Below are 143,350 nucleotides of genomic sequence, written 5' to 3' on the forward strand. Positions count from 1 at the left end.
GAAAAATGAGTCTTTTCCCCCACTCTAGCCCTCTCTGTACTCTAAGAAGGAGAAGTCGTATAAAGCTCCCTGTTAGGACACAGGGGCACGTACCCGTAAGGCTAGACATGCCAACACACAAGAACAGACCACAAGACGCGACAGCTTTGCTTCAACCATTTCAGTTGGAAAGAAACCAGCATCTCAGGTGAAATCAGTGACAGATTCTTTCAAAGCATTACTGATCCATTGGTTGGTTACCTTATTTTTATTTTTTTATTGAGGTATAATTTAATTCTGTTAAAGGCACAGACCTTGAGTGTACAGTTTTATGATCTTTGAGAAATGTAAACATCCATGTTACTATTACCCAAGTAACCCCAGAAAGTCCCCTTGTGCCTCCTTCCAGGCAATCCCTACTGCCTTGTAGGTACCCACTGTCCTGAATCATGTCCCCATCAGTTATTTCCGCCCGTTTTTTACCTTTATATAAGTGGAATCATACTGTATGTATTCTTTTGTGTCTGGCTTTTTTCTCTCATCACAATGTTGTGGAGAGTCATCCTTTCTGTTGCTCAATAGCTTTCCATCGTATGAATACACTACAGTTTGTTCACCCATCATCCTGTTAATGAAAATTTGAATGGTTTCTCATTAGTTAACTTTCAGTCTGTCTCCAGTTTCATTAGTAGACCAAGGTCCAGCTTCAATTCATTTTTCACTTTTTAGCCTTATCTCATCATTTTCTACTTCAAATTCCACCTCTTATTACCCTTCTATTTATCAATTCCTTTCCATAAAATCTTTTAACCTTTTCTATGGGAATGCCCTTCTGTTTTTATCTCAAACAATTCCAGTTACACATTTTCCAGGAATACTCATATTCTCACTCCAGTTGTATCTATCCCTACAAAACAGATGACAAAAATCAGCTAGATTCTTATTTAGAATATGTTTCCTTACGGAAAAATGATTCCTAGATGTGGTGGTAATCCAGGTAGGTGATAAAGGCTGTGTCTCATTTGTGATTTTAATTTCATAGAGAGTATATGTTTTTCTCAAAACTGGTAAAATGAATTGCTTTAAAACCTTACATTTCCCAAAACTAAAAACATGAGGGAGAAAAGTGACATTGTTTTGCATTTTTAAAAATCTCTTTAATGTCTGGTATAATAAAAGACAGCTAGATTCACATATCTGCTCTGTGTTGAGTCGGTTGTCATATGTTGTTTTGGTTACAGTATGTGAAAAAAATCAGGACTTATATAGATACAAAGCTGGAAAAAAAAGGAGGGTGTTAATAACTTTCTCAGATAATTATGGATATTCTTTGATACTACATCACGTGCCATGTATTCTGATAGCTCTGGGAACTTTGGAAGATTGGAGCGGTGGGGCTGGCGTAATCCAATTGTGGAGGCGTTGAAGGAGCTCTGTACCTTCCTACAGATGCTAACCCAGGCTTCAACCAGAGCAGGGTTTCTCAGCCTCGCCTCTCTTGATATTTTGCACCGTATCATTCTTTGTTGTGTGTGGGCGGGAGGCGTACTATGCATTGTACGATGTTTAGCAGCATCCCTGGCCTTTACCAGCTAGATATCACCTCCCCCCAACACGTGACAACCAAAGATGTCTCCAGACATGGCCAGATATCGCCTGGTGGGGCGAAGTCACCCCTGATCAAGAACCACCGGACAGGGCTTCCCTGGTGGCGCAGTGGTTGAGAGTCCGCCTACCGATGCAGGGGACACGGGTTCGTGCCCCGATCCGGGAAGATCCCACATGTCGCGGAGCGGCTGGGCCCGTGAGCCATGGCCACTGAGCCTGCGCGTCCGGAGCCTGTGCTCTGCAACGGGAGAGGCCACAACAGTAAGAGGCCCGCGTATTGAAAAAAAAAAAAAAAGAACCACTGGACAGACACTCCAGAAAGAACCTTTTGGCTGGACTGAACAATTCAGGATGAAAGTTGTATTATAAGGAATATGTATTTGTAGGTAACTTTACTTAAATTTCTCAGTTGAAAATACAAATGACAACAACTATCATTTACTAAGCCCTATCAGGCGCTTTGTAAACATGAACTACTTCATCCTCACAGTAACACTAGGAGGTAGGTATTAATATTCCCATTTTACAGATGAGGAAATAAAAACTCAGAAAAGTTAAGTCACATGCCTAAGAGAGGAGCAGAGCTGGGATTAGTATCTTCATCTAATTGACTCCTAAGCTATGCTTTATACACCATAGTATTAGTTTTGTTAGAAATGTAGTGTCCTCCGCAGTATATTAATACTGGCACATATTGTATAATCCTGTCTGATGACCTTACTGGGATCATAGAATCATGCATGATTTTAAATGGGAAATAGAATAGAGGGTGACTTCTTGACCTAGTACCTGGAATAGCTTTGGGATAAACGTAATTGAAGCATTACTTTGATGGATTACAGAGACTTCTGAGGTGAGGTAAGATCAAAGAGATGCGAATAAGGCCTCGAGGCACCAAATTACCCATCTCATTGGTTCTAGAAGCCATGGCGATAATGAATCAAGCAGTCTTGTGAAGATGTTGGCAGGACTCTTTCTGATACCTTTGATTATCTCCCTCAAGGGGGAACAATACCACCTCTGATTGACCCCAGGCCTGGCTGTTAAGCCCTTTGCTTTAGTTGAGGAGAAAAATGTTCCGGGGGAATGTAGACCACGCACTCTAACCTCTAATGCAGTGTTCTCTCAAGTGCCCATCACAACCCTTTCGGGGTCAGGAAATCATTTGAAAACCAATAGAGGAGACCAGAGTAGCAAGTATCAAAAGGCCTCACACACTATAAGCAGGACCGGTGACAGAGTTTGCAGAGCAAAATGGAAATGTGGGACTCCCTTATCAAAAAGCAGATAAAAAGTATTGTTAAAGTTGTTCAAATATAAGCATTTTTCCTTTCTTCCACAACCTCCCGCTTCACTTGTCATAGTATTTTTTCATGTGCTATTGATTGTCATCCTAAGTTAAAAAAGATGTTTTTCGTTATTAACGGGAATTTTCCCTTACATCTTTTTGTCTTGCAATGCCAGTTTAAAACGCAAATGTCAGTACTCTGTAATGACCTATATTGGAAAAGAGTTTTTTAAAGTGTGGATATATGTATATGCATAACTGATTCACTTTGCTGTACACCTGAAACTAACACAACATTTTACATCAACTGTACTCCAATAAAAATTAAAAAATAAAATAAACGCAAATGTAAGAGCATCTAACTTATATGCAAAATCACCAAAATTACATAATTCTACAGCTCATACATGCATATATATTATGTAGGTCGTTCTTACCAGAGCAATGGGCTGGCTCTGCACAAAACTAATTCAACTGTTTTTTTCTTTTTTAACATCCTTACTGGAGTATGATTGCTTTACAATGGTGTGTTAGTTTCTGCTTTATAACAAAGTGAATCAGTTATACATATACATATGTTCCCATATGTCTTCCCTCTTACGTCTCCCTCCCTCCCACCCTCCCTATGCCACCCCTCTAGGTGGTCACAAAGCACTGAGCTGATCTCCCTGTGCTATGCGGCTGCTTCCCACTAGCTAGCTATTTTACGTTTGGTAGTGTATGTATGTCCATGCCTCTCTCTCGCTTTGTCCCTTCCCCCTCCCCGTATCCTCAAGTCCATTCTTTAGTAAGTCTGTGCCTTTATTCCCATCTTTCCCCTAGGTTCTTCATGACCATTTTTTTTTTTTAGATTCCATATATATGTGTTAGCATACGGTATTTGTTTTTCTCTTTCTGACTTACTTCACTCTGCACTTCTTCGCACACAAGACTTCTACCCACACCCTCCCTTCAGCTGACTGATGAGTAAGGGACGATGAGAGGGAAAGCCTTGCCTTATCGTCCGCTTTCCTTCTCTGTCATCATTTCCAGCATAAGAGGTTAGCTAATATAGGAAAGTAACACAATAGGATGTGATACGGTTCCTCGGCCTTCATGTTTCTCAGAACTCGATTGCATGCCTTCTGCGCTGGAAACAAGTTTCCTCTCCAGCGAGAGGAAAAGAGGGCCTCTTTTGTTTGTCACCACCACTACTCCCCCACCCCAGCCCCACCTTCCTCAGCACACTCACCTTGTCCTTGCTGAACTCCCACTCACCTTGTCCTGAACTCCCAAGCGTCGCAGGCCAGGGCAGTTCCCTGATTACAGGGCATCAAAAACACTACGTGCCAGCGGGCCAGCAAGAGGTGGCAGCACCCACACATTCCGCCTGAATGGCGTCTGCTCGCAGCCATGCTCTACTCTTCCACCTGACTTCACTTGCAAAGCACAAGTTCAAAACTCAAATTATTCAGAATTTCAAGACAGCGACAGCAGGACATTAAATCAAATGTGGGCCCGAGCACGGAATCCTGTGCTACCTTGGAGGTCACATGCCTAGGCAGCCGGCCCTGATCAAAAGGTATTGTCTGTGCATAGAAAACAAACTTATGGTGACCAAAGGGGGAGGGGGGTATAAATTAGGAGCTTGGGATTAACATATACACACTACTATATATAAAATAGATAAGCAACAGGACCTACTGTATAGCATAGGGAACACTACTCAGTATTCTGTAATAACCTATATGGGAAAAATCTGAAAAAGAATGGGTATATGTATAACTGATTCACTTTGCTGTACACCTGAAACTAACATGACACTGTAAATCAACTATACTTCAAAAAAAAGGAGGTATTGTCTCTGGATATTTTATTCCAAGTGTGTGAGTGAGTGTGTGCTATGTGTGTACTGGGATTGTCATCAAAGTTTGAGAGCCCCTACTTTTCCCCTTCCCCCCCTCTACTAGGGGCTGGAGATTTTTCGGGGGGGTGTGGTAAAGTGATTTTAGTTAGAAGAGGACTGGGGACTGCTCTTCAGTGTGGAGCAAGTTCTCTCCACGTTATCCCTCAACCAAGGGGTGTCCCCATCCCCCGGGCCACAGACTGGTGCCAGTCCGTGGTCTGTTAGGAACCGGGCTGCACAGCAGGAGGTGGGCAGCAGGCGAGCGAGCGAAGCTCTGTCTGTATTTACAGCCATTCCCCATCACTCACATTATCGCCTGAGCTCCGCCTCCTGCCAGATCAGCAGCTGCATTAGATTCTCATAGGAGCACGAACCCTACTGTGAACTGCGCATGCCAGGGATCTAGGTTGCGTGCTCCTAATGAGAATCTAATGCCTGATGATCTGAGGTGGAGCTCAGGCAGTGATGCTAGTGCTGGGGAGCGGCTGCAAATACAGATTATCATCAGCAGAGAGGTTTGTCTGCACAGAGACCATAATAAATCCATTGCTTATAGACTCACACCAAAACCGTATCAGTGAGTGACAAGTGAAAACAAGCTCAGGGCTCCCACTGATTCTGCATTATGGTGAGTTGTATAATTATTTCATTATGCATTACAATGTAATAATAATAGAAATAAAGTGCACAATAAACGTAATGCGCCTGAATCATCCCGAAACCAGCCCCCATCCCCGGTCCGTGGAAAAATTGTCTTCCACAAAGCAGGTCATTGGTGCCAAAAAGGTTGGGGACCACTGCCCTAACCCCTGCATCTTCTGGGCTGTTATGACATGACAGACCAGGGTCACCTCCTGTTATGAGCAGGCACCTTTGACCTTGCCCAAAGAGGAAAGCAGGGTGGACCAAGGAGAAAAAAGTAGGCCTACCTTAGTTCTGCTGAGGCCTGCTTCTGACCTAAGTTCCTTAAGCTCAAGGGGCAAAAGGGCTCTTTTCACCTCACACGTAATGCAGGTCAGTTTAGCAGGATACGTAACTACTTAGTGATTCAGTACTAAGTAGGCTCTTTCCCGGACCATCTTTGTGACTATATCTTACCCTTGGGAATCTGTGGGGTTGGGCAGTAAGATGGGCTTCAAGGGTCCACAGAACTTTAACCTTACCTGCCTTTTCCACTCTTAACATAATAGGCCTTGATGTTCGTTTCACTTTTCACATTGTAAAGATTCTACAAGTTCCACAGAGAATTGAGAGGATACAGAAAATTATACAGAAGAAAACAAAAATTGCTTATCACCTGTCATTCCATCATAATTGCTATGAACATTTTTTATATTTTCTGCCATTCATTTTCTGTGTGTATACACTACAATGAAAGACAATGGATCATATTGTGTATAGAGGTTGAAATCTAGTTTTTTTTCACTTAATATCATGAGATTCATTCTCTCTGTCCCTTAATGCTGCACATGTACCAAAAAAAACCTCTCTCTCTCTCTCTCTCCTGCTGTCATCTATAAAGACATCATTTCTTTAGATGCATTAAGGTCATTGATTCAGCTAAAGTTTAAGCAGTTTTTCTTTGTAATTAGGAAGCATTTTTTCCCCTACCTGTTAGTTTCCCTCTCAGAGGAGATCCTTATTCCAAATTTCATCAAGGGTGAAGATTCTCCCTTGGATCTAGAATCGGACTTCTACACTAAGTTCAACTTTTTATCAAAAGAATATATCTCTTGGGCTTCCCTGGTGGCACAGCGGTTGGGAGTCTGCCTGCCAATGCAGGGGACACGGGTTCGGGCCCTGGTCAGGGAGGATCCCACATGCCACGGAGCAACTAAGCCCGTAAGGCCACAACTAAAGAAAGCCCACGTGCAGCAACGAAGACCCAATGCAGCCATAAATGAATAAATAAATTAAAAAAAAGAATATATCTCTTTATGACAAGTTTATAAGTACCAAAACTTTAAATGCAATGCCCATTAACTCTGGTAACCAAATATAAAACCCTGTCTATGTACATCTTTTTCTTTAAATAACTTGGCAGCCCCTTGTCCTTTCTTGCCTTTAGAACCTGACCTGGACAATAAGAATTTCTCTTCTCCTTAGTCCCACCTGTACTTCCCTAGGCCTCCTGTCTACTCCCCAACTGGGAAGGCAGGGACAGTGCTTAATTGATGTAGAACTGTGGTTTTTAAAAAATTTAAACAGCTGAATTATAATAGTAGAGATAAGAAGTAACTACTCCTTTCCCCCAAAATCTGATTTTTGAAACACATTTATACAGAAGAAAAGCAGTTTCAAAATACATGCAACAGAGTTTCTTCCCACTATTAGAGGCTTTGGCTGACTCCACAGTTCTTGAACTGAGTTTCCTCCCCTCATCCACCTCTTTCCCCCACTTCTAAGGATCATTACCCAGTTTCTTCCTGAGAGTCAACACTAGTCAGAGACTCAGGATGATCAGGCCCTGGTGTAGCCCATTATATCCAAACAAGGCAAGAGTATTTGGAGAGGACTTCTAAGGAAATGCCTCTGACCATATTGTTATCACAAGAACATTCTAGAATACATGAGAAATAATGGTGGCAACTATCCAAGGATCTCATACCTCTAGTTATCTTGAGTTTGCAGAGTATGAAAATCACAGAATGTCAAGCTATGCAAATCATCCCATCCTACTACTTCATTTTGGAGACACAGAAACAGATCTAGGAAGTGAAGGAACAGATTTGAACGTCACATATGTAGTTAGTGGCAGATATGGAGCTAAAAGGCCAGGTTACCTAACCCTGAGTTCAGAACTTTCATCTCTGCCAAACTATCTTAAACTGGGATTTGCTCGACTTGCAGAATGATTTTAGGCTCTGATGAACAGCAGTGTGCTGAATGGTACGAGCCAACGGAGAATACCGCCACCTGCTGGCAGCAGGTATGAATTCGCCGGGTGGTTATTAAAAGGGAAATTCATTCGTTTATTCATTCAATTCCATAAATATTTGCTATCAGCCTGGCATGTGCAAGCAATATGCTGTGCACTATGGGGTTTAACTTCATCGGGCTGACCTTTTTAAGGGAGGTCATCACAAAAAAACCACTCTGTAAGATAGTGTAAGTGCATACCATGAAAGTAGTGCAGTTACAGCTATGCAAGAGTTTAGGGGGAAAACAGTTTAATGCTTTCCGATGGGGATCTGGGAAGGGCAGCGTATGGAGAAAGGATGGGTGAACTTGGCTTTGAGCTACAAATAGTTTAGGGTTTGTTGAAAGGGAGCTGAGGCAGAAAATTCAATCCTAGATCTGGCTGGAGATCTAAAGCCTGAACTCTTAAACATTATGCTGTATAAGCCCTTTGACTGGGTTGGGAATTTAGGGTTGGGAAATGGCATAGGGCTTTGAATGCCATGTTAAATGATTTGGATTTAGTCTGTAGGCAACTGGTAGCCATGGAAGGTTTTAAGGAAGGTAGTCTCATGTGAACTGTGCTCTCATCCCCCAAAGTGTTAAGTGCTTAGAACATTAGGCCCTGAGAGCAGATCAAAGACAACAGTGCAAAGGCCTGGGTTCCATCAGAAGCTCTGATGCCTGGTAATTATGCTGCAGCTTTAATTGCTCAGAGCCTTTTGCTAAACTCTACTCTGTTACACATGACTGGTCAAGTTAAGTGCTGTCAAATCTACTCCCTGATCTAGAGTAAACCAGGATTTTCTCAGAAGTTAGGTTTTATTCAAAGAATGCTATTATATGTCTTCTCAGAGGAAGTTTTTACATTGTCTTTTAAATTAGAAAAAAAATAATGTCATTTCCTGATTCCAAAATCATTAGAGAGCCATACAAGTATTCTAGAAAGCGAAAGTATCCCATAGTCCCAGCACTACAAAGATTACGACTGTTGAGTTGGTATCTATTCTTCCAAACATTTTTCTTGTATGTATAATAGCATTTTTTAAGACAAAACAATTTTTTAAACAACCTATTCATACTATTTTTAAAATTTTATTTATTATTTGTTTATTTATTTATTTATTTTTGGCCACATTGGGTCTTCGTTGCTGTGTGCGGGCTTTCTCTAGTTGCGGTGAGCGGGGACTACTCTTTGTTTCGATGTCTGGGCTTCTCATTGCGGTGGCTTCTCTTGTTGCAGAGCACGGGCTCTAGGTGCACGGGCTCAGTAGTCGTGGCACGCAGGCCCTAGAGCGCATGGGCTTCAGTAGTTGCAGCATGCTGGCTCAGTAGTTGTGGCTCGTGGCTCTAGAGCTCAGGCTCAGTAGTTGTGGCGCATGGGCTTAGTTGCTCCGCGGCATGTGGGATATTCCTGGACCAAGGCTTGATCCCATGTCCCCAGCATTGGTAGGCAGATTCTAAACCGCTGCGCCACCAGGGAAGTCCCATACTATTTTTAAACTTTCTTTCTTCACTGATCTGTACAACATGAACATTCTTCCGTATTAGTACACTAGATCTATCTAGGTGTTTTTTTTTAATGCACTGTTGTATATTTTCTCAGTTCCTTTATTAATAGACATTTGGGTTGTTTTTCTCTTATGAACAATACTGCCATAAACATCCTTGTACATAAATCTTTGCACATTTGTGGCGACGTCTCTATAGGATAAATTTCTAGCACTTGAAATGGTGGATCACTGGGTCTGAAATTTACCTTTTAATAGATACTATCAAGTTGCCCTTTGAAAATGTTATACCAATTTTCACTTTCAGCAAGAGTGTGCTAGCTTTTCCACATCCTCTTTAATATTATCAAACTTTTAAACCTTTCCTACTATGATGGACAAAAAATGATATCTTACTGTTCCAACAATCAATGCATATATGGTAAGCATCCACCTTTAGAGTGAATTAGGAAGCTAGTGTTAACAGGTCTCTATCATTCTTCCATATAAGTTGCAAATGTCTTCAGAAAGTTCTGAGGGCCATTTTCCAGGAGCTGCCATGTTAGGTACCCACTCTGGGAGCACACACCAGACATATGCCTTGTACATATTACTTCATAGAGTTTGTATATAGGAAATATAGATAAAAATGGATAAAAGTGTAACATAGGTTACACACTAGCCTGATCCAAGGAAACAGCCGAATTGCCCGTCAAAAGCCATAGATGAAGAAGATCTTCATCAGGCAATAAATACCTAGCGAGTGCAGAGCATCTGTCCTGGGTCTGCAGCTTACCTCTTTGTCTTGCTTCATTCACACCATGGACAAATTGCATTTTCCAAATGGTGACAACAACTTCACTAATACTGCGGCTCAAGTAATGTATCACTTTGCCAAATGGCCTAGCATTGTTGGCTCAAACCCAAGAGCAGATGATGGCATAGATTCCAGCTAGGAAAAGTAACAACTGTAACAAAACCGTCTAAGCCCAAACATTTGGGTACTTGGCTCTCTGAAAACAATAAGCCAACAGACCCACTTAGCACACAAAAATCCTAAGTAATATGCTTAGGAGAAGTCTCGCCCTCACCTAGCCGGTGTTAGTTGAGCTGGTTCTCTTCTTCTGAGCACTCTGGAAGGTTCCACTTCTCCATGCCCTTTTGCTGTTGGGAGGGACCATGTCACTCACTCTGGCCAATGACTTGTGAGACGAAGTGACATATTTCATGACATATTTCAATTTTCGGTGTGAGCCCTTCCACTTTCTCTTCTGCCTCCCACAGTGATCGTGGAAGCGTAGGTAGAGACACAGGTGTCACAAAATCAGAGCAGCAGGTATCACTGAGTCACCACATGGGGGAAGGCTGCTCCAGAGTGTCACCTGGACTGGCAATGGACTTTGTGAGGGCAAGAAATTAAATTTTATCGACGTCAGCCACTGAGATTTTAGCGTTGTTCGTTACCAAGGCATAACTAATACAGCATCCCTTGGCCAAAATGAACGTTATATGGCCTATCGGCTGAAGAGGCTGATGTCCAACTAAGAATTAATTCCTAAGTGATTCCTGTGTGCCCAGGAGAGGGCTAGGTGCACGCACAGTGCAAAGATGTCTGAAACATATTCAAACTCACTGCCTCTGGCGTCTTCTTTGATTGCCTAGCCCCCATCCCCCTGGCTACCCAGTGGACAGGACTGAATGCTTCCTCCTGTGTGCTTTCATAACCCTTTCTCCTCGCCCTCACTCTCAACCCTGCAGCCAGGCTGAACTACTTACTGGCAGTTCTGGGAACAGGTCAGGATCTCTCTCCAGGCCTTTGTCAATGCTACTCTTTCTTCTGGGGATGCCTTTTCCCCTTTCCAGCTCCTTGCCTGGTGAGCTCTCACTCATCCTTCATGCCTCCGGAACTTGGGTCCTTCCCTGCTCTCCCAAGCCTGGGTTAGGGGCCTCTCCTCTGGGCTCCCACAGCTCCCTGGACCTCCCTCATCACACCACCCATCACGCTGCAATCTGATTGCCTGGTTAGCTGTCTGTCACCTCCACCAGATGGCTAGGGACCATCTTGCTCAACTTTGTGATCTAGAAGCTGATTGAGATTCTGGCACGGAGCGGGCCTCCAATATGTTTTTGAATGAAACAAATACAGCATCTCATTGTGATATGACAACCTGTGAATGAATGTGCTTGCCGGGTTCATGGGACACTGATGGGACAGACCTGATCAGAGTAGAAGAGGCGTGTTAGGAGTCTGGGAAGTGAGAGTAGGTGGAGGCCGAGATGAGGCCTGATGGGGGAAGGTCTGGATAGGCTAACAGGTAAGTTTTTTTTTTTTCAAAGCAAATATATATATATATATATATATATATATATTTATATATTGGAGTATAGCTGATTAACAATGACGTGATAGTTTCAGGCGCACAGCAAAGTGACTCAGCCATACATATACATGTATCCATTCTGCCCTAGACTCCCCTCCCATCCAGGCTGCCACATAACATTGAGCAGAGTTCCCACTAACAGGTAAGTTTAGACTTTCTGCTATTGGAAATCAGGGGAGCCATTGAAAAGCGTAGCTCAGAGAAGTAAGTGTCACGTGTGGATGTGTAAGGATTATTACTCGGGTACCTGGTATGTGGGATGGATTGAAGCGGGGAGTCATTGTGGTTATTCAGGCCACCCAGTGATCCAGCAGGCAGGAGAAAATGGGAGCCCGGGCTGTGGTGGAGGTGGTGGGACTGGAGAAGAATAGATGGTGACAGAACATTTTAAGTCCCCATCACCAGGAGCCTCAGAAAATCACCTCACAATGCCATCTCTGATCATTGCAGTCTGTTTTTCAAATCCGGAAAAAGTCAAGTTCAAATGCATGCCAAGATTGTTTTAAAGGGAAAAGGAATCACAGAGCACGATGACTGACAGTGGGTGCTGAAGAGCGGCTGCCAGAGAAGCTGGTCTCTGAGCACTTTACAACCTCACTTAGGGAGCCTCAGGTAAGTTTGATTTTTCTATATCAGACACTTATTATTTTCTCCCAGCACTCCCTGTACATGAGTCCCAGCATGGGGGGCTCCCAAGGCCACTTCCCCAACTGACCTTAAGGTGGGGATGACTTTGCTAACTTGAGGCACATCGTGTGTGTGTGTGTGTGTGTAGCAGTAGTAGCAGTAGTAGTAGCAGTAGTAGCTCTCTCACAGCAATAGCATCTAGAAATGCAAGGCTGTTATAGGTACGGTCCTTCATTTGATAGATATGCTGAGCTAACTTGTTGCTTCACACACACACGCACGCACACACACACACACATTGGTGCACATGCACCTGCACACCCCTAAATAGAAAGAGTGGATGAATTGAATGAGTTAGCCCAAATTAGAGAAGTTTGCCATACATTATAGAAATAGGGGAGTTCTGGTTTCTCCACAAAAATTAATGACCGTAAGTCCTAGAGCAATGATATTCAAAATAAGCTAAAAAGAGGCATGCAGAATGGACATATAAACATTGATAGGAATATAAAACAGCACAGTCAATTGCCGCGTAGACATAATTTTCTCGTTCAATATTGTATGGAATTGATTAGGGTGCAGTGTTTAAGAGAACAGACCATAGTCAGACCTGGTTCAAGTCCCAGCCACCACTCACTAGCTGTGTGTACTTTAACCTCTCTGTGCCTCAGTTTCCTCAGACATCAAGTAGGGTAATGATAATACTAATTCCATAGGTTTCTCATGAAGATTGAAATAATATATACAAACAGGCTGATACATGATGGTGCTCAATGCATGAGCCATTGTTTTGTTTTTGAAGTATAGTTAATTTACAATGTTGTATTAGTTTCAGGTGTGCAGCAAAGTGATTCAGATATATATATATATATATTCTTTTTCAGATTCTTTTCCATTATAGTTTATTACAAGATATTGAATATAGTTCCCTGTGCTATACAGCTGGTCCTTGTTTATCTATTTTATATATAATAGTGTGTATCTGTTAAACCCAAATTCCCAGTTTACCCCTCCCTCTTTCCCCTTTGGTAATCATAAGTTTGTTTTCTATATCTGTCAGTCTATTTCCGTTTTGTAAATAGGTCCATTTGTATGATTGTTTTAGATTCCACGTATAAGTGATATAACATATTTGTCTTTCTCTGTCTGGCTTACTTCACTTAGTATGATAATCTCTAGGTCCATCCATGTTGCTGCAAATGGCATTATTTCATTCTCTTTATGGCTGAGTAATATTCCACTGTGTGTGTGTGTGTGTGCATTATATATATATATATATATATATATATATATATATTCCACATATTCTTTATCCATTCATCTGTCAATGGACATTTGGCTTACTTCCATGTCTTGGCTATTGTACATAGTCATAATAGCTATTGTTCTTTAAATGCAAATGGAAGGTTGCATGTTCCTTATTGGTGGTAGTATTTTCTCAAGTGGCCAGATGGCCAACCATCACAGTGGAGTTAGAGGACAGTGATGGACATGATTAAGGCAAGAAGCCAGAGCCTTCATCGCACTCACCTATGATTTCTATAATTGATTAGTACTGGCTGACTTTCTATTTATAACAACTTAGTGTACTTTGAAAAAGCTATGCATATTTTAAAGCTCCTGTGAACCTGAATATGAAATTTTGTTCAAAAGGCTTTTCTCTCTTAATAATCCATCTTCTTGTCCTAGTCCAAGACTTAGAATACCTAAGAGGCTGCCATTAAAAGAGTCATTCATTTTTACTGTCATGTGGTTCTAAGAGTGTGGACTCTGAAACCAGACTACCTGGACTCAAACACTGGAGGTACTACGTGATAGTTATGTTTTCTTAGGCAATTTATTTAACCTCTGTGTGCCTTGATTTCCTCATCTGTAAAATGGCCACAATAATCGTACCTCCCTCACAAGATTCTTCTGAGGATTAAATGAGATCATCTCTATGCTACTTTTGATTATTATCTTTCTATTTACATATACTGTCTCCCCAACTAGGTCGTAGCACATATCACTGAGGGCAGGAACTGTGTGCCATTCATCTTTGGAGTCGATGTCCAGTAGACATTTGTTGTTGATTATGAGGAAACCTGAAGTAATATTTTTCTTTAGTACTTCAATTTTGAAAGACAGATCTCTGCAACTGACATGAGATGGGTGTTAGTTGACACTTTCGATTTAGACTGAAAGTAGGTCAATGAAATGGGTCACCTGCCACCCTCGCTTTATAAAACAAAACCAGACACTCCTCATACAATAACGAGTGTCTTAACTACACATATAAGCCAGTGTACGGCGTGAAGTTTTCGTCTTCATTTTGAAGAAACTCCAAAAGGTGAAAGTGCTTTTAGCAAAGTAAAGGATTTCTGCTGTGGGTATGGTATTGTACAGGACTTGTAGGTTTGCTTCCTAAAGAAAGTGTCTTTTTTGGAGAGCATGTAATTGTCTACAGATGGATCCATCTTGATTTGTTGCCTAGTGACGGCCAAAGGAAGTCACCCTCTGGTGAACCGAAAGTCTGTTTGCCATTACAGTTTCACACAAAATGCCCTTGTAGCAATGTTTGGTGAAAGCAAGAGAGTGATCATTTGATCCCCAAATGGTTACCTTGGGGAGGCTACATTCTGAACCCCTGGCTTTCTCTGGGGTGACCTAGGACCACCAGCAAGATTTGGGCTGAGATAAGAAAGAGTCCAGTGGCTCCAGTGAAGCCCCCTAGTTACCTGGTATCACCCTCTATAAATCTGGGTTTTTCAGAAACTCTGGGGCAACTGATTATTCTGTACATCCCCTCAAAACGTCCTAACTGCTTCAGGGGTCTGAACTCAATTAGCGTCTACTCTCTACTCAACTCTGATCCTTCCGGCTCTTTGACTCCCTTACTCTCCATATAGCTAGTATTAGCTTGCTAGGGCTCCTATAACAAGTACCACAAACTGGATGGCTTAAAATAACAGAAATTTATTGTCTCACACTTCCGGAAGCTAGAAGTCTGAAGTTCAAGTGTTGGCAGGGTCGTGCTCCTTCTGACACCTCTAAGGGATTCCTTCCTTCCCTCTTACTACCTTCTGGTGGCTTGCCAGCAATCTTTGGCAATTCCTTGGATTGTAGATTCATCACTCCAATCCTCTTTCTTCACATGATGTTCTTCCTGTGTCTACATTTTGTCTTTCTTCTATACGTGTCTGTCTCTGTGTCCAAACTTCCCCACTTTATAAGGACGTATAAAGTCCTATTGGATTAGAGCCCATACCAATGACCTCATTTTAACTGGATTACCTCTATAAAGATCCTAGTTCCAAATAAGGTCACACTCTGAGGCACTGGAGGTTAGGACTTCAGCATATTTAAAAAATAATTAATTAATTTTTAAATTTTTGGCTGCGTTGGGTCTTCATTGCTGCGCACGGGCTTTCTCTGCTTGCGGTGAGCAGAGGCTACTCTTCGTTGTGGTGTGCAGGCTTCTCATCACAGTAGCTTCTCTTGTTGCGGAGCATGGGCTCTAGGCGCGGGCTTCAGTAGTTGTGGCATGTGGGTTCAGTAGTTGTGGCACGCGAGCTCTAGAGTGCAGGCTCAGTAGTTGTGGTGCAAGGGCTTCATTGCTCCGTGGCATACGGGATCTTCCCAGGCCAGGGCTTGAACCCGTGTCCCCTGCATTGGCAGGTGGATTTTTAACCATTGCGCCACCAGGGAAGCCCCTAGCGTATCTTTTTTGGAGTGGACACAATTCAACACATAACATACGTGTTTGTTGTTGTTGTTTTGGTTTGGTTTTTAATCTCAGCAGATTTCAGTCCTCTGACGCTTCCATGTTCTCGTAGTCAATTAACCTCTGTCTTCAATTCCTTCCCGATCCAGAACAGACTGTGGTACATAATTCAATGACTCCATATCCTCTTATATTTTCATTCCACTTCCCCAGAAGAACTCCAAGCCTGGATCAATCCAACTGCACCTGCCTTCCTTCTGCTTTCTTACTGGAGGGCTGCTGAGTGCTGCAAGAGGAAACCCTGCCACCATGTGGATGGGTGCTGGCCACTACAAATTCCTGGTCACCACCCCGAACTCAGTCCTGGATGCCATCTAGCAGTCTTCTCTGTATCCCAAGCCAGCAGTCTCAGTCTCTCTCTGTATTAGTCAGGCTTCTCCAGAGAACAAAACCAATAGGATATATCTCTATGTAAACATATGTCTACCTATCTATCAGGATTCTGAGGAATTAGTTCACACGATTGTGAGGGCTGGCGAGTCTGAAATCTGCAGGGCAGGCCAGCAAGCTGGGGACCCAGGGAAGAGTTGATGTTGCAGCTTGAGTCCACAGTCTCAGTTCCTTTGAGTTGACAGAATTCCTTCTTCCTCAGAGGATCTCAGTCTTTTGCTCTTAAGGTCTTCAACTGATGAGGCCCACCCATTTTATGGAGGGTAACTCACTTTACTCAAAGTGTACTAACTTAAAAGTTAATCTCATCTGAAAAATAACTTCCCAGCAACATCTAGACTAGTGTTTGACCAAATATCACCGTAGTGTGGCCCACCCAAGTTGACACATCAAATTAACCATCACATTTTTCCATGTCCCACTTTTAACCCTCAGTAAAAGATGCTTCTTACTCTTCAGGGAAAATGGATGTTTTAAAGCAGGAAGCCCCTCAGCTTTCTACCTTCAAGCCACTAAAACCCACTCATTTCAGCAGCCAGCCTTGCCTCCTCTCTTTTTGTCACAGAGGAAGAGGGGTCACTCCTTCTGAGCCCAGTCTCTCCACCTGGGCTTTGGGTTTTGATTACTACTGCATTTTCAGGACCTATATAGTGTGAGGGAAATGGTAGCCCCTCAAACATTTGAAGGAATCCTCTCCTGACCCCTTTCCTCCATTCCTCCCTTGTACTCTCTATTTTCAACCCCTTCTCTACCCTTTAATGTTTCTCATCAACATTTAAACAAATTCAAGTCTTTCCCATTAAAATAACACCAACATAATCAGCACCGTCGACTCTGTCCATCTTTAGCTATTGCCCTTTCTTCTTCCTTCAAGGTCATGCTTCTCCAAAGAATTGTCTATATTTTCTGCCTTCACATCTTACTCTCCTATGTACTCCTCAACTACTGCAATCTGGCTTCTACCCCCATCATTCAATTGATACGGTCTTGACAAAATGGTCTTTTTCTTTCTGGTCATCTCCCTAGTATTGGATATTGTTGATTGCTGTCCTCCTCTCCCCCGCCCTCAAAATTATCCTTCACACATGACTTCTTATTTAGCCTGAACTGCAAGGTCCAACCCTTCAATTACTTTCTTGCTAATATCACTTTCTGGCCCCCTTTACCCTTCAGTCCTACATACTTGGAAGAACTCCATCACACTTCTTTTACTGAAAGACCTCGTTGTTTCTCCATGGTGTTCATTCTTCCTCACTGCAAAGTGAGTAATAAACCCAACTCATCTGACTGCAGGTGTGCTCCTGGTGACCATTGCCTGAAGGGCATGACACTTTCAAGTTACCCAAACATTGGGGCATAAGAAGCGCTGATAGGCATCAGAAAGACTAAAAATGAAGTATGGAAAATTTTCACTCCTCCATCCCCATCTCACAAGCCAGCATTACTTGACACCCATTCAGCTGAATTTATCACAAGAACACAGCAATTAGGTTTTGCTGTCACAGGCAACTAAAGTGTTCCTATGCAGAAATTGGTCCCTAGAAGTAGGGCCTGGAAAAGAAACAAGCCAAATAATGTGGAATTGTCTAAGGCAAGGTTGGGTGAATGGCAGTGAAAAGCCCTCTATCTTGAGTCGGGAAATGGGCAGACCAGTTATATGGCCTCAAAGTGGTCATTTTTTTGTAAATTTTGTGCCTAGTAAGGCTAGGGCCTTATGGGATTTTGTAGAGGATCGAGATACTGGTGTTGATTTAGTTGCTCCTTGTGGCATTCAGAAAGGTTCTACAAGCAAGAGACAAATTTTGGGTGGTGAAACTGATCCATCTGAAAGCAGAGAGGGAAGAAAACACAGCTCTCCTAATAGAAGCCCTGTAGCCTACACTCCAAGATGGCTGAGTGATGACTATTGTACAAGGTGAACAAAGCCCAATTATTTGCCCCAAGGTGAAGTAGGACCAGTGAAGGCAGAGACCTCGGGGGAGCCAGAGCCTGATCGTCTCAGTCTTTCCCAAACACCTTAGGCCTGGGAAAGATACCAATTATCCTCACGGGGCCTCTCCATCCCAGGGTATTGTTGTGAACTGTCCTAAAGCAGAAACCAAGGAGGTCATTAAACTCAGAGACAAGGGAATGGGCTTAGCCAACACAGATTGATGCTAAGAGACAAAACCACCCAGTCTGGAATCTAGTGCTTGGTAACTGTCTGCTTTTGTCATCAGTCTATAGAATTGATCAGAAGCAAAGAGATGCCTAACCTCCTCAGTTGATAAAGGGGTCATCTTGCTGGAGAAACCTCTAGCTTCACCATCAAGGACGTGTGAGTGCTTACCCCACCACGCACATAGCTTACCACCTGGAAGTGGGTGCTGCATCCCAGAAGGGGACTGCTTCCCCGTGCCTTCCTCAGATGTGGCCACGACAAAAGATGGACAAGGTTGATCTTCCCAGAGAGCAGAAACCAGGAGCAGCAGAAAGGTCGCCTAAGAAACTCACGCCTTTGCCAGAGTGGGGAGGCCCTGCTTCTCTTGTCCAGCAGAACGTGAGATATGTGAGCATTTGGGGACCACCGAGGATGATTTCTCCCCTCCCCCTTTCTAAATGGATATTGTATTGCAGGTATTCTGTTATCTTATTCTCATCTTGTATTGTGACTGTTAGGGACGGTTAATGTTATCCTTTAACTGTAGGTCTTTGAATTATGAGGTGCCGCATCCAGAAAGGATCAAGAAGGAGGATAATCACCCCGAGGTACTGCACTTGAAGCTCGATGTAAAACAAGGATGAGACTTTGGGCTGTCTCCTTTGAGAGGGGGGTGAGTGCCTTTGGCATAACGCATGTGACATAGTGACATTATGATAAGGAGCATTTTTGCAAGTAAATGAGTGGAAAGAAGAGTGTGCATGTGGGTGCTAGGCAGCTGCTGGGGGCTGGGGAAGGGGGGAGAGGTTAGACGACAGTGAACATCAGTTGTTTTACAGACTTTATGCATCATTTTCCCATATTCTAGTAGGATCAATGGCGCCTTGCTGACAATCTGCGCACGACGAATTTCCAATCATTTGGATCATTTCCTAAGGATAGTGTCCGAAATTGGAATTTCAGAAGGTACAAATAGTTTCATGGCTCTTACTAAATGTTTGAAAACTGCTTCCAAAAAGAGTTAGAGCAATTGACATTCCTACCAGTAACATAGGAGAGTGTTCCTATATGTTTCATCAACTACTTCTGAAATTTAATGCTCCGCAAATATAGCCTTGAGCTCTGAGGGAATAGGCAAGCCTCTGTGGTTATCCTCTACATAGATTGACTAAGAATCATCCCTCCAAGTTTATTTGTGATCCACGTGATAAAGCTGCACACCCAAAGAGAATCTTCTCGTCGTTTCCCTCGGATCAATTCTGCTGCCACCAGAGGGATTCATGCACGTAGTTCTCTTCGGACAGCGATTTTCTGGCTGCAGCTCAGAGCATCATTCCACCTCCTGCCTTTTCCTCCTGGCATCTCATTCAAAGCCGAACACTCTAAGATAGCAATTGAGACATCAAAATCTACTCTAGTGTGGTGTGAGGCATCTCAGGGTCCCAGGTAGGTACCCTATATAGGTGATCACCTTAGTCACATCTTATTTGGTTCAAATTAGCTTCTAAGTCAGGCTTTTCCAAGTTTTGGAAACATAAACAAAATTTTAAACTCAAAACGATACATGCTTGTGTCATTAGTCCAAAATTCACAGTCTGCAGAGAAGAAAATACGATCTCCAAATTTAAGGGTCTTGCCCAAGTGCACACAGTTAGCCAAGGACTGAGATTTCTGGACTTGTGATGCCACTAGAAACTGGGACTATGGTGGTTCTTAACATGGCAGTCATTACTCATTGCCTGGTCCTCACATCCGGAAACATCCAGCTTCCCTCTCCTCTAGGCTCCACAGCTTGGCTAAGACTGGGGCTACTCTCAAAGCTGGGACAGATTTTTCTCCCAGAAGACCCTTTCAGTTCAGGAGCTTGCAAATACCATTCTGTCATTGTTATGTTTTCCCTCCTCCAGCCCTCCCCTCAGGGCTTCCATCCTCTGCCCGGATATAGTGTCAAGGAAACTGCAGGTACAGGGATAACCCCAGACTCAGAGCTGTCTTTGAAGAATCGGCAGGGGAGGGGGCGGGGGGGGAGGGAAGTGGGGGGGAAGGAATGCCTTTCATCAGTCTGTTACTTCTAGTCTCAATCCAGGAAACCCTTAGATCAGTGGATCTTATATTTCTTTTGGCCACAGGCCACCTTAGGAAACTGATGAAAGCAACAGACACTCTCTCAAATTCACATTAGCACAAAATTATACCTACAATTTCAGGGCCATCAAAGACCATCTGAATCCCATCCAAGGTCAATGGGTAATGGTAAGAGATTCGATCACAGTGGTTACATCCTAGTTTTCAGCAGAGATACTTTCTAATAATCATGGGGAGAATTTGAACCCTGCAGGTTACTTCCTTGTCTCAAACAAAACATGGATAATTGTTGTGTCTGGAGTGGAAGGTGGGGGACATTTTTCGTGGCAGGTTTTTTTCCTAGGCTTATTCACACGGATGGCCTCCTAGAGAACTGTAGGGATGTTATCACAGTAGGTGGCTACCCGAAGTCTTCCTGCTAATTAATGTACCTCTTGGGCGCGGGATACATTATCCTGCACTGACTGTCAAAAATAGTTTCAGTCTCCAGGAGGGGCTTTAACATTGGGAACAAAAAGCTGCTTATAATTGCTTTGGGTTAGCTTTTTAGATTATAGCCGAGTTAACACATAGTTATTTTTGCAGAGTAGTAAAGTAAGCTTGCCAGATAAAGTCCTGTACCATAGTCTCTCCCCACTTGCTATGGTTACGTCCCTGAAAACCATCATGGTAAGAGAATTTACAGTTGATGAACTTAGAACCTTACAGGGAAAGTAGAATCAGGAACCGAAAGTCAAATCTGTGTCTATAAAAGCTCTTAGAAACTTTTTTTTGGCTTTCACTAAAATGAAATGTTAAAGACGGCACATCAAATAAAAAGAACGTCAATGTTTTATATAGGTTTTAATTTAGAAAGAGCCATGAAGAGTTCTGTACAATTTCCATCTACCATTCCTCGATCATTACAGCATTTTTAGGAACCCTCTCTTCCTCTGTTTTATCTTTATTACTGTTGTTTATTTTTAAAGTAGCACTCTTGTAACATTTTAATTGTATAGAAGTGCTATAAAGTAAAAAAGCAAAAGTCTCTCAAATCTCACTCCCCAGTCATAGATAATCACTATTAATGGAAGGACATTTGGGCTGTTTCCATTTGGGCTTTTTTTGGTTCATTTTTCAGGTTGATGGTTGAGGCTGCTGGATTTTAAGGGTCCCGTGGAGCTGGGGAGAAGGGGATGGGAGTAGTCCAAGTTAAAAAGCCATAAAGCCTGTTGTTCTCACTGTTCTTATGAGATTCAGCAGTTTTGCTTGAATAGAAGCATCTCAGAGTGTTGCAAGCCTTTGGTTAATTTCCAGAGTTCTGAACAAGTGGATACTGACAAGTTCTGCCAGCGTTTCTTTGCTTTTTTGGAGGAGCAGGTTTATGGACGTCCTCACCCTGCCTTTCCGGACTTCCCATCACTATCCAGGCCTTTTTAACTTCTCTTTTTACAAAAGTATGGAGGGCTTCCCTGGTGGCTCAGTGGTTGAGAGTCCGCCTGCTGATGCAGGGGACACGAGTTCGTGCCCAGGTCTGGGAAGATCCCACATGCCGCGGAGCGGCTGGGCCCGTGAGCCATGGCCGCTGAGCCTGCGCGTCCGGAGCCTGTGCTCCGAAACGGGAGAGGCCACAACAGTGAGAGGCCCGCGTACCGCAAAAAAAAAAAAAAAAAAAAAAAAAAGTACGGAGGCCACTTGGCAAGGAACTGTGGCAAGCCTCTAGAACCTGAGAGCGACCCCCAGCTGACTGACAGCCAGCAAGAAAGTCATAAAATCACAAAGAAAGGAATTCTATTAACAACCAGGGATCTTGGAAGAGGACCCTGAGCCTCAGATGAAAATAGCAGTCTGGTTTCAACCCAGAGCAGAGGACCCAGCTAACCTGTTCCCAGACTCCTGACTCTTGCCCTACTTCTCCTTGGCCTGCCCGTTTCCCTGCCAAGGCCCCAGTTCAGAGTGGACACCCTTCCTCAAGGACAATTAAGGGGCTTGCACTAATGGAGTTAATTTTCACAAATATCTTCTAGGATCCACAGAAACCAGAAGTCTTTCATTCCTGGTAGTTGTTGGAAAGTGGCCAGGTGGTGAGGAAAGAATTTATTTTTAATATTTTATTTTTTTAATTTACTTTTTTTATTTTTATTTATTGTTTTTGGCTGCATTGGGTCTTCGTTGCTGTGCGCGGGCTTCTCATTGCGGTGGCTTCTCTTGTTGTGGAGCATGGGCTCTAGGCATGCAGGCTTCAGTAGTTGTGGCTCGTGGGCTCAGTAGTTGTGGCTCACGGGCTCTAGAGCACAGGCTCAGTAGTTGTGGCGCACGGACTTAGTTGCTCCACAGGATGTGGGATCTTCCCAGACCAGGGTTCGAACCCGTGTACCGTGCATTGGCAGGTGGATTCTTAACTGCTGCGCCACCAGGGAAGTCCAAGTCATGCATTTTACATTCATGGGTACTGTACATGAGACAGCATCAGGCTGGCCAGGAAAGGTATAGAAAAAGCACCCATGAACATTCCAGTTTTCCAGCCTTTTTTCTTACTCCCACAACCGGACACGTGCATGGACTTGAGCTTTGGAAATGTTCACAGCAGTTCTTTAACATATCAGTAAATCTTTCATCTTCAGCAAGTCATGTCCAGAAAAGCTCTAAGTCATTTCAAAATGTAGGGTGCTTCTCCTCTGATCCATACCCACATCCTATTCATGCTGAGAAAAATATACCTTAGTACTAGGCAGAAGGCTCCCCTGCCCTTCCAGCCTTTCCTTCTACTCGGTGGGCAAAGCCATCATTACTCAGATGTTTAGTTTTCATTGAATAAAGCCCAGGAGGAAGGAAGAAGTCCTGGGATTTGTTTCCTTCCCTCCTCATCGCCATCTGCTGGTAGATTGTTGCATTTCAGATTGTATGCAGAGTCCAATTAAATAAATAGTGCCAGCCTACTTACTGCTGGTCACAAGGTGCCAAGGCTCTGCAGAGGAATCCATTCCTGCAGTCCTGGGCCAGGACACACCACAAGCACCATGAAACCCTACTCCTTGTTTCACCCAGGCCAGGGTGGCCGAGGACAAGGGCTACATCAAGCATTCCCAGCCTGAGTGAGAGTGGTTTTGGGATCAGGAATTAAGAAATTAAGGCTTGGGACTTCCCTGGTGGTCCAGCGGTTAGGACTCCATGTTTTCACTACCATGGCCCCGGGTTCAATCCCTGGTCAGGGAACTAAGATCGCGCAAGCCGTGAAAAAAAAAAAAAAGAAACTAAGGCTTTCTATTTAAGAATGTTCTGGTGTATCCAGATATAGAGAACAAACTAGTGGTTACCAGTGGGGAGGGGCGGGGAAGAGGCAAGATAGGGGTAGGGGATTAAGAGGTACAAACTACTATGTATAAAATAAATAAGCAGCAAGGATATATTATACAGCACAAGAAATATAGCCAATATTTTATAATAATGCTAGATGGAGTATAATCTATAAAAATATTGAATCACTATGTTGTACATCTGAAACTAATACTGTAAATCAACAATACTTAAATTTAAAAAATTAAAAATAAAATTATTTTATTAGGTATAATTTTTAAAAAGAGTATTTCGGTGCATCTGTTATATTTTAAAATGGTCTTTAGAAGGAACAAGGCTGAAATGTTTATTGTATGTGGCAGCTGCCCTGCCTGACAGCAGAAGCAGAAGCAATTGGTGATCACATGTCCAAAGAAGTGGACAGCGGTCCCCATATTGTTCATGCCAGTCCTTGCCAGAAACTGGAATCCTAGCCTTGAATTCCCACCAGCTTAGGGACATCACAGTGCCAAATGCCTACCCTCCTAGACCTTTTCCTATCGGACTGTCAGACTCCCAAGGCAGTTTCTAGCAAGGACCAGGGTGAGGAATGTGTCAGGAGAGAGGAATAGTGGGGACCAGGTTTGACCCCAGTTCTTTTATCTATCTATTTATTTATTTATTTTTGGCTGTGTTGGGTCTTCGTTGCTGCGCATGGGCTTTTCTCTAGTTGAGGCGAGCGGGGGCTACCCTTCATTGCGGTGCGCGGGCTTCTCATTGCAGTGGCTTCTTCTGTTGCGGAGCACAGGCTCTAGGCACGCGGGCTTCAGTAGTTGTGGCTTGCGGGCTTAGTTGCTCTGCGGCATGTGGGATCTTCCTGGACCAGGTATCAAACCCGTGTCCCCTGAATTGGCAGGCAGATTCTTATCCACTGTGCCACCAGGGAAGCCCCTTGACCCCAGTTCTGGAGCACCTTGATGTTAGGTAAGGAAGCAAGCCATGGATTTAGATGCAAGGACATGAGACAGGGGCTTGGTCCCAGAAACAAAGCATGAACTTGTCCCCTGGGACCGGAGGGGAATCTGCCATAGGGTGCAATCGACAAGAATAGTGCAGAAATGGCTGAGCTGAAAGTCAGGCAACCTGGCTGCTAACCTTGGCTCTCCCACCCACTAGCTGTGTGGCTTTGTGCACATGGTTGTGAGCCTTCCTTAGTTCATTTGTAAAATATAGCTCACTTAGCCTCTCCAGCCTCAAGCTACCACGGAGTTGTGCTTCTCAAACTCTAATGAGCACTGGAATCACTGGGCACACTGTGAAAGTGCAAGTCCTGATTCAGTTGGTCTGGGGTGGAGGCCTCAGAGTCACAAGCTTCCAGGTGATGCTCGTGCTGCTGGGCCCTGACCCACACTTTGAGTAGCAAGTAAGCATATATTACAGAAGTGTCTCAAGGGCTCTCACTGCTGGTGTGGATGGAAGGCCAGAGGCAGGACTCTAGTCACCCCACACCCTAGCTTCAGCCAGAGCACCTCACCTTTGATTTGTTTTACATTAGGGTTCCACCTAAGATTTTATTTGAAAAATAAAAGGAGTCAGTTTGTTTATTTTTTTAAGAGCTTGACAACCATTGAATTGCAGCCCTTTGGGGGGATAGGATAATTTAACCTAGTTTTATTATGGAAGATTTCAAACATACAACAAATTCAAAAGAAAAGTCTAACAAACTTGCAAGTACCCATTACTAAGATTCAACAAGTACCGCAATTTGTCAATCTCGTTTCATATCCAACTGATAGGAACTTAAAAAAAACAGGGCACAGGGCAGCTCTTGTGTCTGGCCTTGGGCTCTGTTGAAGAGACTTCTACAGTGGCTGACTGGGATATTCATTCATGCTTTAATGGGACTGAGTTTGGACAAGATTAACTGCAACTTCTGAAGGACCGATTCCCAGAGTTAAACAGCCACCACATAGAGCAAAATGGCAAAGACTAAGACCACCAAGAAATGTCCTCAGTTCGCCACCTCCAATGTGTTTGCCATATTTGACCAACGACAGATTCAAGTGTTCAAAGAGGCCTCCAATGTAATTGATCAGAACAGAGATGGTTTCATCAAGGAAAACTTGCGTGATGTGTTTGTTTCTCCAGGGAAGAATCCAGCTGATGCATACCTCAATGCCATGATGAATGAGGTCCCAGGGCCCATAAATTTCACCTTGCTCCTCCTGATGTTTGGTGAGAAGTTAAATGGTGCAGATCCAGAAGAATGCTCTTGCTTGCTTTGATAAAGAAGCAGTAGGCACCATTCAGGAGGATTATCCAAGAGAGATCTGACGACAATGGGAGTTCAGTTGGTAGATGAAGAAGTGGATGAGCTGTTCAGAGACAATTGACAAAAAGGGAAACTTTCATTTAACTGAGTTCACGTGCATTATTAAACTTGGAGCAAAAGGCAAAGAAGACATTGAAAGAACTTTAGCTAAAAACTTCCAACTACTGGGACTTCCCTGGTGGTCCAGTGGGTAAGACTCCGTGATCCCAAAGCAGGGGGCCCGGGTTCGATCCCTGGTCGGGGAACTAGATCCCACATGTCGCAACTAAGAAGCCCGCGTGCTGCAACTAAGATCCTGCATGCCACAATGAAGACCCGGAGGAGCCTAAATAAATAAATGGTTTTAAAAAATTAAAAACCAAAAAACTTCCAGGGACTTCCCTTGTGGTCCAGGGGTTCAGACTTTGCCTTCCAATGCAGGGGGTACATGTCTGATCCCTGGTTAGGGAGCTAAGATCCTACATGCCTTGGGACCACAAAACCAAAAAAACATAAAACAGAAGCAGTGTTGTAACAAATTCCATAAAAGACTTTAAAAATGGTCCACATCAAAAAAATCTTTAAAAAACAAAAAACAAGACACCAACTTCTACTTACTATATCTTACTTTTTAAAAATAATGTTTTTATTAGACTATAGTTAATTTACAATGTTGTGTTAGTTTCTGGTGTACAGCAAAGTGATTCAGTTATACATATACATATATTCATTCTTTTTCATTACACTTTATTACAAGATGTTGAATATCGTTCCCTGTGCTATACAGTAGGATCTTGTTGTTTATCTATTTTATATATAGTAGTTTGTCTTACTCTTTTTTAAAATTGAAGTATAGTTGATATACACTGTTATATGTTACAGGTGTACAATATAGTGATTTACAAGTTTTAAAGGTTATACTCCATTTACTGTTATAAAATATTTGCTATATTCCCTGTATTGTTACATATATCCTTGTAGCTTATTTTATGTGTCTTACGCTTTTTTATTTCCCAGACACTTAACCCCACCCTCATAGAACCTGTTGAATGCAACTTAGTTTCACAGCTCCCACCCCACTTTTTTTTGATATATTTATTCCAGACCTTTCTGCCACTTAGCATTTGTATAATCAGACTGGAAATGGGGATGAGGTTGTAAATTGTATTGAAAAAGACATTGTGAATAAAAATTGACATGTGAACCTCCAGGAAAATATATCCATATCTCTGGCTTTGCTAGATTTTTATAATTTTGTATAATTAAAATGGTATTTTGAAATAAAGATTATTCTGACTGAAATGGAATATAATGGCAAGTTAAACAAATGAGTGAGTGGAGGTTTGGGGATAGTTCTTTTTTCAGTTTGCAATGTCATAGAATTCAGGTTTCATGGTAAACTTGATTTTTCTCATATGCGGGACAGTGTCCTTCAAAACTCTTAAGTACACTTTAACATTATTATGCAGTAAAAACTAGTTATGTGTTTGGTTTTTTTATGCTTCTGGTAAGTTAAGATGTTTAAACTACTGAATGACACATGTAGAATGTATCTGGGAGAACATTAAACATTTTATTGATCTAAGATTCTAAGATGAGGCAAAATTCCATAGAATAGTTATGACTGAGCATTTACTGTGTCTGAGGCATTGCACATATACGATTTTCACTGAATCCTCCCAACATGACAGTTGGAATTCCAACCTAGGGCACCTCACCCCAGAGCTTACAGTGCTGGAACCACTAGGTTGTCTCTATGAAAACCCGCAAATGTCTAAAAGAATCAAGACATTTCCATTACATTATAACATAATTCTGTAGTCACTATTGAAATTTAAAATAATTGGGGTAATTGATTATGTGAATAGAATTTCAAAAAATTCTATCCCAGGTTTAAAAAAACTACAGAAGACAAAGATGATAAGCAATACTATTGTCTGTTTGAAGGCAGTTCATGTAGTGTAGACTCTAGGGAAGGCGAAGGACTGAAAAACACGGAAACAAGGCTGCTACGAGCTCATTTTAAATTCTCAAGGCCCAGCAATTTGACAAACAGGAGAGAACAATTTTAAAAAGGAAAATATCCACTGAAAGAAGTTTTTCAACACTGTTCAACACCTATTCCCTCTCCTAAAAGCATATTGGAATTTTGTCTCCTTAAAATCAATGCATTTACATATTGTTTAATATTTGTGCTTTATAGCTGGGTGCAGTAGGCAGATCTCTGTTGACTTGCTATCACTTAAAAGAATTTTTTTTCTTGGCTTCCTTTCCCCACAGACATAGAAAACAAACTTATGGCTACCAAAGGGGAAAGGAGCGGGGGGCGGAGTGAATTAGGAGTCTGGGATTAACAAACTACTCTACATAAAATAGATAAGCCACAAGGATTTACTGTATAGCACAGGGAACAATATTCAATACCTGCTAATAACCTATAATGGAAAAGAATCTGCAAAAAAAACAAACAAACCCTGAATCACTATGTTGTACACTTGAAACTAACACAATATTGGAAATCAACTCTACTTCAATAAAAAAAAAAATGAGGGAGCAGTTCGACTATGGTGGCCTAGTACAGTGCTTTGCAGTTCATAAGAGCTTTCACATTTATTATCTAATCCTCACAGCCCACAGGGTAAGTAGAGTGTAAGTCAAGTTGAAGTTTCAAAAAGTCAAAGCACTTATCTAAGGTTTCTCAAGTACAAGAGTTCACATCCTGCTCCCTTTTCCACTTACAAGCGTAAAGTCACCGTGAAGTGTCACAAAACCAGGTGGAAAATCACTGTATGTTTAGGGAAAGGGGAAAAGGTGGTGGGATTATCTTGATCATCATTAAACCACTGTTTCTCAGGCACCGTTTAAGTGTTGGGGACAGTTGGGGGGCAGGACAGACAAGGACGCTGCCCTCCTGGGATACACGCTCTCTAGTGAGAGCCAGGTGATCAATAACTCATCTCAAATAAGTCCTGTGCGACAAAGAACTGAGCAAATGAAGCAGAGGGTAGTCAGGAAGGGCCTCTTTGAGATGTCACGTTAAGCTGAGGTCTGAATGACAAGAAGGAGGTCCCATGAGATGATCGGGGTTCAAAAGGGACAGCTCCTCCCAAGGCACATGTGGCAGGAGTGTTGGGGGAGCACGAGAGAACACAAGGATGGTGTTTGCTGCGTAGTTTAAGTGTGGAATCCTAGGGCTTTAGGCAGGGAAGAAACGTGATTCACGTTTTAAAAAACTCAACCTTGCTGCTGTGTAGAGGGGCAAAAGGCTTCCAGGTAGGAGGAGGCTGTCGCCATCATCCAGGCAAGACATGAGGACAGCTTGGACCCGGAAAATGATTGAGGATGTGGCTATAAAATGCCTCTCCTTGTCTAACCTACTTCCTCCCCTCCAACTACCATCTTTCTGGCATAATTTTAATACATTTATTCTATTGCTCTGCTTGAAGCCAGATTTAAAAGCTTGGGGGGGGAAGCTTTCAAGATTAAAAAAAAAAACTTGGTTGTTCCTTGAATGCCTTATGTTTATCTGACACAAGCTGCTCTGTTTCATCTATATTGTCTATAAAGAGTGTTGTAGAATCCAGTACTATAAGGTGCCTAGGCCAGAACCTTGTTCCTCTTCAGGGTCCAATAAATATTATTATTTTTTTAACATCTTTATTGGAGTATAATTGCTTTATGTTGTTGTCTAAGTTTCTGCTGTATAACAAAGTGAATCAGCTATACATATACATATATCCCCATATCTCCTCCCTTTTGTGTCTCCCTCCCACCCTCCCTATCCCACCCTCTAGGTGGTCACAATACTATTAGCGATGACGATGAAACCAAACCAGACTTTTTGTTAAATCTGTTTGGTTGATTTGTTTGTTTGTTGCCTTCTGTTTAAAGCAACTACAAGCGAACCTGAAGACTATCTTTGGTTTCTGAAATGCTGGGGTTCAAAATTCTTCGCACTACCAACAAGCTCCAGAGCCTCACTGGCTGGACTGAATGGACAACTGGGCCCGGTTTGGAGCGACCTCGGGAAGCAGGGACAGGGAACTGCACAAAGCATTACAAGGCCGGCTTCTCCCTGACAAGGTGAAGTCACAAGAAGGACGGAGTGGGGACAGGAATGTGGCCGGGCTCTTGTCCTTCAGTTGTCCTCCCAGAGGCACTGGCGAGGAGAGACAGCTCTAAGAGGCGGTGCGAGGTTAAAGGTTCCAGCGAACTAGGCCTCTGGACGTTTCCAGCAAAGCTGGGAGGCAGCGGAGGCAGGCTGTGAGCTTCAGGAAGGCCCACCGCGGATTTCAGCGGTAGTACCGCCATCAAAGTCACAGGGTGGTTTTGTCTTTTCCAAATCCGGGGAAATGTTGATGGATAGAATCGCCTGTGTTTCCCGTTTCCTTTTCTCCCTTTGGAGCTCGGCTACCGCCTCTGTGTGGCTGAGGGCGAGCAGAGGAGAACTGGGGGAACTAGGCGCGGACCGGGCGCAAGGAGACCTTTGATTCCGGGCGGTGCGCGGCGGCGCCGCAGCTGCGGCCGGGTTCCCACGGCAGCCGCCACCCACCCAGCCCTTCCCACGAGCCAGGCCCTCCCCACGCTCGCGGCCGCCTAGGACCCCGCGACAGCCCGCCAGCTGGGTGCTGCCCACGCCAATTGGACCGGTGACGGCGCTGCGGCTCAGAGAGGCCAGGGCCATCCCGCCTCCCTGATTAAGTGGTAGAGCTGCTGTGTCCAACGACAGTTTGCGCCCTTGACCCTGACGCAGTGCTGCCTTTTGACGTCCTGAGACTGAGCAGCTCGTCCGACCAGCTCCGAATCAGGCTGATCATTAATAAAGGCGAGTCCTCGTGTTCGAACCTCTCCCACGTGTCAGCCACCGTGCTCGGTGTTCACTGACTGACGTGCGTTAGTTCACCGATTCCTCAGAGAACCTGGGAATTACTAATCATCTCGCAGATGAAGGAAGCGAAGCGCAGAGAGCCTGAAGGACCTGGCCAAAGTGACTCCGCTCGTAACCTGAAGACGCCGGGTTCGAGCCCAGCTGGTTTCCCCCTCCCAAGCCTGCTCCACCCGCCGTGCGTCTGGTTTAAAGATGGGACGGCCCATCTCCAGTACTGATGGTGTTCTGAAAAGTCCCTGGTGACTTACTGGGATGCCCTGCCCGCCGGATGCATCTGCAATTCTTGTTGTAGCGTGCATGGAAATCGGAAGCACGTAATCAGTTCATAGGTTCTTATTTGCCCAAGATCTTGCACCTCGTATAACTCGAAAACCTATATATCTCGTCCTCATGGTTTGTTCATTTACAGAAAGCGAATTCTGCCAAAGCTGGGTGAAAGCTCCACGCTCCAGCCCGAGGCTGGCCGGCGCTAGTGGAGCAGCGCCATCTCCTGGTGGATTCCGTGAACTACATCAGAAACCACTGGAGGGTGTTGTGTTGCCAAGGCCTTCAGACATGGGGACAGCACCCGTGCACAGCCAGTTTTGATAAGGGGAAGAGAAGAAAGAGAAGAGAGGTTTTGGGACACAGGAAGGGAGTGGAGGGAGTGGGTGTCAACGTGAGGTTGTAGAGCCTCTGCTTTAGCCATTCCGCTGTGATCCCCAGGGTGATAGAATCTAACTTTTTATTAAAATTGGCATCGGGGAAAGGGCACCCAGCAGTGCAATACTGAACTGCAGTAATTCGCAGGTGGCATGTATTATGGTTTTATCTCATATGTATGTCATGATATCGAGTTAATTTTTGTATATGATGTAAGAGTCAAGTTTTGCACGTGGCAGCAAAGATCCCACGTGCTGCAACTAAGACCCAGCACAGCAAAATAAATACATAAATAAATTAAAAAAAATTTTTAAGTCAAGTTTGGTTTTAAAGATGTGCTTTTCCAATGTTTCCAGTACTTTGTTGACAATGTTATCTTTTTCTCCATTGTATTGCCTTGGCACCTCAGTCAAAAGTCAATTGTCCATATAGTTGTGAGTATATTCTGAACTCTCTGTTCTGTTCCATTGATCTCTAAATCTATCTTAATGCCAATACCACACTGCCTGGATTATTGTGGTTCTATACTAAGTCCTGAAATGTAGTGTAAATCCTGCATCTTTGTTCTTTTTCAAAATTTTTTGGCTGTCCTTAGCCTTTTGCATTTCTATAGAAATGTTGGAATCACTTTGTCAATGTCAATTTCTTTTAAAAGTCCTACTGTGATTTTATTGGGAATGCACTGAATCTATAGATCAGTTTGGTAGAGCTGACATCCAGCAACACTGAGTTTTCAAATCTGTGAGCATGGTATATCACTCCATTTATTTATGTATGTATTATTTAATTTCTTCTGTAGTTTTCAGTGTACAGGTCTTGCAGACCTTTTGTCAAATTTATCCCTAAGTACTTAATATTTCTGCAAAGAAGACGTATAAATGGCCACCAAGCAAATGAACAGATGCTCCACATCATTAACCCTAGGGAAATGCAAATGAGAATTACAATGAGATACTACTTCACACATACTAGGATAGCCATAAATTAAAAAAAGAAAAATAACAACTGTTAGAGAGCATGTGGAACCATCATACATTACTGAGTGAGACTGTAAATGGCGCAGCTTCTATGTAAAACAGTTTGGTGGTTTCTCAATAAGTTAAATATAGAACTACCAAGTGATCCAGCAATTCCACTCCTAGATGTGGACCCCCAAAATTGAAATCAGGTGTTCAAACAAACTTGTACTTGAATGTCCATAGTAGGGCTATTCACAATGGCCAAAAGGTGGAAGCAACACAAATGTCCATCAACATATGAATGGATAAATGTCATATATCCATAAAATGGAATATTATTCAGCCATAAAAGGAAAAAGGTACTGATAATACAATAATGTGAATGAACTGCCAAAATATTATCCTAAGTTAAAGAAGCCAGATATAAAAGGTCACATATCGTATGATTCCATTTTTTTTGAAATATCCATGAAAAGCATATAGATAGAGACGGAAACCAACTTTGCGTTCCTGGGATAAATGCCACTTGGTCATGGTATGTATGTCTAGGGGGTTTAGACCAGGCCTTTGCTGGTCTCCCTACTTCCCATTCACAGAGGATGTGATCCATGAAGCAGAAAAAAGAGAATCATAGTGAGGAGGGTGCAGATCCCCCAGCTTCTTCTAGGGCTGTATCTCTGATCAAAAAGCCACACCTTCTATGCCAGTCTCCCATCCTCCCAAGGACCCCACAGAGGAGCCCCTCATCCCCCTGAAGCACACACAGGGCATAGACCCCAGCCCATTTCCCTATGGCCACCAAATTGGCACCCTCACCAATGATGGGAGGAGCCAGGATGTCCCCGCCCACCTCCTCTTAGCGGCCACAGGAGCCCACCCGCTGCACCCTCATTGGCTGGACGGCCACGGAGGTGGGCCCTGCACATTGCGCACCCAGGGACTGGAGCATGGGGCCCGTGTCACCTCCTAGGGTGGCAGCAGGGTTCCCTGGGGGCACCGAGGCTGAGAACCGACAGCAGGAGGCTCAGGCCCTGAGAGGTCACTTTGACTAGAGGGCATCTGTGAGGCAGCGGCTTCGACAGAAGCAGACCTCGTGCATCATCTCCTGTGGCGCGTGACCAGGCTGCGGTGACCACGCTCAGGCCTCTGACCAGGGCGGTGCCCGTCTTCCGGAGGAGGGGGACCCTGCAGAGGGAGAGTGCCCCAGGCAGCCAGGGCTCCCACCAGGTACCTCTCAGTCCCCTTGTCCCCCCACAGCACCCTTGGTCTGGGCGGCAGAGGCGGCTCCGTCTTGTGTGCATTGATCCCAAGTGGGGAAGACAGGGGCAGAGATGGCCCACGGGGGCGCTTCCCGGCCCTGCATTTCCCCAGCTGCTCCTGCAGCAGATGCCTTTCCAGATTTCCCCTACGGTGCATCACCCTGAGCTAAGGATGAATTTGGTTTTTTTTCACAAACGCCTGTGTATTTGAAGCCAAGTGGAAGAACCATGGATCTGTCCCCGGTCGGAGGGCAGGGGCCACGTTGAACTTGCTCACCTTTGTGCCCTAAAAACCTGCCCCCGAGTCTGGCACTGAAGGGATGACTTGGGGGACACTGAGAAAGCGTCATTTTGTTGGTGGGAATCCATTAAACTGAGAAAGTTTGCTGGGGAAAGTGGCATCCGTGCTGATTGCATTAATTCTATTGTTTGTTGAGTACTTGTCTGTGCCCTGGCAGGAGAGGGAAGTGAGCACCCGACTTCACCCTGAACCACAGGCAGGCTGGCCTCAGCACCAGGACAACTCCATGTCCCTAGGTTCTAGGTTTTAAAAACAGAACTGCCATATGGTCCAGCAATTCCACTTCCGGGTATATATTTAAAGGAAATGAAAACAGGATATCAAAAAGATATCTGAACTCCCATGTTTATTGCAACATTATACACAATAGCCAAGACATGGAAACAATCTAAGTATCCATCAGTGGGGAGTTCGCTGGTGGCCTAGTGGTTAGCATACTGGGCTTTCACTACCATGGCCCGGGTTCAATCCCTGGTTGGGGAAGTGAGATCCCACAAGCCACGTGGTGTGGCTATTTAAAAATAAAAAAGGTTAATTATCCATCAGTGGATGAATGGATAAAGAAGATGTGAGATACACACACACACACACACACACACACACACACACACACACAAAGGAATATTATTCAGTAGTGGAAAAAGAAGGAAGTCCTTCCAATTGTGACAACATGGATGGACCTTGAGGGCATTATGCTAAGTGAGACAAGAACAACAGAAAAAGACAAATACTATATGATGTTACATTATGTAGAATCCAAGAAAGCCAAACAGAGAGTAGAATGATGGTTAGCAGGGGCTGGGAGGCGGGAAAATCAGGGATCAGTTATTTAAGGATACACACTTGCAACAAGTAGATGAATAAGTTCTGGAGATCTAATGCACAGCATAGCGATTATAGTCAACAATATTGTATCATGAACTTCAAAGTTGCTAAGAGACTAGATCTTAATGATTCATACTACAAAAAAGAAATGATAATTATGTGATGTGATGGAGGTGTGAGCTAACACTACTGGTGGTAATCAAATTGCAATATATAAATGTACCAAACCAACATGTGTACACCTTAAAGGTACACAATTTATATGTCAACTATATCTCAATAAAAAAATTACTCCCTACAATTTAAAAGAAAACTACAAATGGCCAATGAACATATGAAAAAAATGTAATTTTGATATGTGTTGAAAGGCATGCAAAATAAAATATCAAAATAAACAATTTGGCTTATCCAATTGAGAGATTCAAAACCTGTCTTGAGACTTCGCTACAGGCAAAGGTGAGGAGCAGAAAGAAAGGAACCACGACTTTATCCCAGGACAACTGGAGAGTGGATTTAATTCTAGCCGTGAACTGGGGATGATGGGAAAGGAAGAGTTTGAGGGAAATGATGAGTTAAATGAAAGATTACACTGATCTTGAGGAGAGAGAAATGCACCCAGCTTGAGGCAGGAAAGGCAGTAACAGATTTTGAAACGTGTTGTGACCCACAATTGCCACCCTTGTCTCACAACAGTCTCACTCCTGAGTGGCATGAGCACAGTAACGTGGCACCGCTGCTCTGGAGGGTGTCAAACCCCTGAGGCGTGCCTACCCTGCGGCCCACGTGCAGGAGTGTATGGTAAGAGATCGACCATGACTGCACCACAACATTTATCCACAAGGACACTTGTCACCGCGTCATCAGTAAAACCCAATAAAAACCACAAAAGCAAACCAAAGCCAACAACAACCTCAAACTCAACCCCCCAAACAAACAACAACAAAGGAAAACAAGCAAGAGGCAGTGCAAAATACATGATGAGAGCTTCATACCAGAGATACTCTGTGGCTTTGGAAGCAGAAGCGTACTTCATCACACAGGAAGATGAGCAGGAAGTGTTTATGTCATAAAGTGAAAAAAGTCATATGTTCCTAATTTTATGTATATAAAGGACATGCACACAAAGTGAAAATTCATCCGAAACTGGGCAGTTTCCCTCGGGGTGGGCTGGGCTGGGACTCTGTACGCCGTTTCTCTCTCTCGTGTTCTGACTGTATTGGGTTCTGACTGGCCCTCCTGGAACTGCCCTCTCAGCTGCTCTTTCGCCCTCCCCTGACTCAGCTGCTTGGATCCCAGTCAGTCTGCAGAGGTGGGAGGTTCGTAAGAAGACAGGTGGCCCCACCTCAGCGTGGCCCCAGCTGCTCCAATGGGGAGCTCCACGTTGCTAAGGCTCCCAGCTCCGCCCCCAAGCCCTGGGTTCCTTATCTGGCCCCTGGCCCCTACCCAGAAAGACCAGGGTCGCCTTCAGACTGTGTCCTTGCACCACCCCTCCAGCCTAATTCCCTGCCCCTGCAAGAGGCACTGGGGCCTCAGGAAAACAGCTTCTGCTTGGGCTTCTAGTTCAGACTGGGCTCCGAGACTCAGTTTCTCCGAAAAATGGGGATAACCGTGGTGCTGGTTTGCAAACTGGTCCTGTACACAGAAGGCAAGGAGAGACCTAGAAAGAAGCAGACCACTCCAGACTGGGAAGGGGGCACGGTTACTAAGCAAACGAACTTACAGATGAGGCTTGTCTTGAGGCCACAAGACAAGCAGCTCTCCCCACCCACCTGGCAGAATCTTTAAAGTCTGTAGAGGTCTTAATGGAATTCAGTCACATATTCGGTCCAGATAGTCCCAGAGACGCCTTACTCTCTCAAGGCCGCGTCCTCAAAAGGGCTCTGGCTGTGGGAACAGTGGGCAGAACGTGCAACCCAAGGAGCGGGGAAGGGTGAGGAGCTGAGGCCAGCTCGAGGTTCAACCTCAGTGACATCCTAGTGGTGACCTCCTCCAGAAGGTGGCCATGGGGATGATGAGGTTAAGGCATGGTGCCTGGAGCTCGGCAGGCTCTCATCACCTGCCAGTTCGTTTCCTTTCCTCATGGTGACAGGGCTGCTCTGGCTGAGACCTGGGGCCATTTGTTGAAGAGACATCCTCACACTGAAGGCCCACAGCACCCTGAAGGCTCCTTTCTGAAAATGCACGAGTGCCCGTGGCTGGCCTGGGGCTCCGCTGTGGTCAGTGGAAGAGCTGGGCTCAGCGCGCAGGTCTCTGGTCTCCTAGGCGCCCCTCTTAACCAGAGTGTGATGCGCCAGCCTGCCTGCCTCCCTCGCGGGGGAATACGGTCCTCCCTCATCACGGTCCCTTGGGCCCTGGGTGCTGGATCCTCTCTCCCATCTGGCTGTGCCAGGCTACCTGGTCCCTGAAGTGGGTGCAGAACCATCAGGGACTGAACAGGACCATCTGGACCAAGGGACGGGAAGCTTGGGGCTCTGGCCAGGACTGGAGTCTACCCCTCCCTCCTAGGGTGGCAGATGCTGGAAGAGGCCCTCTTGTCAAGTTGCTCTGACCCCTGCGGAGCTCTTGGCGACAGGTGTCTTACCCCAGGCTGCGCTCCTCGTGTGACCACACCCCGAGTCCTCAGGACACCCCTCTCCTGGGTCCTATGGGCCTGCATTCCTCCGAGGCGGGTGCTGCCCTCCCCTGCAGGCATCCCTCCCCAGCCCTTTGTCCTCGGCCCACCCTCCCCCTGCAGCAGCCTCAGAGCCCCCGCCCTGGCTTCTCTGCCGGGACAGCTTGCGTCTAAGGTGGGAGTAAGGGAGGCAGGTTTCCAGTCCCAGAGGTTGATCTTCTCCAAAACTCAGACACCACCTGGCCAGCTGGGAGGTGATGGAGACCCTGCCACCTGTGGCTGCGGAAGGGCCTTCGGGGACACAAAATGATCTGCAGACAGTCCATTCCACCTCACCTACCGCAGCCCACCCTCGGGGTTCAGCTGAATTACGCGCCTTCTAACACCAGCCTCTAAGATGAAGAAAAGGCCTAGGCGTTAGTTGATTCAAATAAAGTTTGTGAATGGGACAAAGTGCCACCTCTTGGGCCAGGCCTGTGCTGCTGCCTTCCCCTCACGGGAGCAGTGGTCCAGGTCAGCTCGGGTCTCGCCACATCTTCTGACCCGGCACCAGCCCCGCCCTCAGCCCCGCCCCCTTAGAGCCCTCGGGGTGCTCCCCTCCCCCAGCTCCCGGCCAACAGAGTGGGGTGAGCTCGCTGCCCCTCTCTCCTCCGAGGCGGCAGAAACAGGAGGCCTCCAGGTTTTATTTGATTGAACTCAAAGGACTTTCTTCTTAACTGAGACAGACAACAAGATTTGACAACACCCGAAACAAGAACATTTCTCTGACCAGACGCTGCTGCCCGGTGCAGAGTACATCACACACAGGAAAGTGGAAGTTGTCTCATTCAAGTCGGTGTCTGATATTGTGAAAGCTCCACTGCCTGAGAAACAGACGGCAAATAAATAAAGTGCTCTGAGAGCCCGTCAAGCAGCAAGGGCCCAGCGGGGGAGACGAGGAAGAGGTGGGGAAGCGGAAGCAGCTCAGGACTCGGGGCCAGAACCGTAAGAACAGCCGCGGCAGGAGCGCATGCTAAGGACGCGTCCCCAGCCCCTCCCACGGCCAGCCCCTCAGAGCGCAGACAGCCCCAGCCAGGGCCACCGCCGTGCCCCTCCCACGATGGGTGGGAGGGGGTCTCTGAGCCCGGGCCCCTGGGCCTCCAGCGCGCTTTCTCCCTGTTGGGAAGCAGCCCCAGGCAGCTCCGGCTGAGCCCCGAGCCCAGGGAGGACAGGGCGCCCTGCACAGCTCACTCTGCTCAACAGCTCCGCGCCCGCTGCAACGCACAGCCACTCGTGTGTGTGCACAAGCACCCCCACACACGCTCACACCCGCACGTTCACTCACACACACGCGCTCACACCCGCACACCCGCACACACTCATACATGCGCACTCACACACGGGCACCCACGCGGTCAGTGAAGAGCCTCCCCTGTGCCATTCTCAGGCCCTCTCAGGCTGGCCCAGCAAGAGGCTGGAGCTGGGGATCGAGCCACCCGGAGGGTGAGAGCTGGGCTTGAAAGGGGCACATCTGTGAATCAGCCCCAAGGAGGCCCCTCGTCCTCTGCTCTCCTCCCATGCAGCCCCGTGGCACAGTCTCAGAGGCTGTCCCCAGAGCTCCGGGGATGCAGTCCGCAGGCTGGCAGGCTCCCAGAAGTGGCCCTGGGTGGGCACAGTTGGGCCACCAGGACCAGGGCTCCCGGGTGACTTGGCACAAGGAAGGAAGCCATCAGGCCCCGTCGGTGGGCATCTGTGGGGGGCACGTGGTGGCCGCGGTGCAGCCTCCGGCCCCGGGGTGAGGCAGGCAGAGATCCTCACCTGGGACCCGGGCTCCAGCTGGGCAGCTGAGGAGGGCACATGGTGTGAGGCTCGGCCTCTCTGTCCTGGGGGCAACCAGGCTGCTGGGGTGCTCAGCCCCAGGAACTCTGAGTGCATCGACCATGAGCAACCACTGCCCAAGCAGACGTGGGAGCGGTGCGGGGTGAGGGCCAGGGTCTGTCCTGCCTCCCCTCTGCGCCGCTCCTGGGGCGTCAGTCAGCAGCGCAGCCAAGGCCTCCAGGACCAATGCAGGCCCATCCAGAGGAGACTCTCCCGTGAGATGCTGGGCCCAGGGGCCAGCCTGGGGACAGAGACATGGGGTCAGGCGTGGGTCTCAGCCCCACCCCACCCACCACTGTCCCTTCCCCTCCTGGTGACACGGTCCCCAGGAGCCACCCACCCTCCCGTCCCGCCACCCAAACTGAGAGCGTTGTGCCACTCAACACTGAGGAGCCCTTGGTCCAGCCTTGGGTGGGATTTGCGGCAGGGTGGGGAGGTCCGGCTCTGTGGGTGAGGACCTTGCTCGCCGGGGGTGCTGGGACTCATCTCTCCTGTGCCCATCTCAGCTCAGACTGTCCCCCGGTCTTCCCTGTGACTTCCCATACACTCCACTTTCCCTACCGTGGGCCCCTCTGTCTCTAGGTCCCCTGGGAGCCTCTGCTCCCTTCCCCCATCCCTTGGCGCTAGGTCTTCCAGAAGAAGGTGGGAGAGTGCAGGCCCAGAGGCAGATTCGGCTCCACCACTTCTTACCTGTGTGATAAGGGCAAAGCGCTCCCCTCCCAGAGCCCCAGTAGGTGGGGAGGACAGAGCTCCCGCAGAGTGTCGCTAGGTCTGTCCTTCCTTCCCCGTGTCAGAACCGGACCACTGGGCCACCCCACCCCTCGGGGTCTCTGCCTGGTCCCTTCCTGTCCTCGTGGGTCAGGCCCTTCTCTAGGCTGCTCCCCAGGCAGCTCTAGGGTCAGGGTCAGGGTTAGGGTTAGGCACTCTCTTGACAAGACCAGAGAAGGGGCAGGTCACTTCCTATAACACCAGTTCCTGAGACAAAGAAAGAGATGGGGACTTGAGAGCTGCCTCCCCACCCAGAGAGGTCCCTGTCTCGCCAAGTGTCACCTCCTCTACAAGCCCCTTCTCCATCTGCCCTCCAGCCTGAGAGCTGCCCTCCGCTCAAGGAGATCCCCCCTTTCCCAAATCCTCTGGGACACGGGGGCTGCTGGAGGCAGTCCAGGGCTGTGGCACCGGGAGGGCACGGGGAGGAGCTGGAGGGAGCGTGGCTGAGATGGCGGGAGGGCCGGGGAGGAATGCACCTTTCCTGCTCTTCCGTGGCCGCAGATGCGGAGCTTTGGAGGATGCCCCAGGAGAGCGGAGAGGGGAGCAACAGGGCCAGCAGCAGCAGGCAGAGAGCAGTCCCCCGGCCGCAGAGACCAGGCAGGGGGCCGGTTTGCAAAGCGCTGAGAAACAGACCTGGGCTTTGGCCAAGAACACAGCCGCCCTTCCAGGCTGCCCCCCAGCGTGTAGAGGACAAGGGTAGCAGCATCTTTTCTCCTCTAGGGCCTTCCCTGGGCCTCCCTGAGCCCATTTCCCTCCACTCCCCCGTTTTCAGGTGACACCACTGGGGCCGTGGCCGGGAGGTGATGGGCTGACCCTCCAAGATGCCGAGGCCGCCGCCTCTCACCCCCATCTTGGAAATATGACAAGGGACTCCGGAGGGCATGCGCCCGCCCTGCCTTGCCTGCTCGCGGCTCGGCAGCTTTCCCGGCTGGCTTTCTCGGGCCCCTTCCACGTCTCCCCCAAACCACCGAGGGGCCTGGACATCTACATGTCATGGCAACCGCCTCCCTCCAGCCCGAAGTCCAACCTCTGGCCTCCTACCTCTTTGGTCAGGGCCAGTCATTCACGTTCCTGCTGCAGAATTTCTTCCTTCTGCTCCCCACTTCGCCCAAGGTGAGGCAACAGGTCGGCCGCACTCAAGTAATTTTCTCGAGTTCGATGGAAAGGGCCCGTTTCGCGAGTTTCTGTGCAGTTCGTCACCGGCCGCGACGTGGGTCACCAGAGCCGGGGCTTGGGGCTCGGTGGCCGTGACCTCCGCCGAGGTCTAGGGTCCGGGGGCCCGGGCCGCCCCTTCTCCTTCCCCCGCCGCGTCCCGGCGGCCCTGAGTCCCGCGGAGCTTCATGCCGGCGCCCCTGCCGTCGCGGCCGCGCGGTGGTTGCGGGCGCTCACTCGATCCGCACCTGCAGGCGGACGTTGAGCATCACCGAGGCCACGATGTAGAAGTAGGGGAAGTTCATGCGCAGCCGCCAGGCCAGGTCGAAGAAGGTGATCAGCGTGCGCGTGAGCCCCTTGCAGAAGGCGCCGTACGAGCCGCGGGCCGCAGCTGAGCGAGACAGCCGCACCGCCAGGCCCGACATGGCAGCCGCCGCCGCCGCAGACAGGGCCGCCGACGCCGCCATGGGTTCGGCCCGGCGCACACCCCGCCGACTGACCGCAGTGGGAGCGGGTGGGCAGGTGGACGTGAGGCCTGGAGGCGACAGCCCGCCCCGCCCGCTCCGCCGTCTCCCGAGGCAGCAGCAGCCACCGCCACAGACAGCTCCACCCCCTCGCCTGCTCCCTGAGTGGCGGCCGCCAGCTTAACCCCGCCCCTAGCGTGGCCGTGCCCTTTTCTGGGGCTACAGATTGGCCGCCGCGGACTCAGCCCCACCCACGGGACACGCCCCGCCGGCAAGCCCCGCCTCCTGCCCGACTCCCAAGAACAGGGCCAGAGGGCCAGAGTGCGTTGTAAGGCGCTGCTGCCCTGGGATCCTTTTGCAGAATGCGCTAGAGCAGAGGAGTAGAGGCCGTGAGGGTCTGGACCGCTGGGCTGATTCTGCACAGAAGGCCCACCCTGAACCCTCTGCCCCGTTTACACCATCTCCTCTCCCTCCCTGTCTCCACAGAAAACCGGGCCAGCCAACCCACTGTACTTTTCTAAGAATTCACATGTTTATGGTAACTCTGCCCTATGGAGTTTCACCAAACCCACACGCGCATTTTTTTCCTTTCGGGTATATTGGCTGGTCATGTGTATTTCTTTATTCGTGAATTGCTCCATTGCCTCGTTTTCCTTACCTTTCACTCTGTAGTGATTTCTAAGCACTCCTCTTAGTCTATCTTTGCCCTGGATACCGCACAAGGTCCTCTCAGGTATTAATCTGCTCTCATTCATTGCCTTTTTCTTGCTTTGGGCTTTAAAGCCTTTTCGTGGTTTCGTCTAATCTTTTTCTAAACCACATCCAATCCAAACTCCGTCACGTTTTCAAGACTATTGAAATGCGCATGCTTCGTTATGGTCAGGACTTTTAAAAAGCTGTCTGCATGAAGCTGATTCACGAAGACCTCATCCCAATTTTCACAAGGAGGACTGGCCTAAATTAATACCTTAATAGTCTCTCTCAAAATGCCTGTTCACCATCACACTGAATATCTCTGTAGCCTCTGTATAAGTGTTTAAGGAACCCAGCAGATTCATATACACTGAGCAAATGTCTACCTGCATGATCAAGGAAGAAAAGTAAGTTTGAGAGACACTAGGTTATTGGATTGCATCATGATTTTATCAACAATATAACCATGCATGGATATGAATGCATAAAAAACACCAGGGCAGATATATATCAAATTACGGAACATTGTTTACTCTGGTTAAGGCAGTAGGAAGGAGGACATACTTTTTATTCTCCATGTATATGTATGTATATCCATATGTATATCTATAAGTATTACTTGTATAATGCAATAAAAATTATTTGAAAAAGAAGGGGCACAGGAATATAGACTTATGCTTTATAGAAACCCTTTGTTCCAGACTGGATCCAGCGTCATTCATTTGCAGAACCTGTTTCCTCCAATCATTTCTGAAACCTCTCCTTGGCCTCATCTCATTTATTTTTAACATTTTATTTTGAAATAATTATAGACTCACAGGAAGTTGCACAAATAGAACAAAAAAGACATTGTGCCTTTCACCCAGCTTCCCCAATGGTGGCATTTTCTATAGACAGAGTATAATATCAAAACCAGGAAACTGACACTGGTATATTACTCTTGACTAGACTACAGGCCTAATTCAGTTTTCACCATTTTTCTAACCTGCATTAATTTGTGTGTGTGTGTGTGTGTGTGTGTGTGTGTGTGTGCATGTATAGCTCTAGCAATTTTTTTTTTTTTTTTTTTTTTTTGCGGTACGCGGGCCTCTCACTGTTGTGGCCTCTCCCGTTGCGGAGCACAGGCTCTGGACACGCAGGTTCAGTGGCCATGGCTCACGGGCCCAGCCGCTCCATGGCATGTGGGATCTTCCTGGACCAGGGCACAAACCCGTGTCCCCTGCATCGGCAGGCGGACTCTCAACCACTGCGCCACCAGGGAAGCCCAGCTCTAGCAATTTTATCCCATGTCAGGATTCATGTAACCACTACTACAATCAAGATACAAAAATATTCCATCACCACAGAAGAACTGCTTTGGGCTACCTCTTTGTACTTACTCAGCAACCCTGTAGATATTTTGTTAGAGTTACATCTATCTCATTTCCTTTAGAGTGGCTGTAAGTGGTACTGTGTGTTTAATTTTGGTTTCCACATGTTCATTGTTAGTATATAGAACTGCAATTGATTTTTTAATTAAAGCTTTTCTTTTGAGATAATTGTAGATTTACATACAATTGCAAGAAAAAATAGAGAGGTCCCATGTACATTTTACCCAGTTTTCCACAGTGGTAGCATCTTTCAAAACTGCAGTACTGTACAATATCAAAATCAGGATATTGACACAAATCTATCTATCTTGTTCAGATTTCCCCAGTTTACTTTGTGTGTGTGTGTGTGTGTGTGTGTGTTTAGTTCTATGCAATTTTATCACGTGTGGATTCATGCATCCACCATCATACTCAAGATATAGAACAGTTTCATAACTGTCAGGATCCCTTGTGTTGCCCTTTTTTGGCCACACCCACTTCCTTCCTGCCCTTCCTCCTTAATGCCTGGCAATCACTAATCTGTTGTCTATTTCTATAATTTCGTCTTTTTGAGAATGTTATACAAATGGACTCATACAGTATGTAACCTTTGGGGATTGGCTTTGTCACTCAACATCATTCTTTGGAGAGTCATCCAATTTGCTGGGAATGTCGTGTCGATAGTTCACTGCTTTTATTGCTGAGTTAGTATTCCTTGGGATGGTTGTACCATAGTTTGTATACCACTTACCCAGGAAGCACACCAGAGTTTCCAGTTTTTGGCTATTAGGAATAATGCTGCTGTGAATATTTGTTCACGGGTTACTGTGTGAACAAAAATTTCTATTTATCTGGGATAAATGCCCAAGAGTGCAATTGCTGGGTTGTATGGTAAGTGCGTGTTTAGTTTCATAAGATTCAGCTAAACTTTTCCATCGTGGCTGTAGCATTTTACATTCCCATCAGCAATTTGTGAATAGATCCAGTTTCTCTTCATACTCATCAACATTTGGTATTATCACTATTTTTTATTCTTGACATTCTGATAGGTGTATAGTGATATCTCATTGTGGTTTAATTTATATTTCTCTAATGGCTAATAATGGTGAAAATCATTTTATGTGCTTATTTCTATCTGTATGTCTTCTTTAGTGAAATGTCTTTTGTCATGTTCTAATTGAACCGTTTGTTTTTTGTTTTTTTTTTAATATAAATTTATTTATTTATGGCTGCGTTGGGTCTTTGTTGCTGCGCGCGGGCTTTCTCTAGTTGCGGTGAGCGGGGTCTACTCTTTGTTGCAGTGTGCGATGCGGTGCGCGGGCTTCTCATTGTAGTGGCTTCTCTTGCTGCAGAGCACGGGTGCTAGGTGCGTGGGCTTCAGTAGTTGTGGCTCGCGGGCTTAGAGTGCAGGCTCAGTAGTTGTAGGCTCATGGGCTTAGCTGCTCTGCGGCATGTGGGATCTTCCCAGACCAGGGCTCGAACCCGTGTCCCCTGCGTTGGCAGGCGGATTCTTAACCACTGCACCACCAGGGAAACCCTGAATAATTGCCTTCTATCAGCATTCATCGTCATGCTTGTGGTCAGACATATGCTGAAACTTAAACTTATTCCAGTAGTCACCTTCATGCATCTTTTTTTAAATTGAAGTATAGTTAATTTACAATGTTTTGTGTTAATTTCTACTGTATAGCAAAGTGATTCAGTTATAGATATATACATTCTTTTTCATATTCTTTTCCATTATGGTTTATCACAAGATATGGAATATAGTTCCCTGAGCTATACAGTAGGACCTTGTTGTTTTATGCTTCTTAACTCACCTGAATGTTGCCCTTATTCCAACAGGCATCCTCTTGGTAGTTGTGTCACACTGAACCTTAACTTGTTCCATCAGTAATATTCTAGATTGTTGACACTCTTTAAATCTTAATCTTATTCCAGTGGCTGTGCTAATGTTTGTTGGTGTCACATTGAACTTTAACTTTTCCACGACTCATCTTGTTTGTGTTGGCTTGGTGAACCTTAACTTTCTTCCAGCAGTCAACTGAATGCTTGATCACACATCATAGCAAGACATGAGTCTACCAGCCATCTTCACGCATTTTGTCTCATACTGAATCTTGAGTTGGTTCCAGCAGTCATACCATGTTTGCCATCCCACACTCAACCTTAACCTCATTCAAGCAATCATGTTTCTGACAATGTTTGACACTTAACCTTAACCTTATATCAGTGGTCATCTTCACGTTGGTTGACTCATACTGAACAGTAACGGAATAGCAGTGGTCAGCTTCATGCTTGATGTTTTTCAGTAAACCTTATCTGTATTCCAGTGGTCTTCCTCATAATTATAGTCTCACACTTAACTGACCTTTATTCCAGAGGCCATCTTCTTGCTTGTTGCCTCACACTGAAGCCTAATTATTTTTGTAATCCATCCACTTGCTTATTGTTGCACACTGAACCTTAACCTTATTCCAGCAGCCATCTTCATACACATCGTCACCCTTTCAATCCTAACCATATTTCCACAGTCATTTTCAGGTTGGTGGTCTCATCCTGAACCTTTATTGAAGCAGTCACCAACATGTTTGTCAGGTCACACTGAACCGCGTGTACCTTAATTCTAGCAGTCAGCAACAGGCCTGTTTTCTCCCATTGACTCTAAGTTTATTCCAGCACTCATCTTCTAGATTTTGTCCCACACTGAAGAATAACCTTCGTCCAGTGTTTATCTTTCTGATTGCATCTCACACTGGGCCTTTTAACCTTCTCCCAGGAGTCATCTTCACGCTCTTGTCTCACTCTTATCCTTAACAATAATCCATCATTTTCGTGGTGGTTGTGTCACACTGAACGTTATCCTATTGCTGCAGTGACCTTCCAGCTTGTCATCCTCTAAGCCTTTACCTAATTCCAGCGTCATGTTCAGGAATGCTGTGGCACACTGAGCTTTATACTTATTTCCCTGGTGATCTTCTTTCTCGTCGCACACCAAACTCACCTCATTCAGCAGTCAGCTGGATGCTTTTGGTCTCACACTGAAGAATAAATTCTGCCATTCATTGTTATGCTTCCTGCACCAAACTGAAACGTGATCTTATTTGAGCAGTCATCTAATTGCTTGCGTTGCCTAGTGAACCTTGACCTCATTCCAGCAGAATGAGGATTGAAGATTCCAATCCAATCTTCAGGATTGTTTTTTCACACTGAACCATAACCTTTTCCCAGTGAAAATTTCCTGTTTTTGTCTCACACTGAACAAATAGTTGTCTTTGCGCTTGTGGTTTCAGCCTGAATCTTAAACTTTATTCCAGCGGTCCCCTTTATGTGTGTTGTTTCATGCTGAACCATAGAAGATCTATATTCCTGTTACCAAATACTGAACCTTAATTTTATTCCAGGTGTCACTTATGCTTGTTGTCTCACTCTGAACCTTAATATAATTCATGTAAGTCATCTGAAAAGTAAATGTGACTGTATCTGTTTGGTGCTTAACATTTAAAATAAAATGATCTGTCCAATTGCTATAGTTTTAAAAAGTAGATCATTTTTCCATTCTCTTTTAGGAAAAAAGTGCAGCACAAAGTAACTCAGTAGAAAGTAGTGAAAACAGAATTACATTTAAAACATAATTTTGAAATCAAATGTGCTTATTTTAGGTTAGTATGTATGATATGTAATCGTTGGTAACAAAACCAACAAGAATGAAATACAGACATTTACATCTTATCATGTTTGCGTGCATTAGAAAGACAACATAAAACATGTTGAAAACTTTCATGAGGGGTAGATATAACATATAAATAGGAAAAACTGTCCCTTGTTTATTTTTACCCCCAGTTTTCTTCTATATTCAGTAATAATTTTTGTTTTTTACTTTTCAATAGTATATGACAGCTACCAGTGCAAATGTCTCACTTTAACATTCACTTTTAATTTTATATACACAGGTTAGGTATTAATGATGCCTAACCTAACACTGTATCTTACACACTGTATTGCGCTGGCTAGTCTGATATATGGTAGTTGGTACTGCCATGGTAGTCAGGCTAGGGGACATTCCTTGGTCCTCTGCATTTTATTTCTCAATCTTGGGAACACTAGGCACATCAGAGAAAAGTTCGTTCAGTATTTTTCTATAAAGGGTCTTCGTGAAAGGATTCCTCTACGAGATTCAATCACACCTTCTGATTCTGCAGACTCATCTGTCTCTGCAATCGCTGCTGTCTGAACAGTTTGTATTCGTGGTGACTGAATAACCGATGGCTGTGGTGTCTCATTTATTATTCCCTGGGCATGTACCGTTTGGCCAGAAGGTGACAGCACTAGAGTGACAGCTGGGGAGGCTCTTCTGGTGCCTGACGCAGCTACAGAAACATGAGCTAAACCAGGGATTGAATTTTGACCAGTCTGAGTCTGCATATGAGCAGATTCACTCTGCCACAGAATCTGTTACACCTGTTACAGAATCTGTCACACAGAATCTGATCCATCCTGCTGGGATTCAACTGTTTCCATGGTCAGTTGTCTTCTTTTTTTTTCCTGCCACATTTGTTCATTATTAAGACATTTGCCATTTGCAATCAATGCTTTGCCCCTTCCCCGTTTCCTTCTTCATTTATCCTGCTGCGATGTGATTTCTGCAGTAGCCCTGGTCACTGATTACGGACGGGAGGGTGTGGAGATGAGGAACCCACTGCCCCTTGGGAGGCGCGCCACTGCCCAGCAACCCGGTGAAGGTGGCCCTGTGTCGGCCGCACTCAGCTCTGACGTGCAACCGCGCTTCCCCGCTGAGCCAGGACCCCGAGCAGTCATTTTTATGCTGTTGTCACACACGACATTAACATTATTCAAATCTTTGTCTTAATGTTTTTTGTCTCCTGACCAGTAACAGTTCCAGGTATTATCATCATTCTCATTGTCTCCCAATAAACCTTAAACTTACTCCACTGAACACCCTTATACTTATCTCATTTTTAACTTGAACTTATCCCAAGGCCAGCTTCATGCTGGCCTTACCCTTTTTCAGGATGGTCGACTTTGAATCCTAATGGGCATTTGTAGATGCAGCTGAATGCCTGGCTCTCTCCCAGATCAGGTCTCCAGACTGGCTGCTAAACCCCTACTACTCCTCAGTGCCTAAGAGGGCACATACCCGTGGGCTGCCTCAAAGGCAGGAAAAGGTTAGGTTACAAAGATGGCACAGGCAACTATACTCCAATTAAAGAAAAAAACAATAACAAAGATGGCACAGGCTTGGGATCAGGACAACTACCAAACCCTGAACCAAACTACTGATGTAGTTTCAAATCAAAAGAAAGACACTCAAATCCTACAAGTCCACTTTAAAGCATGTATTGTTTGCTCCTTAGGGGAGCAACGTCATCACACTATAAGGTGCGGACAAGGGGAAACCTTGCAATTCATTTTGTAGAGCGGAATGCAGAGTGGTAAGCAACGCCCCTTTGAGGCAAAGCTGGTGCCCCTCCAAGAAGGTCAAACTGACAGCTGTGTTCAGACAACCAACAGCCAATGGCTTTTAGCAGAGAAGAAAGGAGAGTGAGCCATTTTCTTGAGGGTAAATCAACTTCTCCATATTAAAGCTGTTAGGCAGCTAAATCTAGTAGCGACGTGCACCTTTACTATGACCAAATGACTTCTACTAAGAGGCTTCCTGGCATCACATAGAATTGAACTTTCAGTCCCACCTTTACCAATATGGGTGACCTCTCCCCTTGTATATGGGTCTTGGTACAGCTATATATATTAATCCAAGAGCTAGCTGATGCTCTTAATCTCAGTGGCCTTTAGAGAGGTGAATCGGAATGTAGTGGTGTGGGAAAGTTAAGATAATGCTCTCTAAGTGGAAAACCAGACTCCAAAGCTTGGAGATTCTTTTCTTTTTCTTTCTTTTCCTGGCCGCGCCCCGCAGCTTGCGGGATCTTAGTTCCCCAACCAGGGATCGAACCTGTGACCCCTGCAGTGGAAGCGCAGAGTCCTAACCACTGGATTGCCAGGGAATTCCGGAAGCTTGGAGATTCTATTGTTCAGAGTTCAGTGTGTGAAGAAGGAGGTCTGAATGGAACCCGAAGCTTGCTGAGCTGGACAGGGGAAGCAGCCTGGCTTGACTTAATCGCTCTCAGGCAAGGTGCTGCACACACAACACAGGGAGATTTCTTTAACTTCTATAGCTCTTCAGCAGCTGGAGTAGTTGAAGGATAAGCGTGAAGTTGCATGAAGAAGGGTGGTCCGGCTTCTCTATTTCATGCTTTTGACTTCTCTAGGGGCATCCAATCTGGGTCAGTGTATGTAGAAGTCAGAGCAGGGGCTTTGGTAAGACTGAGCCGAAAGGTATTGTGTTTTGAAAGGGAGTATGAAGAAGCAAGTGGTTTAAGGGATATAAAGTGTGGTGTGAAGTACAGAATATTATTCATCCTGCACAATCTTCCTGTAAGCAGCTCTTTTGCCCCTTTTCTGTTTGTCTATCTCTGTTTCCCCTCAGACCTTAGTTATAAAAATGAGATCACTAGGTAACGTTTAACCTAACTCCTGACTTATGCTCTTCTGAATGTACACCATGCCTTCCCTAACGTGTTGAGTCATTTCCTGGATTCTAAGGAGTAAGAATGAAGAATTAAATAGTTGAAGAATGACTGACCCTCTACTCCTAATTTCCCCATTAGCAAATTTGCAGGTGAACCACGTGGACAAGATAGCATCCAAAGGAAGACCACGAGTCAGCAGATCTGCACGCAACAGAAAAATGACGAAGAATCTGACCCTCTACCTTAATGATTAACTGAGATTATTTCCCCTTTTTCCCTTTAAAAACTTTCATGACTGAGCAGAGTCTTTGGGGTTGGTTTTGGAATTCCACCTTCTCCCTGGGTAGCCGGTTTCCTGATTAAAGCAACATTTCCTTTCCAACCAACTCTTGTCTCTTTAATATTGACTTTTCAAGTGGTGAACAGCCGAACCTGAGTTCGGTAACATTCCCTTTAGCACTAAGCACTTCAAAATGCAGGCCACAGTGAAAGGGTAAGACAGCAGTAGGAGTATCCAGGAGAGGGAAGACCACGGACGGACTCATCATTGTTGTGTTGAAAGGAAACTCTGAGTGCAGCAGTAAGTGGTTGCATACAATCAACCTGGACTACTAACGTTGTTTCTAAAAAATATCTAGAGGAATTCTTCAGTGACTCAGGAGTTATATATATTTTGAATGTAAACTGGTTCTCTAATATATGAATCAGGTTTCCAGGTAATCCTTGGAAATAAAATTTTGTTTTTGAAAATCAGTGTATCATGTTGGAGATTGTGATGGGCTTCACTCACTCAGAGGAAAGATGACATTTTAATACCTTCTGATCCTTAAAAAATGTGAATCTAGGCCATGCTAGACCTCTGAGAAGTCCTGTTTGACAACGCAAGCTGAAAAAGACTAGATAGTGACTAACTTACACATCACTTTGGTGAGAAGAGAACTTAACCCCCCCACCCCCAATCCCAGTAGTTGAATTTCCAGAAATGGGGAACTAAGCTGATTATTAATGCTGAAGAAAGACTAAGAGATGAGCTGTCTTCTCATCTGTTCCATATCTGTTACAGAGGACTCAAAAAGAAGCAGGAGCTGCCCAAGGCTTAAGTGTAAGCTTTGGTTCTTTTTAAGAATGTTCAGTTTATACACTGGGCTAGAAATGAGAGAGGGTTGCAGAAAGAAAGAGCATGCAGTTTCCTGGAAGTGCCTAAGACGGTTTCTTTTCAGAATGTTATGGTGATGCAGGTGCAAGAGGGCAAATCTTCATGTCTCTGTTCACCCACCTGATGGTGAGCCAGTTGGGCACTGATTCACCTGTATGTTCCCTAGACAACCTCGCCAGCACACTGGGAAACAATCCCTGCTGATTCAGCAGGGCCACTGTTGCAAAAACCTCAAAGTGCCCATCGCAGGTTCTCGCTGCTTTCAGGACAGACCACTGTGGAATCCCGAGGGAGAGCTTTCTCAGCCTGGCTGGGAAAGGCTAAGTCTCTCCGAGGTCTTTTAGCCTCCTGCTTTTAGGGCCAGCCTTGATAGCTGCACAGCTGTTAAGAATCGCCATACAACATCCATAAAATGGACCCAATAAAACTCTTACCAAGGGAATGGGGAGTACAAAATTGCAGGGGGGCCGAACGGGGAGCAAGGCAATCTCCTCTAAGTTACTGCCTCTTCACACACACCAAGGGCATTGCCAAAGGCATTAAAGTAATTTAGAGGTCCAAGACTGTATTCGAAATTTGTGCCTTACAAATAGAATCCTGATTCTCTAGGGTTTTTAGGACACTTAGCAAATTCTGTCAAATATGTGTCTTTTTAAAAAACCTAAATGAACTTTAAATGTAGAAATAGAGTGAACCTCATTTTCCGATCACAGGGCAGGAGAACCAAAAATTAAGAGGAAAATAGCAATATTGTACAGTTCTTGGGTCAAAGAGGAATTATAATGAAAACTGTGATAATAAATATTTTTGAAGTCATCAATAATAACATTGTGACGGTTAATTTTATTGCCAACTTGACTGGGCTAAAGGATTCCCAGATAGCTGGTAAAACATTATTTCTGGGCATGTCTGTGAGAGTGTTTTCAGAAGAGATGTGCATTCATTCCGTGACTGAGTAAAGAGTTCCGCCCTCACCGATGTGGGTGGGCATCGCCCAATCTGTTGAGAGCCTGAATAGAACAAAAAGGCAGAGGAAGGGCGAATTCCCTCGCTCTCTTCTTCAGCTGGGATGTCCACCCTTTCCTGCCCTTGAACATTGGAGCTCCTGGTTCTCTGGCTTTTATTTATTTTTTAAATTTTTATTGGAGTATAGTTGCTTTACAATGTTGTGTTAGTTTCTGCTGTACAGCAAAGTGAATCAGCTATACGTATACATATATCCCCTCTTTTTTGGATTTCCTTCCCATTTTGGTCACCACAGAGCACTGAGTAGAGTTCCCTGTGCTATACAGTAGGTTCTCATTAGTTATCTATCTCTGGCTTTTAGACTCAGGGACCTACACCTGCAGCTCTCCCCCCATCCCCCATTCTCAGGCTTTTGGACTTGGACTGGCAGTTAAACCATTGGCTCCCCTGGTTCTTACATCTTCAGACCTGGACTGAATTACACCACCAGCTTTCCTGGTCCCCCAGCTTGCAGACGGCAGATTATGGGATGTATCAATCTTCATAACTGTATGAGTGAAGTTCTATAATAAATCGAATTTTATATATATATAAATACATACACATATGTATATGTATGTGTGTGTGTATATATATATATCCATCTACCCATCCTACCTGTTTCTCTGGAGAATCCTGGCTAATAGAAGCATTATATATAAAAAGTATGGAATGTGACTAAAGACATATTTAGAGGAAAATCCATAGCCTTAAACAACAAATACTTAAGATACGATATGCTGGATATTTATTGAAAGTGTACACTGTGTGAGGCCTGAAAAACATATATTTCATTTAATCTTCATAGTACTTATGAGGTGGGTACCGCGTTTTGCTATTCGTAATACTTAGCAGGTACGTACTATATTTTGCCCTTATCTTTTTGAAATGCTCAGAAGTATAATTAGGCACATCCACACAATGTTTTAACTATGATATGTTTCCAAGGACTATTTCACATAATTCTTGATTCAATGCCACAAATATTTATTAGTGCTTATTATATACAAGACACTATGACAAAGAAATGAATAATAGATGTTCTCTACCCTGTAAAATCCAGTCATGTGTGTTTATGATATAGATGATACAGCTCATATTATGATTGCAACTAACACTACTAGCTAAATTGATTGTATTAAATGCTAAAACTGGTACATAAACCCAGCACCATGGTTGCAGGGAGTAAAGTGATTCCAACTGAGGTTGGGGGCAGGAGTCCATCGTGGTGCTTGTTGCCACTGCTCAGGGAAGCATCTCTAAGTTGTTCAAACAATTAGTTAATGTGATTGAAGCAGGAAGGGCACATACATTTCCACTTTATTAAAATATTGCATAGATACAGAGCAGTTGGGCACATCCATTCTAAGGCACTGTCCTGGTTTGAATGCAATTCCACAAGAGAGAAAAGAGAAGCCATTACATTCGGTATTATTCACCTCTACATTCAGACTCCTCCCATGTTCCATGTTTATTGCTACTGGGATCTCAATTTTAACCCCAAACTTATAGCAGCATCATACTGGGACCTAGATGACAAAAATGAAAGACACATCCTGGCTCTAGCACTTGATATGATTTGGCACTTAACTACAAACTCTCTTGCATTGCTCTCCATTTGTTTCCCAACTCTTGTTTAACTAAAGATATTATAAACTCTTTATGAATTAATTTCTTTACTAGTTTTCATTAAGCCTAGAACAGGACTAGTTAGGCACATAGTAGATACCCCAAAATGCTTCTATTAAATATCACTTCCAAGAACTTCAATGGAATAGAAAAAAATATACTTTCTGTAATTCTAGTTTAAGGAAAGGATGACTGGTATCCTCATAAAGGGGAAATACTTGAATGTCCTATTTCTTGTATTTTACAAGGAACTAGGCTGAATGAATATTTTCATGTATTAACAGCTTTAACTGACAAAGAGAGTTCTTCCCTTGCTACAGGAACTTGAGTCATTACCACTATTATATGAGAACATTTATATAAGTAGCAATGTGTGTGTGTGAGATTATAAGTAAAATTCAAAGAGGCTGTGAATCACTGAGCAACGTATAAATATCTGAATTAGTGACCTTCACCTCCTTAAATAACGTGTGTGTGTTACATAAAAAACATATAAGTTTAAAGAGTTTTTCATAACACCCTTGAGACAACTGGAGATAACTAGGCTTGAGAACAATCAGAATATACAGATAGCTATAGAAATATCTGTTAAAGGCAGTGTGTTCCAAAGCATATTTGCAGAATACTAGCTTTGTGGGTCATTACTGGGTATACATGAAAAAGGGTTCTGGGCTCAAACAGGATTGTAAAACACTGAGCCAAAAGAGGTGCTTTTTCCACCTTTACCAGAGGACCTCTCAGAATTCTTATATGCTGATGTGCGCTGTGAATCTACAAAGCAGAAACAGCAGGAAGTGATTCCCAAACTTATTTGCAGACTATCTTGTATAACTAGGTGTTCTATGACACACACTTAGGGAGACACTGAATTAAAGGATGGGTAAAATTTAAAAGCACTGAGAGAGACATAGCTGGATAGCAAAGGAGAGTGAAAAGCAATGGACACTGGTTCCTCAGTCAACCTAAATTAAATTAGATTCCACTTGTATAGCTTCAACTGTCAAATGGGTTCTTCCACAAAGAGCTGACTTATTCTGGGAACAAAATAAATCATCAAATCAATACTCAGCTCTAAGCCGCATCACCCCAGGCTGCAACTAAGCAGACTAGCCACCTTTGCAAAATTTAAAAGTAAAGATTAAAATTCTAATTTCCTCAAAAATAAAATTTTCAGTGGAAAGAACCCAGTTCATACCAGGCAAATGAAATCGTCTTCATCCATGTGTTCCTAACACATTTTTATTATTTCATAAAATACACTGTCTCCTTTCTTGCCACTTGGGACACATATAAAGCTTTAAACTAATATAATCACCTTTAATAATGACAGCAGAATAATTATAGTGTTGCTATAATAGATATGTCAGATAAATATGATTATCCATTATGTTGACCCTACCCTGAAAAGGATTGCCATTATTTTTATGCTTACATCTATGATACGGTTGGCTTGGTTCACAAAATTTTTCAATGTAATAAAAAAATAAGAGTTGTAGAGACAGAATAAATCAAATCTAGGAAAACTGCAAGAGTAGATAGATACTCTAGAATTCATATGACTTGGAAGATGGGTTTTTAAAGTAGAAAAAAAAAGCTGTTCTTATAAGCTCAAACAAAAAAATTCTTCCAAGACAAACAGGATGCTGCAGGTTTAAGATTTTGTTTTTTGAGTTACTGTCAATCTCTGTAGGACTTGCTTCCTTTAACAATCCTTAAAGAAGACCTCTAAAGTGAGTGACTTGGTGCATAATAAGGCCTGCTCTCTGTCTGAAGCTTTTAGAACAATGACTACACTTGTATGGCTTCTCCCCTGTATGAATTCTTAAATGAATAACAAGGCTTGGTCTCTGTCTAAAGCTTTTCCCACAGTAATTACATTTAAATGGTCTCTCTTCAGTGTGAGTTCTCTGGTGCAAAGTAAGAGCTGTCAGCCTACTAAAACTTTTCCCACAATTATGACATCTATGAGGTTTCTCACCTGAATGAGTTTTCAGATGTCTTTTAAGACTTGATCCATGACAAAAGCTTTTCCCACACTCAAGGCATTTATATGTTTCTTCTTCAGAGTGGGTTCTCTGGTGCCCTATAAGGTGTGACCGCCGAGTGAATCGCTTTTTACACACCGTGCATTCATAGGGTCTCTCCCCCGTATGAAGTCGTTGGTGTCTGTAAAGGTCTGAACTACGAAGGAATCTTTTTCCACATTCAGGGCACTTATGAGGTTCCTCTCCTGAATGAATTCTCTGGTGCCCTGTAAGCTGTGACTTCCGAGCAAAACATTTCCCACACTGAGAACATCGGTGAGGTTTGTCTCCTGGACTCTTTTTCTTATGGGGTCTAGCGTTGAGGGGTTCTTCCAAGTTGGAGCTCTCAGGTTTCTCTCCTGCTGAGGGGTTCTGATGCTCTACAAGTTTTGTTAAATCTCTCTGTAAATCCTCTGGGGGGGTTTCCCATTGATTTTCTAACTGTACATAGTCTTTTTGCAAAATGGGGCCATGAAGAGCATTCCCCTCTAAAGTAACAATAAATGGATACATATTCTCCATTTTTTTCTGTTTTTCTGAAGTAGCTTCTTCATTTTCTATCCCGATCTCAAAACCTGAGAGAAGAAACAGAATGCAGATGTCACTGTGTCCCACATTGAAAAGAACATGAAGGAAAATGAGTTATATTAAACCACTGGTAGAAATAGAGACATTCTTAAGTACAATAGAATCCAAAACTCTTTACCTTGTTCAAAGTTGATTTTTTTCTTTTCTTTCTTCTGTGTTATCAACGAATGATTACTTACCTAACTTGGAATCGAGTAATTGCTTAATTTCTTTGGAATCTTGTAGTTCCTTCACCCATGCCTCTTCTCTATGCTCCAATGGAAAGCTCACGTCGAGTTTTGGTATTGGATATCCTGGCCAGAAGAAAGATGAGAAGCATAATAGTTTAGGTCACCAAAGATTTTTCCAGAGTTGAGGCTGATATCTTGGACATATGGCCCTTAATATCTACGTCCTCCTCAACTACTATTATGTCATCTGGAATCTCTTGCAAGAGTCTTAGTTTTCTTTAAGACAAGAACAAAACAAGGCTATTCTCTTCTAACCTATGGAAAGGGAGTAAATCAATTCTGTGCAGAAATCAATACAATAAACTGCTACCGTATCTATTTTGATAATAGATTTATTTAGGTTAGAGCCAAACTATGAAGTAAATCTTCATAAAGTTTTGGCACATTAAAACTGAGAAATGCTGATATTGAGTACTACGTAAAGAGAGAGAGGTAAAGCCAGAAGTTATACAACTGCTTACTGGAATAATTTCAGTTGAGATTTTCAAATTATAATGGAAACGGACTGGGTTAGCAACCAGAAAAGCAGTCTCTATGCTTGTTTCAGCTGAAGACTAGAAGTGGATCCTCTTGAAATTAACCCAAGTAACCATCAAAGGGTGTTTCTCACTGTCAAGCTAAGGACAACCAGAGAAGTTTCTACATTCAGTGATCTGCTGTGTCCTACCACCCTCTCCTCACTGAGGAGAGCCACTCTGACTCCCATCCTCTCTCCACGCCCCTTCCTCGCCTTCCTCAGCTCTGGCCAAGTTAACCGGTCCGCCATCAAGTTTGGGTTGCAAGTGGCTCATCTGAGATCAAAATGCAGCATGATGTTTAAATATTAGCATCATTAAAATAATATCAGCAAGTTAATTTGATGAAACTTTAAAATTTAAAACATATCAAAACGGAGGAAGTGGACTAAAATACCTTATTTTATATTTTCATGGAAAAAAGGACCTTTTAAGATTAAGAAGCAAAAATGCGTTGCGAATAAAATTCTGTTTAAATTCACTATATTGTTTTTGTTTGGGTTTCAAAGCTAAGAATAGGATGAGAGGGTAATGAGACCGAGGTCAAATAAAAATGGAGGTCATAGATCAAAGGAAAGCTGCAATTACATAAAAGTAGGAGCAAACTGAAACTTGAAATAAGCAGAGAGAGTAGCAAAGGCCTAGGTGTGAAACACTAATTTATAATCTAAATGCAGAGAGGGAGACAGACTTCCAACACGATACCATGAGGAGCTTTGCAGACCTATTTCCTAGTGAAACTGGTGACAATTACTAAAAATAACAAAGAAATTGTTCAAAGTCTAGAAAATTAGGAAACATCTATTGGATTGGCCAAAAAGTTCGTTCGGGTTTTGCCATAAGATGTTCTAGAAGAACCTGAACAAACTTCTTGGCCAGCCCAATATTTTTAAAAATCTGCTAAAATTTACAGAGAACAGCAAGAGTCTTACGTATTTAAACCAAAACTGTTCTCTTTGGGCCCTCTCCCAGCTCCACTACAGACTGGCATAGCCAAGAGCCTGGGGCACTCTTTCCCCCAGCTCCCATTCAGAGGGATATCTTCCTGGGAGGGGCAGGACCCCAGCATTTGTCACCCTACCCTTAGCTATCTACAGTTGAGTCTAAATTCCAGGCCACTGTGGCTGAGAGGTGAGGGCTCCTTTCATCTACCCAGTCTCCACTGGTGGGATAGAGGATCTATCTACCTTGGGTGTAGTATTGCTGAGAATACTAGGGCCCTGATTGCCCTTGCAAGGCAGTTGTGGTTTTGTAAGGCAACTGTGATTATAAGGCAGTGGTTGCTTGCCTGGAAAGGCAAGTCAAGGAGACCTGAGGCTCAGACTTAGTGCTCAGCTCCTAAAGTGGCAATGTGACTCAGAGATAAGCACATTACTGTCCCCACCTCCAGCTCCAGAGCAATGCATCTGAGATTTGGCCTGAGAGGACAAGCAGGCCTTAAAAGAGGTAGCTCCTAAAGTCTTCTCAAAGAAACTGACTTCATTTCCAAGAGAGAGAGGAGACGTTCAAGCCTAAGGATACTCTCAAAAAGAGTGGAGGCTGTAATGAAAGGCAATTGGAAAGAGTGATAGATTTATTGCATATACACACTAAACTGTAGGCTGACTAGTTTGCAGAAGAGAACTGGGGAAAGAGACAGCTGGGAGGAGCCCTCCTGGGATCAGAACAAATCTCAAAAACTGACCTCAGGAACTAGCCCATCTAAGGTGTCTGAATTTGACTGAATTAGTCTACAGAGCAATTTATGCTCCAGGGCATTGTTGAAGCAACAGAACAATTAGCTGGTAATTAATAGCTGGGGCTGGTCATGGCAAGAGACAGCCAAAGAAAGCCCTGCAAAAACTACTGTCATTCCAGGGTGACTATGCGCACACCCAAGGCTGTGCTCCATGAGGGCAATATCAAATGCTTAATATTGCAGGGTGAACTAGAGTTCACTAAAATAATCCAGCCACTCACCAAACAAATAAACAAACTCTGGAGAGTGGGAAGAAGGACACACAGTTGCTACAGAATGTAATCTAAAATGTCCAGTTTCCAACAAAAAACAAGACATGTATGTGAACAGGAAAGTATGACCCCTACACTGGAAAAAAAAAAAAAGCAGGCAGCAGAATCTGCCTATGAAATTGACTAGATATCTAATTTAACAGACTTCAAAGTAGCCATTATGAATGTGTTTCAAGGACTAAAGGAAACCATGATTAAAGAAGTACAGTAAATTATGATGGCATTACATCACATCAAATAGAGAATATTGATAAACAGGGACTTCCCTGGTGGCGCAGTAGTTAAGAATCTGCCTGCTAATGCAGGGGACACGGGTTCAAGCCCTGGTCCAGGAAGATCCCACATGCTGTGGAGCAACTAAGCCCGTACGCCACAACTACTGAGCCTGTGCTCTAGAGCCCGTGAGCCACAACTACTGAGCCTGCGTGCCACAACTACTGAAGCCTGAGCGCCTAGAGCCCGTGCTCCACAACAAGAGAAGCCAGTGCAATGAGAAGCCTGCACACCGCAACAAAGAGTAGGCCCTGCTCGCTACAACTAGAGAAAGCCCGTGCGCAGCAATGAAGACCCAACGCAGCCCAAAGATAAATAAATAATTAAATTTAAAAAATATTGATAAATAGAAATTATTTAAAAAATAATTGAAATCGAGTCCCCCTAAAACTGAGTTCCTCTGCTGAGTTTATGAGTAACCCCTCTATCCAAAATTTTATTCCCTTTCTTGTCTGGCACCTGTTCCCCTCAGGATTGAGGAGTATCAATGCAAAGGGGGGATTGAAACCAAGCAGGACTCTCTGTGTCCTCCATTTCTTGTTTGTAGAAAAAGGCTTTAGCCTCCTAGGCCTTCCCTGACTTCCAAAGAGCAAATTCAAGCAGTTACTAATTAGGGAAGTGAGGGAGTGCAGAAACAAAGGAAAAGCAGTCAAGAAACAATAGTTCAGTAAACAGAGTCCTAGTTCCTCCTCAAGGGAGGGAGATATACGTGTGTGTGTGTGTGTGTGTGTGTGTGTGTGTGTGTGTATAAAATAATCTGATACATATCTTTGAGTTGTTCTGCAGGAGCTAAGGTTCCCCACCCAGGTGGAGGATGGTAACTACCTTCTGAGACCCCAGACTGGTCAGAAACTTGATGACTGAGATTCCTGAAACATCACTCTGCTACCTCACTATCAACCAATCAGAAGAAAGTCATGCACCCTGCAGCCCTCACTCCAAATGCTGCCTTTAAAAACTCTTCCCTGAAACCCATCAGGGAGTTCAGGTCTTTTAGGTATGAGCCATCTGTTCTCCTTGCTTGGCCCTGCAATAAACCTTTCCTTGCTCCAAACTCCGACATTTCTGTTTGTTTGGCCTCACTGTGTGCCAGGCACAAAAACTTGGGTCTGACAACAGAATCAAGTGGTAATTCTGGAGTTGAAAAGTACAATGACTGAAATGAAAAATTCACTACAGTGGCTCAAGAGTACATCTGAACTGTCAGAAGCATTGCTGAACTCAAAGACATATCAATAGAGGTTATGCTATGAAAAGAACAGAGGCAGAAAAGAATGAAGAAACATGAATGGAGTCTCAGAGAAAAGTGGGGCACCATTAAGTGCACCAACAGATATATAATGAGAGAACCAGAAGGAGAGGAGTGAGAGAAAGGAGCCGAAAAAATATTTGAAGAAATAATGGCCCCAAACTCTCCAAATGTATTTAAAAATATCAATATACACACCTAGGAAGCTCAATAAATTCCATGTACAATAACTACAAAGAGATCTACAAACAGACATATCAGAGTAAAAATCCTAAAAGCCAAATAAGAAGAAAAAACCTTGAAAGACAGCAAATGAAAAATGACTTGCCACTTACAAGGGAACCCTAGCAAGATTAAAAGCTGAGTTCTCATCAGAAACAACAGAGGCCAGAAGACAGTGGGATAATATATTCAAAGTGTTCAAAGAAAAATAAAAACTGTCAACCAAGAATCTTATATCCAGAAATGCTATCTTTCGAAAATGAATATGAAATAACATTTCTGATAAACAAAAACTGATGAGAATTCATTGGTAGCAGACTTGCCTAACATGAAACACTAAAGGAAGTTCCTTAGTCTGAAAGCAAGTGATCCCAAACAGTACCTGAATCTACATGGAAAAACAAAGGGCACAAGTAAGGGTAATTATTTAATTATAAAAGATAGTACAAATACAAATTTCTGTTTCTTGTCTTAAAAGATTTTAAAAGTAATTATGTAAAACAGTATGTATGTAGTATATTGTTGGGCAAATAACATATAGAAATGTATTCTATTTGCCAATAACAGCACAAATGAAGTGGGTAGGAGAAAGCTGTACTGGGCTAAAGAAATGACTTCAGTTAGTAACTTGAATCCACAGGAAAAATGAAGAAAATCAGAAATGATAAATAATGTTAATATAACAAAAGCTATAACATATACTTGTTTTCCTTTCTTCTCCCAGCTCCTTTAAAAGTCTTAAAATTATATAAAGTAATAACTATAACAAGATATTGTTGAGTTTGTAACATTTTTGATATAATATGTATGACAGTAACACCCCAAAAGGGGAAAAAGGGAATAGAGTTACATAGGAGAAATATTTCTATAGCTCACTGACATTGTTAGTATAAATCCGAAGCTGATTATGATAAGTTAAGATGTACATAATAAATCCTAGAGTAATCACTAAGGAAATAGCTTTAAAAATAGTGAAAATTCATTAAAGTACATAAATTTTACATTGAAAATATTTACTTAGTGTCAAAGAAAGCAGTAAGTGAGGGATAGAGGAGCAAAACAGATATGAGACACATACAAAAACAAAAAGTGAAATAGCAGATATAAATCCAACCATATCAAAAATAAGATTAAATGGTATGAATTAAACAACTCGATCAAAAGGCAGAGATTGTCAGACTGGAAAAATAAAAACTGTCAACCAAGAATCTTATATCCAGAAATGCTATCTTTCGAAAATGAATATGAAATATATGCTGTCTAAGGAGACACATTTCAGATTCAAAGATACAAATAGATTGAATGGAAAAGAATGGAAAAAGATATATCATGCAAGTAGTAACCACAAGACAGCTAGAATGACTATATTAATATCATACAAAATAGACATTAAAACAAAAAAGTTATTAGAGATAAATAGAATCATTTTATAATGATAAAAGAATCAATCCATCAGGAAGATGTAACAATTATAACCATACGTGCACTTAATAAGAGAATACCAAAATACATGAAGGAAAAATGGACAGAAATAGTAAAAGAAATAGGCAATTGAATAGTAAGAGTTGGAGACTTCACTATCTCCTTGCACTATTGGATAGGAAATTTAGGCAGATGATCAACAACAGAAGACTTAAAAATTACCATAAACCAACTAAACATCACAGACATTTATAGAACACTCCAACCAACAACAGCAGAATATACATGCTTCTCAAGTGCACAGAGAAAATTCTACAGGACAGTTGAGATACTATACCGTAAAACAAATGTTCAAAAATGTTAAAGAGGACTTCTTTGGTGGCGCAGTGGTTAAGAATCCGCCTGCCAGTGCAGGGGACACGGGTTCAAGCCCTGGTCTGGGAAGACCGCACATGCTGCAGAGCAACTAAGCCCGTGCGCCACAACTACTGAGCCTGCGCTCTAGAGCCTGCGTGCCACCACTACTGAAGCCCACATGCCACAACTACTGAAGCCCATGCACCTAGAGCACGTGCTCCACAACAAGAGAAACCACCGCAATAAGTCCGCACACCACAATGAAGAGTTGCCCCCGCTCGCCACAACTAGAGAAAGCCCGCGCGCAGCAAAGAAGACCCAATGCAGCCCCAAGATAAAAATAAATGAATAAAAATTTATAAAAAATGTTAAAGGATCACAATTACAAAGTATATTCTCCCACCAAAATGGAATGAAATTATAAATAAATAACAGAAAGGAAACTGGGAACTTCACAAATATTTCAAAATTGAACAACATACTCCTACGTAACCAATCAGTCAAAGAAGAAATCAAAAGGGAAATTAGAAGTATTTTGAGGTAAATGGAAACGAAATGAAAATGAAAACTTAGGACTGTAAAACCAGTGCTTAGAGGGAAATTTATAGCTATGAATGCCTATATTCGAAAGGAAGAAAAATCTCAATAACCTAACTTTGCACCTTACACCATCTCTGGATACAGAGAACACGTGCTCATACTTGAGCTTCTTCTTGGATGAACTTCTTAATTATCTACCAACCTCGCCCCCCACTCACCTTGTCGTCCTACATCCTACATAACATTCAGATCCTTGTGCCTCTGGTGCACTCAGCCTCCACTTCCTGGACTCTCAGAGCCCTGCTCCTGACACTATAACCAGTTTGCATTTCCCAACCTATGCTCATGACCCATGTCAGCGGAGGCTACTGACCATTCCTTGACCCATCTTCCACCCTTCTGACGTTAGTTCCTATCCTCTACTCTTACACACTCCATAGTATACCATCACAGATGCTGAATGAATTGGACGCTTATTGAAAAGGTTTTCACAGATATCAGCCCTCCTTCTATCTGCTAACATGGTGATAACAGTTATGACTTTTATACAGCAAAGATCAAACACTTTGATGATACAGAATAAGTGAAGGCAAGGAGAATTTGGCACTCTCATATGCTGTGGTGGGAGAATAAATTGGTACAACAATTTTGGAGGACAATTTGACAATATCTATTAAAGTTTTAAATACCCATTAACCAATCAACCCCACTTCTAGAAATTTAGCCTATTGACACCTGCATATACACAAGGATGCTCACTGTATATTTTATAGCTTGGCTCCAGGGCTTTGAATCAATGTTGAATGGCAGTCAGAAAGCAGGCTCTAATTTCTACTTCTGTCAGGGGGCTCTTCTCTTCATCCTCAATGCAGACTAGTCTGTGTAGCTGCGATTACCATTGGATGAGTGGTTTTACAGCAATAGAAGAAACATCAATTGCTATTCAGTTGGTATAAAATAAGAGGGTCCTACAAATAGAAACCAAAGCCTATTACCTTAAATTTAACCATTGCTTCTGTCTTTTAGACTATAGTCTAGAACCTTAGACCTTAGTTTCCAAGTGATGATAATGTGTTGTCCAGGATGTTAAACTCACCTCATGGTTATAGCCAAGAGACTCATCATGGGTATATTTTATTTGACCTAATTAACTGAAGAAATTTACTCAAGAAAAATTGACTGCAGAAAAAGAAAAAAAGATACAAGGATATAATGCACAGCACAGGGAATATAGCCAATATTTTATAATAACTTTAAATGGAGTATAGTCTATAAAAATACTGAATCACTATGTTGTACACCTGAAACTAACACAATATTGTAAATCAACTACACTTCAATTTAAAAACTACTTTCTGACCTAAAAAAACTGAAGTATAAAGTAAAAGGCTAGTAGGGACAGGGAAGCGTAGGTGCATACTTGTTTTAAAATATAGCTCCAAATTCTTTGATATTTTTCCCTTCAAGTGGTGGAGTTTAATTTTCTTCCCCTTAAGTGTGGGTTGGATTTAGTGACTTTCTTCTAATGAATAGAATATGGTAGAAGTGATGGTGTGTGACTAGTTCATCAAAAACATTGTGGCATCCTCCTTGCTTTCTCTTGATTCGTTTGCTCTGGGGGAAATCTGCTGCTGTGTTGTGAGGACACTCAGGCAGCCTATGGAGAAGATTGCTTAGCAGGGAACTGAGGTCTCCTGCCAGCCCCTGCTGACATCTTGACAGCAACTACATGAGCAGCTCTGAGCCAGAAACACCCTGTCAACCACTCCCAAATTCCTGACTCTCAGAAACTGTGAAGTGATAAGTGCCTTTTCTTTTAAGCTACTAAATTTTGGGGGGTAATTTGTTATTCAGCAAAAGCTATCTAATACAAAGAGGGAAAAAGCAACTTGAGGTTAACAAAGAAGGTGCTTGATTGATGAATGTTCCCCCCATCCCAGGCTCAGGGAATGACTTCATTAAGCCCCATTATCAAACATTGTGTCATAAAGTCTCCACTGTACCAAGAAATATCATTACTATTGTTAGGGCTGGATATTAGCTAATGATACATCATTTAGTATAAAGAAATTTAAGTTACAAGACTCTTTTGTTGCTCTGCAGACAGCATTTTTTGCCCTACTTTTTACTTTAAATTTTCATCTCTCATATCCTGCATCACCAAAAAGATGTGACCTTTGACATTTTGTATACAATTTCCTAGTGTAAGCTCATGCGGTTAAATTAAAAAAATCTGAGGCTTTGGCAAATGAAAATTGTTCCAAATTTGGTGTACTAATTTTGAACTCCAGACTTTCAAAGATAAGCATGGTATACTTTATATTTTTAGGACCAGCACATCTTTTCTTTCTTATTGCAGACATTCTAATATTTTTGCCTATCTCTAACAGCTGGCGTGTCTGGCTTGAATTCAAATAAGGGATTTTTTTTTTAAATAAGGGATTTTTTAAAGCTTATGTATTTCTTAGATCTCTTTATATTTTCTACTTAAGTTCTTTTCCCTCTTTCTCTCTTATTTTCTCTTCCCACCCCCCTCTGTATTCACATTAAATGAATATCATTAGGTGAATATATGTATGTATATACATATATTTTTTTCCATTTTATATATACCCAACAACTTAATGTTTTGCTAACAGGGAATACATTCCAAACTTTAATATAAAATCAACTGACCTCTTCCATTACTTTGAAATTTCTTCTATTCTGCCAGCATCCTGTGCTTTTCACTCACTCAGCCTACAATATGATGTGCTTCATGTAATATACCGAAGATGTTTTCATTTAAAAAAAAACCAGTAAAAGTATAAGCAACCTTTAAATTATAGAACAATAAGTCTTGCATCATTTTGCAAAGCATAATATATCACTTTAACAGTGATGAAAAAGGGGTAGTTTCCTCTCCTCCAAATTGGTATATTTTACTTGTTTAACTCATTCTATCTCTTCCTTGTTGAACACACTGGACATTCCCGTGCTTTAAAGAGTAAAGTATTACAATCAAGAGCAACATTGCTGTTCTGCATCATCTGTGATCTTTGTACCTGGGACTGTTGCTAAGAGGAGCAAATTAACATGGGGAATGAGAGTGCATGTGCAAAAACATTTATCATTAAATATTTCTAGCTAAGTTTCACTACTTGTTGCTGGCATACATACAAAATTACAGATTTTTTAGAACTTTTAAACAGACTATAGACCATAGGTAATGTAAAGATTGGAACGTAAATGACAATATTATATAGTTCTGCTTTGACCATAATATACATACATATGTAGTTGTCGGTTTTTCTTTTTTGTCACCTTTATTTTAAAATATCTAGAGACCCACAAACACCTCAAACTCCACATGGTCAACATGGTCAAATCTAAACTCACATTGACCTACCAAATCTGATCCTCTCTTCTGTTCTCTGTGTCAGTGAATAATATTATCACTCTTCCCAGTTCATTGGCCAGAATCCTGGATACCATCCTTAACCTCTTTTTCTTCTTCATCCAACACCCAGTCAATCACCAAGTTCCATAATTTCTATTTCCTACTTATCTTTCAAATTGGTCTTTTTCTCTCTACCACCACCGACACAATCTTAGACCAGAAAATCATGCTCTCTAAGGTGGATGATTGCTGTTTCCAGTCTTCCCTCTATTATTGTAGCCAGAGTGACCTTCTAAATGCAAATCTGTGTATATCCCTGCCTTACTTAAGAACATCCAGTGGTTCCCCACTGTCCTGGTAATAAAGCATATCTTCTCAACAAGGCTGACAAAGTTCTTCAAGATCCAGGACCCTGCTTCTCTCTCCAGCCTCTTCAGTGCAACTCTGGCTCCTCTGCTTCTCCTCTGCGCCCTCACACTGCAGCAGGAAGTCTTCAAATATGCCATGCTCTCTACCCCTCTGAGCCTTTGCATAGGCTGCCCATTCTGCCCAAAGCTCTCTCCCCTCCCCACTTCCACCACTCAGCAGGCTTACTGCAATTCATCTTGTAGGTGTCTACCCAGATCCCCCTTCCTCAGGGATGCCTTCCCTCTCTGCCAAAAAGCTGGTTAGGTGGCAATCCTATGAGCTCCCATAGCATCCTACTCCCTCCAATACATCATTTTACAGTCCTATTTTCATATCTGAATCATCCATAGGAGCTGAAGCTCCAAGGTGCCTGGGACTGATTTTCTGTCTTGTGTACTAGAGACCCCAGGGTAGCAACCCACTGAATGAGGAAAATATTTGCAAATCATATACCTGATAAAGGATGGATATCCAGCATATATAGAGAACTCTAAAATTCAACAACACCAAAAAAAAAATCAAAAATGTACAAAGGACCTGATTAGACATTCTCCAAGGAAGATTTACAAATGGTCAATAAGCACATGAAAAGATGCTCAACATCACTAATCATTTGGAAAATGCAAATCAAAACTACAGTGAGATACCACCTCACACCCATTAGGAATGCTACTATCAAAAAAAAAACAGGTGTTGGTGAAGATGTGGAGAAATTGGAAACCTTGTGCACAGTTGGTGGGAACATAAAATGGTACAGTCTCTGTGGAAAACAGAATGGAAGTACCTCAAAAAATTAATTAAAACTAGAAATGCCGTATGATCCAGCAATTTCACTTCTGCTTATATACCCAAAAGAAGTAAAAGCAGGGTCTCAAACAGATATTTTTACACCCATGTTCACAGAAGCATTATTCACAATAGCTAAGATGTAGAAGCAGCCCAAGTATACGTTTATGGAAAATGGATAAGCTAAATGTGATATATACATACAAAGGATTATTATTCAGCCATTAAAAGGATGGAAATTCTGAACCCTGAGGACATTATGCCAAGTGAAATAAGCCAGAAAGGTGAATGGTGGTTGCCGGGGGTGGGGGGCAGTGGTGGAATGTAAAAATGGGGAGTTATTGTTTAAATGGGTCTAGAGTTTCAGTTTTACAAGATGAAAATAGTTATGGAGATGGATATTGGTAATGGCTCCACAAAATTATAAATGTATTCAATGCCACTGAACTGTACACATAAAAATGGTTAAGGTGGCAAACCTTAGGTCGTGGGTATTTTACCACAATAAAAAAAATTGAAAAGAGAAAAATAGGCTTCCTGAGCAGGGTCATTAGCTTAAGGGGTTTTCAATCCCATTCGATTGAAGGTGCTTTGTGCCCAGCTATCCCCAGAGAGATATTTCCTCCTTCTGCTCTTTTTTTATTTTTGATTTTTTTGATGTGGACCATTTTTAAAGTCTTTACTGAATTTGTTACAATGTTGCTTCTGTTTTATGTTTTGGTTTTTTTGTCCACGGGGCCGGTGGGATCTTAGCTCCCTGACCAGGGATCGAACCCACACTCCCTGCATTTGGATCTTACCTCCCTGACCAGGGATCAAACCCACACTCCCTGCATTTGGAAGGCAAAGTCTTAACCACTGGACCGCCAGGGAAGTCCCTCCTCCTTCTACTCTTGATCAGAGTGGCCTGTTTCCATCAGGTTATCGGTATTCTAAGCAACCTCAACCCTGGAGAGCTCTTGAGCTCTCAAAATGGAAACCAAAGAAAGGAAATAAAACCCTTGCCTTACCAGGGTCCAGAAAGGGCTGGCCTTCCCCAGCAGCACCGAAGCTCAGCTCCTGCGGCCCTGCCTGTGGGATCCACGCCTCTGCCACTGGGACCTCCGGGGCAGGTCCCATTACTTGGAGTGGGGGTGACTCCAGGTGGATGTTTGGCGGTATGTGTGCCATTCCCACTGGTGCCAGTTCTTCCAAGAGCATTTCCTGTCTATCGAGCTGGGGGAAATGCCAGAACCGTCACTGAAGTCCAGACCAGCCCTGCCCAGTAGCAATATAATGCAAGCCACCCATGTCCTTTTAAATGTACCAGCAGCCATATGAAACAAAAAATGAAATAGGTAAAGTTGATCTTAATAACACACAGTATTTAACCCAAAAATATCTAAAATATCATAATTTCAGAATGTAATCAATATAAACAATTGTTACGAGATATTACACCGACTTTTGTTTCATACTAAGTTTTTGGAATGTGCTGTGCGTGTTATACTTACAGCACATCGCGATTTGGACTAGCCACATTGCAAGTGCCCCAGAGCCACCCGGGGCTAGTGGCTGTTCTGGGTGGTGCGCGACTAGACCATACAAAGTAAGCTAAACCGAGAAGATGGAGAAAGGAAGGGAAACCATAAATTCATTCTATCCTAGGGGGACAGGGACCCTTGGATGACTCCAAGGAGAGTTGACCCCATCAACACACCAGGCAGAAGTGCCCCTAATGCCCACCAACAAACACTTTCTTCTCCCAAAGATTCTGTCCGTGCTCAGCTATGGCTTTCACTGGATGGTTCTGAACAGAGGCCAGCGCCACCGCCCCCATGGGGCATTTTGCCTATGATGGCAGGTGGTGGCTATCAGAATGTAACGAGCCAGAGGTGGGAGTCTATGTACTCGGCTGGCCAAAATGTTCGTTCGGGTTTTGCTGTAACGTCTTATGGAAAAACCAGAACAAACTCTTTGGCCAACCCAATAATTCACAGGGCAGAATTGTTCCACCTCCCAAACAATTTAGGAATGTTCCCTCAAACATTCATGTACGTAAAAAGAACCTTTCAAGGACCTCACCCTGTTGGTCATATAAACACAAAATATTTTTGCATATTTTAGCATGACTTGAATGCTCTAGGAAAGCATTACTTTGGAAATCAAATGAAGACTATACTACTTATTGTTTGGACTGACCAAGAGTTGTTTGCCACTTTGAGAAATCATATGACCAACAGCAACACCGCTCACAGTGTTTGAGCTGTATCACATCAGTCAGAAGTTCTGCCTGTCGCCTTCCCAATGTATCTGTGCATAGATTCAAGCAAATGACAACCTCCTGAAGTTTTGGTGCAGTCAAGCCCAAATATGTGCACGCTCACATGCTTATTAATTCATAAGAAATCACACTCCTTTTCCTTTATATTCCTTCTAGACTCTACTTGACTCAGGGTTGGCAAAATTTTCTTGTAAAGAGACAGACAGTAAATATTCTAGGCTTTGTGGGTAGTATTGGTCTGTTGCCTCTTCGTTTTTTTTAAACCACTCTTCAAAAAGGTAATAACCATTACTAGCTCATGGGTTGTATAAAAACAGGCTTTGTCCAATATTTGGCCCATAGAGCACTTATTATATTGATTTTTTTTCTAATTCGGTGTATATAAGGAGGTTATATTATCTATAAATTTCATTTTAGCACAGTAAAGGGGACATTACCAAATATCTGTTATAGAAGTGGAGTTGGGTTTAATAGTTGAAACATATGCCAATTCCAGCAGAAGGAAACATATGCCAATTCCAGCAGAAAGGAAAAAATGGAAAGCCCTGCAGGGAAATCCTGAGGCACCAGACAGAACGTCTGATCCAGTCCCAGCTGCCTCTGCTACTTCTTTTGGTCTAATTCCCAAGATCCCAACCTCTTTTCTCACCTGCTGCTCTGGTATCTCAAGTTCTCTCTGTAAGTCTTCTATCAGTGACACAACTCTTTCTCTGTTCTCCGGGCAATGTTCCCTCACCCAGGTCTCTATCTCTGTGGGCAGAATCGTTAGGAATTGCTCCAACACCAGCAGCTCCAAGATTTGCTCCTTAGAACGCATCTTTGGCTTCAGCCATTGACAGCAGAGCTCCCAGAGTTTGTTGAAAGCTTCATGAGGCCCAGATGCTTCTTTGTACTGGAACTGCCGGAAGCGCTGGCGGAAGACCTCACAGTCGGTATCATACTCTTGAAACACTGAGCCCTGATTCAAGGAGGCCTGGATTGCACAACCCAGGGCCACAGCCATCGCCAACTTCCAGCACTGTACAATTTATCTGGGTCCCGAAGCGGCAGATTCCAATTTCTTTCTTTGTGTTATCCTCCGGGCAGAGCCACCTACAAGCTGAGGACGGGACAAAATGAGGAAGGAGAAACAGCAGTGGTTACCAGAGGGTAGACTAACCTCCCTTAACTTGCTTACTTTTCTCCAAAGCCCTAAAGAAGCAGATCATAATCTTTTGGGGGGTTTTGAGAATCTGATGAAAGTCATGGACAATTTCTAGAAAGATACACTACACAGCAAATTCAATTTCAAAAAGTTTACAAAATCTTCAAGACCATCCACGGATTCTCTAGAACTGTGCTATCCAATATGGTATTCGATAGTCCCGTGTGGGTCGAGGGAGAGATAAATTAGGAGTTTGGGATTAACAGATACACACTACTATATATAAAATAAGTAGACAACAAGGACCTACTGTACAGCACAGGGAACTATACTCAATATCTTATAATAACCTATAATGGAAAAAGAATCTGAAAAAGAACATATATATATATATATATATATATATATATATATATATATATACACACACACACACACACACACATATATGTACATATTGGGTTGGCCAAAAAGTTCGTTTGGTTAGTGAATACGTCGTTCCATAAGGTTTCTCGTGAAAATGAAAAATGTGTTCTTTATTTTCACTTAAAACCGAACAAACTTTTTGGCTGACCCAATACATATATATCTGAACCACTTTGCTGTATATTTGAAACTAATACAACATTGTAAATTAACTACACCTCAGTAAAAATAAAATAGTCCCATGTGGAAGTTTAAATTAATTAAAACTAAAAATTCAATTTCTCATTCATACTAGCCACATTTCAAGTGCTCAAGAGACATCTTTGTGTGGTACATATATACAATGGAATATTACTCAGCTATAAAAAAGGATGAAATAATGCCATTTGCAGCAACATTGATGGACCTAGAGGTTGTCATACTTAGTGAAGTAAGTCAGACAAAGACAAATATATGATATCGCTTATATGTGGAATCTAAAAAAAGGCTACAAATGAACTTATGGACAAAACAGAAATACAGTTACAGATGTAGAAAATAAACTTATGGTTACCGGGGGGTAAGGGGTAGGGGAGGGATAAACTAGAAGATTGGGATTGACACATACACACTACTATATATAAAATAGATAACTAATAAGGACCTACTGTATAGCACAGAGGACTCTACTCAGTACTCTGTAATGGTCTATGTGGGAAAAGAATCTAAAGAAAGAGTGGATATACGTATAACAGATTCACTTTGCTGTACACATGAAACTAACACAACATGGTTAATCGACTATACCCCAATAAAAATTTTAAAAAAGAGACATCTTTGCAGAAAGTTGTATTGGACAGCTCTGCTCTAGAATTCCATGGACCCAGTGAACCCCTACAGATTTAGTGGCCTTTAAACCCAGTCCCAGCCTAATTTCAAATGTCTTGTGTTTCTGAATATAGCTAGGCCACAGAAGAAATGGAGGAGCAATACTTACAATGGTGAAGAACCATGAAAGTCCATCTACCTTTGAGTAACCCTTAGTCACCTTCAACCATGGGCATCTTGGCTAGGGCCATGCCTTGCAAAGACAGCAAACCACCAATCAGTCCCTAATTCCTCTCCACTGGAGGTTATGCATAGTTCAGGCAACATCACCGTGATCCTCATCCTGAAACAGCATTCTAAGTGACTTTCTCATGAGCAAAACACATGGCAACAGGGCAGGCCAGCAGGAATCAGTTCTGCATTAATAACCAAGAACATCTGTCACATTCATCACGCCTTGTGCCAGCTACTGTTCTAAGCCTCCCACACGCATCGGTTCATTTAGCCCTCACCCAACGTTAGGAGGTGGGCTCTAGTACTGTGCCCTGAATACAGATGAGGGGACTGAGGTGAACCTGAGGAGGACGTAATAACTTTGTCCCAAGTCACACAGTAAACGTCAGAGGGAAGTGGGGAGGAGGTTGGAATCTACAGACTCCCGCACTGCTCACGTCCCAAACATCCACATATTCTCTGAGTGCAGCCTCTGAGGTCACAGAGGCCGTCACGTACATGTCCCCACAGGTCTCAGCACCGGTGCCCACCCCCCCCACCGCCCCGTGTGCTGTGGCTGCACTCTGTCTGCATTTGCCAGGACGCCTCATGTACCTATCCTCTTCCTTGGGGTGGTGGGACAAGGAAAAATATGCTCATGATCTCACCCAGTCATGCCAGATGGGCACTGCCCCCATAGCACCGTTATCTTGATGGCAGCCTGGGCTTCAGCGGCAGACCCATCTCGTGATAACATGCTAGCTCTGAGTCCCTGACGCCCAGGGCTTCTGTCGCTAACACGAGATAATCACGGCATCTCTTTCATAGAAGTTCCTGAGGCGGATCTCAGCGCAGGGAAAGGAACAGCAGTGTGCCTGGCACAGAGGAAGCGCTCAGGAAAGCTCATTTCCTAGGAAGCTTCTATTTCCTCCCACCCCACCCCGCCAAGGCACCTAACCGTCGCTGGAGGGCATCCAGGGACCGTGCTGGTTTGGGCTATGGACCCGCCTTGAATGCGCTCCAGCCTCACAGCTGGGCAGCCCTCCGCGGACGGTCCCCAACCTTCCACCACGCCGACCAGGGACTTGACCCTCCGCCTTTCTCCCCGTCGGCCCTTCCGGATGAAAACTTCACTCCACCCCGGGGCTGATGGCTTCTCCTCAAAGCCTCCTGAATGAAGCCGGCCCACAGGGCCCGTGGATGAAGAAGGGTGTAAAGAGAGGGCACTCGGGGAAAGGATAGGGGGACAAGCCTAAAAACCGGCTTAAAATCGGGGGGCCGCGGCGCGCCCCGAGCGTGCTCCCTGGGGAGGATGTCCCGCCGCCCGGAGGGGCGCTCCCCGCCCAGGAGAAGCCCGGGAAGGCCCGGCCGGGTCGCAGGGAGCGGCGGCGGGGATCCGGGCCGGACAGGGGCCCGCCGCCCGTCGCTCCTTCCCGTGCCCGCACCCGGACCGGGGCTGGAAGCGGCCGGTTAGCGCAGCCCGAGCGGGAAGGGAGCCCCGCTCCCCGCGCCCGCGCCCCAGGGACGGCCACGCCCTCTGACCGCTCCGGGACTCACCGCCTCAGCGCCCACGGCTCTCCCAGGCTCACCGGGGGCAGCTGCCCAGGGCGCAGGCGCGCGGCCAGGCTGCGGACTACAACCCCCGGCAGGCTACACGCCACTCGCCTAAAGATCTCGGCCCCTAAGGATGCTGACGCGGGAGAGGCTGGGAGTTTCCTTGGTCTCCCCTCGGCCTGAGGCCGCTTTTGGAAGCGATCCCATTTCCGGTCTTAAGCGACTCTAGATTCCCGGGGACTGGGTGGGGCGTGCTCCAGTTCTAGATCCTAGTGAGGGCTTCTCTCCCGTCAGCCCTAGAGTAACCGGAGCGACTGGGGACATCCTTAAATCTGTTATGACTGTATCAGTGATTCTCAAACCTCTCTTTTTAGGAAGAATTTTTTTGCGAGAATCTTAAAAATTCAGATTTCTGCGCTCTACCCCGACACCCATACTCATTGGATCTCGCATGAACTCGAGAATTTGCATTTCAATAAACTTTTCTGGGGATAATGACTCTGATCTTCCGCTCCCGGGTCACAGTGGCCTAGCTACCTTTGTATTTTCTTCTCGTAAAGAACCGAGCTTCGACGAAACTACCCCGTGCATTCCTCTCTGCTTTCGGCCGCCACCAGAGGGCTCTTGGGTCTTTAGGTTAGCCCATATGGCCCCTCCTCTTGTCTTCCAATTGGTCGTCCGCAGGTCCCGCCCCTGGAGTCAAATTTTCCCTTCTGGGTGGTCAGCCGTGAGTTGTGGCCAGGCCAGAGGCGATGATGTCATTCTGGAGATGTAGTCCTCACATTCGTCCCGAGCTAGTTTGTGAGTGTGTGTGTCTCTGGACGCCAAAGTTTAGTGTTGGTCCAAGACAGAGAAGAAAGAGCTGCCTGCGATTGTGCCTCCCAGAGGCTCTGGTGGAAGCGAGACCTGGGGCAGGCGCCCCGCTGTCGCGAGCCTACAGAGGCCAAGGCACTTGAATCTGTTCCGCCTGGGCTGGAGTTGGGCTCATGGACTGGGTGGCCCCAGGGGTACGCCGACTCCTGCGGATTCCGTGTATTGTTGGCTGAGGCGCCAGGCGCCTTCGCCAGCTGTCGCAGCTGGTTTCCGGACCAAGATGGTCTGCGTTTGACCCCAACTCCCAGGAGCAAAAAGTAGTCCTCATTGTGATAGCAGAGTAGTTTCTGCGCCTGGAGCCATGCGAGGCCCAGCTTGGAAGCGTGACATCTGCGCTTCTATGTGTTCTGCCGCTGGTCCCCCAGAAACCCTCAGGCGGCTTCTGGAGCTTTGCCACGGCTGGGTGGCTTTGGCTTGAGATGCGCACCATGAAGCAGGTCCTGGCGCTGCTGGTGTTGGAGCAGCTGCCGACTATCCTGTCCCAGGAGATCCACAACAGCGTGCAGAAGCTGCACCCGCACAGCTTGCCAAGAAGCTGTGAGTCTTTTAAAATACATGCAGACAGAGGTTGCGAGACGGAGGGGAGGGAATAGGTGAGTGAGTGCGACAGAGATGTTTTGTGTGCGGTTTGGTGGCCGCGACTGGGACATCACGGTGTCGTACTTCCCCACCCGGAGTCTCTTGATTGCCCTGAGTAGACCTACACGGGCAAGTGACTTTGTAGTTTAGTCTGGAACTTCCATCCTCCAGATTTCCCCCCAAGCGCACAGAGGGAACAGTGAAGAGGGCCTGTTTCCACAGGGAGGCAGGTCACTGCTGCAATAGCCAGTGTCAGCTTGGATCACAGGGGTTCGAATCTTGGCTCTGCCCACTGGCTCCGTGGCTTGGGACAAGTTACTTTCCTCTTCGCGCCTCAGTTTCCCCTTTGCTAAAATGGCTTCTGGTATTATTTTGAGGATTAAAGGGAGAGCAGCGCGTACATTTTGATCACACTGCTGGCACGTAGTCAGTGCTTAAAACTGTAAGCTGGCCGGGTGCGGCGGCACACGCCGGTGGTCCCAGCTACTCCGGTGGTTGAGTCGGGAGAACCGCTTGAGCCCTGGACTTCCGGGCTGTAGGGCGCTCTGTGATCGCGTGTCTGCACTAAGTTCAGCTTCAATCTGGGAACCTCCCGGAAGCGGGGGACCACCAGCTTTCCTCTGGAGGGGTGAACAGGCCCAGGTCTGAAATGGAGCAGGTCAAAACTGCCCTGCTGATCAGTAGCCACATGGCGCCTGTGACTAGCCACTGCCCTCCAGCCTGGGCAACAGAGCAAGACCCCCGCCCTGACAAACAAACAAAACTCTTAGCCATCGAGTTCCCTGGCAGTCCAGTGGTTAGGACTCTGCGCTCTCACTGCCGAGAGCCCGGGTTCGATCCCTGGTCAGGGAACCAAAATCCCACAAGCTGCGTGGCCAAATCTTTTAGCTGTATATTAGGGTTAGCAGTCAGGGCTGTGGAATGGCCTCACTGACACCGAGAGGGTGGAGCATGGATGCTAACAAGAAAGAGTTTCTGAAGTCAAGGTTCCTCAGTGCGGAGAGAAAGACCTCAGAAATGGTGGTTTGGGGTTTTTCTGGAAGGGGGCTGGGGAATATCTCTTAGTAGAGTCCCTCTTTTAAATTAAACTTTTAATCTTGACATTATTGTAGAGCGGCAGGCAGTTGAAAGAAATAGAGAGGTCTCCTCTCCCCTCTCCCTCCTTTCCCCAGTGGTAGGTAACATCTTGCAAAACTATAGCACAAGGCACAACCAGGATATTGACATGAATACAGTCTGGATACAGAACAGTCCATCACTGCAAGGGGCCCTCCTGCTGCCCCTTTGTAGACGCACCCACATCTTGTCCTTCCCATCCACTCCTCTCCTGCCCATTCCCAGACCCCTCACCCCTGGCAACCACGAATCTGTTCTCCTTTTCTAGAAGTTTGTCATTTCAAGAATGTTTTATAAATGGAATCATATAGTCTGTAACCTTTTGAGATTGGCTTTTTTTGTCCCACTCAGCATAATTCACTGGAGATTTATCCACATCCTTCTGTGTAACAATTATTTGTTCCTTTTTATTGCTGGGTAGCATCCCATGGTATGGATGTACCACAGTTTGTTGAACCAGTCACCCACTGAAGGACCTGGGGGTGGTTTCCAGCTTTTGGCTATTAGAAGTAAGCCCGTGTGAACATTTAATTGTTTGCTGAATTATTTTTATGGTCGATGCTTTACAATCATGGTCAGATCATTCTGACACCTAATTCACTTTGGAGTTAGTGTCACTTGATCCTCTTTTCTCATTCAGGTTGTGAATTTCCTGGTTCTTTGTATGAAGGATGATCTTCCATTGTGTCTTGGACATTTTGGTGTCGTGTCAGGAGACACTGGGGTCTGTTGGAGCTGGGTACTGTAGCACAGGGGTCCCCAAACCCCAGGCCGAGGACCTATCCTGGTCGGAGGCCTGTTAGGAACCGGGCCGCACAGCAGGAGGTGAGGGGCGGGCGAGGGAGCGAAGCTTTGTCTGCGGCTTCCCACGCCTCCCATTACCGCCTGGACCACCCCCGCTCCCCCGTCCGTGGGAAAATGGTCTTCCATGGAAACCGGACCCTGGAGCCAAGAAGGTTGGGGACCGCTGCTCTAGCTTGCAGTGCCCCTGTTGAGGTTTGGCGAGCAGGCCCTGGCCTCCTGCCGTGGGCTGCGCTTGGGAGGACAGCATGAATTTCCAAGCCTCTGCGGTGCTGTTTTGGTTTGCTTGGTTTACCGCAGGCTGCTGGGGATGCTGCCTGGGGACATGGAAGGAGCTTCCCCAGGCCGGGCCACCTTGGGATTCTAGGCGGGGGAAGGGATTCCACCTGCTGCCTCCGAGAAAGGGATGCTTCTGGAGGCAGGAGCCCCCGCCAGTGGGCAACGGGGAATGTTTCCTTGGCCTGGGCTCTTTGTGGCCGGTGCCTCCCAGCAGTAGAGTGTCTCTTGGGGGCGGAGAGGGCAGTTTCAGGGCCAGCAGAGAAGCAGTGTGCTTGCTTTGCAGTGGATGTCTTCCTTGAGTGACTTAGAACTACATAACTATTCCATTTTTTTTTTCAGATTAAAGATGGAAGAAATCTGACATGTAGTGTGATCTCACCATCTCCGCTGTGTCTGAGAGCCCCTGCATAGACTGTTAGGAGGAATAGAATCCCCTCTCCAGTGTAACCCAGGAAAACTGTATCGACATAACAACATATCAAATGAAAAGGAGTGACAGGTACCTTTTATTTTAACAGGTGAAACAAGGGAAGAGTTTGTTATTCTACAATTATTATTTATGGCTGTGTTGGATCTTCGTTGCTGCACACGGGCTTTCTCTAGTTGCAGCGAGCGGGGGCTACTCTTCGTTGCGGTGCGCAGGCTTCTCATTGCAGTGGCTTCTCTTATTGTGGAGCACGGGCTCTAGGTGCACGGGCTTCAGTAGTTGTGGCATGCATGCTCAGTAGTTGTGCCTCGTGGGCTCTAGAGCTCAGGATCAGTAGTTGTGGTGCACGGGCTTAGCTGCTCCACAGTATGTGGGACCTTCCTGGACCAGGGCTCGAACCCGTGTCCCCTGCATTGGCAGGTGGATTCTCAACCACTGCACCACCAGGGAAGTCCTCTACATTTTTTTTTCATTTTCCAAAATTACAGATAGGCATAAGCAGGTAGGTTATACAACTTTTTGGCAATGGCCAGCTCCATCCTGGTGCAGCTCGTGTCAGCATCCATAGCCATTTGGACAAATCCACATCATATCTGTGCCTCCCCAGTTGCCTACCGAGTAAAAAACTCATTATGTTTTTGGAGGCCAGGGAGGGTTTTAGGTATTCATCTGCCATCCTTCTGACGATGGGTAGGGCGTCCTGGGACTGACTTCAGAGGCTCCTTTATCCATGACTGGTTGACGCCACAGATGGCTTCAGGAAGAGAGCACGACCGACCGAGGTGGCCTGAAAGAGATGATGAAACCCACTTAATCCAGTGGACCCTGGGGCCTCTTGCCCCGCCCCCCGGCCACCTCCCCACCACACACACTTGTTTCCAGCAGTGGTCATAAGACCTTGCTTTGGGGCATAGTCTGATTTGAAATGTCAACCTTATCATTTCTTTCATTCTGTCATATACATGGGTCTGTGTCGAGAATCTCTGTTCTGTTCCATGGACAAATTTTTGATTCCTGTTTTAATTGCTAAATCTATAATGTAGATTTTCATATCTTGAAACAGCTCACCATCATGGCTGTTTCCACATAGAGTCTCTTCAGTCGGCTCATTTCATGGCAAGATCCTGTTGAGGTTCATGACTATGTTTGCACTGAATTCATAGATGTATTTTGGGAAGAATTGATAGGATGACAATAATTAGTTTTCCTATCCTGCAAGAAATGGTATTTTTAGTCTCAAAACAGGAAACATAAAAACATTTCAAGCATATTTCCCTCTAGTTTACAAAATGATATTCACATGTGTTTTGTGGCCAGTGTGAAATGGACATATCATTTCTGTTATTTCATATTTTATTCTTCAAGTATATAATATCTTCTGTGTTTAACTTGTATCCAATCTTACTTTTTTGCAAAATATCTGGTTGAATGACTTGTTATTCTAAAGAGACACTCACTTAAGAAGACAAAGGCAATTTTTTCAATTTCCTATGTAAATAAATTATAGTATATCAATAATATGATATAAATTACAGCTATTGAAAATGATAAAGGGGTCCTCTACGTACTGACCTGGAAAGATCTCCAAGAAATGGTAGTTGAAGAAAGAAACTCGAAAAACAATGTGTCTTATCATCCCATTTGTCTTTCTTCAGAGTCATCTATATCAATAAAAGTAAATGCAAAGAATAGGATCTGAAAATTCTACAGCAAACTGCTAACGGCAGTTCTTCTGGTGTAGGTGTGTAAGATGGGGGAATATAAGAAAGGAGCGGGAAGATGGATTATTAGTTGATCTCTATAAATGTAATTCTTACTTGTATTTTCTATAGGAATGTAAAAATGTAAGTCAATTCTGTAAAATTATTTAAATAAAACAAGATTCCTCAGAAGCATACATTTGAGACACAGACAGGTGCAAACACCAAGGCAGACTGACGCAGATTCAGCCTGTTTTCTCCATGGGAAGGGCACTGGGGCTCAGAAGAGTGACATCAAAACCCCCAAACAGTCAACCAACCTATAAGAGCACAGACTTAGCCAGGGAAGACTCTCTACCTGTCTGTGGCTTTAAGAGGTTCTCATTCAGGAGGGAAAGTGGAGGTGATGACACCCATTCTCCAGTCTCTTAGGCTTCCTTGTCCTCCCCATTTTACCAGGAATACACTCATGATAAGAATAGCAACAGCAGCAGCAGCAGACGTCTGCTCAGGGAGTCTGCCTGCCAGGCACTTCTCCAAAGGGCTTAACATACACTGGCTCATTTCATGTCTCAACAGGTTTGGTGAGTGCCACTGTCATGCCCATTTACCCAGAGCAGGGCACTGGGGTACGGGAAAGGCATGTAATTGGCCCAAGGTCACATAGCTAGTGCGTAGCAGAACCAGGGTGTAAACCCAATTTGTTTGGCTTCAGAGCCCCCGCCTTCCACCCCTTCAGTTTGCCTCCTCTTGATCCTTGTGGAAGACAAAGAAACAATTCCCCTCCTTCTATTTGTTTTGAACACTGAAAACAGTATCTTAGTGCCTTTACATGGTTCTACATGGGTGAGAAGAAACCTGGATGACTGAGCCTTCCCTGCACTCTAGGAAGGGGGTGTGTGACCTGGATCCCTCTTCCACATACGTGTCTCAATTTCCTCAGTTGTTATGTGAGACTGAGTAGGACAGCCATAATGGGGGCAAGGCACATTTCATCATAATAGTCATTTTAGTTCCTTAAACAGCAGCACTGTAAGAAACACAAAGCCCTGTCCTCACTGTTAGTAAAAACATCCTGTAAAAATCCATGTCCTACTTCTAGACAATATCCACATGGGTCACACACTTTAATGTTAACTATATACTTGTTCTATATCGGACACTCACAAGGTAATATGGCGTGAGAAGTCTGACCACTCACAGCCATATTTTCTACAATTAAACACCCCATTTATGTGAATTGGTGTTTAACAAAAAGCAGTCATTTGAGAGTCATTGCCAAGGCTGGATCCAGAGATCAAGGAAGTGTAGAGAATCCTACCTGGGACTGAATTGCCTTGCAGCTTTCACGGGGTAATTGGATCTTGAGACCACAATCGCTGACATTACCCAGTGGACCTGTTGAAATGCAATGAACACTGTTAGGACACTTTTTGTAATTCCTCCCATGGGAGAAGTTTTAATGGAGAGATTTTGCTCAAGTCAAGGAAAAGCCTGAGAGAAGAGAGCTGAGTGTCCAGGCAACAGATACACAGGTGGTACCCAAACATAGGTAATGTCTGCCCTGCCTTCCAGCACCTCTAATTCAGTGTATTCAGCCCTGAACATGGAGTAACTCAGGTGGTGGCAGCCACTGTCAGATCTTGCCATTGCATGTGGCCACAGTGTTCTGAGCCATTGTGCGTCACCATGACTCCTCTTGGTGTCTAATGAATCAGGTCCTGGGACTTAGAGAAAGGTAGTGGGAGAAGGGGCAAAAGAATTTTTCTCCCCTTTTTTGCTCTCTCTTCCAGACCAATTGTTACTGCTGTGAGAAATGTGGCTTATCAGAACAACTCCTGGGATAAAACACTCAGATGCATCTAGGTAACGTAGCATCTTTATCTGCCATCACAAAATGAATCGGCTTGATAAACTCCAGCCCTGCTCGGTAATAGTTATGTGAGTACCATTTGTCCACATTAGGAAAATGACGCTGCACACAGAAGTGTTAGGAGTACAAGCTCAGGAGACAGACTGTTTAATTTCCAATCCCGGTTCTGTGGGATCTCGGGCAAGTCCCTTAAACTCTCTGATCCACAAGTTCCTCCTCTGTAAAACGGAGAGGACAACACTTCCTTCCTTAAGAGTTTGTGAGGATTGAATGAGATGATACTACGAAAGTGCTCAGAACAGTGTCTGGCATGCAGGGAGTGCTCAGATGACCTTAGCATTCATCACTGTGCTCATCTCAGCCAACCTCTTTGATTTGGCTCAGTCTTGGTTGGATCTACTGTATATTCAATCCCTTCAAAGTTCATCTCCCCAGTGGCACTGTTCCCCTCCTCTCCAGCCCATTTCCAAAGAAGAGGTCTTGGAGTGAGGCAAAGCTCATGCTCCTTGCAGTATCAGAAGGGCTGGGGCTCCCGAGTCTTGAGCTGGTCTCCACATCACGCTGATGGTCAGGTCCTTGGCTATGAAATTACTTGTATTCTCTCAGGAGAGAACATTCCATCTGTATCCCTGAAAGTTCTGCTAGCATCTGCTATTGAGAAGCATTGCTGGAATAACTCGGCATGTGCCATATTCCCAGAGAGCTAGGACAACTACTCTTGCAGCCATGCATGACCTCAATTCCAGTTCTCGCTGGCGCTGGGGATCCCGAGGTCTGCCTGTGACCAGGATGGGTGCCAGTATGGGCATCTAGGCCAGAAGCACTGCTGCTGGTGATACTAATGGTGCTCAGGGAGTCATTGCCCCAAGTCAGGCACAAGACTGTGAAGTTCCATAGCCTACAGACACACCAACCTACAGCCTCTGTCTACAGCATTGCTGGTGGCAGAGAGGGACATGTGTGTCCTCAGGCCAGAACATTTTCATTAATGCAGTACAAGGCACTGATGTAAAGGTGAACTTCATGTCCAACTGGAATAAGGATTCATATACCAGCAGTAACATCCTGAAATTTAAAGGATAATTGTACACTGTACATAACTGGTGCAACATTTTTCATTAATTTACAGGAATCCAGACATAATAAGAACACTCTGCTCACTTGCTTTGGAAATCAACTTGTTGTTAGTGCAAATGTTCCCCACTTTACCTTATATCAGTTAAAGACACAAGCACTGACTGACATAAAATAAATGTGTGCTCAAATCCCATCACCGCGAGAATATGATTTATCTAAGCCACATTTCTTCATCTGTAAAGTGAAGGTCATAATTGCTCCTACCCCAGAGTTTGTCAAGGAAACGTCTGTAGTAACGTGTTTTACTTCGGTTTTAATATTTGCTGAGAGATTTTAAGCCCTACTACTACCCCTTCCCCTTCTCCCCTACATGTGGGCAAGCTGATAAGAGAGCCTGAGTACTCCCTCCTTTTTTTATATGTCTCTGTTTTTTCTTAGTTTTTATTTAGCATTTTGTGTACATGGATTATGCATTCATTGTGGAATACATTTCCCAATTTCTCCCTCTTATTACAACTTTTTTTCAAATTCTTTTCCCACTTAGAAACATAATATTGAGCAGAGTTTCCTGTGCTATACAGCAGGTCCTTGCTGGTTATCTATTTTAAATATAGCAGTGTGTACATCCCAAACTCCCAGCCAATCCCTCCCCCCACGATTTCCCCCTGGTAACCATAAGTTCAGTTCTCTAAGTCTATCAGTCTGTTTTTGTTTTGTAAGTAAGTTCATTTGTACCACTTTTTAAAAGATTCAACATATAAGTGATATCATACGATATTTGTCTTTCTCTGTCCGACTTACTTCACTCAGTGTGACAATCTCTAGGTCCATCGATATTGCTGCAGATGGCATTATTTCACTCTTTTTAATGGCTGAGTAATATTCCATTATATATATATGGACCACATCATTTTAAAGAAGATGTGGTACATATATTCCCTCCTTTGATGCAAGCCAGAAGTTCAAACCATGCCAGCCCCACCCAGTGAAAGCAAAATCCCTCACCGCAGCTCCATCTCCTAAGCAGAATAAACACCCAAAGTCAATTTCCTTTCCCTGTTCACTCAAGCCATTTTCAGACCTACTTGGGGAGGCTGCCCTGGTCTCCCAAGAAAGCCTCAATATGTGAGTACTGATCCTGTTACTAGTGCTTTAATGCATGTAAGGCATAACCTGTCTTTATATCTAAACCAAATTTGGGGTTAAGCAGAACAGAGAGGACCCTGGAAGTATCCAGTAACTACTCAAAAAGCAAAACACTGGATGGTGAGGGGAACAAAAAACTAAAATAGAGGTTCATAGTTTTACCCAATTGGAAATCCAAAATTTACTAAAAGAATTTATGCAACAAAAGATTAAATTATGCTAACTGGCTTTTGTACTTCTACAAGAGAGGTTCTGAATTAACTTTAGCATCTGTTGATATGCACCAACTGGCAAAGCTTCATAGCCTTAATCAGCATCAGAATTAGAACACGAATACAGTTATACCTGGAGATTCTCACTAGATCTTAAAAAGGTACCAATTATACTTTTAGGAGAGAGTTATCAAACACAAAATAAAGGACATCAGAACTGTTGCCTTGCATAAATTCCCCCATAGTCAAATTACCCAAAACTATGCTCTGATTCAATGAAAGATAAAGTCTTTGGCACAATTGGTTTTACAAAATGCAAGCCCTTGGACCTTCAATCCCACATAAATAGTTAATACAGCCCAATATAAATTAAAACAGGGGGTTATGGGTTGACTCCCCCCCCCAAATATGTGGAAGTATTAACCCACTGTGTCCGTGTTTTTCTGCCAGCTGAGTATAGTCAGGTGCAAATTATAAGTCAACTGTACAAGGACTAAGTGTACCTTGCCCTGGAATCATCCTTACACACGATTACCAGCCATGAGCCATTATGCAGACCCAGAGGTTCTGGAACACCAGGGCAGCCTGAGGAAAGGACCTCCTGCAGCTCTTGTGGAGCCTCCTACTGGTCTTCCCCCAAATTCACCTGAACGCATTGACTCCGGCAACCGTGCAATGAGGAGCACAGAAGCAAAAGTTTCAGAGACTGATTGGATACTAGGTATGAATCAACAGTGATGGCTGGAATTAATCTTTCTTTCTTTTTTCTTTTTTCTTTTTTTTTTTGCAGCGTGGCATGAGGGATTGTAGTTCCCCGACCACGGGTAGAACCTGCGCTCCCTGCAGTGGAAGTGCGGAGTCTTAACCACTGGACCTCCAGGGAAGTCTCGGAAGTTAATCATTTTGATCACATTAATTCCTTTTTAGGTAAAGGACTAAATCCATATTTAATACAAAGGGAAAAAATTAACGTTCCTCAAACGTATGGACACCAAGGGGGGGAAAGCGGCGGGGGATGGGTGGGGGTGGTGGGATGAATTGGGAGATTGGGATCAACATGTATACGCTAATATGTATAAAATGGATGACTAATGAGAACCTACTGTATAAAAAAATAAAATTCAAAAACGAATTATAAAAAAATTAATGTTCCTTTGGTAAGTATAATCAAGTATAATATTTTTAAAATATTACTTATACCTTAAAAGTTTAGAACAGGCTTATCTTATTTAGTATTGGAGATACGCTCTTGCAAATGAAAGCACTAACCACATCACTATTATTCAGTCATTGCAGAATAAGTCGTTTGGAGATGCTTTCCAGGCATAGTAAATATTACATATGATCAACATGTAATTAATATGCAATTAGAAGTTTATTACCTAATGTCTTTTTCTTCTCTGCCTCTTTTACAATTTGTCTAATAGTGGATTTTGCCAGACTTGGAATATGGCCCACCCAGATCTACCTGATGTTTACCTACTTAAAATCTGCATTTTCAAACCGCCTTTAATCATCAAAGTAATTCCTTCTTTGACTATGCAAACTATTTGCTGTGAAGCAGAATATGATAATGAGAAAATAAAATATTAGGGGCAAAGAGACCTTCACAGAGTAAACAAAACAAACTTATGGACTGAATGTTTGTGTTCCCCCTCTTCCCAATTCAGATGTTGATATCCTAACCCCCAGTGTGATGGTATTTAGAGGTGAGGCCTTTGGGATGTGATTGGGTCATGAGGGTAGAGCCCTCATGAATGGGATTAGTGCCCATACAAGGAGCTGAAGAGACCAGAGTTCTCTTCTGCCATGTGAGGACACTGCAAGAAGACCTCTGTGTAAGAATCAGGAAGTGAGCATTCACCAGACACTGAATCTGTCAGCATCTTGATCTTGGGCTTCCCAACCTCCAGAACTATGAAAAATAAATTTCTGTTGTTTATAAGACACCCAGTTTATGATATTCTGTTAGAGCAGCCTGAACAGACTAAACCAAAACCTATTGGCAAGTGCCTGTCAAACTGGGCAGAGTGACTCTGTTTCTGCTGGTTTGCATTCACAGAGACTTGTTTCTATCTGTGCCTACGTGTTTTTGCACTCCTGCTGTCCACTGTGTTTCAAATATATTTGTAAGAATAACTTGAGACCTAGAATGCTAGCAGCTTACTCCAGAGAGGATTTTCATTTGCTTCTGCCAGATGTCTGGGGTCATTCTAGATGGGGTCCAAGAAAACCAAGTGCAAAACTTGAGGCCCCTACACAAACCAGGGTATTTGAAACTAATCTATAATTCCACCCGATATTAAGTCCACTTCCTGTTCCTCCCAGCCGTTAGATCATAACAACTTGGGGGCCCAGATCATTTCTGGCAGAGTTAGAATCCCCATGTTGTGTGCCTCTGGTTTCTTTCACCTTGTCCGTTATGATGTCAAACCTCACCAGGCTGACAATTTCCCTTAGGGAAATAGTCACTACCAAGCTCCTTCACATGATTAGATTCCTATTTTCCTTTTGATTTTTAAATTCAAAATGATATACAAAATTTTAAATATACAGAGAAATTGAAAGAATAGCACCATGAACACCCAAATATTCACCATCTAAACACAACTATCATTAACATTCTTGCCATGAACACTGTGCACATAGGAGAGCAAAATTTGCCACTCCAAAATGTCTCTTAGGTCCAAAAGACTCAAGAAGAAACTTTGACTTTCCCCCTAACCACCTAAAGAATTTAGATACAGGGCTTGTTCTCAGAATAGAACTATCACCAGAGACACCTGTAAGAATATGGGCTGGGTCTGGGGGGGGCAACTCTTAGAGATCAGAGTCCACCCCGGGTCCCATTGTCTCTGCAGGGCACAGCAAACATTTGTTTACCAAACATTTGCTTTTCCATCTTCATGTGAAATGCCTTCCTCCCCTTTTACATTCAAAACCCCTACCCCCAACATCCTTTTCTATCTCTAGCTGAAGTTGGTATTTAAGATGAAGGTTTTGTCCATTTGGGGGAGTTACTCAGTTCTCCTGGGGTCTCTCCCATGTATACACATTATTAAACTTTTCTGTGATTTTCTCCTGTTAATCAGTCTCATGTCAATTTAAGTCTTATTACTTCTGAAACTAACACAACATTGTAAATCAACTATACTCCAATAAAATTAAAATTTTAAAAAGTTTAATTCTTAGACCAGCCAGAAAAAGCTAGAAGGGTAGAGGAAAATCTCTTCCTCCCCAACATGCTGAACCTTTTCAAAGACATTTTCTAACCTCATGACACCTCAGTCCTAAATTTTTTTTTAGCACATATCTCCTAAAAACCAGAACATTCTCCGACATAAAAATAAAACCAGGTTTCCTGCCCAGCAAGTAAGGAGCTTGGAAGTCATGACTCTCATCCTCATAACAAGAAAAAAGATGAACAAATTGAAAATCAACAACTCTTTTCACATACATCAGATGTTAAAGGAAAACCACTGCCCCTAAAGTTGGAGCAAGAAGCAAATACACCGACTCACAGCTTACAAGGATCAGAAAGCCAGGGAAAGATGCTAGCACACACCCCAGACCTCCTCCTGATCTGTCAACCAACCCCTCTCCCCGGGGTCTTTACCACTCTCTTGGGGAGTGTTTCTGGAATGAAGGGGGAAGGAGTAGAAGGATGGGTGTCTCCAGGCTCTGGCCTCTGAGCGTGACCCTGTGCTCATGGGCACCAATGATGGAGCCAGACTGCTCAGGCCCACATCCCATTTCCCCCTTGGCTGGCACCCTCAGGCAAGTTGTTCCACTTCCTTTAGCCTCAGGACCCTCATCTATAAAGTGGGGATAATAATAATAACACCTACCATGAAAAACTTGGCGGATGAAATCAGTGGCTGCACGTCAAGTGCTCAGCACGGTACCAGCACAGAGCACACACTCTAAAGGCTCAACCATGACTAGTACGTTAAGGAAAAACCTTGCCTTCATTCTTCCCCATCTGTCTCATTTTTTTTTCATGCTGACACTTGCTGAAAGGACAGACCACACTCTCTATTCTCCCCTTGTGACTTGTTGCTGCCCAAATCCATCCCACAGCCACTGGTGATCACCTAAGCCCAGTAGACATTTCCAGCCCCCTGCACTCAACACCATGCCCCCCACGCCCCATAGACCTCCCCTCGTTGTCCGAACACTGCTCTCCCCTGGTTCTCGGGCGTCTCCCTTTCCATCTCCTCCATCAGATGATCCTCTTTGCAGCTCTTCTGCCGTCTCCCTCTGCAGGGCATGAAGGGCGCACAGTTTCCGCCACTGTGCCCAGGCATGAAGCAGTACCTTTCTACTTGGCCTTCCTGCTTCACTCTTCAGCCCATTATAACCTGTTCACAGTCAAGCAGCCACAGGCGTCCTTCCAAAACATAAGACAGAAGCCTCTCTAAGGATCCAAACCCTCCAGGGACTTCAGATCTCATGCACAGTAGAAGCCTGAATCCTTATTCTCTTTCTGATCACATTTCCTACTATTCTATCTCTCACCTACACTGCTCCAAGCACTTGGCTTTTCCTTGAACACATCAGGCACACTCTGGCCTCAGAAGCTTTGCACAGGCTGCTTCTGCATCCGGATAGCTCCAGAAAGCCGCCACAGGAGCCCGCCAGCTGCACCCTCATTGGCTGGATGGCCACAGGGGTGGGCCTTGCATGTGATGAACCCACACACTGGAGCATGGGGCCCGTGTCACCTACTAGGGTGGAAGCAGGGTCCCTTGGGGGCACCGAGGCTGAGGACAGACAGCAGGAGGCTCAGGCCCCGAGAGGTCACTGTGACCAGAGGGCATCCGCGAGGCAGCGGCGTCAGCCTCGTGCATCATCTCGTGTGGCGCGTGCCCAGGCTGCGGTGACCACGCTCAGGCCTCTGACCAGGGCGGTGGCCGTCTTCCGGAGGAGGGGGACCCCGCGGAGGGGGAGTGCCCCGGCCAGCCAGCGCTCCCACCAGGTACCTCTCAGTCCCCTTGGCCCCCCACAGCACCCTCGCAGAGAAGGCCCACGGGGGCCCTTCCCGACCCTGCATTTCCCCAGCTGCTCCTGCAGCAGATGCCTTTCCAGATTTCCCCTACGGTGCATCGGCCCGATCTGAGGGTGACCCTGATTTTACTTGACAAACGCGCGCGTATTTGAAGCCAAGTGGAGGAATCATATATCTGTCCCCGTCGGAGGGCAGGGGCCGTGTTTAACTTGCTCACCTTTGAGCCCTAGAAACCTGCCCCAGAGTCTGGCACCGAGGGGATGACTCGGGGGACACTGAGAAGACGTCATTTTCTTGGCAGGCATCTGTTAAATTGAGGTTTGCTGGGGAGGGTGGCGTCCGTGCTCTGGTTGCATTGATTCCGTGGGTGCTGAGCGCTCGTCTGTGCCAACCACTGGGCTCAGGGCCTGAGAGGCATCCACGTCCTTTAACCCTCAAGCAACTCCCGGAGACAAGTCGCAGTGTTTCCGAGTCCATTTGACGGCGGGGTCGGGGAGACGCAGCCAGGGAAGGGCAGGCACAGGCCAGTCTCACGCGGCCCCGAAGCCCCACGGCCGCTTCCGGACCTCTGCGCTTCGCCCCAGGCGCCTACTGCACGGGAGTCCGTGCGCCGGGCTTTTGCTCAGGATGGCAGTTTGCCAGAGACGGCTTTTTTTTTTTTTCGGTACGCGGGCCTCTCACTGCTGTGGCCTCTCCCGTTGCGGAGCACAGGCTCCGGACGCGCAGGCTCAGCGGCCATGGCTCACGGGCCCAGCCGCTCCGCGGCACGTGGGATCTTCCCGGACCGGGGCACGAACTCGTGTCCCCTGCATCGGCAGGCGGACTCTCAAGCACTGCGCCACCAGGGAAGCCCCCAGAGACAGCTTTTGAGAAGCATTATTCCCTCAGCAGGGCCCCGGCTTCCAGGTGCCGGAACCTCCCTGCAGCTTCTCTGCCAGCAGAGCTCGAGGAGTTGGAGCCCCGCAGAGGTGGCTGAGGCTTAGTGAAGTTTGCGACGCGAGGCTGCTGCGGAGCTCTTAGCTGACATCTCTCACTGCAGCGTCCACGAACTGCCACCCTCCCTTTTACCAACGGAAAGACACAGGAGAGTCTTTGACAATTTGGAGGTAGGTCTGTGCTCTGTTTACTTCCATATGGCTCACAGTCACTTATTTGAGCTTGAGACGCAGTTACATCCTAGTTTGAAAACTTCACAAATTTCTCAATGGGCACTGTCTGCTTTTCACAATCACTTTCTGAATCCTCTGCATCCCAGTGCAGCAAATATCTCAGTTAATGAGATTTTAACAAGTTAAGGCTATATGAGCTACAGAGAAAAACATCAAAGGTCCCCTCTGACATTTAGCTGACTACATTTGTTGGTTTACACTGAATATATGTATATTCATGGGCTATGTTTAGCATGACATAAAACTTTCAGTAGCTCTGAAAAATATCAAATGTGTAGCGAACACAGAGTGAAAAGTACAAGCTGAACCCCACCTCTGCCAATTCTACTCTCTAGAGGGGCCCTTTTTATATCTTGGGTATCTATGCAGATATTTCAACATAAAAATATTTTTCCAGTATAAGAAAAATGGTATTATTTTATGTACATTGTCTTCCAAACTTGCTTTCTCTTTCATTAATATATATGGCCATCTTTGCACATTAGTGCACAGAAATCCATCACATTGTTTGCAGTGTCTTCAGTGTAGTCTGTGGAATGGATTCACTATAGTTTATTCAGGGAGGCCTCTGTTGATATTCACTTAAGTGTTTCCAATTTGTAACACACTGGCCAGGGTGATGGGCAGCTGCATGTTCTAGCAGGATGAGTGATCTGAGAGAAATAGTGCCAGTGAGACTGCCATTAGGCCATTGAAAAAGTGCAGGTGAACACAATCTTTTTTTTTAAAAGAAGAAAGTAAATAGAGAAAATATCTTGCTGCATAGGAGTTTCACAAATGGAATGTTGGAACTATAAGTAGAGACGGATAGGTGGGTATATATCTAGGGTATTTCTAAGCTACTTTTTGGATGGGTAAAGGCTGCAGTTCACTTGGGTCAAAGAAATCTCTCTTGAAGGTATAGTATATGAAGACAGTTAAAAAGCAGAGGCCCCTAATGATTCCCCCACAAAACAGTTAGAACAAATAACTGAGTTCACCAAGCTGCGGGATACAAAACCAAAGCACAAAAGTCTACTGTGTTTCTATACACTAACAATGGACAGTCCAGAAACGAAATCAGGAAAACAATTCCATTTACAACATCATCAGAAAGAATAAAATACTTAGGAATAAACTGAACCAAGAAGGCAAAGGACTTGTACACAGAAAGCTATAAAACATTGCTGAAATTAAAGAAATAAATGGAAAGACATTCCATGTAAATGGGCTGGATGACTTAATATTGTTCAGATGTCAGTACTCCCCAAAGTGATCTACACGTTCAAGGCACTCCCTATCAAAACCCTAAATACATTTTTTTTGGCAGAAATAGAAAAAGTCATCCTAAGATTCCTATAGAATCTCAAGGGACCCTGAATAGCCAAAACAATCTTGAAAAGAAGAAAAGTTGGAGGGCTCACACTTTCTGATTTCAGAACTTACTACGAAGCTACAGTAATCAAAACAGTGTGGTTCTACCTCCAAAGTAAATATAAACATACAGATTAAGAACAGGCATTAAGTTAATGCAGCCACAGACTCTTTAATTGGGGCACAAAATCTCTCCACTGTATACCAGTGAAAAATAAAATGCACACTCCATGGTCTTACATGACCTCACCTTGGAATTCATAAAGCATCACTTCTGCTGTGCTCTGAGGGTCTATTCATTTTTCTTCATCCTTTCTTCTTTCCATTCCTCAAACCGGATGGTCTCCATTAGGCTGTCTTCACACTTGCTGATTCTCTCTTCAGCCTGCAAAAATCTGCTTTTGAGATTCTCTAGGGACTTTTCATTTCCAATACTGTATTGTTCAACTTCAGAATTTTCACTCGGTTCTTTTTTTTTTTTTTTTAATAATTTCCCCATCTTCATTAATATTCTCTGTTTGGTGAGATATTGCTCTCCTACTTTCCTTTCATTTTTAAGCATGTTTTAATTTATACCTTTGGACACATTCAATACAGCTCTTGGAAGGCTTTATCTAGTAAGGCAACATCTGGGCCTTGTCAGGGACAGTTCCCATGAACTGCTTTGTTCCCCTCTGTATTGGTTACACATTTCTGCTTCTTTGCATGCCTCGATCATTTTGCTTAAATTATACATTTCAAATACTATAATGTGCCAACTCTGGAAGTCACATTTTCCCCTTCTTCCAGGTTTGTTGTTGTTGGGAGTTTGTTTGTTTTATCGTTTTTGTTGTTGCTGTTTGTTTAGTGACTTTCCCGAATGAATTTTTACTGTTTGTATTCTTTGTCACTTGCGGTCACTGAAGTTTCTTCTCAGTTACCTTTGTGGTGAACCAACAACTGGAAATAGATTTTATTAAATATCTTGAATCAATAAGTCTCCCAACTTTTGTGTTCATGTTAGGTCATACCTTCAATGCACATGTAGACAGGTTACAAGTCTACTTTAGTCTCAATTCTTGCTTACACAGAAACTCAAGATCAGCCAGAGCAAAAGCATCAGCCTTCTCAAGTGTACCATAGCCTCAGGCAGCCATAAAATTAGCCAATTGCCAGTAACTTTCTTTTCGACAAATGGCCTCAGGAAAGGCTTTTCACCCTGGGTTAACTCCAAGTCAGGACAAATAAAATCAGGTTTGCAAATGGAACCTTCCAGGGAACACCCCAATCTCGTCAAATAATAATGCTATGAATACTAGACCCTTGCTTCTATTAATAGATATGATTTGCAAATATATTCTCTCATTCTGTGGGTTGCTCTTTCACTTTCTTGATAATGCCCTTTATTCATTCACGTTTACCTCAAATATTTATTGAAAGTCTCCTATGTACCCCTCACACTGCCAGTTGTATGTTCCATGAGTTTAACAGTGAACATGATAGGCAAGATCCCTGCTCCAGTGAGCCTAACACACAGGCTAGGGCGAGGGGGGGGTCACACACCATACATAAAGAAACAGCAATTTCCAATTACAGCAAGAGCTATGAACGAAATAAGTCATTCAACCCAAATGCAAGCATTATTAGCCTTCTAATTTATAAATGGGTAGAGATTTGGACTAGAGTATTGGTTTTCAAAATATTCCCCTTGAACCCCTAGAGAACAGATCCTTAAACTTTAGCATATCGGTGTTCCTTGTTAAAATCAAATGAAAATTATAGGCCATGGGGATTATGGATTTCCTTAGTGAAAAAGCACATGCACCAATAACTTCCTATCTCTCTCTTAGGTTTCATAGATTACCTGAAGTCTATCTGCAGGAAGCTGGTAGGGGTGGCTCTAAGCTTAGCCCATCCTTCTGCCAGAGCAGCTCCTATTGTCCACTATTTTTGCATATTGGACCTTCAAGAAAGATTTTATTTGATCCAAGTGTGTTGTGGGCCCCACTCTCCCAGAAAATAGTTTAGAAACACCAAGTTAGAGGATCTCTCTGTGTTATCTCTTTCAACAAAACATTAGTAAGAATTCTACCCTTCAAGATGCTTTTTCCTTGTTTACTTTCTTCAGTGAAAAAACTAGACTGTGTTCACTTTCTCTTTTTTCATTCTTGCTGTCCTCCTGGAACCTGCCTGTCCCTCTTGCCAGCGAGATATAAATTGGGATTAATACAATGTCTCTCGATAGGGGCCTGTCTGAATGAGTCATGGTGAGTTCATTCCATGGACTACACTGCAGCCATTGAAAACAAGGTGGTTGATTTCTGTGCACTAATATGCACAGTCTGATTTCTTAGACTAAAAGCACGGAGTTCTGATTAAGATAAGGTCCACTACATTAATCTAGACAGAAAATACAGTGAAAGCCTGAATTAAAATAGTGCTACAGGGCTTCCCTGGTGGCGCAGTGGTTGAGAGTCCGCCTCCCAATGCAGGGGACACGAGTTCGTGCCCCGGTCCGGAAAGATCCCACATGCCGTGGAGCGGCTGGGCCTGTGAGCCATGGCCGCCGGGCCTGCGCGTCCAGAGCCTGTGCTCCACAATGGGAGAGGCCGCGACAGTGAGAGGCCCGCGTACCACAAAAAAAAAAAAATAGTGCTATAGCAGATGAAGAGGGAAAAGAGATAAGGAAAACATAAGGAAGCAGAATCCATAGGATCTGGTGATTGATAACATAATACTTCGCTTCCCCCCACATAACGACACCACAGTAACAGGCTCTAGTATAGTAACAGGGGATTATTATACTGTTACACTGCAGTGGAAAAGGCTGCAAGGTCCAGACTCTAAGAAGGAGTTTTTAGGGACAACCAAGCCAACAAGGGAGATAAAAATAAGGATGCTAGAGGAAATTGATGTGCCTGACACTTACAGTTAGAGCAAGCACTAAACAAAGCCCAACTCCTAGGCAGATTAACATAAAACCTCACTCTGAAGGCCTATTTACCTTAGTTCCTGTTATCTAATATATCATTACAGCTTTCAACAAAGAATTACAATCCATGTTAGAATGAAATAATATTCAGAGTCTGAAGAGACAAAGCAAACATCAGAACAACATTCAGATATGGCACAGAGTTTAGAATGGTCAAACAGGGAATTAAAAATGGCTATTGGGTTTCCCTGGTGGCGCAGTGGTTGAGAGTCTGCCTGCCGATGCAGGGGACATGGGTTCGTGCCCCGGTCCGGGAAGATCCCACATGCCGCGGAGCGGCTGGGCCCGTGAACCATGGCCGCTGAGCCTGCGCGTCCGGAGCCTGTGCTCCAAAACGGGAGAGGCCACAACAGTGAGAGGTCCGCATACTGCAAAAGAAAAAAAAAATGGCTATGATTGGGCTTCCCTGGTGGCGCAGTGGTTGAGAGTCCACCTGCCGATGCTAGGGGACACGGGTTCGTGCCCCGGTCCAGGAAGATCCCACATGCCGTGGAGCGGCTAGGCCCGTGAGCCTTGGCCACTGAGCCTGCGCGTCTGGAGCCTGCGCTCCGCAACGGGAGAGGCCACAACAGTGAGAGGCCCGCGTACAGCAAAAAGAAAAAAATTAAATTAAAAAAATTTAAAAATGGCTATGATTAATATGTTAAGGGCTATAATGGAAAAAAAATAGACAACAGGCAAGAATAGACAGGTAGAATACAGAGGAGTGACATCAACAAAAGTAGTAGAGTAGGGAATTTGAAGGGCCTGTCCTTCCACAGAAACACCAAAATGAGCAAACACTGTCAGAACTAAATTGGTCAGACTCTAGGAAATAAAGGTTTGAAGCAACCAAATGAATGCTGAATCAACAAAAAGAAGCCTTCGACAGGAGGGCTTTGTGGTGTTTTAACTGAGCCTTGCCCCCTTCCCCTCCCCTCCATGGTGATAGTCTTGAAGACAGTAGCCCTCATTCCTGATGTAGGTATCTTGTTCTGGAGGAACAGCATAGACCTTGTTCCCAAGGAATTGTATTTGTCTATTTTGACCCGTCTAGGGTTTCCCTGAGGACAGATACAACATGCAAGTTTTTTTTCACCCAACTCAGAACTCTCTCATGGTGACACAGTGGCTGTAAAAAGACAAAGATAAAGATAGAATCTTGAAAGCAGCAAGAAAGAAGTGACTCATCAAGTAAAAGGAATCTTCAATAAGATTAGCAGTCAATTTCTCAGAAGAAACCATGGAGACCAGAAGGTAATGGGATAACATATTTAAAGTGCTGACAGAAAAAAAAATCTGTCAATCTCTCAACCAAGAATTCTATATCTGGCAAAACTATGCTTCAAAATGGAAAGAGAGGGCTTCCCTGGTGGCGCAGTGGTTGAGAGTCCGCCTGCCGATGCAGGGGACACGGGTTCGTGCCCAGGTCCGGGAAGATACCACATGCCGCAGAGCGCCTGAGCCCGTGAGCCATGGCCGCTGAGCCTGCACGTCCGGAGCCTGTGCTCCGCAACGGGAGAGGCCACAACAGTGAGAGGCCCGCGTACAGAAAAAAAAAAAAAGGAAAGAGAAATTAAGACATCCCCATATTTTAAAAAAGCTGAGAAAAGTCATCGCTAGTAGACCTACCCTAGAAGAAATGCTAAAGTTAATTCTTCCAGCTGAAATGAAAGGATACTAGGCAGTAAATGTAAGTCATATGAAGAAATAAAGAACAGTGGTAAAGATAACAATACAGGTAAATATAAAAGCCACTTTTATCATATTTACGGTTTGTAATACCTCTGTTTCTCCTACATTATTTAAGATGCAAACACATAAAACAATACTTACAAATCTATGTTAATGGAAACAATAAATAGAAATTTAACTTGTAATAATAACTACAAGAGTGGGGACTGAGCTATATAGAAGCAAAGCTTTTGTATACTATTGAGACTAGGTTGTCATTAATTCAAACTAGATTGTTAAAAGTTTAATATGTCAAGTGTAGTCCCCAGGGTAAACACTTAGAAAATAACTTTAAAAAATACAGGGCTTCCCTGGTGGCTCAGTGGTTAAGAATCCGCCTGCCAATGCAGGGGACACAGCTTCGAGCCCTGGTCTGGGAAGATCCCACATGCCACAGAGCAACTAAGCCCATGCATAACAACTACTGGGCCCACGCACGACAACTACTGAAGGCCGCGCGCCTAGAGCCTGTGCTCCGCAACAAGAGAAGCCACCGCAATGAGAAGCCCGCGCACTGCAACGAAGAGTAGCCCTCGCTCGCTGCAACTAGAGAAAGCCCATGCACAGCAACGAAGACCCGACACAGCCAAAAATAAATAAATAAAAATAAATAAATTTATAAAAGAAAGAAATAAAGCGCAGATTAAGATCACATTTAACCCTAACCCATTTAACGGCTTCTCCAAGGGCTCTTTCAGCCCTAATGCACTACAAGACTTGAGGGAGTCGGGGATACAGCTTTAAGTAACTGCAGCTGTAATTGTGCCTAAATGCTTGGGGGTCACGAAGACTTTTGATAACCCCAAAAAGGTATGGGCTAGCTTTTTGGACAATTGCCCACATACTCAAAACTTTGAAGGCCCTTTGAAGTCATCCATGGACCCCCAGATGAGGAAGCCTTGCTTCCCAGGTTGGTCAAAGACCACTGAAGGAAAGATATTGATATACTGGGTTGGCCCAAAAGTTCATTCGAGTTTTCCATAGGATGCTACGAAAAACCCGAACGAACTTTTTGGCCAATCCAATGTTTTTTTTGTGTGCTGATCTATCCCGTGGGTATGCCCAGCTCCCAGAGGGGCCCTTGCCAGCAAAATGGGTGGAAAAGGCTTTGGATCCCTTTGGCAGGGGAGGGAGAGAGTCTTTGCACAAGGACCATTAGGAGCCTGGCCCTGGGTAGGCCTATGTCCACTGAGCCTGAAGACTTGAGAATTTTCTCCATTCTTGAGAATTTTCAGGAAGATTTCACCCACTGTGTCAGGATCTGTGGGAGTGGGGACTGGACAAAGCAGAGTATAATCCATATAGACCGCCCTATGCTGCTGTATTTTTCTCAGCTCACATTCCCGCTGCCCTGTTGTAGCAAGGATTTTAAAAGCAAACAATGTATAGAGTTGAGATGATTAGTTTTCAATCTTGGCAGGGGGTTACATTTATCCCTTTAGGGTTATTTCTCTCACACACAAAAATCTGCAGACAGCTTTCGCCCATACTACCTCTACTCTGTGTGAGATCCTGCACCAGCTCCAACAGGGGGAATGCCCAAAATATAAGGTGCTGACACTCCAGTGAATGGGGCACGAGGTGAAGAAGAAAACCCAGAATAACACCCTTTAGGAAAGCTGAGAGCCTCCCCAAGGGAGGCCTGGGGATGGCAGATATATGGGTACTACCTGAAGAGAGAATGCTCCCAGCCATGACATCTTCTGCTACCAAACTCGAGTTCCTCTGAGGTGTCTGCAGCCCTTGGGTCGGAGTCAGTTCCTTCTTGTCACCCCAAGTTGCACACGGCCATACCAGAGCCTAAGGAGGGACGAGGGAAATGTTTCTTGGTGTTTCATGGCTCTTCCTCTCCACTTCCCCCCTAAATCCCAACCCTGGAGCAGAGCTCCCTCTGGAAGCTGGCCTGGCCACCTCCCTCCCTCCTTCCCCCGGGTTGTCCAGATCTGAGGGTGAAGGGTGCTCACCACCACTCCTCTCACCTCGCCTCCCGCCCTCTCCCCCTCATACGCTCATGACTGTTGACCCTCGGGAGGGCTTCCCTGACTCCCTGTCACTTTGTCCACAGCTGCATCCCTTGCCTGGCACCACGATGGTAGTAAGAAGCAGGGGGCACAGAGGGAGGGAAGAGAGGCGAAGACGGCCACGGGAATGGAAGGGCTTAGAAGCGACTACGTCCAGCTGCCGAGCCTGGGACAGACTTTGGCAGGGAGTCCCCTCCTTTACGTGACCGACAACCTAACATTTAATGATTTTCAACGGACACGGAGAGAAGGTAGCAAGGAGAGCATTTAAATCTCCTGACGAAGATGAGACCATGATTCCTTTTTTCTTCTCTCCCGCCCTGCCTGCCCATTCTCAGTCACCGTGGCCGTTCCTCTGGGAACAGTGGGACAGTTTACACTCACTATTGGCAGTGGCCATGGCAGAGGGAGCCAGGCAGTGAAGGAGGAAGAGGCCGCTGGAGTGGGGGAAGGGCTGGAAGGGACCCCCACACACACACAACAGGCTCTTGAGTAGCAGTCACCTCGCTGTTTTCTGGGAGGGAGAAGCTGAAGAGCCAGGCCCTGCACGCGGCTGGACAGATCTGGCCTGGACACGCGGACACGCCCTAGCGTCTCGGCCACAGCGGGCAGTGGCCCCCTGCTCCCCGACCCCTTGACTCCCAACCTCAGGCATCACAAATGCAGACCGATCAGAGTGCAAGAGGACCGCTGGCCTCTGCTCTCCTGGCTCCTTTCTCATCCTCTTTGCTCAGCCCATCTTTTCCCTGATGTCCCTCAGTTGCTGAGGGCCGGAGCACAGGGGTGGGGATAGGAGCCCACACCCCTCACACCTGGCTCAGGTCAGCTTTCGTCTCCTCAGTGCCATCTCCACCTGTGGGATCTGAAGTTGGAGTGTTCTGCCTCTCCGTTCTGTCCCGAGTGAATATCCGGCCTGTGTCTCCAGCCCCCGGGCTTTTGTGTGATGTCTTCCTGTTGTGTCCTCAGAAAAGCATCAGAGTTCTCGTCTTTCAGCCACACACTGGGGAGGTGGCAGCTGAGTATGAAGCAGAATGACATCTCCCCTCCATTCCCTCCTGCCATTTCCTTCCTTAGTGCCCACGTCTCTTCTTTGTCTGAGATGATGAGGGCTGATGTGAGTGGTCAGGATGCATGAGCAAGGAGCCCCTGCAAGGCTGTGGCAGAGGGTTGATAGGGAAGAAGAGGTACTTATGAGTCAGCTAGGAGCCCCAACTTCTACATCCTGTGCCACAACAGCTGGGACAAGAATGTCCATTCTTCCTGGAGCCCCTGTGTTCAAAGGGTGCTGGAGTATCTGAACTTGGAACCAGGAATCCTCGATTCTTTTCCTGTTTCTGCCCATTCACATCTAAAGGTCTTCCTGCCACTTGCCTTAAAAAAAAATCTCTAAAACAGGACCCATGTTCCATGCTTCTGACCTCTCCTGGGAAGGTCAGCATAGACGAGGACCTGGAAGATGAGCTCTGAAGCTAAAAGGTGTTGTAACTGGGGATGGCAGCTTTGGGAAAACAGAGTGCCCTTTTGCTGACCCGTTTTCAGGAACTTTGCTGAATCTCATGAAGGGGCAGTAACTGCGGGCTCCATCCACGCGGTACTTCCTTCAACTTTTGAATCCATCTCTTCTTTCTAAATGCTAAACAGGGAATTCCCTGGCGGTCCAGTTGTTAGGACTCCGTGCTTCCACTGCAGGGGGACGCAGGTTCGATCCCTGGTCGGGGAATTAAGATCGCGCAAGCCACGTGTCGCGGCTAAAAAAAAAAAAAAAAAAAAGCTACACAAATAAATGCCCTTTGCGTGGTAGCATGATACCAGCTATCTAGGGTGCTACCAAACATGGATTCACACAGAAAGTGCCCTCTGCAGGAAGCTGAACTTCCCCTTAGTTCCAAGGGCACAATCACAGAGAGACCTGGAAGGGATGGTGGGGCAGTCCTTCTCCAAGCCTTTTGCAGTATAATGGTCTCCTTTCCTTCCGGGTCACTTCCTCCTGTGAGATTAACTCTTTCATTCTTTTTAGTGGCCGTTCTACAGTCACCTCTTATGAGTTTGAGGATATACCTAATAGTGTAAATACTGTCCACAAAAATTCCACCCCTAGCCATCACTTGCCCTCCTTTTTCAAGCATCTCAAGTTTAAGGAATCTAATATATTGTGGTTGTTACTCATTAGCAGTGTATCTAGCTGAATGGGGACATTAGCTTATTGCTTACCACTGACTAGAGAGGAGCATCTCCAGAAAGGAATGTCACACCAGAAGGCTACCCTTCTGACCATCATGAGCCAGCTTTAAAAAGAGCTGGAGGGGCTTCCCTGCTGGCGCAGTGGTTAAGAATCCGCCTGCCAATGCAGGGGACACGGGTTCGAGCCCCGGTCCGGGAAGATCCCACGTGCCGCGGAGCGGCTAGGCCCGTGCACCACAACTACTGAGCCTGCGCGTCTGGAGCCTGTGCTCCGCAACGGGAGAGGCCGCGACAGTGAGAGGCCCGCGCACCGTGATGAAGAGTGGCCCCCGCTCACCGCAACTGGAGAAAGCCCTCGCACAGAAACGAAGACCCAACACAGGCAAAAATAAATAAACAGGGCTTCCCTGGTGGCGCAGTGGTTGAGAGTCCGCCTGCCGATGCAGGGGACACGGGTTCATGCCCTGGTCTGGGAGGATCCCACATGCCGCAGAGCGGCTGGGCCCGTGAGCCATGGCCGCTGAGCCTGCGCGTCCGGAGCCTGTGCTCCGCAACGGGGGAGGCCACAACAGTGAGAGACCCGCATACAGCAAAAATAAATAAATTTATAAAAAAAGAACAGCTGGAAATGATGGAAAACTCAGTAAGGATGCTTAAAAGCTGAATAAGTAGACAGAGTTGATTTTTTAAAACAAGATGAAAGATGTTCCAAATGTTTATGGACCATCTTCTGTAACATGGTTTATGGACCATGAACATAGACTGTTCCAAATGTTTATGGACCATCTTCTGTAACCAATGTTAGGCATGCTCACCAGTCTCTCTTAATTCTCACAGCAGCCCTGATAGGAAGGAATCACTATCTCCATTTTATAAACACGTAAACAAGCTTAGAAAGGACTCTTCATGGAAAAATTATCTGGGGAATTCCCTGGTGGTCCAGTGGTTAAGACTCAGCGCTCTCACTGCCGGGGCCCAGGTTCCACCCCTCGTTGGGGAACTAAGATCACGCATGCCGTGCGGTGTGGCCAAAAAAAAAAAAAGAAGAAAAAAAGAGAAAAATTATCTGAAGACACCTATTCTAAAAAAGTGAACGTTGGTCATCTCTGGGTAATATGGAAACAATGGAATTTTGTCTGATGTTTAAATCTCATATGAAACAAAATGCCGTTTTCATTTAAAAAGTAAAATTTTATGAAATAATAAGTATATAGAAGGCTTGACCAACATCCTAAACTAGGATCTGACACAGGTATAAACCCATGTCTTCCAACTTCCCTGCCCTTCCCTTGACATCACATCGTCTTCTCAGGAGATACAGTTGTCTCTCCTGCAGGGGATTGGTTCTAGGACCCCCTGCAGCTACCAAAATCTGAGGATGCTTAAGTCCCTTATGTAAAATGGTGCAGTATTTACATATAACCTACACACATCTTCCCATATACTTTAAATCACCTCTAGATTACTTACAATACCTAGTACAATGTAAATGCTATGTAAACAGTTGCCAGCATGCAGCAAATTCATGTTTTACCTTTCCTAAGCTCTGGAATTTTTTTGATCCGCGGTTGGTTGAATCTGTGCACGTGGAATCTGTGGATATAGAGGGCCAACTGCGCAACCTCAGGCCAATGGGGAAGGAAAAGGAACCACCATGAACAAACCAGTTTCTGTCTGACCTGGCTCTCACTGAGCCATCACTCTAAGTCACAGGCCTCACCCTGCTCTGACTGGACACTCCCTCCTCACATCCAATGTTCACCGAGGCTACGAGGCCATGAGGCCACGTGGCTCTCCTTACCACTCTAGTATATCAGTTTGCAAAATCTCCAGACCTTCCTGAAAAGCATCCATGTATATGGGGCTGTGGCTGAACAGCCATAAAAATGGGCCTCCTGTTAGGTCCTGGAGCAGGGTGGCATCAACTTGAAAGCCTTCCAGTCCACATAGTGAAAGTCAAAAAAAGGCCATTCACCACTGCCCTCTGCCTTCTACAGATACCTGGATGAGGGCCCCGATTACCTCCTTCATCATTTCATTCTGAATACCTCAGTGTTGAGAGGACCAGCAGGAAGAAAGATATCAAGTGCTTCCAGGGTCCCTAGGTCTGTGCTGGCATTCAGGCCTCTGCGTGCTGCTTGGAATTCCTTTGACAGAAAACACTGCAGCAGTAGTGGCTGCTCAGGAGAGAGGCAACTAGAATGGGGGTACTTCTCCCAGGGCAAACACTGAACCCTCTCTTCCTATTCCAGAATGAAGTTCCCTGAACCCTGGTTTGGTTGTTCGTGTAGCCAGAATGGTAGCCACAGAAACTGCCTCAAACTTAGTAATTCTCTCTGAGCTCCCTTCAGAGGACCTGAATACTCTTATTTTCCGTCTCTCCTGAGAAAGAATGGGAGTAGGACTCATGGCCATCACATATTTGCTGAGCACCTGATACCTGAAGAATTTAGATCACGGGGGGTGGGGAAGCTGAGTAACCAGACAGATACAGATAGTTAGAAATAGATAGATAGGTAACTTTAGATATATGAGAACTATTTCACTCTTTTATTTATAAAGAAGTCATTATGGATCAGTCTTGTGCTAGGAGGCACTGAGGATACAATGCTGAATAAAAGAGAGTTTAGATTCCTTTTTATGAAACATAACATGTGCCCCTCCCAAATTCTGTTGATGATAGATTCCTATCACTGGGTGCCTCATCATTTTGTATTCTTTTATCACCTCTAGGGTCAAGCTCTAGCTGCTGGCTTTCTTCAGACTGGAGACACTGGACACGATTCCCTTCTCCTGTGGAGTTTCTGGTGTCTAAGAAGGCTTGACCGCCTGCTAAAATTTCTCCTGCATATGCTACAAGTATAAGGCTGCTCACCTGTGTGGGTTCTCTGGTGTTTAATAAGGTGGGAGTTCTGAATGAATCTTTTCCCACATTCATAACATTTAAAGGGTTTTTCTCCTGTGTGAATTCTTAGGTGGGTGTGTAGATTTGTGTTATGACTGAAGCTTTTCCCACACCATGAGCATCTATATGGTTTTATTCCTTGGTGTGCCAGTAAGTGCTTATTAAGATCTGAACTCCACCTAAACCTCTTATCACATTGTTGACATTTATAGGGTTTCTCTTCAGTGTGAATTCTCTGGTGCTTAATTAGGTCAGAGCTAACCCTGAAGCTTTTCCCACATTCCTGACATTTAAAAGGTTTCTCTCCTGCATGGCCTTTCCCATGAAGATCCATACGTTTTGGAAGCTCTTGTCTGCAAGTTGTAAGTTTCTTTCTTTTCTTCCCTGGAAAAGCTCGATGCCGTTTCCGTACCCTGTGTGTACCACCATGATTTTCTCTGCCCGTTGTTTTCTGGGCAACTTTCATTCTGGCCTTTCTTAATACTTTGCATCCTGATGCTTGTATTTCTAATGTAGAAAGAGACATAGGTTGGTCATTTCCAGTGTCATTTTTGAGCTTTAACCCTGTTGGAATAAACAGAAGAATCAGACATCTGATCCCAGAACAAGAAAACTACAGGAATGAAAAGAAAAATCAATGATGACAGCTTTTAAAAAATACAAGAACAAGTGATTTCTGGTCCAATCTAGACAAAATGGCATAGACCCATTTCTCCCTGATCCTCCTTGCTAGGCACAACAACAAACCCATTCAAGAATGCAAGACACAATGAACAGAGAATTCTAAAAAGTGGTAAAAAGAAGGCAAAATGGTTTGGGACCCCAGAACTACAAGAGTAACACAGCAGGTGTCTTACATCCCCACACCCAAAAAAGAAGGCAAACCAGATCTAGTGTTTTCCAAACCACAACCTAGCAACAGAAGGCTACCTGGATAGGCTTATTCCTTCCCAAATCTGAATGGGAAACCTTCTGACAACACTAGAACTCCAGTGAGGAGACACCAAATTAGGCATGCAGAACTAGCAAGAGGGACCTAGCCACAAGTGGCCGGGCCCAGGAAGCCTTTTCATCCCTACAGGTCAGAGATTCCCACTGAGAGACACTCTGGCCTAGGTAAATATCTTCCTCACCATCAGGCAGCACCAGCGGGGACGCAAGGGAACCCTAGCAGTACCATATAAACCAAGGAGACCACAATAACACTATAAAGGCTCTGAAAACTAAACTGTCACTAGACACATACTCCACAAAAGTAGGAAAGAACCTGTGTGCTAAATTAAAACAGAGTGACTGCCCATTAAGATAAAATATTTAAATAGGACCCAGACTCTCCTAACATAATAGACAAAATGATCAGGATGCAATAAAGAAAATAACACATCACACCTAGAACCAAAAAAAAAAAATCACAGCTTGAGTGAGAGAAGGCAATCTGACAAAAATGGAATCAGACTGGAAGTCAAAACCAGAGAGACAACAGAAAAATCTAAAAATATATGGAAATGAAACAGTATACTTCTAAATAATCCATGATTCAAACAGAAAGTCTCAAGGGTAATTTAAAAATACATAGTTAAATGAAAATAAAATTAAAATATATCAAAATATGTGGAATGCAGCTAAGGGAATGCTCAGAGGAAAATGTATAGCCCTAAATGCTTACAATAAAAAAGAGGAAAGGTCTCAAATAAATAATCTAAGTTCCTAACTCAAGAAACTAGAAAAAAAGCAAAATAAAATTTTAAAAAGTTGAAGAAAGGAATAATAAAGATCACAAAAGAAATCACAATCAAACAAAAAGCTTATTCTTAAAGAAAATAAAATTGATAAACCTATATCAACACTGACAAAAATAATAGGAGAGAAGATATAAACCATCAGTGTCAAGAAGGAAATTGGGTACATCTCTACACATTCTGAAGCAATTAAAAAGATAATAAGGGGGCTTCCCTGGTGGCGCAGTGGTTGAGAGTCCGCCTGCCGATGCAGGGGACGCGGGTTCGTGCCCCGGTCCAGGAAGATCCCACATGCCGCGGAGTGGCTGGGCCCGTGAGCCATGGCCGCTGAGCCTGCGCGTCCAGAGCCTGTGCTCCGCAGCGGGAGAGGCCACAACAGTGAGAGAGGCCCGCGTACCACAAAAAAAAAAAAAAAAAAAGATAATAAGGGAATACTATAAACAACTTATGTTCATGGATTTTAAAAGTTAGGAAAAATGGGCCAATTTCTCAAAATCCACAAACTACCGTAATTCAACCAATATGAAATAGATAATCTGAATAGCACTCTGACCATTAGAGAAACTGAATTCATAATTTAAAAGCTGCTAAAAAAGACATCTCCAGGTTCATATAGTGTTACTGGAGAATTCTACCAAATATTTATAGAATTAACACCACTTGTATATAATCTCTTCCAGAAAAGACAAGAGGAAGAAATACTACCCAAGTCATTTTATAAGGCCAGTAATTACCCTGATAGCAAAATCATACAAAGACAGTACTAAAAAAGAAAACTACAGACTAACATCTCCCATGAACTTAAATACAACAATCCTCAACAAAATACTGGCAAACTGAATGTAACAATAATTAAGAATTATATACCATGATCAAGTAGGATTTACTGCAGGTATGCAAAGCTGGTTCAACATTTGAAATCAATCAACATAACCCACCATATCAACGAGCTTTGAAAGATCATAATCCCATTAACTGACACAGAAAAGTATTTGACAAACCCCACATCCATTCACGATAAAAAACACTCAGAAAATAAGGAATTATATCGACCTGATAAGAGTATCAACAAAAAAACCTGTACTAACATCATAGGTAATAGTGAAAGACTTAAAAAACTTCTTAGAACTAATAAGTGAGTTCAGTAGGGTCACAGGATAAGAGAACAAAACAAAATTAGTGGCACGCCTATACAAAAACAATAAACATGCAGAAACCAAATTTAAAATAATACCATTTACAATTGCTCCAATGAAAATTAGCTTCTACATACACGTAACAAACATGCAAAAGATCTGTACACTGAAAATTACAAAAAGCTGATGAAAGAAGTCAAAGAAGACCCGAATAAATAGACATACTGTGTTCACTGATTAGAAAGATCAACATAGTAAAGATATCACTCCCCCTCAAATTAATATATAGGTTTAATGTAATTTCTAGCTAAATTCCAACAAAGTTTATTGTAGACATAGATAAGCTTATTCTAAAATTTACATGGAAAGGAACAGGCCCTAGAATAGCTAAAATAAAATTTTATCTTGACAAAAGAATAAAGTGGGAAGAATCACTCTACCTGATAGATATTAAGGCTTCCTAAATTGTATAGCTACAGTAATCAAGACAGTGCCATACTGGCAGAAGGATAGACACATAGCTCGATGGAACAAAACAGAGGTACACAAATATGCCCAACTGATCTTTGACAAAAGTGCAAAAGCATTTCAGTGGAGGAAGGCCAGTCTCTTCAACAAACGAGGCTGAAGCAATTGGACCTCCATAGGCAAAAAAAATGAACTTCAAACCTTATATGATAATCAACTCAATAAGAATCGTGGACTTAAATGTAAAATTATAAAACTTTTAGGAAAAACATAGAAAATTTTAGGGATCTATAGCTAGTCAGACTGCTAGCCTTGATAACAAAAATACAATCTATAAAAGGAAAAAATAAAAAATTGGTTATCACAATTCAAAATTTTTACTCTGTGGAAGCCCATGGGAAGAGGATAAAAAGAAAAATACACAGCCTTGGGGAAACTCCTTGCAAACCACATATCCACGAAAGCACTAGAATCTAGAATCTATAAAGAACTCTCAAAACTCAACAGTTAAAAAACAACTTAATTAAAATATGGGCAAAAGCCATTTCACTGAACATAGATAGCAAATCAGCACATGAAAAGCCATTAGCTATTAGGGAAATGCAAATCCAACCCACAATGAGATAACACTACATACTTAGCAGAAAGGCAAAAAAAGTATTTTTTTAAAAAATGGTGATACTACTAAACAACGGCAAGAATGTAGAAAAACTGGATCACATCCATTGCTGGCTGAGAATGTAAAATGGTACAGCAACTTTGAAAAACAGTTTGGCATTAAACATGTAATTACCATATGAACCAGCAATTGCACCCTTAAAGGCATTTATCCCAGAGAAACGAAAACTTATCTCTACACAAAATCCTGTACGTGAATGTTCACGGCAGCTTTATTCGCAATAGCCAAAAACTGAAGACAGCAAAAATACCTTTCGATGGGTGAATGGTTAAACAAATTGTGGCATATCAATATCATGGAATGCTTCTCAGCAGTTCATCTGAACTACCGATACACGCAATAGCTAAGATGAATTTCCAGGGACTTAATCTGAATGAGAAAAGTTAATCCCCCAAAGCTACATACTGCATGACTCTATTCATATAACATTTTGAAATGGCAAAATTAAAAAACTGTAGAACAGATCAGTGGTTGGCATAGGTTGGTGATGGGGTGGGATGTAGGAGGGAAATGTGTGTGGTTATAAAAGGGCAACAGGAGGGCTCCTTGTGGTTATGTAACTGTCCAGTATCTTGATTGTGGGGGTGAATACACAAACCTCAACATGTGATAAAACTTTATAGATCTAAACACACACACATACAAGGGAAAACGGAAACATGAATAAGGTCAGTGGACTATATCAGTATTAATATCCTGGTTGTGATATTATATACTTTTGCAAAAGTTATCATTGAGGGAAAATGGGTAAAGTGTACATGGGTTCTCTTTGTATTACATTTTAAATATGCATATGAATCTACAATTAACTCAATTAAAAGTTTAATTAAAAAAAAATACAGGGCTTCCCTGGTGGCGCAGTGGTTGAGAGTCCGCCTGCCGATGCAGGGCACATGGGTTCGTGCCCCGATCCGGGAGGGTCCCGCATGCCGTGGAGCGGCTGGGCCCGTGAGCCATGGCCACTGGGCCTGCGCGTCTGAAGCCTGTGCTCCGCAACGGGAGAGGCCACAACACTGAGAGGACCGCGTACCGCAAAAAAAAAGAAAAAATACAGGAACAGAATCTTAAAAATGTTAAGCTCCTATACAGGTTCCTATCAAGGAATCTTCTCCTCTTCCTATGTATACACTTACCTCAAGGAGTACTCTCTAAGACTGTCCTTGAACTCTTGGGGACCTTGGGTCTATGGTTCTTGCCCTCGTGCTAAACAGATCGCTTTAAGTTTAGGGTGCAATGATAATGTTCTGAGAATAAAACTTTGAGGTCATGGACTGCCATCTTAATTCCAGACTATTTTCAGGAAAAGTGAATGACTCTTTTATACTTTTATTTACCCCCAACATTTAAATGGGCAGAATCTTAGATTCCACATCTTCTTTATACTCTACTGTGGTTGTAGGTGGATATGCAATGAGGAAGCGAAGAACTAAACCTATAAGGAGGACAGATGGAAACGACGTGGAGGGGGCGGGGAGTCCAGTGGTATTCCAGCAGACCTGCTTAGAGATGAGGTGGCTTAGACCAGATGGTGAGAGCAGAAGAGGTTGAGATGTGGTTGTATTCAGCACCTTTTGTTAAAAACTTTTTAATCTTATACTGGAGTATAGTTGATTAACGGCGTTGCAGGACCTATTTTGAAGACAGAGTTCAGGGCACTTGCTGACGGATCGGCTGGGGGGTGTAACAAAAAGACCAGAAAGAAGGATAACTGAGAGGTTTTGGGCCTGAGCAACTGGGTAAGTCGTGGTGCCCGCTACTGACATGGAAAAGATATGGGAAGAGTGGGTTTGCAGGGCGGGGCAGGAGTATGAGAGATTAAGAACTCTACCTAGAATAAAGAAGTGAGATGTGTATTCGTAAAAAGCTCTCCGGGTGGTCTGGATATGCCTTTCCTTTTCCCCACACCATCAAGCTGAGAACCAACCCGCCACTGGAACACTGGGACTTTCTCACAGGAGTTCATTTTTCATGAACTGAGGACGGGACAGATTACACAAGTTCTACACAAAGGAAAGGAAGAATCTTTACCTAGAGAGATGACAGTCTCATAGTTTTCCTGCATTACATTATGGTAGAGGATCTTCTGAGCAGGGTCCAGTAATTGCCATTCTTCCTCGGTAAAAAACAAGGCCACATCTTCAAATGTCAACAGACTCTAAAGAAGAGAATAAGTTGTAGTTCAGTACTTGCCACGACAAAAGCCATCCTATCACTCATCTCCGAATGACACGGGAGGCCAGTCACTGAAGACCTTAAGAGTATAATATTTAAGGGAAAAGAAGTGAGATGGCAGAAAAGGAAGGCACCAAAGAGATCAGTACACAGCTTGGGAGGTGCCCAATTCCCACAGGGCCAAGCCTCGTTGCCTAGAGAACACCTGGGGCTAACGCACCTCAGAGCACCTGCCAGGTACGGTGGGTCATGGGTAGCAGAGAAAAGCAGACAAGGTCACGTTCAGGCTGCCTGGAAAAGCTGGAAAGTACAGCTCACCTGGGACTCAGGCAGGATGAGCTCAGATGCCGTCTTCCAGCTTGGGGTGCTTTCCTGCTCAGAAAAGGCTAGAATCTGTTGAGCAGGCACAGCTGTGGGGGGAAAAGAGTCAGAAAAACTTTCTCTTTTCTATTTATGAATACCCTGAGGCAATTTCTACAATATAGGACTCCTTCGGTAAAGATGGCTCATCTTCGCGCACGTGTGTGCGCGTGCGTGTGTGATGTGCTGTGCCAGAAGTGGCCTTCTCCTTGCAAACAAGAACCAAATATCCACCACTCCGCAGAATTGGTTCCCAGTTGACTCTTTCCAGATTTCATGAAATAAAAGGAAATCCATTATGTTTTTCCTCTCATAAAATAAATTGTTTGCTGAGCTGGGCAAGAATTAGAGGTGTTTGAAAATGAAAGCCTCAGGTCCTCCAGTGTACAGTAGGAAATGTGGGAGATTTATTACTTTTTTCCTGGTGTACAATTATCTTCCCATTCTGCCAATGACAGTCCATTTCTGATCCCAATTTCTCCTTTAACTTGTAAGGGTGAGATGACCCTGCCTGTTCCTGCTGTATCTTCCTCTCTCCTCTCAGATTTCTAAGGAGCAAGGTCCACATTGTAAATACCAGGGTTCTGTGGTTGGGATGTTTCTGTACCACAGAATGACCCTCACCTTCACCCACCACTGGCCTGCTATACTCCCCCCAGAGAGACATCCTAAGTGCCAGCAGGGCTGGGCAGCTGGAAAATTCCGTGACATTCTAGCTGAACCAATTACTATCACAGCTCCCAGGAGAAGAGAATTATTATGAAGCTCCTCACCTCTTCCATATAAAGGCTGGGTTTCTTTCTGAGTATTCCAGCCCAGCTGTTCTTGCAGTACCCGGTATGTATTCCAACATTCTTTCTGGAACACACCCATTGGTTGGGGCTCTGCTGGCTTCCACTTAAAGCCTGGGGCCACTGCTGTTCCTCCCAAGAGCAATGCCTCCTTTCCCAGCTCATGGGCTGTGACCTAGAAATAATCCCCATCCTCGTTAGCAAAGAACTTTTGGCCTTGGGGTGGTGGTGGAGGAACAAACAAGACTAGAGCCCAGGTTTGGGGAGCGTGTAACGTTAAAGGAAGTCATTTTTTAATTAATTAATTTATTTTTGCTGTGTTGGGTCTTCGTTTCTGTGCGAGGGCTTTCTCTAGTTGTGGCAAGCGGGGGCCACTCTTCATCGCGGTGCATGGGCCTCTCACCATCGCAGCCTCTCCTGTTGCGGAGCACAGGCTCCAGACGCGCAGGCTCAGTAGTTGTGGCTCACGGGCCTAGTCGCTCCACGGCATGTGGGATCCTCCCAGACCAGGGCTCGAACCCATGTCCCCTGCATTAGCAGGCAGATTCTCAACCACTGCGCCACCAGGGAAGCCCAGGAAGTCATTTTTAAAAAGAGATACTGCACCATGGTTTCCTCACAAGGAACTATACACGTGATCTGGGAAGATTAGGATAAAATGAGAGAAGCTGTGACTGCTGCCGGCCTCCACCCCTCCACAGATGGCCACAGCTCAGGCCACGAGCAGGGTGGGGTAGGCTGCCTGTCCTTTTGCTGCCTCCACTCTCTTGCTTTCTAGACTTGGATCCTTGACCTAGTGGATTTGTATCTTCTAGTTTTCTCTAAAACAAAATAAGGACGCAAAGAAAAAAGGTTTTCCTGTCAGTCAGATTTTCCAATCCTCCCATGTCCAGGGAACGATTTCATGGAGAAAGGGGATGCAGCGGAGGGAAAAAATGAGGGAAGAGTTGGGACTCTAACTTTCCTCCATATGCTTCAGTTGTAATAAGACACCTGTGTTCCTCAAGGTGGACTCTCGAGGAAAGGAACTGTGCTGCCATCTCCCAAGGACAGACCTTGGTTCCCCACTCACCAGCAAGGCCAAGGCCGAGCACTAAGGGAGGCCACAGGGCTCTTTCCTCCTGGCCCTGAGATGTGTGTTCCCACCACAGAGGGCACCACCCCTCAGCACTTTCTCTCCATTTTTCTGTTGGCACTTTTCTTCTTTCTGTATCCCTGTTTCCCTTTTTTCTATCTCTTCTCTTCCTTTGCAGTCTCCCCAGAGATGTTTGATTTATACTTCGGTTGCTACCCTCTCTTGCCTTTGATCTCTAAGTGCTGTCCACGCTTTCAGGTTTTTTTCTCCTTCCCCAAGTCTTTCTTGCCTTTTATTTCTCTGTTGCTAAGTCCTGTCTCCTCAGCCATGCTAGACCAGGCCCATCACCCTCAATTCACCCTGGCCCTGAAGAGGGCGAAATGCATTTCTTTTCTCGAAGGCCAGGAAAGACTCCCAGGAACTCCGAAACCTGGAGGCTGACTGTCGCTGCCAGTCTGTGATTTCAGATCGCACTTAGCTGTTCTAAAGCAACAACAGAAGAATGACCTAATCCATCCCATTATCCAATTAGCAGCCCCCGCCCCGGACTTTTACCCTATTTCAGTGTACCCGTAAGGAATCTTTCTGCTCACCTCATTACTTATTCCACCATGTTCTTTCTGAAAACGGTCTACCAGGGCCACAGCCTCTCTGACGCTCTGTGGATGATACTTCTGCACCCAGTTCTGGATATCCCTGGGCAGAATGGTCAGGAACTGCTCTAGCACCAGCAATTCCAAGATCTGCTCTTTTGAGTGGATCTCTGGCCTCAGCCACTGATGGCATAATTCCTGCAGTTGGCTGACAGCCTCAAGCGGTCCAGGTGCTTCATGATAATAGAAGCTCCGGAAGTGCTGGCGAGCGCTCTCAGGACCAAGACTGTCCATCTGTGGGCTGGATTTCTTACTCTGACTGGAGCTCTCTTTCACAGACCCCTTAGTCTCCCACAAAGCCTCCACGTGTGGGTACAAGCATGCATTCACCTTCAGATGTCTCATCATCATTTGCTCTAGGAATAGTTTTACTCCTATGTGTGACATCCTCCTGGTGCCACCTTTGACAACTGAGGCCTTGTCAGGCTTGGTACAAAACCAATGAGTGGATCTTCTCCCCAAGGTCACTGAGGGAGGGCAGAAAAAAAAAGTAAACGTCAAGAAGAAAGCCACATGACACATATTTACTTGCTATTTATAGTTATCAGAGAAGAAAGAACAGAAAAGTTCCTGTCCTGCCTCGCCTTTAAAATCAACTGCCACTCAGGATGACTCAAGACTACTTCTGGACATGTTTTTCCCCTTTCCTTTGTTACCCAACTCTGAAACAAAGCACAGCTCAGGGAAGACAAAAGTCAGTTGATCACTTTTTTTTTTTAAGGTTGATGGGTGAAAAAACTGGCACCCATTCACTAAAACGAGCTTTGATATTATCCAATACTTAATCTGTGTGCTTCCTGTCCCACCTTTACAAATGGGGCATATTTGACTTTCTCTAAATTGTAATAGATCACCCCAGTTTTTTGTCTTTAGTCAGGGTGAAAACAACTTCTCTGCCCCTTCATCCTATTATGGAGACTGATGCCTCTGCTTCATGGAACATTTGATATTCTCTTTTCATATTAATATTGGAAAGGAAACTGAGGCGGCCAGATCAGAAAAGAAGTAATTAGAGAAAAAGCAACCTTATTCCTCTCAGCAAGTATCCCCCCACTAAGCAATCAGATGGCATCAACATTGTTTTTCTGGGGGAAGACTTATAAAGGGCACTGAGCGGCTTTGTACCTGTGTCTGAAAATTTTTGCTTACTTTACTGGAAAAACTGACAGTTGGCTTTGTTTACAAGATACCCAAACGTCAAACTATAAAAAAGGAAAGGAGAAACGGTGACGATTAAGGTTCTTCAGAGACAGGAAGGGTCCCTGCAAACGTAAGCCTTCTCTTGACTTTACACTTCCTCAGGGTCATAGAGATCTTTAAGCAAGGCTGAGGACGGCCTTGAGAGTCTCATTTTCTCGGAGGTGATCCAGCAGAAACAACAACAAAGTTCTTTCAAGGATGTCACCGGTATTCAAAGAAATAATTTGGCTGGTTCCTTGCTGCCTGTACAGGCTCAGGAGGTACAGGGACACGTCCTGTTTTTCTTTGTCAGCCAAAACTAATGTCTAGGAAGCTGAAATGACCCTTTCTCCAGGGATATGCTCATAAGCCAGCGGAAACGGGCAAGTTTCGCTGGGCTCCTTGGTAGGCCTTACGCCCCATCCCCCATCTACACCTACATGTGAGGACCGACCGCGAGGCGCCCGCGTGCACTCAGCACACCGGCAGCCTCCGAGCGTGCTTCAGCAGCAGCCCTGGGTTATATCTGCACACAGGGTACAAAGAGGTTGCTTCCAGAGATTAGACGTGGCTGTAGGAGACTGAGTGCCGGCCTCGCTGAGAACAGGTCCCGCCGGCTCTCAGGCCGACCCGCCGCCCGGCAGCGACGCCACCGCGAAAAGGAAAAGGCTGCGCGCCCGCACCCCAGCTCGCCACCACGCAGCTGGCGCGTGCGGCCGGCATCTCTCGGGGGCCCTCCTGACCAAACCCAGAAGGAAAATCAAATTACCTCCACCCAGCTCCGGCTTCCGTGGACGCCACTTCCCTCTTTCTGGGCTCGGCTATGAAGTCGCCACGCCTCTCGCCCCCGCGGGGAGGAAGGAAGGTCCGGGTTCCCGCGCTCCCGGGGGCGATGTCGGGAAAGCGCGAGGCCCCGCGAGCGGCGCCCCAAGACGCCGGGGTCCGGGAGCGCGGGGCCTTGGCAGCTCAGTCCCCAGCCCAATCCCACTAGCGGCCCGAGAACATTCCGCAACCCGCCATTTCGGGGTCGCGGGCTGTGGACTGGCCCCAACCGGAAAAGGAAGAATGCATTTCCGGTGGTTCCTTGACAGCCACGCCCAACCTCGCTCTCCCTCAGTCTGGGGAGTCGCAGCCTAGCGAGTCCGGAAGGGCTCGCGGGTCCTTCCCATCCCGGGTTTAGCCCCGGATGCAAATAAAAGAGTTCTGGTCACCGCGTCTCGGGCCCGCGGGAGGCCTAGCTATGCCACAATAGGCGTCTCGTCTCCTGGGAATGATGCAGTCTGCTGACGCGCGACGCCGTGATCTCGGACCCCCGACTTGCGGAGTGGCGTCCAGATTACTCCTGCGTCGCGTTCTGGCAGTCGGTTTCCCTTTCTCCCGGGAAGTTCGCCTGGTTAGGGCCACCAACCCCGAAAATCATCCCTAGGCTCGTCCCGGGACTCCTTAAGTTAAGAGGCCTTTGGTCCTCCTGGTCAGACCCCTCGCTAGATCAGGAATAACAGCCCCTTATATTTTTAAATCCCTTGTCTGGTTCGCTGGCACTTCCTTCCCAGCTATTATTATTTTATTCTTGTTAGGTAGGTTTTAACCGTATGGTGTGGGTTCCATTTATATCTCTCCTTGACATATAAAAAAATTGAGATGTAGGACGCGACGTCCGCAGGGTCACTTGGATTACCGGTGGCAGATTTTAGACCAATTTTGGTCTCCTGTTGGCATACCCCGTGTTTCTGCTACTACATTATGCTTCCCTGAAGGAGAGGAACCTTGTTTCGTCTTATATCTTCTGTAATGCTTAGCATAGTCCTCTGGAGAAGGCCTCTTTCTAAGAACCCGAACATCTCGGGTTGTCAGTGTCTCCAAATTTTCAGTGTTTACCTAGTGTTGAGCCATTTGGACAGAAGTTATCCGTATGAATCAAAGAGGAGAAACTGTATGTAGCTCAATTGTACAGTGGGGATGAAATTGACGTCTTTTGTAAATCAGTGTGAGAAACCACTCAGGCTAGGGGACAAGAGCTCTGCATGCCTGGGAGGAAAATAAACAAGGATCACCTGTCCACCTTTTTACATGCAAATGAAGATTACTCTAAGAAGATAAGGTCAATCCATATTTGCAAAGTAAAGCTGCCCAGAAGTGTGCGAGAGGACACTGCATTGTCTGTGATTGTAAACCTAGTAAAGATGTTTGCTTCACCAGAGAATCATTTTCAGAATGATTCCTTCAAAGCTCTGTTCCTGAGGTCAGGCATTGTCAACCGAATGTTTTAGGACCATGAAGGGGAAGTCAGAGCACTGTTGCTTCTGGACAATTCCCAGGCTTACCTTTCAGCTGAGTCACTAACCAATGAGGACGGTCGGATAAAGGCATTTTCTTTTTCTTTTCTTTTTCCTTTTTATTTGAAATAGTAAGGTTTTTAAACCGTGTGGAGTTTAATATTAATCTGCCAGTTATCCCTTGTAATTGTCTTCAATAGAAATTATCTATAGATTATATAGTTAGCCATTTAGAACGAATATGGACATAAATATAATGATCTCTTCAATTTTTCTTATAGCCTACTATGGCTTTTACGCTTCAAAGAAAAGAGAAAATTCTTGAGAAGGACTAGAGGTTCCAGGAAGACAAGTTGTAATTCACTTAAAACAAATTTCATCACATATTGTTAATATGGTTAGTGGTAAAAGCATGCGCTGAGTCATGTTTTCTTTTATAAAACTCTACAAAATTAAAGGTTTATAATTTAAACCCATAACACCCAGATCCCATCCATAGTAATGTCTTGGCTAATATGTTTGAAACACAAAATAAAAAAGAGAAACTATGTAAAATCTAAAGGGCTCTGGTGGCTGGGGCTTGAGTCTGAGGCTACTGTGCTGCTTAGCTGATGCTGAACTGATCCTAGTCAAGGGGACATCACATCAAGGGACACCTCCTGTGGAGCTTTCTTGGCCCAACTCAGAGCTGATGTCAGGAGGTGGGTGTCTAAGGGACAGGATCCTGGTCAGAAACAGCCCAGTCTTCATCCCTGGAAAAGAAGTCCTCACCCACTGAGTCCACATTCCCATTAATCTCCTGTACCGTGTCCCTGGAGAGGACCCTCTTGCTGGGACCCTGACACCCCATGGCTCCTGGGAGAAGTACATAGTCACCGGAAAGAGCACAAAGTCCCCTTCAGCTCCAGATCCATCAAGAACAGTTCTATAAAAGAGGCAGGGGGTAAAGGGACAAAATGGTCGGGCCGAGAACAGGTTTCATGGGGGAGAAGGGGAGCAGGCCTGGCCTGCATTTGAGATGGGGGGAGACAAACAAGGAGGGTGGGGTGACACGTGTGGGTGACAGAAGAAGGACCCTCTGCAAGTGGCAGGAAGGGCCCCCCAAGAGGAGCACTCAGGAGGGGGAAGGGCACTGCGGGGAGACAGTAGCATCTGTCACACCACCCAGGGCCATCATGACTTTGTCTTCCATGGTTCCCTCAGGAGGAAGGAGAGGAAGTCTGGGGACAGAAAATGCTGAAGGCGACGGAAATCACAATGACAACAGCATCACCCAAACCCAGTCCCTGCTCCTTAGGACTAAACACTCTAAAAAGAGAAGGCAACTGGGGCTTAATAATATCCCAAATGGTGAGGTCACAGTAAAGGAATAGCGGCCATCCTTCCCTGCTGGCTGTAGGGCTCCTGTCATCCAGGGGCCCTCCCTCCACATTGAACAGGACTCCCCTCCCCACCCGGTCTGAGGCTCCCCTCCCTCACACAGAGAAATCTTGTAACTGGGGGCACTGGCAAGGGACGGGTCACCAAAAGGAGCACCCAACCTGGGAAATTCTTTCCTTCACAGCTGAGACTCCATTCCTCCGTGCAAAGACACACAAAGGGGGGATTGGATCACAATAAAGTGCCTGCCAAGCAAGCACACTGCTTCTCTGCTGGCCCTGAACCTGCCCTCTCCGCCCCCAAGAGACACTCTACTGCTGGGAGGCACCGGCCACAAAGAGCCCGGGCCCAGGAAACATTCCCCATTGCCCACTGGCGGGGGCTCCTGCCTCCAGAAGCTCCCCACACAGCAAGCATCCCTTTCGTGGAGGCAGCAGGTGGAATCCCTTCCCCCGCCTAGAATCCCAAGGTGGCCCGGCCTGGGGAAGCTCCTTCCATTTCCCCAGGCAGCATCCCCAGCAGCCTGCGGTAAACCAAGCAAACCAAAACAGCACCGCAGAGGCTTGGAAATTCATGCTGTCCTCCCAAGCGCAGCCCACGGCAGGAGGCCAGGGCCTGCTCGCCAAACCTCAACAGGGGCACTGCAAGCTAGAGCAGCGGTCCCCAACCTTCTTGGCTCCAGGGTCCGATTTCCATGGAAGACCATTTTCCCACGGACGGGGGAGCGGGGGTGGTCCAGGCGGTAATGGGAGCCGTGGGAAACCGCAGACAAAGCCTCGCTCCCTCGCCCGCCCCTCACCTCCTGCTGTGCGGCCCGGTTCCTAACAGGCCTCCGACCAGGATCGGTCCTCGGCCTGGGGTTTGGGGACCCCTGTGCTACAGTACCCAGCTCCAACAGAACCCAGTGTCTCCTGACACGACACCAAAATGTCCAGGACACAATGGAAGATCATCCTTCATACAAAGAACCAGGAAATTCACAACCTGAATGAGAAAAGAGGATCAAGTGACACTAACTCCAAAGTGAATTAGGTGTCAGAATGATCTGACCATGATTGTAAAGCATCGACCATAAAAATAATTCAGCAAACAATTAAATGTTCACACGGGCTTACTTCTAATAGCCAAAAGCTGGAAACCACCCCCAGGTCCTTCCACAACTAGAGAAAGCCCACACACAGCAACAAAGACCCAACGCAGCCAAAAAAATAAAAATAAAATTAAAAAAACAAAAACAACTTAACCCTAATAATCTTTGGTAAATAAAAGCTAGTTTAAGTTTGTTGGTTTAATTAAACATGTTTTCAAAGTTATTAGCATTCAATATAATGCAGATAAACAACTTACAGTCTACCTGGGTTTGTTAGGCAAATAAGTTCACGTTATTTCCATTGCAAAAATTTGTCTGCAGGAAAAATAGCTTAGGATGATAGCTGACTCTGTCTAATGACTCATGAAGTTTTCATGAGTAGTTTAAACATAACTGCTGGGAGCAAATAATTTAGATAAATGTAAGTGGGATAAGAGTTTTTAGGTGAAGTTTTTAATAGTAATTATGTTTTACGGTATGCGTACTTAAAAATAGTTTTCCACATCTCTTTGGTAATTTGAAACCTTAGAATTTTTGCTAATTTAGATTAAATGATGAATAGTAATTAAATATCTAGATCATTTCCAAATAAGATAAAATAATGAAGCATTAATTACCTACTCTTTCTTGTCTTATTACAGAGAAACTAAAGATATATGGGTTTATTAGTAAACATGTCTTGTGCTACACTGAAAGCCCACAGCGTGAAAAGGCATGTTTCTAGAAATTATGAAATATATTTATAAATTTGTCCACCTAAAGAATGCTGGTATAACAGACAGTACACAATTGCTTACTTCTTAGTTTTCACTAGAAATTAAGGTTTCTAAGGGTTAAAAATTCTAATTAACATATGTAATCAAAACTACTAGAAATAATAAGGGAAATATCTCTGTATGCAAGAAAAGTAGGGTACGTGTTTTTGGCAAGAAAATGTGTAAGGAATGGAGACGCATTTTTGTTGAGGAAATAAAAGTGATTTTGTCCTAAAAGCCAGTTATTTCAGAATGAGAAGGAAGAAAATGAAGAACAAACTAAAATAGACAGAGAAAATTACAGAAGGCTTATTTTTTGAAATCTTGGGATAGGAATTTTATGTGTGGTCAAGCTGGCTAAGATTGGAATTAATGTATTTAAGTTAAAAAATGAGTTTAATATCAAAAGTAAGGTGGTACAAAATTAAAATTAGTTTCTCTCTCTGTAAAAGGACAAAGTTTTTTTAGATTATTGGTCTGGTCTTGATAAGAGATTATTAAAAGTTTTTCTTTACCTCTTAAGTGATCTGCCTAGAAAGCAAAGATTTTGTGTCTTATCAAAATTATTTTCTGTGCTTTATCAGGTCTTTGATTGGTTTTACTCATAATTATGTAACCTTCTGCATTTGCCTTTGAAATCTTTTATTGTCAGTTTGGTTAAATGGATAATTATTGTTTCATAATAGTCTGTGATCCTATTTCGTCAAGTGTGCAAACCTTTTTGATATTTTTGATAAAATTCCCCAAATTCAAATTCTAAATGAAGTCTTTTTGCACTTGAACTAATTTGAGATTTCCAGAAGGCCCTTGGAACATCTTAAAGGATTTGTTCTCTTGCCTTATTTTTAAAAAAAAAAAAAAGGAGGGGGAGGGGAAGAGATGTTAAACTAGCTTACTTGGTATACTGAATTACATGGGAAGTATTGTAAAATAAATAATGATAAACCTTCTTAGGTCATAGTATAAGGGTGACTTTTTTAATATAAATTTTCTAGAAACTATAAAATTCCTGAAATTTTGATGTCCTCGTATAATGTTATCAGTCATAATTCTACTTATTATCTTCACTCCACCACTCCTAAAGTAGAAAACTTTTGAACCTCACTCAAGCCATCACACACTGCTGTGGGTTTAGCTAGTTGTAGAAAGCTGGACCAGAAGCACCCTTGAAGACCACAGAAGTGTCCCAAGGATCTTTTTTATCCCACACTAGATGAGAATACTTCCTTGCACATAATTTGATATTCGTGGAATAAACTGATAACAAATTTGAAAAGGGGAATGAGTGAAATTGGAAAAGGGAATGAATGAATTGAAAAAGGGAATGTCTTACCCGTCTGACACTGCCCTGGCATTAACTTAGGTTAGTTATACTCCTTGTGTCTATCTCAGAAGACTAGGCCTGCAAGGTAAGGGAGGTGTGCAAAAATCCCCTACAAGGTTTAGAGACAAGAAAAAGACACAGTTAGGACTTCCTGGTGACGCAGCAGTTAATGAATCCTCCTGCCGATGCAGGGGACACGGTTCGTGCCCCGGTCTGGGAACATCTCACATGCCGCAGAGCGGCTGGGCCTGTGAGCCATGGCTGCTGGGCCTGCACGTCCGGAGCCTATGCTCCGCAATGGGAGAGGCCACAACAGTGAGAGGCCTGTGTACCGCAAAAAAAAAAAAAAAAAAAAAAAAAAAAAAAATGTTTAGAGAATTCCCCTTCTTGAGCACCGTGTCTTTTTTTTTAATTAATTACTTAATTAATATTTATTTTTTGACTGCGTTGGATCTCCATTGCTGCATGCGGGCTTTCTCTAGTTGCGGTGAGCGGGGGCTACTCTTCGCTGCAGTGCGCAGGCTTCTCGTTGCGGTGGCTTCTCTTGTTGCAGAGCACGGGCTCTAGGTGCACAGGCTTCAGTAGTTGCAGCTCGTGGGCTCTAGAGTGCAGGCTCAGTAGTTGTGGCACATGGGCTTAGTCGCTCTGCGGCATGTGGGATCTTCCCGGACCAGGGCTCGAACCTGTGTCCCCTGCATTGGCAGGAGGATTCATTAACTGCTGCGTCACCAGGAAGTCCTAACTGTGTCTTTTTCTTGTCTCTAAACCTTGTAGGGGATTTTTGCACACCTCCCTTACCTTGCAGGCCTAGTCTTCTGAGATAGACACAAGGAGTATAACTAACCTAAGTTAATGCCAGGGCAGTGTCAGACGGGTAAGACATTCCCTTTTTCAATTCATTCATTCCCTTTTCCAATTTCACTCATTCCCCTTTTCAAATTTGTTATCAGTTTATTCCACGAATATCAACCACTGCGCCACCAGGGAAGTCCCTCTGTAAACATTTTTGACGAGGGTTCTAAAGTGTAATCTTACACCACTGATATGGAGATTGAAATTTAGATCTTTCTAAGTTAGTTCTTGAGATCCCCTAAGAGCAGGGGATCTCAACCTTGGCTGAAAACTAGAAACACCAGGAGAGCTGTTAAAATCTCCTGACGCCCCAACACCACCCTCAGCGATTCCAGTCCCATTTGTCTGGGGTTTGGCCCAGGCATTGGTAAGGTTTTAAAGCTCTCCAGGTGATCCTAACGTGTAGTCATCCTGCCAGATGAATGGTTCACAGAGCTCAGCCTTGCAACTGGTGATAAATACATAAGCAAATTCATTGCCACCTCCCCTCCCTTCAGAGACCCAGTGGGAAAGGAAGAGAAAATTCCTAGCCAAAGAGGAGAATTAGGGGAATTAGTTTTTTACCACTCCTGGCACAGTAAGGGCATGTGTGCACCATGGAAAAGAGGAGTTAATTTTCCCAACAGCTGCAGGTTCTTGGAAACCTGGGCCCTTGCTTTCAGGGCTGGAAGAAGAGCAGGTCAGCAGCTTCCAGGCAGGGATCACATCCACAGTGAGGTTCATACAAAACCCCATTGCTTCAGGCTGTCCCAGGGAGGGGCCCTGGGGTGAGGCAGCTCAGTCACATGGGAAGTGACCAGGAGGGCAGGGGTAAAGGGTCTGCAGGCAAAAATAACCATCAACCCTCGAAAAATACATGAGCAGAAGACATCCACATGTTGCATCTCCAGCGTAGAGCTGGGGCCTGCCTTATGGAAGGGTTGGGAGCAGAATGCGTCAGTCAAGTTTCTATCTAACAACCAAAGGAAATCTGTGCTCTTCAGCCCTTTCACGTCCCGGTCAGTGGTCATGGAAAGTAGCATAGTCATCTACACACGGGTCACCTGCAGGGGACGAGGAGACGGCGTCCAGATGGACTTGGTGAAAACACCACTGCATTTTCTCTGCATTGGACGATTAAAAGAAAAATAAAATGATAAGTATTCAGGAAAATGTTAAATATTGAATCTGTTTAAAATTCCCAAATAAAATCTGATTAAAAATTTTAAAGAGAAAATTGAACTTGGCTTGAAACCAAGCAGGACACTGAGGGGCCTTCCTGGGTACAAATGCCCCTCCGTGTCCCCCTGTTTCTTGCTTGTAGAAGAAAGGCTTTCATATCCTAGGTGTTCCCCAGTTCCAAAGAGCAGACTCCAGTAGTGAATGGAACAGTAGCGTCGCAGGACCCCGAGTGCCTCCTGAAGGGATAGAGATAATAATCTGATGCAGATTTTGAGATGTTCTTTAGAAACTAAGACCCTCCCACCATTCCCACCTGGTGGAGGGTGGTGACCACATGCTGACCACGAGCATCTAGACCCCAGACTGGTTGGAACCAGAAGGTTGATGACTGAGATTCCTGAAACATTACCCTGTTACCCCTCCACCAGCCAATCAGAAGAAGGTCCACAAGCTGATCGGGCCCCCTGCGGCCTTCATCCCTAACACTGTCATTAAAAACCCTAACCTGAATGCCCTAATGATGAACTGTCCCTCCCAAAATGTCAGTAACTGGCTCCTTATAGGGGCGAATAAGACCCATTTCTGCCTATTTTCAGCTTTCTTCTCCAATATCATTTCAAACTTGCCTTGTTAGGTTCAATCTCTTGTTTAACCTTTGGATGCCATTTTGCCTGTTTGCTTTTAGATCCTAATTCTGTCATTCCAGATTAAATTCAGAGTAGCAAAAAGGATAAGGAACCATTTACACCTACCTAGTATAACTCCTAGATTCATTCCTGAGAATATGGTCCTCCAGGTCTGCCCTGGTGGCCCACATGGCGGCTCTGAAAGAGTCTAAACATCTAGAGATCCTTAGGGAAGCCAGTGGGTCTAGAAATGTCTTTCATCCAGACTTTAAGTGTTGCTTAAGAATGCAACGCACTTGATCTAGTTTCGTACATCACGGGTTTCCAAGTGACAGAAAAATTTCGCTATTTTGTTCATTATGATTTTGGAGTAACTGTAATAGCTGATTCACTGAACCAAATTAAGTTATTCACTAATGCTTAGTTTCATTTCACTTAATTTCATTACTGGAAGTTCAGGTAACAGAGCGGTGCCAAGGCTTGTTTCTCCCTAACAGACTGTGATCTGTTAACACCTCCTAAGTCAGAATGTCTGAGATTTTTCCCTCTTGGTTTATGATAAACATGGAGTGAGAGTTAGAGTGACAGAGGCACCTTGAGTTTTACCTACTTCCATGTGCTATTTTCCAGTTAGCCCCCCAAGATAGAGAGCTATCTTGCTTCTGCAGATCAAAGATCTGTAATGATTCACATTATACTACTTCCCAGATAACCCAGTGTGAACAATTAGTTGTCACATCGCCTGGTATGCAGTCGGCACTTAGAAATATTTTCTGATGAAGGTTGAATAAGTAAAATGTTCAAGCTGAGTTTCACTTTAGGTCCCTTTTGTCTTTCTTGGACCTTAGCAAAGAAAACTGCTCAGTATTTTTCTCACAGCCCTTTATTGGACTTGAAGAGAACACTAAAGTCTTTTCTCTTGATGAAATGACTTTTTAAAACTTTTAATAGGAGCACTTTGTAATTTTGCAATTTTGTTTGTAATTTTTTATGATAATTCGGATAACCAGTCTCTGTATTTTAGGGAAGAACAATGAATACAATAAGCTGAGAAGGCATCACAAATCGAGTGAGGAAGAGGACGGAGAATATTCTTGACATTAATGTCACCATCTACATGGATTAATTTTTAAGCTAGCCCCATAAAATAGAACTAATAGTTCGAAGAATGGCGTCGTCTGCTTCTCATCAAGATTCAATTCAGTTAGCATTTATTGAATATCTTTCCATTGTGCTCTGGGCAGGTTGAAAGAAGTAAAATACACAGTCCTGCTTTTGAGGAGCTAGTAACTGCAAAGGTGCTGGGCTCCCTCAATAGTTTCTTAATTCATTAAGAACTCTGTTCTGATTTTATATACTCTGAGAAGGCTTTTGCATGAAACACTAATTTCTAGTGTTTACATGCCTTAGAGCTTTGCCTCAGGAGGCAGAGAAAGAGTTGGGGTGTGTGTGAAATTTTTTAGTTGGCCAAGAGTTTCCATTCACTTTGAATCTTTGAATCCTCTCTTTTCTTTTTGCTATTTCATGGTGTTTTTTTCTTCTTTTTTCTGAATACAATCAAAGGTTTTTGCTGTATCCCAAAGAAGTTCATGTAAACTTTGCATATGTAAATGGCATTCCCAGCATAGCAGAGTGGAATGCGTGTTATTGTGAGTAAATGCTTTATAACTTTTCCTTCTATTTATTCTCAATGCCCTTTACAACTCTGTGAATTAGCCCTTTGTATGAAAATTTTTTCCAGGGATTTTTAAAAAGACAGGCAACAGCTTTTTACAAGTTGCATTAACCATTCTTAGATAACACATTATAAGGTTTTGGACCCAATTCCAATGTGTGTTTGTGGGGGGAAGTTCCCACACCACCAAGGAGCAGCTGGGTGTCCTACAATTCAACTCAACTCTGACACTATCCACCTGGAGATGGCATCAGATCCCACAGGTCAGGGCTCAGACCCACGAGACTGCCCTCCACTTCAGACAGCAAGCACAAGCCCAGGTTTTTAACTGTGCTTCTGACTGACTGGCTACAGATTGGACACTGACGATTCTCTCTGTGGGTTTGACTAATTTGCTAGAGCAGCTCCCAGAGCTCAGGGAACCCACTTACTCACTGGATTAGTAACTGATGGCAGCTTCATACCATGCGTGACCAGGTAGCCATTCCAGGGGTCAAACATCCTTCATCCCTCACCCTTTATCCTTTCTCTTAACAAACCACGTGTTTGTGTGAGCCAGGGCCACTCTAGCAAACCCCTTTTCTCTGACACCGACTAAGGGTTCTGGTCACTGTGTCCAACGTGTGGAGGGCGTCTCCACACCACCGAGTAACTCTCAGACACCAACTAACCTTGGCGTGAATCTAATAAGAAAAGTGCTTGAGCTACGTGACAAAAAACTATAAAACTTTAAAGTCCTAAATTAAAGGGTGGAAAACAATTCTATAAAAACATAAAATTTTTAATGTTTATTTATTTATTTATTTGGTTGCGTTGGGTCTTAGTTGCGGCAGTTGGGCTCCTTAGTTGTGGCTTATGGGCTCCTTAGTTGTGGCTTGCCGGCTCCTTAGTTGTGGCACACAAACTCTTAGTTGTGGCATGCATGTGGGATCTAGTTCCCGTACCAGGGATCAAGACGGGGCTCCCTGCATTGGGAGTGTGGAGTCTTAACCACTGCTCCACCAGGGAAGTCCCATAATTATTTTATATTAACCTGTACATTTAATGTTATTCCCCTCTAAAAATCCCAGTGGAAAGAATTTGACAAGATGATTCTGATATTTTTCAAGAAGAGAAAAATACAGAAGTAGAAAAGAAATTCTGAAAAAGAAGACATAAAGAGGAAAATGATATAACAAATATGTTTTTAATAAAGGTATATTAAAAGAGTTTGGTATTGAAAAAGGAATAGATAATTAAATCAATTGAAACAAATGAGATTCCAGTATGATTCATATGTAAACTGTAATTTAAGATACAGAGAAGACAAGTAATCAGTAGATGGCTTTGAGATAATGGCTATCATTTGAGAACAAAACATATTTTATTACATTTTACATAAAAATACAAATACAGAAAAAAATAGGTAACAGTTCTACAGTCTTGCGGTGGGGAATATCATTCTAAGTAAGTACTAGAAAGAAAGGGAAATGAAAAGCAACTTAAAGGGAGTAATATTTGTAAGATATAAAATAACAGTGTTACTATCCATCATGTTGGATACATACTGGATACGTACAATACATAAAAAGCTTCAGCAAATCTGTAAGAAGACAAACAATCCAACAGAAAAGGGTCAAAATGCATGACACAGTGGTTTAGAGAAAAATAAATTAAAATGGTAAAATAACCATTTGAAGAGATGGTCAACTTCACTAATAATCAAAAACGTGTAAATTAAAACAAGACACCACTTATACCATCAGATTTTGAAGAATTCTAGATTGAATACACAGTTTGGTGAATGGGCTGGACAATCAGGTACTTTTAAGCACTGTTAGTGGAAATGTAAACAATGATTACCTTTGTGGAAGGCAGTGTGGACCCTCTGGTCCGGTACGTGGCATATGGTAGGCATGTGATAATTATCCGTTGACTTAATACAAGATTACTTTTGTGAATGGAAAGAGCATGGACTTTGCTATCAGACAGAGTTGAATTTTATTCCTGGCCCCGCCATTTATTTACTAAGTAAACTTGAAGCAATTGACTTCTTTATGCTCCAACTTCCTTTTCTAGAAAACGGAGCTACTTCCTATTAGAATTGTGACAAATAATGAAACAACGTACGCAGGGTTTCATCTTATGGCTGCCAAGTTTATGTGCCGGAAAAATGGAAGACACTATTCTCTCCCAAAGATTTCCCTGGCTACCCAAGAGAATTCCATATCCTCAGAGAAGTTTACCCAGCCTCCTTTCACATTCTTCTTCCTGGCCATCCAAGCACCTCGCTGTTTAAATCCAGCCATCCTAAATCTGCCCTTTGATTCTTCTCTTTCATGCTGCCAAGAGTTCATTCAAATCTTCCAATGAAGGATGATTTTCCACCATCACATCAGCCTTTTAATAGACTCACCAACATTGCCTTTTGTGGGTTGAATTGTGTCTCCCAAAAAGATATGTTTAAGTCCTAACCCCTGCCTCCTGGGAATGTCACCTTACTTGGAAATAAGTTCTTTGCAGATGGAATCAAGTTAAGACGAGGTCAAGATGGAGTAACGCAGGCCCTAACCCAACGTGACTTGGTGTCCTTATAAAAAGAGGAAATTCGGGCGCAGGTGCACGCTGGGCGAGTGCAACCTGATGATGGAGGCCGAGGGTGGAGCGAGGTGCTTCCAAGCCAAAGGATCCCAAGGACGTCTGGTAACCACCACAAGCCAGGAAGAGGCAAGGAAGTAGCCTCTCCTAGAGCTCTCAGAGGGAACACAGGCCTGCTGACACCTTTGTCCCAGACTTCCAGGCTCCAGAACTGTGAGAGATTAAATTCCTTCTACTGAGTCTGTGGTACTTTGGTGAGACAGCCCTACGAGACTAACACACTGCCCCCAAAAGGTCATTTGACTCCGATTTTTGGCTTAGTAATAATCTGTGGATCAAATGGAGGCAGCACCAGGTTTTGATAATTCTGGATAAATCCGCTAAAATATAATCTTGGTTTTCCAACATGAAGCCAGGCTTAGAAAAGGGGAGAATATTTAAGGATGAGATGGGTTAAAAAAAATCTAAGGAAACAAACAACAAAGCAACAAACTAGTTCTCTCAGGCTGCCTGGCCTCAGGAAAGATGGTTTCAGGGGTAGATTCCCCACCAGGGAGCCCCAAAGCCCCACATTTCCCTGGCAGCGTGCCAGAGGGTGGTACGTTCTTAGTGTCCGTTCAGGTGCTTCTGGGGCTGCCAGGTTCTTTTCTGCTATGCTGCCTAGTGTCTCCCACGGGGGGCAGGGACACGACAGCAGAACAACTTCACCATCATGTCTCACGGCACAGGGTCGCATCCCAGATACGTGTCAGTCTTGCCCCGACAAGGGGAACGGAATTATCATGATGAGTTCAGAATAACTGACACTCACACAGGTGCTGCGTTCCTTGAACACTTGCTACAGGTCCTCGTGTTGGGACTCAAGCCTCAGTGTCTGCTGGATGACCGTCTCCTGCCAGTCATGGTGCCGGCACCGCCACTGCCTCTGATTAGGCCCCAGCTCTCTGTGCTGCTCAGTGGCAGCTGAAGCTTCTGTCCCCACCGTCCTCACTGCTCTTTAGTGAGGTTCCTGGAGGGGCAGCTTGCTTTCTCGGGGCTTACTGTTAGCTTTAAGAATTTGGGATGAATTACGGCAGAGCTGCACCTGAGGATTACTTGGTGGCTCCACCCACCGTCACACCAAAAGTGAATCTTTTTATGAATGATTAGGACACAATCAAGGACAGAGCCCAGGTACACTTCAGCCCTCCTCCTGTTACCGACCAGGGTTCTTGGCCTTCCCCAATCAATAGAAATTGACTAGAGGCCAGAAAAGAAATTCAGGCAAGGCTTCCGTGGGGCCCCTGCTACAGCAGGGGGGAGCGAGAACAAGTAGCGGGTTCCCTCACTCACTCCTGAAGGGCAGGCGAGCCGGTTCCTTATATGGGGAGGGTAGGGGTGTGTCCAGGGGTTTGGCTTAGGTGGTGTGCCCACCCCTTTGGTGGTGTCGAGTGCCGGGGGCGTGTGCAGTACCCTGTTTTTGCTTCAGCTCTTCAGAAGTGGCAGCTGGGTTTTTTTGGCTTTTTTGGTAGCTTTTTGTCCGTAATCTGCCCCCACTGCGCATGCGTGCAGCAATTTTTAGTCCCATGTAGTTTCGTTGTATTTTGTTGCTCCTGGAGACATCTGTCCAGGTGCAAGCTCTGGAGCCCTGCAGCAAAGGGGCCCAGGTCCCAGCCTACCTCATTTCTAGTCCTAGAGAAGATTCCTTAAGACATGCCTCCCAGAGGTCAAAGGAAGCTTTCTCAGTGGGGGAAGAAGGGGCCATTAAAAAAATTCATTAGCATCAAAATTCTTACCATGTCTCCAGCAGGTCTAGCAAATTCTCTAATGCATAGGCTTTGTGGTACGTGCCTTTATAATCCTAATGTTCCTCTGTTACCTACACACATTGGGCCCCTAGCCCAGACCTTCCTGGGCACACAGGTATTGGAGAGAAGATTGGAAGCCAAAGTGGACTCAGCCTGGAGAAACTGGAAATTTATGACAGCATCCTGAATATGTTCAACATGTTAGTACAGAAGGGTAAAGTTTTCTGGAATTAGAATTCTTACAATTAAAAATGACACCTGGGGCTTCCCTGGTGGCGCAGCGGTTGGGAGTCCGCCTGCCGATACAGGGGACACGGGTTCATGCTCCAGTCGGGAGGATCCCACATGCCGCGGAGCGGCTGGGCCCGTGAGCCATGGCCGCTGGGCCTGTGCATCCGGAGCCTGTGCTCCGCAACGGGAGAGGCCACAACAGTGAGAGGCCCGCGTACTGCAAAAAAAAAAAAAAAAAAAAAATTGACACCTGTATCTTAACCTTGAGGCAATTTTGACATATTATAAGGGTCAGAGTAGTAGCCAGGAACTGGAAGGTTTCCCTAGGCAGTCAAGGGCGTTTTATTACCTCATCTAATTTAAAGAATGATGTATTACCCCTACTCTAGTGACTATTTTGCGTTATGGGAGATTCACTTTTTATTGGTCACAGCTTTAGGAAATATCACAAAGGGGGAGTGAGCACGTATGCGTCCCAAAATCCAGAGAGGAGAACGCTGAAAATCAGAGCCAAGGGACACTTAAAGCTTCACATGCTTTCCCCCTGTGTTTGATGCCAGTAACGGAAAAACAGCGTTGTGTGCCTTGAGTGGAGATTCTAATGAGACGGTACAGCAGTGACCCCGAGGCTGTTCTCCCTGGGATTTTTGTGAATTAAGAAACTAAGACTACCAGAGAGGAAAACTTTCCCAGTGGATAGCTCTTCTAGCTTGAAAACTATTAGTCTAACTAAAAACTGAAATTTTAAAAACAAAGGAGGTAGTGGCAAGGTGACATCAGGCACACATGCTCCACTAGAGATAGAGTGTGTATAACAGGGCCCAGAGAGCATCCTTCTAATACACGTTTGCCTGAAGACAGAGAGCTATCTGATGGGAAATTGTACGAGTGAGGATGTGAGAAGCACATGTCTTCGATTGTTTTGGATACATTTTCCCTTTTCTAAAATCATGGTCTAAAAATCTTGCAATATTGTAATTTCATTTGTCAAGTGGGAAACCCCAAAGTGGAGGTGACGGATTTCAGGAAGTCCTCACAAACCTTCCAATTCTGTTTCTAAAACTCTGCTGCTTCTGCCACAAATCCTAAGACAGGAGACTCACACAAGTTAATTTTATTCTGAAGAGAAACACAGTGGAAAACAGAGGTCTGAGTTGCCTCATCTCCAGTGGAGTTGGAGCTGATAAGATTTTACTTAAAAATTCGCTACTTCAGGACTTCCCTGGTGGCTCAGTGGTTGAGAGTCCGCCTGCCGATGCAGGGGACGTGGGTCTGGGAAGATCCCACATGCCGCGGAGCGGCTGAGCCCGTGAGCCATGGCCGCTGAGCCTGCGCGTCCAGAGCCTGTGCTCCACAATGGGAGAGGCCGCAACAGTGAGAGGTCCGCGTACCGCAAAAAAAAAAAAAAAAGATTCGCTACTTCTACCCTGCTTTATTTACTGGAAAACTGGTATAAATCCTGAAATAGAGGGAAAATAAAAAGGAAATGGTCTCTTCTTTCCCACTGGATGTTTTCCCTGCTACAGCCCTTCTCTCTCAATTACACACACACACACACATACACACACACACACACACACCCATTTCGTTGGCCTTTCTATGGAGGTGAAGGGTACCTGTCTGGAGTTTCTGTCTCGTCCGTACTGCTGTGTCCATCAGAGTTTAGAGTGGGACACAGAAACCACCGAAGGCAATTCACGTAGAAAGGGATTTAAGGCAAGATATTCTGTTAACAAACTCTTTGCAAGAAAACAATTTGGAAGTTTAAAACAAAACAAACAAACAAAAAACCCCAACTAAACATGCAATTACTATATGGCCAACCAATTACACTCTTGAGCTAAGTGAAAACTAGAGTCACAGAAAAACCCGTACATGAATGTTCATAGCAGCTCTATCTGTAGCAGCCCCAGACTAGAAGCAGCCCAAATACCCTTCAATGGGTGAATGGCTGCACAAACCTGGGGCATCCACACCATGGATTGCTACTCAACAATAAAAAGGGATGGGCTGCTGATACACACGACTGGGATGGACCCCCAGGAAACTTAGGCTCAGTGAAAAAAGCCAGTTCCCAAAGACTGCAAGCTGTATGACTCCATTTATAATACTTTTTGAAGTGACAAAACTTGAGTAGTAAAGGGCAGATTAGTGGTTTCCAGGGATGAGAGATGGGGCTGTAAAAGGGCAGCAGGAGGCATCCTTGTGTTGCCAGATATTCTGTATTTTGATCTTGGTGGTAGATAAACGAACCTATACATGTGATAAACTGGCATAAAGCTAAACACACGTATGTACAAATGAGTACAGGTAAAACTGGGGAAATCTGCATAATAGAAGCAAATTGTATCAATGTCAATATCCTGCTTGTGATGTTGCACCGTAGTTTTTGAGCATGTGACCATGGGGGAAATTGGGTAAAGGGTGCACGGCATGTCACTGCATTATTTCTTACAAATACATTTTAATCTACAATGATTCCAATAAAAACCTTGGTTTAGAAAAAAAAAACTTTGTAAGGAGTGGAGGAAAAGAGGCTAGAGGGCTGTCACTGGGCTGCTGATGTCAAGGGCACACCCCCAGAGCTCCAAGCCAGAATTTAGGAAGCTGCTGCCGCCACCACCCTGACCGGCTCCGGTACTCATGCAACTTGTGACAGACCTAAACTTGGAACCTAGCTGCCGAAAACTTTTCTACTATGTGACCAGCAGGAGAAAGATGGTGCCTGTTTCCCTTCCACCTGTCATAGTCTGACTGGTAGAACTCAATTTCCAAAACCCTGGATGCAACATAACCTGGGAAATGTGGGCTTTAGCACTTCAGTTTTTCCAAATAGAATATGGAATGGAGTTGGAAGAGCCAATCATGTTTTTTACCCTAACCAGTTACTAGCTATGTGACCTCGGCAACACTTTTTACAAATTACAATCACCATTCTTAGATGACATGTTATATAAGGTTCTGGACACAATTCCAACGTGTTTTGGGGAGGGTTTCCCATACCACCAAGGAACATCAGCTGGGTGTGTCCTAACAACGCAACTCAATTTTTTTTTTTTGGCCAGGGATTGACCCCACGCCCCCTGCAGTGGAAGCGTGGTGTCTTAACCACTGGACCGCCAGGGAAGTCCCAGCGTAACTCAATTCTGACACTTGTTACCAGGAGGTACCTTGGTCTCTAAGCCAAGGAGAGAGGCTACAGAAGGAACCAACCCTGCTAACACCTGATCTTGTTCTTCCAGCCTCCAGAACTGTGAGGAAACAAAATTCTGTTGTTTAAGCTCTCAATCTGTGGCAGCCTCAGCAAACCAATATACTGCTCTACCACTGTTCTCGGGCCCTCTCCAGATTCTGGGACAGCAAGACCATAGAAATGAGTGTCGCTCCCACAAGACTCCTAGGCGAGCAAAGCTTTCTATTGGAAGGAGAGCTGGTGCACGAGGGAGAAGGTATGAAAGAATGCCAGCTCCCCGAGGACTTTCAGGGAAGGGGTTTTAAAGGTCATGTGAGGGAGGGGATGCAGGAGCCTGTGCTCAGGTCTCCAATTCGCTGGCGTCAAGGTGAAGTTTAGAGCATCATCAACCATCTGGTTTCAATAGGTCTGGGGTCCACATGCTTGTAGTCAGCAGTTTTCGTCTGCTTCCTGCAAAAACAAATTAGGAATGTGTGTCAGGCCTTTATCTATATCTTTCAGGGAACCGGCAGTTCAGTGGTTCTGCTAGGTGGCGGTTTTACAGTCCTGCTTTTGTACTTTGGAAACTGTGTACATTCATCAGTGGAACAGAGATAATCTTCTACTCCTGTGGGTCTTTGGTTATTTTCTCAGAAGGCCAAGCCTTTAGGTGCTTTGTTTTACTGGGCCTGTCAAGCCCACTAACTCAAGGCCATTCCCCAGTCCTTTTCCAAAATGGCTGTACTCCTGTCTTCCTGTCTCATCACCTTTCTTCAGAGAATTTTTCTAGAGAAATATCCTTCTTTTTTTTTTTTTTTTTTTTTTTGCGGTACGCGGGCCTCTCACTGTTGCGGCCTCTCCCGCTGCGGAGCACAGGCTCCGGACGCGCAGGCTCAGCGGCCATGGCTCACGGGCCCAGCCACTCCGCGGCATGTGGGATCTTCCCGGACCGGGGCACGAACCCGTGTCCCCTGCATCGGCAGGCGGACTCTCAACCACTGCGCCACCAGGGAAGTCCAATATCCTTCTTTTTAAACCTCCCACTGTATTTCTGAACTACCATTTCCCTCAATATTTTGTAATTATTTTATTTGCAAGCCCTAAAATATAATTGATTTTCTTTCCATGGGTCTTCCACTGTCATGCTTCTTACCAGGACAGGCCAGCAGTGTGATCGGAGGTCTCGGCTGCCAGATAAACTTGGCACGTCCTCCCTAAGGATCCACTTTTTCAGCAATTTGGGGGAATGTTAAATAATTTATCTGCAAATTAATTCAAAGCATATTTATATTAAAACAGACATAAGTTTTTAATAGAATCTAGTAGATTTCAAAGACATTTCTTGCTTATAGCGAGTTGCCCTAGTGAGAGGGTTTCCTCTCCTCTGCCTCAGGGCCTCTCTGTTAACCAGTGATGCAGCCCTCTGCTGGGGCTAGTAACAGACCTTCCTTTAGTCATTCTCTGAATGGAACGGACAGGGGAGAGGCAAGTGAATCCAGAGACAAGTCTATCCATAAAGTTAAGGCATATTGCTGACATGCTTAGGGGACAGAGAGATTTTTAATGAAATCCTGAGCTCTTCTATTTTGGGATTTGAAGGGTGTAAGGGTCTTTCCTCCCACCCCCACCCCCATTTTTTGTACGGGCCCTGCCAGCATGCGGGATCCTAGTTCCCCGACCAGGGATCGAACCCGCGCCCCCGCCTGCAGTGGAACCGCGGAGTCTTGACCACTGGACCGCCAGGGAAGTCCCAAGTCTGTAAGGGTCTTGCAGGTTAGGTTGGGCACCTCCTAGTCACTCAGTTTGTGATTTCAAGCGCTGGTCTGTGCTGATCCGTTGGGGAGAGGAATATGTACAGTGCAGAGAAGCAGAGCAGTGGGCATAAGGAAGTTCCTCTCTCCTCCCTGGTTCCAGCCAATGCTTAGGTACACACACCTGCTACCCTGCCAGCGTCTGAGTCAGCTCCTCTCCTCTCCCTGCCCTATGTGCAACTGCCACACGGAAGCCAAATTCGACAGACGTCAAGCTAGGACGCCACCTTGCATCTGAATTACTTTTTGAAATTCGGCATGTCCAGGTTTACTGACCTGTGCAGTCTTTTCAACATTTCCTTCTGCTGCACATGGTTGGGGTCACAAACTTTCGTCTTGCTCTGCCAGTCATCTGACTACAACATTTTGAATCGAGTTACTTGGAATCTCGTGCCTGGTTCCAAGCCTCAGAAAAACACGAGAAGATCCAGAAAGCAGGTTAGGCGTGAGGCCGGTCATTGCCCCTATCCGTGACCCCATTCAGGGCCCTTGTAACGCTAGTGCCCTTCAGGAAACAGAGAACCAGACTCCTCAAAGGGCATTGCAGCAGGTTTCCAGGAATTACTTATCAAAGCCGATGACCCAGGGGCCGTGACCCCTAGATTCGGACGGGATTCAGGGCTTTCTCCTAAGGGAAATGTCTGCCCCTACTTCTTCCCAGCATCCTCGGATAGTGTGACGATTCCTGGGAGATTCAGGAGGGTGGAGGGGAGGACGTGCAGCGTGAGATGGTGAAGTCAGGCCGCCGACGGTCCGCCCCGTCCACTGCCAGCCCTTGCAAGCGGCATGCCTGGCGTAAAGACCCGGCATCCCAGCCTCTCCTGAGGATCCGGATAAGCCCGCGCAGGCGCGCCCGACGCCTCGCCTGGCGCGCGCGCTGCCGGAAGTGGGCGGGGCCTTTCAGCGTGGAGGGCGGGGCCTGCCGCCGGCGCGGCGGTGCGTCGTGCGGTGATGCAGCTGACGCTGCGCCCGCCAGGCCGCAGTCCGGCCGCCCCGCCCCCGGCCCGCCCCGCCGGCCCCCCAGGCGGCCCTGTCAGAGTGCGGCAGCGGGCGGCGCGCGGCTGGTCCTTGCAGCCGGCGAGGAGGCTCCTGCGGCACACCCCCGGCGGTCGGCGCCTCTCTTCAGCGCGCGCGGACATGGCCCAGGCAGCGGCGTGCTGCCCCAGCGCCCGCGGCTCCGGGGACGGCGAGACTGGCAAGCCCAGGAAGGTGGCGCTCATCACGGGCATCACAGGCCAGGTGAGCAGGGGCGGGGGCCGCGGGCACGTGTGCGCGCGGGGCGCCGGGGGGGCGGCCGCGGGGGCGCCGGGAGCTCGGGCCGCGAGGAGGCCGGTGCCCGCGCGCGGGGCTCCCTTGCTGCCCGGTCCCCTCGCCCGGGTCCCAGGTCGCGGAGGAAGTAAGACGGAGCGGTGCTGTGCAGTCACAGACCAGGAAATGTTTTCTTGTTTTGTGTTTTCTTACACGTTAAAAGCCACCTCGCAGGAACTTCCGAGACCGCGGCCGCACCTGGACGTGGGGCAGGCTGGTCTGGGCTCGGGCCAGGTCCCCTCCCTGCCCCAGACCCTCAGGAGTGTCCGGAGCCCGGCCCACCCTGTGCATTGTCCCCTCATTTGTTGGGTGTTGTGCTGGCTTCTGCAGCCCCTGGTACAGTGCTGATCTCTGGTTGCCACGTAAATCCCTGCTGGTGGAGTTTACTGCTCTGCTTCGCATTTATCTCCCAGGACAGTGACTCCCGCCGTGGGTCTCGGAGCGCTGTGAGGTTAATGCAAAGGATCTGGAGAGCCATACCTGCTGTCCAGTTTCTTAGTCGTGTTGGGTGAGAGCTTGTTGAGCTACTCATTCTGCTGAACATTTTATATATTACTATGTAAGAGGCAGGTACAGTTTTTGTCCCCATTTTACACCTGGCTTAGTAAGTAAGGTTAAGTATGTTCCTTGAAGGCGCACACCTCATGAGTGTCAGGGCTGAGATCTGAACCCAAGAGTTGCTCTAGTCATTTTGTTATACTGCCTCTGTGGTAAGCCACATTAAGTTACAGCCCTGTGTGTGTGTGTGTGTGTGTGTGTGTGTGTGTGTGTGTGAGAGAGAGAGAGACAGACAGAGACAGAGAGACAGAGACAGACAGAGACAGAGACAGACAGAGACAGAGACGGGGGAGTAGGGGAGAGAGAGGGACTGTTTTACTCTAAGAAGAGGTCTCAGATTCAAGGTGAGGTTGAAACCGCTGCTCTGGCCCTTAGGGCTGTCGTGGCCTTTGTGCTAAGATGGGCTTTTGCATGGGTTGTCCCACGTTCGCCCTTGAGAGTGCATGCAGGTGGCCAGGGTGCCTGTCTGCTGTGCATCTCTAGTGCTCACTGCCAGCAGTCACTCCAGCTTTCTTCCTCCTGTCTCTTCCTGACAGTAGTTGTGAATCATTCCCGGGTTTTTTTTTACCTTATTAAATCACCTCGAAGAAAACCAGGCTGTGCTCTGCATTGCCGCTTCAAGGCCCTCTGCCAGCCATCCCCAGGGCTCACCTCATGGTCTAATTATGCTTGCTCTTTGCTACACCCGGGGAAATGTTATTGCTGCTCCCTGAATATTGCTGCCTTGTACCTCCGTGGGGTCATTATTTTGCACCTGAATGCCCTCACAAGTCTTACTCCTTTTAACTCAGCTAAAAGCCTCAGCCAAATGCAATCATTCCAGGCTTTGTATTTTCAATTCTTTGTATTTACAGATGTGCAATCCATGTTGGCTACATAGATAGTTCACATAGCTTAGTTCTTTGGTTTCTTAACTCCTTTAGGGTAGAAACCTTCTTTTGAGCTTACTACCTCCCATGTGGCTTCACCTAGTGGGCTTCCAAAATGTTGACTTACTCTTCCCATGAACAGAACTTGTCTCTACTGTGTGCCTGCAGGGTGCAAGGCTTGCTTTGTGGCTGCTGGGAGCCAGAGCCTACGTAAGCTGTACTCTCTGCCCTCCAGGATCTCACAGTTTTTGAGGGACTTAATGCACATGTCAAAGTCCGTATTTTATAAATATGTTAGGGGCCGCATGCCTGGTTCATCCAACCTCACTGAATGCTGGCAGTAGCAGGGGCTGTGTTTGGGGAGAACAGCGTGTACAGGAGTGCAGAGAGGGGAGAGTTTGGGGGGCCATGAGGACCAAACATAGTAATAATGGGAGGAAAGAGAATTTATTACATTTTGTACCCCTTGCTTATTTCCAAAAAGATTCTGAGGTGGCTTCAATAAAAAAAAACACAGCATTGGACCATCCTAAGAAGAATGAAAAAAATAGGAGTCTGCAGTGAAGGCTGTAGAACGATGGAGGTAGTGTCCCCAACACTGAGGACAGCTGCCAGGTGGGCATGAAATTCAGCTTTGAGCTTCCTGACCGTCGAGGCAGAGTGGGTGGGCACGTGGAACTTTGTTAGTACTGAACTCTCGGGGACACAGAACAACATGATGCACAATGAGCTCGATGGAGTCATCTCCTCAGGACGCTCTTGTTACCCCGATGGACTGTGGGAGCACATTTTTCGGTAGGTGGAGACTTCAGAGAACTGAATGGTCAGCGTTTGTGGGGTTTTCCCTTTCTGATATCTGTTATGTCAAGCTAGTCTCTGCCAGGAGCATAGGCAAGTTGGAACTGTAGATTACCTTGTCAGGTGTCCTTGGTACGAAATTAATATTGGTGTTTTAAATATGGACGAACTGACACGTTGAGGTCCTCCACACCTGCAAGCAGCCTAGGTTTTCCTTAGGAAGCGCTTTAGATGTGGTCAGACATCTAAGCAAACACCAAGTCCAGAGTTCTGCGCCATGACACATGGAAGGCAAAGTGTTTATCTTTAAATGGTTGGAAAGTTAGTCCTGGTCAAGAGGAGTTAACTTGTCTGCTGTTGGCAGACAACACATTTTTACCAAGTCTTGCGTAGAGGAAAGAGATGGACCCTTTGAGCTGTCAGGCAGATTATTTAAGCTGTAATATTTTGTTTCAGAATTTTATTTTTATGGCCTTATTTTTTATTTTCACTAATTTAATTATTTTCTTTTGAGCATGTTCTAGCTGCCATCAGACAACCATAGCCTTTAAAGAGAGCATGTTTAAAACAGATACCCAGATTCCCTAGACTTAGGTGGCTCTCACAGGCTTTATCTTCTTCATTTAAGATGCTGGAAAATGGTAATTGAGAATTGGCAGGAAGTACCATTCTTTCCACAGTTTTCCTTATCCCTTTTAAATAATGCTTCAATGGGATCATAATAGATGATGGGGATATTACGTCTTCTGGTTTTACTTTCTAATCCATATTTGGTGTCCCGCAAATTTCTGCATTCCAGTATTGGCATCAGAATCATCACTTGTGTAGATAGAGATTTCGTGAAATGTGATGAAGTCTATTAAAATAAGCCTATTTGATTGGTAATGGCTACATGGAATCGTGGAGCCAAAGCTGTGTCCAGTTCAAGGGAGAGGCCCATGATAGATTAGTGATGTCTGCCTGGGAGAGGGATGGGAGTGATGGCACAGTGCTATGTCTTTACAGGATTGTGAATCCTTGGGTTTAGGAAAAAAGTGTCTTAATCACTTATCCCCTATATCTAGCATAACTGGTAAAGGTTAGGTACTCAAAATATTTCATAATTAAGTCTTTACTTACTGATGTTTATTATCTTGCAGAAAACTTGCCTGGAAGTTGTAGAAGTCTGTAGAAATGAGAACAGAATGCAGTTGTTGTTGGTCGGGTAGAAGCAAGGCATTTCAGGGTACTGTGGGGGAATTGGACAGTGTATACCCAACATAGTTGCAATTTAGGAGATAAAATGATTTGTTGTAACTTCAGATTTAAAGGATTTAGAAAATACCCATTTCAGGGAAAAAAAGTAACATATCCAGTTTTGTATGATAGATTGCCTACCGTTTTTGTACTCATGTTAACCATTGAATTAAAAAAAAATTCCGTTGTCGTGTGCATTGAGATCTTCGTACCGGAGTTAAATAACCATCATTGTGTGGAGGAGGAGGGGAGGCTGAGAAGGTGTGATTCCCCAGGTCACACAGCCGGTTAGCACGGGGGCTAGGACTGATCAACACTGTACTTCACTGACAGCAAAGGGGCTGCTTTGAGCCAGAAAAATTGGGGTAAAGGAGTCTATGGTAGTGAAATGTGGAGGATGGTGTTCTGTAAAGTTGAATAATAATAAATTACACCTGAAAAGCCATCAAATCTATTTCAGTATTTAAGGAAAAGGTGACTATGTTAAGTTTTATAACATTTAACATCTTATTTTGACAAAATTTTTGCAGTTTGAAAAGATTGAGAGGCAATTAAATAGGAGTCTTTAGTATTTAACTTACAAAGGAAAATTAATAAAATACAGGGACTAGAGAAGGTGGTTCACGTTCGGCCATTCCTTAGAGAACTCGGACACTCCCTTCATTGGAGGCGTATGCTGTCCCGAGCTAGAGTTGCCTCCGGAGCCTGCAGACTTCTTGAGCACGGCCTGTCTCCCCATTACGCGCAAAAGCCCAGTGCTTCTGTCTCCATGTGGGGCTTCGGGACTCCAGGGCTGAAATCGAGGGGAGTTTTATTAGTTACCACCTGATCGCTGAGATGAACTAGAAGAACTGCTAATTGTCCTTGTGATCTTGAACGGCTTTCTTTGAGGTGTGGAGTTCTCAACTTGCCTGTCCTTTGAAGCAGCCTTTCCTCAACTTTTGTTAGAGGTTTTCACTAAACTGGGATTATTTGGCTATGATTCCATATAAAGAATCAGGCTTAAGGAGTGAGGCAAAATGTTTGCCTTTAACCAGGATTCTGGACACTTGGTAGATAATTATTTGGGGGGAGGGTACAGAAAAAATTTACTGACATTGATAGAATGATTGCTGTGTGCCAGGCAGTGTGCCCAGCATTTTATATAAATTATCTCATTTAACTGTGGGTGGTAGGTATTTTTACTGTCCTCCCTATACCGAGCAAGGAAACTGAGATTTGGAGAACTTCAGACTTGCCTGAGAACCTCTTGCACCAGTCTTTTCTCAGGACCTTCTCTCCTGTGTCAAGTCAGACTAGCTCTGTTGGCCAGATTGTTGACAAACTGTACAAGTTCACTGCTCTTGAGAAGCAGGTTGTTTTTAAAGGCTGCTTTTTGATTAGTGCTTTACCATGCTGTTTAGGTGATATTAACATTACTAGCCTGTGTGTCTAGGAGAAGTCTGGGGTGAGGGGGGGAAGGGGGGCGGAGGGCTGCCCTCTGAAGCCTGCTGAAGACCCCTGGTGGCTCCTTTCCCCAGCGTTCTTCCCAGTTCTCTGAGGGTTTTACGGTAAGAAATGGAGATGGGGGAGCAGAGTGGCTTCCCTGCCCACAGACCTCCCGGTGGAGGGTCAAGAGCCAGCAGCCACTTCGTGGGCCCTCAGAAGCGGGCCAGGGCTGCAGCTTGGGTGAAGGCGGTCTGGTTGGAGCCTGTGGCTGCAGAGCTTGCCCACGGCCCAATGTGCACAGGGACAGCCAGGTCTCCGGGTGGTGGAGAGAGGCGGGCGAGGGCCCTTCTCCACCTGCATGTGGACTGGAGTTACAGCTCCGGGTTCACTTGCTGTGCTTCTTTCCTCTCTGCAGAGTGGGGTTTGTCCTTGCTGTCAAGGCCCAGATTCCTGAGGAGACTAAGAAGTCTCCTGTTCTAGACTCTTGGATGCCGTCATGTAAGCTGGAACATCTTTTGGCCTGCAGAGTGCCCTTAACGGATACTTTGGACTTGCCTTTTCTCCAGGTGGTAGTTCAATCTGAAGAGATGCTTCCTTGACTTGAGAGGACCCTCCTCTCTTCTCTCTTCCAGTAAGCCTTGCATTCGGGCTGAGAGTGGTTCTCTATTTCATATCCCCAAAATTTCCAGTAGCAATTTGGTGTTTTTGTTGTTGTTGTTGTTTTTTGCTTAATTAATCTTTTCTCTTGGAGGCAATTACATTTGGGGGCAGATCATCCTCTACTTAGTGATAGAAGTACTAGTGCTCATGATTAATTCGGTCGACGGATGTTTGAGTGCCAACGATGTGTCAGGCACTGGGGATATGACAGTGAACAGAACAGACAAAAATGAGCCTCCTGTGACACTCACGTTCTGGGTGGTGATGATGGCGGTGATGGTGGGTGGATGACAGTAATTAAGGTGTGTTGAGCATTCACCCTGTGCCAGGCACCGCTTAGCGGGCTTTACACCTGTTTCCTTTCTGGAGCAAGGGAGCCCTCCTCTGAGGCGGTTTTCTTGTCACCCCTGAGGAACGCAGAGGTTAAACAGATAGCCCAAAGGTCACTCCCGTCCTTGTTTGCAAAGTCAGAGGTGAAATGTAAATCCCAGTGATTTTATTTTCTATCAAATTTATTGCTAGAATTAACAAATAAATTCTAAGGAGAGGTAAATAGATGGTGTGTCAAATTTGAAAAATAAAGCATATTCAAGAGGTTTTTTTGTTTGTTTTTGCAGTTGTGGAAAGATATGGATTATAGTAGTAAAATAAGCCTGTATTAATCACTACATTATATGGCCCTTATTTTATTTTCTTTGCTGTCATTTAGGTCACACCGTTAATTAATTCGTTGATGACTTATCTTGCGAACTCCCTAAATGCTGGGACTCTGTCTTGGGACAAGTGGAAGAGGAGTTGAATTTCTCGGCCAGCATGGGTTTCAGTTACTGCTTAGCTAGTTAGGAGCTGCATCGATTTGGGCAGGGTATTTACCTTTGCTGCCAGGTTGGAAGAGTTATTCCTACCGAATAGAAAAGAAGTCTGGCATGGAATAGGGCGTTTGCCCCATGACTAGAATGGACCTCTCTTCACAGTGCTAACCGGATAGTGAGAGTGCTCCAATATGGGGAAAGGACATTAAATGTGGCGGGCGCCAAAGTCAGCCTTGCTCTGTGGGGGGAATCTATCGCCTAGGGTGGAAAGTTCCCTGGGATTTGGAATCAGCCACAGGCTATAAACAGATTTGAAGTCCGGTGTGTCTTACAGTGCAAAGCAGATCTGGGGGCCGATCTTATCTTCCCTTGTGAGAGGATTGTGGGCAGTGGACTGGACTCTAATCCTCCTTACTGTGATTTTTGGTCCAGGAGGAAAGGTTTGGCATAACTGGGAATGAGAAGGATGTCTTCAGTCCTGTCCTGCTTTGGTCAAAGACTGTTATGCGGTGAAACTTTTTTTTATGTCTTTACATTACACATAATTAATTGATTAACTGAGGAAAGAGCATGGACCTGAGAATCAGAGGCTGGGTTTTAACACCAATTAACTGTATAGCCTTAATTTTTTCTTAATCCATAATACGAAGGGATCACCTGACGATCTCTAAAGTCTATTCAGAGTGGAACGT

General features: G+C 44.8%; 4 protein-coding genes, 1 long non-coding RNA gene and 1 pseudogene across 22 annotated transcripts; 1 reads left to right on the forward strand and 5 right to left on the reverse strand.

Annotated features, from left to right (window-relative positions):
* Nucleotides 1–25,768: 25,768 nt before the first annotated feature.
* On the forward strand, nucleotides 25,769–27,410 carry LOC101328805 (myosin regulatory light chain 12B pseudogene; annotated as a pseudogene).
* LOC101329094 (small integral membrane protein 10-like protein 2A) lies at nucleotides 25,771–41,971 on the reverse strand. Of its 2 annotated transcripts, none has more exons than XM_019919077.3 (2): nucleotides 41,252–41,971; nucleotides 25,771–26,164 (listed from the first exon to the last, which is right to left on the reverse strand). In XM_019919077.3, exon 1 carries the CDS (start codon nucleotides 41,827–41,829, stop codon nucleotides 41,596–41,598), a length of 234 nt encoding a protein of 77 aa, XP_019774636.1. In that variant the 5' UTR covers nucleotides 41,830–41,971; the 3' UTR covers nucleotides 25,771–26,164; nucleotides 41,252–41,595. The 2 variants fall into 2 exon arrangements, with proteins under 2 accessions (XP_019774636.1, XP_019774635.1); XM_019919076.3 differs by lacking the exon at nucleotides 25,771–26,164 and adding an exon at nucleotides 37,677–39,683.
* Nucleotides 41,972–48,049: 6,078 nt separating this feature from the next.
* On the reverse strand, nucleotides 48,050–55,428 carry LOC141277646 (cAMP-responsive element modulator-like). The gene is made up of 3 exons (XM_073799569.1): nucleotides 55,402–55,428; nucleotides 48,249–48,308; nucleotides 48,050–48,094 (listed from the first exon to the last, which is right to left on the reverse strand). The coding sequence occupies exons 1-3, from the start codon at nucleotides 55,426–55,428 to the stop codon at nucleotides 48,050–48,052; spliced, it is 132 nt and encodes a 43-aa protein (XP_073655670.1).
* On the reverse strand, nucleotides 53,548–103,494 carry ZNF449 (zinc finger protein 449). Of its 9 annotated transcripts, XM_073799144.1 has the most exons (7): nucleotides 99,747–103,494; nucleotides 98,584–98,713; nucleotides 81,713–81,789; nucleotides 71,122–71,571; nucleotides 69,220–69,424; nucleotides 56,998–57,111; nucleotides 53,548–56,805 (listed from the first exon to the last, which is right to left on the reverse strand). In XM_073799144.1, exons 4-7 carry the CDS (start codon nucleotides 71,473–71,475, stop codon nucleotides 55,919–55,921), a joined length of 1,560 nt encoding a protein of 519 aa, XP_073655245.1. In that variant the 5' UTR covers nucleotides 71,476–71,571; nucleotides 81,713–81,789; nucleotides 98,584–98,713; nucleotides 99,747–103,494; the 3' UTR covers nucleotides 53,548–55,918. The 9 variants fall into 9 exon arrangements, with proteins under 9 accessions (XP_073655245.1, XP_073655246.1, XP_073655247.1 ...); XM_073799145.1 differs by lacking the exons at nucleotides 81,713–81,789; nucleotides 98,584–98,713; nucleotides 99,747–103,494 and adding exons at nucleotides 73,019–73,265; nucleotides 74,620–74,747; XM_073799146.1 differs by lacking the exons at nucleotides 81,713–81,789; nucleotides 98,584–98,713; nucleotides 99,747–103,494 and adding exons at nucleotides 73,019–73,102; nucleotides 74,620–74,725.
* Nucleotides 103,495–103,642: 148 nt separating this feature from the next.
* Nucleotides 103,643–115,328, reverse strand: ZNF75D (zinc finger protein 75D). Of its 9 annotated transcripts, none has more exons than XM_019919019.3 (6): nucleotides 115,042–115,328; nucleotides 113,034–113,560; nucleotides 111,348–111,540; nucleotides 110,533–110,624; nucleotides 110,071–110,197; nucleotides 103,643–104,584 (listed from the first exon to the last, which is right to left on the reverse strand). In XM_019919019.3, exons 2-6 carry the CDS (start codon nucleotides 113,478–113,480, stop codon nucleotides 103,875–103,877), a joined length of 1,569 nt encoding a protein of 522 aa, XP_019774578.1. In that variant the 5' UTR covers nucleotides 113,481–113,560; nucleotides 115,042–115,328; the 3' UTR covers nucleotides 103,643–103,874. The 9 variants fall into 9 exon arrangements, with proteins under 9 accessions (XP_019774578.1, XP_033704989.1, XP_033704992.1 ...); XM_033849098.2 differs by having other exon boundaries at nucleotides 113,424–113,560; nucleotides 115,042–115,326; XM_033849101.2 differs by lacking the exon at nucleotides 113,034–113,560 and having other exon boundaries at nucleotides 115,042–115,325.
* Nucleotides 115,329–130,908: 15,580 nt separating this feature from the next.
* On the reverse strand, nucleotides 130,909–135,815 carry LOC141277629 (uncharacterized). The gene is made up of 3 exons (XR_012329333.1): nucleotides 135,266–135,815; nucleotides 134,332–134,440; nucleotides 130,909–133,649 (listed from the first exon to the last, which is right to left on the reverse strand). It is a non-coding gene; the product is annotated as an uncharacterized lncRNA (long non-coding RNA).
* Between the last annotated feature and the right edge of the window lie 7,535 nt (nucleotides 135,816–143,350).

Source organism: Tursiops truncatus, chromosome X (assembly GCF_011762595.2).
Source record: "Tursiops truncatus isolate mTurTru1 chromosome X, mTurTru1.mat.Y, whole genome shotgun sequence".
NCBI classification, from domain to species: Eukaryota; Metazoa; Chordata; class Mammalia; order Artiodactyla; family Delphinidae; genus Tursiops; species Tursiops truncatus.

Excerpts from the sequence above, each read along its gene's own strand:
- ZNF449 (XM_073799144.1), bottom strand. The coding sequence starts at position 71,475 with ATGGCTGTGGCCCTGGGTTGTGCAATCCAGGCCTCCTTGAATCAGGGC. Across the intron at positions 57,112-69,219 it reads CCAGCCCTTTCTGGACCCTG|GATATCCAATACCAAAACTC; the intron begins GTAAGGCAAGGG and ends TCTTCTGGCCAG. Across the intron at positions 56,806-56,997 it reads ATTACTCGATTCCAAGTTAG|GTTTTGAGATCGGGATAGAA; the intron begins GTAAGTAATCAT and ends TTCTTCTCTCAG.
- LOC141277646 (XM_073799569.1), bottom strand. The coding sequence starts at position 55,428 with ATGGATGAAGACGATTTCATTTGCCTG. Across the intron at positions 48,309-55,401 it reads AAGACGATTTCATTTGCCTG|AGTGAATCTGCTCATATGCA; the intron begins GTATGAACTGGG and ends ATTCTGTGGCAG. Across the intron at positions 48,095-48,248 it reads CAATCCCTGGTTTAGCTCAT|CAGCGATTGCAGAGACAGAT; the intron begins GTTTCTGTAGCT and ends CTGTTCAGACAG.
- LOC101329094 (XM_019919077.3), bottom strand. The coding sequence starts at position 41,829 with ATGGCGGCGTCGGCGGCCCTGTCTGCGGCGGCGGCGGCTGCCATGTCG.
- ZNF75D (XM_019919019.3), bottom strand. The coding sequence starts at position 113,480 with ATGTCACACATAGGAGTAAAACTATTCCTAGAGCAAATGATGATGAGA. Across the intron at positions 110,198-110,532 it reads TCATCCTGCCTGAGTCCCAG|AGTCTGTTGACATTTGAAGA; the intron begins GTGAGCTGTACT and ends TCTCTTCTTTAG. Across the intron at positions 104,585-110,070 it reads TGAGACTGTCATCTCTCTAG|GGTTAAAGCTCAAAAATGAC; the intron begins GTAAAGATTCTT and ends TTATTCCAACAG.